The 144,179-nt window shown below is 38.0% G+C and overlaps 5 protein-coding genes across 24 annotated transcripts; 2 read left to right on the top strand and 3 right to left on the bottom strand.

Moving 5' to 3' along the window:
- Positions 1-1,532: 1,532 nt before the first annotated feature.
- Positions 1,533-50,340, bottom strand: LOC128515948 (NACHT, LRR and PYD domains-containing protein 3-like). Of its 3 annotated transcripts, XM_053490217.1 has the most exons (16): positions 50,257-50,340; positions 49,274-49,412; positions 45,891-46,007; positions 41,667-41,720; positions 39,694-41,559; positions 38,438-38,632; positions 37,679-37,852; positions 35,086-35,259; positions 33,662-33,835; positions 32,889-33,062; positions 30,021-30,129; positions 16,695-16,771; positions 7,312-7,485; positions 4,644-4,817; positions 2,614-2,787; positions 1,533-2,063 (listed from the first exon to the last, which is right to left on the bottom strand). In XM_053490217.1, exons 2-15 carry the CDS (start codon positions 49,324-49,326, stop codon positions 2,622-2,624), a joined length of 3,681 nt encoding a protein of 1,226 aa, XP_053346192.1. In that variant the 5' UTR covers positions 49,327-49,412; positions 50,257-50,340; the 3' UTR covers positions 1,533-2,063; positions 2,614-2,621. The 3 variants fall into 3 exon arrangements, with proteins under 3 accessions (XP_053346192.1, XP_053346191.1, XP_053346190.1); XM_053490215.1 differs by lacking the exons at positions 1,533-2,063; positions 2,614-2,787; positions 4,644-4,817; positions 7,312-7,485; positions 16,695-16,771 and adding an exon at positions 28,330-29,429 and having other exon boundaries at positions 29,956-30,129; XM_053490216.1 differs by lacking the exons at positions 30,021-30,129; positions 32,889-33,062; positions 33,662-33,835; ... (6 more) ...; positions 49,274-49,412; positions 50,257-50,340 and adding exons at positions 6,243-6,416; positions 16,078-16,251; positions 17,865-19,637; ... (1 more) ...; positions 23,042-23,160; positions 23,653-23,704 and having other exon boundaries at positions 16,695-16,901.
- A 1,903-nt stretch (positions 50,341-52,243) lies between these two features.
- Positions 52,244-55,712, top strand: LOC128515999 (zinc finger protein 883-like). The gene is made up of 2 exons (XM_053490299.1): positions 52,244-52,415; positions 53,502-55,712. Exon 2 carries the CDS (start codon positions 53,502-53,504, stop codon positions 54,249-54,251), a length of 750 nt encoding a protein of 249 aa, XP_053346274.1. The 5' UTR covers positions 52,244-52,415; the 3' UTR covers positions 54,252-55,712.
- Positions 55,713-59,968: 4,256 nt separating this feature from the next.
- LOC128515950 (NACHT, LRR and PYD domains-containing protein 12-like) lies at positions 59,969-92,880 on the bottom strand. 18 transcript variants are annotated; one of them, XM_053490224.1, is made up of 17 exons: positions 92,775-92,863; positions 88,146-88,330; positions 87,251-87,366; positions 86,901-87,064; positions 85,835-85,951; positions 84,613-84,786; positions 79,818-79,902; positions 77,030-77,124; positions 72,889-72,939; positions 70,890-72,662; positions 68,131-68,325; positions 66,363-66,536; positions 65,933-66,106; positions 65,560-65,733; positions 62,960-63,133; positions 60,880-61,053; positions 59,969-60,609 (listed from the first exon to the last, which is right to left on the bottom strand). In XM_053490224.1, exons 8-17 carry the CDS (start codon positions 77,080-77,082, stop codon positions 60,600-60,602), a joined length of 2,952 nt encoding a protein of 983 aa, XP_053346199.1. In that variant the 5' UTR covers positions 77,083-77,124; positions 79,818-79,902; positions 84,613-84,786; positions 85,835-85,951; positions 86,901-87,064; positions 87,251-87,366; positions 88,146-88,330; positions 92,775-92,863; the 3' UTR covers positions 59,969-60,599. The 18 variants fall into 18 exon arrangements, with proteins under 18 accessions (XP_053346199.1, XP_053346204.1, XP_053346205.1 ...); XM_053490229.1 differs by having other exon boundaries at positions 84,584-84,786; XM_053490230.1 differs by having other exon boundaries at positions 88,265-88,330; positions 92,775-92,818.
- Positions 92,881-99,030: 6,150 nt separating this feature from the next.
- Positions 99,031-107,626, bottom strand: LOC128515982 (zinc finger protein 239-like). Its single transcript, XM_053490279.1, has 2 exons — positions 107,582-107,626; positions 99,031-100,118 (listed from the first exon to the last, which is right to left on the bottom strand). The coding sequence occupies exon 2, from the start codon at positions 100,116-100,118 to the stop codon at positions 99,093-99,095; it is 1,026 nt and encodes a 341-aa protein (XP_053346254.1). The 5' UTR covers positions 107,582-107,626; the 3' UTR covers positions 99,031-99,092.
- A 7,788-nt stretch (positions 107,627-115,414) lies between these two features.
- Positions 115,415-130,066, top strand: LOC128515584 (zinc finger protein 501-like). Its single transcript, XM_053489672.1, has 4 exons — positions 115,415-115,478; positions 115,613-115,680; positions 116,649-117,026; positions 129,067-130,066. Exons 1-4 carry the CDS (start codon positions 115,415-115,417, stop codon positions 129,892-129,894), a joined length of 1,338 nt encoding a protein of 445 aa, XP_053345647.1. The 3' UTR covers positions 129,895-130,066.
- Positions 130,067-144,179: the final 14,113 nt, after the last annotated feature.

Consider the following 144,179-nt stretch of genomic DNA (forward strand, 5'->3'; position numbering starts at 1 on the left):
AATGTTGTTGTTTTTTTTTATTGAAATTTGAAAATTTATGTTTAAAAAATTCCTTTCTTTGGTCAGTTTGTTATTTTTATTTTATATTTTATATTCTTTTTATTTTCCCATACCCATATATTGGATACGAGATTAAGATGCATAATACTTGCCGTGTTTTACAATCCAAAGTTTCAAACTCAATGCACATAAGTGTAGAAAGGGCACTTGTTATTTACGTTATGCAAAGAATATAAATTTTAAGTAAAGTCTTGTGCATTGTTCCTGAACCGTCCTAGTTGAAAAAACTATTTCTTTAACAACAACAAGATGATTATTAAAAATACTTGGGTTGCTGATTCTCAATTTAACAATTTCTTGGACAGCAGAGGTGAACTCAGTCTTTAGATCTTTCTCAGAGTCAGAATGGACATGGTGTGCTTTAAAGCCACCTATCAACACTATGTAGCTCCATATCCAGACTCGCCAACTACTACAGTGTGTGACATTTTGAAGCCACCTGTTATACTTCTCCATCAGCTCTATGTAGGTCCATATCCAACTACTGCAGAGTGTGACATCATTAATTCAGTTAGCTGAACTGGTGTGAAATGATTAATAGGAGTAATGAGTAATGAGGCCTGTGTGTAAAGAGTACTTTCATATTCGATTAAAGTGTACTTAGTTCTTATATATAGTTACAATAGAGTTCGTAAGGTACAAAGAATAATTTAATGCAAAATGTTTTTAAAATCTATTAATTGGTGTTTGTAACACGTTACGTTGGCCCGCCCCCTTGTTAAGCACTCAGTGCTTGTGGAGTGGCGTATGACCTGTGCGTACTGTCTGAGCATGAGAAGCAGCTGCACGGAGTGGGAGACTGCCGTCACAGTGTCTAGACGTTTTAAGATATAATTGTACATAGTAAGAAATAAACTTCATGCTCATCCAGGCATTAAAGAACTTATAAGAAACTCTTCCTTTATTCTCATACTATCTTTTATTTTCCTTATGAGGATGTGTTCCCTGTTGAGTCTGTTTGTCAAACTCCTGATAACTCTAGACTGATAAATGTAATTTATAGATTTCGTTTCTTTAAAAAAAAATCCATAATTGTTTTTAATGCTGAAAAGCTGCTTTGAGAGAATGAGCCCTCTTAAAAGTGCTACTGTATGTAAATAAATGAAAGTGAATTATAGGCCACACTCCTTTATGATTCTATATGTATGAGATCAGTAATTGGAGCAATTAATAGGAGCAGATATAGAATGCGCTTAATTGATAACCCTTATGCACACGTCAAACCATGAGCAATGGATATGCACTCATGAATGAGTAAATGTAAATATAACTGAACTCGATAATTGTTTGGATAATAACAATAATTTGACCTTTCTGCAACACAACTGCAACTTTTTTTTAAATAATAATTTGAGGCTGAAACATATTAATTCCAAATCATAAGCTAAGCACTGATCTTGGTCTATAGTATATGCAATCTAACAGCCTTCATACAATCAGATGTGCTTTTACAAAGTAAACCAGACATTGGGTTAATATAAAGATGACATATTTATTGAAATAAATATAATACTTAATATATCAAAGTAACAATCAACAGAACAATTGAAATTTTGTTGAATAGATTTCTCACTTAGACAACTCCTCCATTCAACAGAACCATTAACAAATTTCTGCCATTTGCACTTTCATCAAGGTAAAATATAGCATTGTAATATACTGAAATATTATAATTAAAAAATACACTAAATATTTCTGTTTTTAAAGCATTTTGAAGTAGAAAATCCAGTATAAAAATATCATTTCACAAAATAAAAAAATTCACATTCTCAAACATTTGTAAACATTAAAAGCATTAAAACAGAGTTGAATAACATACACACACTGAAATAAAGCCAAACATGTTCATGTTCCCTTTGTCGAGGTTTGACCAGGAACAAATGTGAAGGATTAATCATGATAACTGCAGGTGGAATCAGAACTCCACTCATCTTATATGTCCATCTTAAAACAATGCAGGAACATGCTGAGTCTCCTTCACCCCCACAAATGTTCACTACAGACTAAATAAAAAAAAAATAAACGTGTGAATTATTTACCACAAACTGATCAGTGGTACGTCATGATCGAGGGGAAACATTATTACTTCATGTTTAGAAATTGTAATTCAACATTTCTTCACTCATTAACATCTGTGCACAAGTTTCTAACAGGAACATCAGCAGACGTTCCACATCACGGCTCTGATCCAATCACACGCTGTGTTGTAATGTTTTAAATATTAGTATTAACACTATTGTGTGGTTTCATTCGTATTCTATCTGTACATTTATTCACAGAGTGTAAGAATAAGCTGCAGTGAATTGTACAGGGATGAGGGACGACATGGTTTGGAGGTGTGGCTCTGCCAGAAGTGTTATGGTGAGTAAAGTGGTTGTGTTTTATTGCAAAAAGATTTATTAAAAAGCATCATCATAAAAAATAATGATTAAATAGTAATATAAACTAAAGAAAAATAAAGAACTGAATGTTTTTTTGAGGTTGAGTTTTTTTTTTTTTTTTTTTTTTAATAATTGTTTCTTCTAGACTTTATCATAAAATGTCATGACGCACCTCAGTTCTTATTGCTTATAACCTTCATCATCCTGTAGAGCAGAGAGCAGATTCCTCCCTGGGACGTCTATTTTATTCTGTTCCAGCTGCAGTTCTCTCAGGTGTGAGGGGTTTGATCTCAGAGCTGAAGCCAGAGCAGTACAGCCTTCATCTGTGACACCAGACTGACACAACCTGCAGAGAGAAACACAGTAGTTAGTCCGAGGTTATGCACATCGCACTTCTTTAAGAGTCTTCTTAAAGAGTTGAATTTTTTTTAAATGGATTTTTGAACAGTTTGATAACAAATTGAGATAATTCCATTATTGCAGTTTATATATATATCATATATAATCCTCTCCCCTGCTGGGTCTTAGTGCTCGTCTCTTACTGGTATAATCAACGCGTGTACTGTTTACTATAACACTGTGACCGCCTGTGTGTGTGTACAACATATTTTATTTTGTGTCTGTATGCGTGTGTGTACAGCATGCGTGTAAAGTGTACGTGTAATTTGACACCATGCCCCTTCACACACACACACACACCCCTCCTATTGCTTTACACACACACACCTTCCTCCTCTCGCCTTCACACACCACCGCCCATCCCCCCCCCCCCCCCCAACACTAAAAGTAAAGTGCAGGGTAATTAGTTTTTTCCTATGCAAGTCTTTCTGTTAATGTGAGTGTGTGTGTGTGTGTGTGTGTGTGTGTGTGGGTGTGTGTGTGTGTGTGTGTGAAACTTAAATAAGAGAGTGTTACTGTGTAAAATGAAAAAAGGGAAGGGCTGATTCCTTCTATCCTCTTACTTGCACACCATGTGCAACTCTTGCCTCTTGAACACAAATCGCTCATGCATACTTATTTCTTGACCACAGTCCTTACACGACATTATCATACATTTTTTGAAGTATATAACATGATTTTTTAACAACATTCAAATCCTGTCCTGTTTCGCAGAATGTATTGTGGCTGTTAAGCAACACATGCTTGTCATTTAGTACAGCTGGAGTGTCTGCAATGGGAGTAGCAGACTGGAAACCTCCTTTTCTTGGCTTCAACATTTTCCATTCATTTGTTTGTTAAAAAAACAACAACTTTTGAACACATTTAAAACATTCACAGCAGCACAGAAAGTATCTTCACTCCCTGTTTACATGACGGGAGAAAACAAGAAGACTGGATGTTTGCTTTTGCTCAAACAAATTGTGGCTGTGTATCACGCTTTGCTTAATTATGTATTGGAATTCAAATTAAACATTTTGTGTCAGGGAATAATAATTTGCCAAAATTGGTTAAAGTCTGGAAATTTAATTTATTACATTTTACTGTCAAATTGTTCAAATAATAATAAAAAATATTTTATGATTTGTAAACTAAGACAAGTACCACTGACTTTCTCTATGGTGTTTTACCACCAAAAACTTTTTTTTTGATTAGATTAACAGAGACTTTCATGAGGTCTTTTGCTCTTCCCCCCCAATCTTCAAAGTCAGAGGTCGAACAACACTGAATTTCATCTGTAAGGAAAGTTTCTTCCTGTAAATTGATTCCTACATAGTTCTTTAGACTTTTTTTCTTCCTATTATTTATTTAGTATGCTTTTTGTCTGCTTTATGGATTTATGGAAGTGTTTATTTGAGCATTTTGGGGAATTTTTTCACATAAAGATCAGTAGACTTTGTGTTTCTATGTGTAAGATAAAACTGTTGAAAGATAAAACCAGAACTCAATATCCATCGTACTAGTAGAAAATATGTCTTATGAAGGAGCAGGCCATATGACTTTCATAGGAATGATCTTACCTCAGTGGTGGGAGGTGAGGTGGTCATATGACCTGCTAAATGTAGCCAAAAATGCTGAATCTCAAAGAGAAAACTCTGTATCTCAAAGAGATACAGCACAACAATGCAGTTGAACTCTTCAGGATGTATGCATCATGGACTACACAGCTATTAAGCTCAGAGCTGTAGAGTACTGTGGTAGCAAAAATAACACACTATGACACACACCGAATCAAAAAAGGGCAGGTCATGTGACACTTCTTACCTCAGTGCCTCCAGTTTACAGTGAGGATTCTCCAGTAGGGCAGAGAGATGCTTCACTCCTGAGTCTCCTAGATTATTCTCAGACAGATGCAGTTCTTTCAGATGTGAGGGGTTTGATATCAGAGCTGAGGCCAGAGCAGCACAGCCTTCACCTGAGAGATCACACTGAAACAACCTGCAGAGACACGATTACACATTTACATCTTGGTTTTATACTTGTGTTCAGTGTAATATACTGTACTGACTCACTGAACACTTTATTAGGAACACTAGTGGAACTACTAATTTACACAATTACCTATTTAGCCAATTGAGCAGCGGCCATGCAGTGCACAAACGTTACAAGCGTTTATTAATGTTCATATCAAACACTGGAGTAGGGAAAATATGATCTCAATGGTTTTGACTGTGCTATGTTTGTTGCTGCAAGGCTAGTTGGTTTGGATTGTTCCGTCTGTAAGGGCCATATTTCATTCTTGTGATTTGTTGTTATGTTTATCTTATTTCAGTTTACTAGTGAAGCATTAAGCATTAAGTATCATACATATAATTTGTATTGTGACATCATTTCATGAGTTGTTCTGTGACATCATCCCACAGTTATGCAGTTGCATGTCTATCACGCACGTTAGTTGTTGTAGAGACACGGAAGGATACAGAAAGGTGTGGAGCACACAAGCTTTTGACCGTGAGACAGTAAGCTAAAAGGAATACAGTAAAATAAGTTGTTGTAACTGTAATCTATCGAAGCTACAGAACACAGCAAGCGACTTGTCGTGACTACAGTGGATTTATGCAAGAAACTGTAACAACCGTTGTTTTTGATGTTGAAAATAAACAAGAGACAAAGAAATCAACGAAACGTCTGGAGTCGTCAGTGACACTGTGTAACAAAGACACGCGTCAGAACTTGTGAATAACATGCACGTACACCGTCATTAATAATCATAAGGAGTTATCACATAGAACAGTCTCTAGATGCTACACAGTATGTGGAATAAAGAAAGCAATTCTGCAGACAGAAATGGCTTGTTGATACAAGAGGAATACAGTGACTGGCCAAACTTGTACAAGCTGCCAGAAGGCCTGTAGTAACAGATAACCTCTCTCTAATTCTGTTAAGAGAAGGAATAATCTGGATCAGAAAAAAAAGCCCTGGATCGGAGGGGCTACAATAGGAGAAAGAGCACATCATGTTCCTACTTTTGTTAGAAAACTAAAGCTGAAGTGGGTACAGCTCACCAATTTTATACAAACTGAAAATAACCCAGCTTGATTTGAGTATTGTTGCTGACCATAGACATAATATAAATAGACAATTTACGGTCTTTTTATGGCAACTTCCAGTGTGTAATACACAAAGAAAAATATTTCTAACTGGTTTCATGAACATGACAGTGAGGTCAGTGTTTTTCAGTGTCCTTCGCAGTCATCAGACATGAATTCAGTACATCACCTTTGTGATGGTGGAGAATGGGAGGTTCATAGCATAAACGTTCACGAAAAGTAGTATTACTTAGTAATAAGTAATAAATGACAGTATATATGAACTGTTTCAGAGTTACTGTTTAGAACGTGTCTCACAGAGAGATGATCTTACCTCAGTATCTCCACTATACAGTGAGGATTCTCCAGTACAGCAGAGAGATGCTTCACTCCTAAGTCTTTTATAGGATTCTTAGACAAATTTAGTTCTCTCAGGTATGAAGGGTTTGATCCCAGAGCTAAAGCCAGAGCAGCACAGCCTTCAACTGAGATGGCACATTCACACATCCTGAAAAGAGACAATGTAACACTAGTTATAGTGATAATATATAGTGTTATATTTAGTTTAATTGGTTTTAATAATATTAAACTTCTGAAAACTCCAGACTGACCATGAACTTTATATACTGTACATTTGTTCACACACCAGTCAAAGGTGTGGAGAGCTGCATCAGCAAACGTTCTAATCACTGACCAAGGTATGCAACTAATGATGGATCAAAAAATTATTGATGGATCTATGACAGTTGTTACAGGTCAAAAACATCTGGCCCATGCACAGACCAATGGCATGCTGACATGGTTCAACTCAGTCATGAAGGAGATGATGCAACTGGTATTTAATGAAAAAATATGGAATTGAAATTTCCCACTTTCCTATATCCAGTTTGTTATGCGAAAGATGCCTCAGACCTCCACTGGCATCAGTTCCTTTGAGCTTTTTTTTTTTTTTTGGGGGGGGGGGGGGGGGGTTGTCCATATCGACTGCTACTGTAGAAGAAGCCAAGACAGGTTGAGAGGAACAGCCATACTCTCTGATGAGCTTGGAGGGACACTCTCAGGGCAATTTGGAAACAGCAATTATCCTAATCTCCATGTATTTGGACTGTGAAAGGAAAACGGGGTCCCCAGAAAAAAAAAAACACCAAGCACAGAGATATCATATAACATGCAAACCCCTGATGTTAGATTCTAACCAGGACTATAAAGGAGTAACGAAATAGTGCTAACCACTAAGCCACCATTCCACCCTTATTCTATAATCATGGCTAATTATTGTAAAATAAACAAGACCTAAGGTAACCTACAGACCTCTAAAAGCACAGTAATTTCTCTGTAAGTGTCTTTTTTAGTCTCACTATTAGATAATGTGTCTTACTTGTGACCAAATCATGCAGTCCTACCTCAATTTCTCCAGTTTACATTGAGGATCCTTCAGGATATCAGAGAAATGTTTCACTCCTGCGTCTCCTAGTTTATTTCCAGACAAATCCAGTTGTCTCAGGTGTGAGGGGTTTAATCTGAGAGCTGAGGTCAGAGCAGCACAGCCTTCATCTGAGATATCACAGTAACACAACCTGTAGAGACAGGCTCTTTATCAGTAAATATACATCACCTGTTAACAAATATGTTAAAATCAACTAAAGCCAGTCTAAACCAGTACATCTCCACTCCTGAGCAGCTGTTTTTGTATAAATAATAAACATTGACAATCAATTTATATTTGTGATGTTAGGAGATGAGCATAGGCACTATACCAACCCCCCCCCCCCCCCTGGTCTTATGAGAGACAAAATAGGAAAAAAATATCCGGAACATTTTGATCATTATAATTTTCATCAAAGATATACCACAACTATGAGAGACAAAATAAGATAAAAATCAAGAAAATTATATTGTAGGATTTTTAATGAATTAATGGGAAATTCCTAGGTAAAATAAGTATTTGGTCACCTACTGTACAATGACTCATACAGACCTGTAACTTCTTCTTTAAGAGGCTCCTTTGTCCTCCATTGGTTACCTGTATTAATGGCATCTGTTATCAGTATAAAAGACACCTGTCCACAACCTTAAACAGTCACACTCCAAACTCTACTATGGCCAAGACCAAAGAGCTGTCAAAGGACACGAGAAACAAAATTGTAGACCTGCACCAGGCTGGGAAGAGTGAATCTGCAATAGGTAAGCAGCTTGGAGTGAAGAAGAAATCAACTGTGGGAGCAATTATTAGAAAATGGAAGACATACAAGGCTTCCTCGATCTGGGGCTCCACGCAAGATCTCACCCCGTGGGATGAAAAATCCCAAAATCACATTGGGGGACCTAGTAAATAACCTGCAGAGAGCTGTGACCAAAGTAACAAAGGTGTTCAGGTGTACACTGTGCCACCAGGGAACTCAAATCCTGCAGTGCCAGACGTGTCCCCCTGCTTGAACCAGTACATATCCAGGTCCATCTGAAGTTTGCTAGAGAACATTTGGATGATCCAGATTGGGAGAATATCATATGGTCAGATGAAACCAATGTAGACCTTCGCGTTTGGAGGAGAAAGAATGCTGAGTTGCATCCAAGAACACCATACCTACTGTGAAGCATGGGGTAGAAACATCATGCTTTGGGGCTGTTTTTCTGCAAAGGGACCAGGACGAATGAATGGCTCCTGTATAGTGAGATTTTGAGTGAAAACCTCCTTCCATCAGCAAGGGCATTGAAGATGAAATGTGGCTGGGTATTTCAGCATGACAATGATCCCAAACACACCACCCGGCCAATAAAGGATTGGCTTTGTAAGAAGCATGTCAAGGTCCTGTAGTGGCCTAGCCAGTCTCCAGATCTCAACCCCATAGAAAATCTTTGGAGGGAGTTGAAAGACTGTGTTGCCCAGCGACAGCGCTAAAACATCACTGCTCTAGGGAAGATCTGCATAGAGGAACGGGCCAAAATACCAGCAACAGTGTGTGAAAACCTTGTGAAGACTTACAGAAAACGTTTGACCTTCGTCATTGCCAACGAAGGGGATATAACAAAGTAATGAGATAATTTTTTTTTGACCAAATACATATTTTTTACCATAATTTGCAAATAATTTCTTTAAAAATCCTACAATGTGATTTCCGGCTTTAAAAAAATTATATTGAGGTATACTGTATCTATGATGAAAATTACAGTCCTCCCTTATCTTTTTAAGTGAAAGAACTTGCACAATTGGTGGTTAACTAAATACTACCCCCCCCCCCCGCCACTGTAATTCACTAATCAAAGAGTGCAGTAAAAAGCTTAACACACTGGCCAGACTTATGTAGTGATGTTGGAGTTAAATCATAATTAAACATACCTTATATTAGATTACATAAAATTACTTCAGTTCATTAAAAAAAAAAAAAAAAACTTTCTGTGTGTGTTTAACTGTGCACACCAATTAAAGCACACACACATGATATAGTGCAGGAGAGCAGTCCTAAAGAGTTGTAATCCTGCAGAGTTCAGCTCCAACCCTAATCAAACACACCTAAACATGCTAATCAAGGTCATCAGGATTACTAAGGCTACAGACAGGTGAGGTTTTTTTTTTTCAGGGCTGGAGCTGAAATGTGCAGGACTATGACTCTCTGGGTTTGAACTGGCCTTCCCCTGATATAGTGTGAACCTATTCAGTACAAATGGCAGTGTAATACATGTGACCTGTGGTGTCTGCCTTATGTTAATACGTTTATTTAAAACCTGTGTACAAAACAATTATAACCAAGTGATGGAGGGGTGCATGCTGGGAAATGATAACTAAAGTTTGATGGATGTTTCAATATAAATATCATCGGTTTATGAGGGATTTATTTCAAACTTGCATTTCAGGACTTTATGTTGAAATTTGCACCTAACTCCAGTTGCAATTTTCCCAGCATGCACCCTTCCATCACATGGTTATAACTGTATTCACCTGCATCTTAGCATCATCACCATTAGCATAGCACTATCCCAGGTTTCTGTATTCATGTTCATGTTTGTATATTGAGTTTGTTTTATTTAATTATATTTACACTTAATATCCTGTCCAGGGTGTACCCCGCCTTGTGCCCTAAGCCCCCTGGGATAGGCTCCAGGTTCCTGCAACCCTGAATACAGGATAAAGCGGTATAGATGATGAGAGAGAGTGAGATTCACACTTAATATTAATATATGCACTTGCATCCTGCCTCCCTTCATAAGTGAGATAAATTAACTCTGAATCTTATGCAGTTCCTTTACTGTATATAACAATATCAATTATAATAAAGAAGGTAAAAGTCTGAATCCTGTAATGAAAAAGACTAGCATAAAATACAATGCATGAATACTGAATGTATATATAGTATGTAAAGAAGCGGAAATGTGGTAAGGGGATTGATATCTATGCTACGGCCCTATTCTAATAATATTCTTTAATGTTCACAAAATTGGCAGTAAACTAGAATTCCTTGGACTACAATTATTTACAATATCTGAACTCAGGGAATGCTATGCCATTTAGTAAGCTGGGCTAACCCCACATTGTGCAAAAAGAATAGCAGCGGTGTTTGGGAGAACTTCTGATTGTGTTGCATGTGTTTACACAAACAAGAAATGGTCAAAAAAACTATAATGGTCCTAATCAATTTGTGGCGGTAATGAATTCAAAGTGCAAATCTTGGAGAATTCATTCCCACACTCAGAGCTGCAATGTATATTGGTCAGGGTGTGCACCCTGGGAGTAGAAGAGGTGACTGTTGTGGTAGCAAATATCAGTAAAAGTGAGGTGAGAAGGGCATTGAAGACGATGAAGAGTGGAAAGACTGTTAGTCCTGATGACATACCTGTGGAAGTAGTTTGTTTAACATGGTCTTGGAGAGTGAGAGGATTCCAGAAAAATGGAGGGGAAGTGTATTGGTGCTGATTTTTAAGAACAAGGGGGATGTGCAGAGCTGTGGCAATTACAGAGGCATAAAGCTAATGAGCCATACAATGAAGCAGTGGGAAAGAGTAGTGGAAGCTAGGTTAAGGGCAGAGGTGAGCATTTGTGAGCAGCAATATGGTTTCATGCCTAGAAAGAGTACATCAGGTGCAGTATTTGCTTTGAGGATGCTGGCGGAGAAGTACAGAGAAGGTAATAAAGAGCTGCATTGTGTCTTTGTAGATTTAGATAAGGCGTACAACATGGTGCCGAGAGAGGAGCTGTGGTGTTGTATGAAGAAGTCTGGAGTGGCAGAGAAGTATGTTAAAGTGGTGCAGGACATGTATGAGAGCTGTAAGACAGTGGTAAGATGTGCTGTAGGTGTGACAGAAGAGTTCGAGGTGGAGGTGGGTCTGCATCAAGGATCAGATCTAAGCCCATTTTTGTTTGCTCTGGTGATGGACAGGATGACAGATGAGGTTAGACAGGAGTCTCCATGGACTATAATGTTTGCAGATGACATTTGCTTTGTAGCGAGAGCAGGAAACAGGTGGAAGAAACTTTGGAGAGGTCCAGGTATGCTCTGGAAAGCAGAGGAATGAAGGTTAGCCGCAGTAAGATGGAATGCATGTGTGTAAATGGGAGGAACCCAAGAGGAATGGTGAGGATACAGGGAGCAGAGGTAAAGAAGGTGCAGGACTTTAGGTACTTAGGGTCAACAGTCCAGAGCAATGGAGAGTGTGGAAAGGAGGTGAAGAGGCGGGTACAGGCAGGTTGGAATGGGTGGAGAAAGGTTTCAGGTGTGTTGTGCGAGAAAAGAGTATCAGCGAGAATGAATGGAAAGGTGTACAGGACAGTTGTGAGACCAGCGATGCTCTACGGCTTAGAGACAGTGGCACTGAAGAAAAGACAGGAGGCAGAGTTGGAGGTAGCAGAGCTGAAGATTGAGGTGAGGTTCTCTTTGGGAGTGACAAGGATGGATAGAATCAAGAATGAGTTCATCAGAGGGACAATCCATGTTAGATGTTTTAGAGATAAAGTCAGAGAGGCCAGATTGAAGAGGTTTGGACATGTTCAGAGGGGAGATGGTGAATATATCAGTAGAAGGATGGTGAGGAAACTTGCACTGACCTTGTATGTAATGAGGAATGTGGATCTTACTGTGCCTATAATCTTAGGAATGGATTTCCTTATGGCAGATGGAATTTGTTTGGATTTTCATAAATCTCTGTATATTCTGTCTGCCACAAAAGAATACCAAGAAGAAGCATTTCCATTCCTCCCTGCCTGTTCTACTAGTTTACCTGTCTGTTATACCAATGCTTTGTTGTCTTTTTACTTGACCTTACCAATACTAGAAGAGTCACCTGAAACCCACTCACTTATCCATCAATTAATCATCAAGGCAGATACATCTTTGGAACAAAAGTCACAACTGGAACAACTCATGAAAGATTGGCCCACAGTATGCACCCCTGAGATCGGTCATACCAATGTAGTCAAACATTGCATCATAACCACTAATGAAGTACCTGTTCGCCGGAAAGCCTATCGAGTATCTTCTGAGAATCAGCTCTTTATCGATCAAGAGATAAATATGATGATTGATAGACAAATTATTCAGCCTTCAACATCTCCATGGGCTGCTCCAATTGTCCTTGTACCTAAAAAAGGGGGCGGACAAAGACTCTACTAGACGCATATCCTATGCCACAGATACAGGATATCCTCGAGTCTCTTCATGGAGCTGCAATTTTCAGTACCCTAGATCTTAAAAGTGGGTATTGGCAGGTTGAGATGGAACCTGAAAGCATTCCCAAGACTGCTTTTTTGACCTCATCTGGTTTATTTGAATTTCTTTGTTTACCTTTTGGGCTAAAAAATGCTTCTGCTTCTTTTCAGCAATTGATGGAGTTGGTACTAAAGGATGTAAAGGGAAAAAGTTGTTTTGTCTATATCGATGACATTGTGGTCTATTCTTAGACAGAAGAAGAACATTTAACCCACTTGCAGGGGGTATTTCACTGTCCTTTCAAAGCAGGGCTCACGCTGAATTTACAGAAGTGCAATCTCATGCAGAAGTCTTTAATGTTTTTGGGGCATGTGGTATCCAGGAATGGAATTTAAACTGACCCGGCTAAGGTAGAAGCTGTTACTCAGTTTCCTGTCCCTCAATGTCTGAAGGATGCACAACGATTTTTGTGACTTGCAGGATGGTATCAAAGGTTTATTCCAATTTTTTCTGAGAAACTGCCCCATTGCATGCTTTAAAAAGGAAAGGGGCAACATGGACCTGGACTGAAGAATGTCAAATGTCATTTGAGTTGATCAAACAAGAACTGATCAGGGCACCTATTTTAATTGCTTCTGATTTGACGAGGCCTGTTATAGTTCAAACCGCTGCTAGCAATGTTGGCTTGGGAGCTATGCTGACACAAGAGATAGAAGGGATTGAACACGTCATTGCATATGCTTCACGCCTTTTGCAAGGGCCTGAAAGGTCATATTCTGTTTTAGAAAAGGATTGCTGTGCAGTTACTGTATATGGGCTGTAGAGAAGTAAAGACCTTATTTAGAAGGCAGGACATTTGAAATAATAACTGATCACGTGGCTCTCACATGGGTGTTAATTCACCCAAAGCCCTCTTCTAGATTGAGTCGACGGGCTATTCGACTACAGAAATTTGATTTCAGTGTCAAGTATCGCAAAGGGCAGTGCAACATTGTACCAGACACTCTTTCACGTAGTTTCAGATACTGCTTTGCTCCCCTTCATAGCCCATATCCAACCACAAGACTCTTTTTCGAAAAACGAAAAAAGAGTCTTTTTCTAGCTTTCCAATTAATTGGTCTGAGATTGCTAGAGCACAACAGGATGATCCAGAAGTTCAGGAACTCACCACTAAAGCCAAGTCACTCAAGCATCCAGATCCAACCCGAATACATTACCTGTTAAAAAATGGCTTTCTTTTTCGAAGCATGCCTGATGGGCAGAAAGGACCCAAATTACAGCTAGTCATTCCGGCTTGCCTACGAAGACTTCATCACATATGCACATGATAACCCCTTATGTGGGCACCTTGGCAGGTTAAAGATTCTACTGAGGTTGGTAGACATCTGTTATTGGCCCACACTACATTCGGACATCTGGAAATATTGCAAAGAGTGTCAGGTTTGTCAACAGCACAAACCCTTAATTTCTAAACTGGCCGGGCGTATGCAGTCAACCCCAGTGGTAGAACCTGGACACATGCTAGGGATCGATCTCATGGGGCCATTTCCGAAGAGTTCAAAGTTAAATGAACATTTCCTTGTTGTTGTAGACTACTGTTCGAAATTGGTGGACTTGTTCCCTCTGCGGGTGGCTAAAGCACCTCAGATTGCGCGCATTTTAATAGAGGAAATCTTTACCAGGTGGGGAACTCCAATGTATTTGGTGTCTGATTGAGGAACTCAATTTACTTCCCATCTCCTCAGTCTAGTATGTAAGCAATGGAATGTCATCCAGAAGTTGGCTACTATGGCACATCCCCAGGCTAACCTCACGGAAAGGGTCAACCGTACACTTAAAACTATGATCTCGTCCTATGTCTGAGACCATCGGCACTGGGACAGATAGTTGGCAGAGTTTCGTTTTGCAATAAACACTGCTTGGCAGGAAAGTACTGGCTTCACTCCAGCTGAAGTTGCGCTAGGCAGGAAACTAAAAGGACTTCTAGAGAGAGCTATTCATAGACCTTCTGACCCAGACAGTCCAGCATACCCCGTGTTGGAGAGACAGAGGGAGCTGATAAATACTGTGCAAAAGAATTTGGAACGGGCTCAGGCAAAGCAAAGATGATACTATGATCTCCAGAGAAAGACTGCTCATTACCAAGTTGGAGATTTGGTTTGGGTTCGCACTCATCCTTTGTCACGTGCTAGTGAGAGATTTATGGCTAAACTTGCTGTTAAGTGGAAAGGTCCTGCTAGGATTGTAAAATGTCTTGGCCCCGTTAATTATTCTATTTCTTTTATTGATGATCCTGATCAGGTTGATACCCATCATGTACAAAATCTAAAGCCTTTCTATGGTACTCTGAGTAACGGTTCCAAATGAAGGGGGAGATGTGTAACGGTCACGTCTTGTTACCTTGTTTAATGTGTATGTGGTATGTTCATCCTGACCACTAGGGGCACCATTAGCAACTCGCTAGTTTAAATAAAAGAGGAAGCAGTAGAACCAGAGGCAGATTCAGTTGTTATCTCATGGTAGATGCTACTTTTCTAAAGGATCCTGGTTAGGGAAACATTTGTTCGCTGCTCAACCGTGAGTTTGATAGGTGTCTTTCTATATTTTTTGGTTTTGGGGTAGCAATTAAGAGGGTTAATGTTTAGGAATTTATTAATTCAATTTATTAAGTTTTCTTTTGTAGATGATTTTTGCTTTTGGAGTTAGGGAGCAAGATTGCAACTGCCTATGAACTTAATGGACTACCTAATGGACTTTTGGCCTATCCCAAGGAAGACAACCATTCAAATCTGTGTTTGTTATCAATTCATCAATCTACCCTACAAAAGATAAGACTTTACTCTTTGTCAATGGGTTTTCTCACCTAAGATCTGAGATGGACATTTATATGACCATATATTCATGTTGGACATTGATCATAATGTTTGAGAATGTTTTATATAGTTGGAATTTGTATATTCTTATGTTTATGTAAAGATTCAATATATGCTGGCAAATGACTTTCGTTTATTCTGGTGCATTATATATATTTTGGTAATACTTGTAACACTGCCTTCTAGGTTATTGCAAAGTTGGACACTTTTATTTATTTTTTTATTTTATATATAACAAAACTGGCTTTAAAGAGCTGGAACGGTTATATTATCAGTTTGTAGATTTAAATAGTGATCATTCTGGATGTTCTCAAGTGGAGTTTCATCATTAAAAGTGCTATACAAATAAAATTAAATTGAAAAACAGTTGCACAAACACTCCCCGGGTTATCTGCTCCAAACGTTCCCCAAAACCTCGTCTAGGCCCTGCACCTCCATTCACCTTAAAGTAATCTTGGCAGCTCCATTAACATCCCCTACACTGACGTTCATAACAGCGAAAAAAGAGAAAAAATTCTTTGATAATAGATAATATATGCAAAGAGAAAAAAATCTTTGATAATAGATAATATAACTTAAACCTCCACGACAGCTTCACTATTAGAGAAGGTGACATCTAGACGATCAGGTCATGTGACTCTCAGTGAGATTATCTTACCCAAATATCTCCAGGTTACAGTGTGAATTCTCCAGGAAAGTACAAAGATGTTTTACTCCTGAATCTCCTAGTATATTATTAGACAGGTGTAGTTCTCTTAGGTGTGAGGGGTTAAATTTTAGAGCTGAAGCCAGAGCAGCATAGCCTTCACCTGAGACACCACAATTAAACAACCTGCAGGGACACAATGAGACACTTTTCATCAACCCATATTTCTCTTAATAGAATATGTTAAAAAAAATAATCTCTGCATGTAAAAGTATTGATAAGAATGTGGTAAGACTGACCATTCTGTTAACACATAAGAAACACACAGACAATATCAATATCATAACTGTTACACAAACACACAAAGTAATTCTCATGTTGGTGTGTCTTTCCTTTTTCCTTACAAGTTATACTTTACACTAACCAAAACATTACCACTCTCGTTGAGAGTTATTGACCTGAACAGTACTAATGGATTATTTAAACAGTAATTAATTATATTTGATTAACTTTTAATGTTCGCCAATCTCATTGTCAGCACATTTGAGTAGATTTTTTCCTAACGACTAATGTATGTTCAAGTTGTACTGTGTAGAAAGTTTCAGCAGCTCTCAGAGTGATGATCTTACCTCAGTGCTTCTACTTTACAGTGAGGATCCTCCAGTACAGCAGAGAGATGCTTTACTCCTGAGTCACCTAGATTATTCTGAGACAGATCAATTGTACCCACTCTCAGATGCAGTTCTCTCAGATTGGAGGTTCTGCTGTCAGAGTTTGAGCTGAGCACTGAGTCAAGAGCTGTCCAGCTTCTCCATTTCATTGTATGACAATTGATACTGGAGGAAATAAAAGTATATATAATGAACAAGGGCAAATTAAGGAACAAGACATAACATTTTTAACTGTTGTTGGTCTTTCGGCTGCTCCCATCGAGGTGTTGCCACAGTGGACCAACTGATCTGTCCCTCAATTTGGCACAGGTTTTAAGGCCAGGTGCCCTTTCTGACGCAACCCTCCCATTTTATCCAGGCTTGGGACTGCTACTGCATCCAGTGATTGGGTTTTGGGCATTGAACCCGGGCCTTCTGCATGGTAGGCCAGAAACCTACCTCTACCTGTCAATGCCCTCCATTAAATCATAATCAAATCAAATCATAATAAACTTAGACATTTAAGTCTGTCTGACATTTGAATGTAAGCCTACCTTAAAAGTGAATGCACATTGCTTGTAGTTAAAAGCAAGTTTAATAAAGTAATTTGCTTATCAACAACCTGTGACCTAAAATAGAAATCAGATCCAGACATTAATATAAACACTTTATGTCTAGCCATCAGTTACTGTAGGTGTATTTACTCTCCCACTCTAACTCATTGTCTATACTACTTTATCCTGTATACAGCCTATCCCAGGTGACTTAGGGCACGATGTGGGGTACACTCTGGACCAGGATCCAGTCAATCGCAGAGCACATACATTACACACACCACGGGCAATTTGGGAACGCCAATTAACCTAATCAACACGGCTTTGGACTATGGAAGGAAACCAGAGTCCCCTGAGGAAAAACCACAAGGAAGGAATCAAATCTGGATCTTTGGCGTACAAAGCAACAGTGCTAACCACTAAGCCACTGTGCCGCCTTGTGTATTTATTCATTCTTGCAAAACTATTTTTCATCTTGGTAAATTTCCCTGTTTGTGCTACATTCATTTATTCTCATTAACATCACTCTGTATGACCTACTTAAAAAACATTATACAGTATAAGCTTACTTTATATTATATTAGTCTCTACTTACACTGCTTTTCTTGATTCTGCAATCACAGGCATCACCTTCAAAAGAACCCAATCTGATATGTTGTCTTGAGTGGTATATTTACTCAGGTCAAATTCCTCCAGTTCATGTGCTGATGTCAGCAACACAAACACCAGAGCAGACCACTGAGAAGAAGTGAGTTCACTTTGTTTTCCAGATTTCAGGTATTGTTGGATTTCCTCCACTAGAGAATCGTTACCCAGTTCATTCAGACAGTGGAACAGATTGATGGATTTCTCTGTAGGAGGATCTCTACTGATCTGTTTTTTAATGTACTGAACTGTTTCCTCTTTGCTCTCTGAGTTACATTTCATCTGTGTTACAAAGCAATGTAAGAGATCCTGATTGGGCTCAAGTGAGAGACCCAGAAGAAAGCGAAGAAAAATGTCCAGATGTCCAGTCTCACTCTGTAATGCCTGATTGACAGCAGTCTTATGGACATCTGAGATTGTAATTTCTTTCAATTCTGAAGACTGAGTCTGTACAAGAACATTTCTCTTTCCCTTCATGAACATCAGCTGCACATACAGAGCTGCAAGATGCTCCTGAATACTCAGATGAACAAAACAGTACACTTTACTCTGGTGAAGCTCAATCTCCTCTCTAAAGATCTGTGTACACACACCTGAGTACACTGCTGCTTCTCTCACATCAATGCCACACTCTCTCAGGTCTTCCTCATAAAAGATCAGGTTGTGTTTCTCCAGCTGTTGAAAAGCCAGTCGTCCCAGTTTGAGAAGCATTTCTTCACCACTCTCCTGCTTCTCTGAGTACTTTTCTCTTATGATGTTTATCTGAATGATGAGGAAGTGTGTGTACATTTGAGTCAGAGTCTTGGGGATCTCTCCACTCTCTGCTTCACCCAACATTCTCTCTAGAACAGTGGCTGAAATCCAGCAGAAGACTGGAATGTGACACATGATGTAAAGGCTTCTTAATGACTTCAGGTGTGTGATGATGGTATTGGCCAGGCTCTGATCACTGATCCTCTTCTTGAAGTACTCCTCCTTCTGTGGGTCATTGAACCCTCGTACCTGTGTCACTCGATCAATACATTCAGAAGGGATTTGATCAGCTGCTGCTGGTCGGGAGGTGATCCAGATGAGAGCAGAGGGAAGCAGATTCCCTTTGATCAGGTTTATCAGCAGCACAGGCACTGATGCTGATTCAGTTACATCACACACTCTTATTGTGTTCTGGAAATCCAAAGAGAAACGACACTCGTCCAATCCATCAAAAATGAACAGAACCTTTTCGAAACTGGATATTTCTGTTTCTTTTGTTTCCTTAAAACAGACACGAAGGAGCTCCATCAGACTCACTTTCTGGTCCTTCATTAAATTCAGCTGTCTGAAAGGAAGTGGAAATATAAGGTGGATGACCTGATTTGCTTTCGCTTCAGCCCAGTCTAGAATGAACTTCTGCACAGAGACTGTTTTTCCGATGCCAGCAACTCCCTTTGTCAGAACGGTTCTAATGGTTTTGTCTTTTTCAAAGGGTTTAAAGATGTCATTGCATTTGATTGGTGTTTCCTCTGTTGTTGCTTTCCTGGATGCTGCCTCGATCTGTCTCACCTCATGTTCTTTATTAACATCTCCACTGTCTCCCTCTGTTATATAGAGCTCTGTGTAAATCTCATTCAGCAGTTTTCGGTTTTCCTGGTTTACTATCACATCATTCAAACACTGATATTTTTTCAGCAAATTTAATGTTAACTTTTTCTGGAATCCATTTACAGCAGATTCAGCATCAGGCCTGAAACATAGTAAAGGTATGATACACTGGTCTAATTATTGGAGGACTCTTTTAATGCCATCATGTCAGTGTTACATTCATGGTGTTAGGATCTTACCCTGCATCTGTATTCATGATCTTTACATTTTTGTCTCCTAATTCCTGCTGAACACTGAGGACAAAAAATTTAACTGTTATAAACAATTTAAAAAGTTCAGAAAAACATTCTCCCGTTTTACCTCTTGATATTTTTATATTTGCATGTTTTTATTTGTTATTACATATTTAACATATGATACATTACAGTATGCTCTCAATGCTATTGCACAAAGTGAGCAATATTGTTTTGTGTTCTTTTGAAGTGGTAAAGCGTCAGTCATGTGATTATCAGGAAACTGATGCAAGTTTCAAAACAGGGCCTCAGCGGCCTCTGCTTCCGCAAGCACAAGCTCTAGAATGTCAATACTGAAATATTGCCAGTAAACTTACAGTGACAAAAAAACATATGTGAACACTTTGAAATTTCATAGTTTTCTCCATTAATTTGTCATAAAATGTGATCTGATCTTCATCTAAGTCAAGAATATTGACAAATATAATGTCCCTAAAATAATAACACAAGAAAAATCTGAACATAAACTACATAAACATAAAAGAAACATAAAAACATCATAGTGCTAGTGGAAAACTTATGTGAATCCTTAAGTTAATGACTTTAAAAAAGATAATTGGAATCAGGTGTCTGTATACCTAGAGTGTGGACTCAAGCTACTTTGACTGATTAAAAACAATGAAACTATTTGAGTTTGCTCCACGCAGGAATACACTTATTTGAGCTATGTCTTGCCAAAAAGAGCTTTCAGTCACCAAGTTAATGAAAGCACTTTGGGACTGTGGCTACTCTACCAAAGTGGACACCCAGTAAAAATGAGCTGAAGACCACAACAAAGACACACTCAGTGTAGCTATTCAACTAAAATGTAGATCAGACTTGTTAGTCTAAAAAGCAGTATGCAATTGTTTATTTGTTGTAGTATGATTTTGTCATAGTAATATATAGTAGTATAGGTTTGTGGCAGGAAGGGCATTCAACGTAAAACATTTGTTGATAGGACTTCCATACCAGATCTGTCATGGCAGTGTTATAATGACTGCCACTGGTGATGTTGACCTACAGGGTGCTGGTGGATATTGGGCTACTGATGGTTGAAGAAGGAAAGAGGAAGGCCTGTTCATAGGCAGAGAGAGAAGAGGAAAGGCAAGAGTGACAGTACTTTGAACGTTGGGACTTTGACATTTTGTTGGCGAGTTGGTTGACATAATGCAGAGAAGGAAAGTTGATATATTGTGTGAAGGAGACAAGGTGGAACGGTAGCAAGGCTAAAAGCTTAGGAGCAGGGTTCAAGTTCTTTTACCATGAGTCTGAAGCTGGAAATTGATGGTGTGATGTATAATGTTGTTAGTGGTTACCCACAGCTGGGATGTGAGTTAGAAGAGAAGGAGAAATTCTTTCTAGATGAAGAGCATCCCCAGATGTGAGTGTTTTAATTAACTTGTTAATTTTAATGGACATGTTGGGGAAGGGAACATAGGTGATGAGAATGTAATGGGCAGGCTTGGTTATCAGGACAGGAACCAAGAAGACAAATGGTGGTGGAATTTGCAAAGAGGATGGAAATGGCAGTAGTGAATACTTTATTCCAGAAGAGGCAGGAACATAGGGTGACATTATAAGAGCGGAGGCAGAAGCACTTAGTTTGACATCTTGTGTCAATGTTGTAATTTGAAAGAGATCAGTGACTGCAAAGTAGGTAGCCTGGTAGAGAAGAGTGTTACCAGACAGCACAGGATGGTGGTGTGTAAAATTACCCTGGTATGGAGGAAGGTGAGGAGGACAAAGGCAGAGCAGAGGACCAAGTGGTGGAAGTTGATAAAGGAAGAACGTTGTGTAGTTTTAGGGAGGAGTTGAGACAGACTTTGGGTGGTCAGGAGGTGCTGCCAGTTGACTGGATAACTACAGCTAAGGTGATCCTGGAGACAGGTAGGAGGGTACTTGGTGCATCATCAGGAAAGGGAAAAGTGGACAAAGTGACAGGTGGTGAAATGAGGAAGTCCAGGAGTGTATACAGAGAAAAAGGCTAACTAAGAAGAAGTGGGACACTGAGAGGACTAAAGAGAATAGACAGGAGTACAGGGAAAGGCAGTGTAAAGTGAAGGTAGAGCAATTTCCCTCTGGCATTAATAAAGTTCTTTGAATCTTGAATCGAATTTTGAATCTTTAATTACTTAGGGTCAACAGTCCAGAGCAACGGAGAGTGTGGGAAAAGAGATGATGAGCCGTGTACAGGCAGGTTGGAACTGGTGGAAAAAAAGTGTCGGGTGTATTATGTGATGAGAGTATCAGCGAAAATGAAAGGAAAAGTGTACAAGACAGTTCTGAGACCAGCGATGCTCTATGGGTTAGAGACAGTGGCACTGAAGAAAAGACAGGAGTCAGGGCTAGAGGTAGCAGAGATGATGTTGAGGTTCACTTTGGGAGTGACAAGGATGGATAGGATAAAGAATGACTTCATCAGAGGGACATCCCATGTGAGATGGTTTGGAGATAAAGTCAGAGCGGCCAGGTTGAGGTGGTTTGGACATGTTCATGGGAGAGATTGTAATTATATTGGTAGAAGGATGCTGAGGTTGGAACTGCGAGGCAGGAGGTCTAGAGAAAGACCAAAGGGGAGATTTATGGATGGAGTGAGAGGACATGAAGTTAGTTAGAAGATGATGTGGAGGATAGGGTAGGATGGACACAGATTGCTGTGGCGGCCCCTGAAAGGGAATATCCGAAAGCCAAAGTAGAAGAAATGAATGCGTAAAGGGGACAGTGGTGGCTCAAACAGTTAGGGCTAGGTTACTGATTGTAGGGTCAGAGGTTTGACCCCCAACTGCCAACATTGAGCCCTTGAGCACAGTTGTTAACCCTATCCAATCCAGAGGGCTCTGTATCCTGGCTGAACCTGTGCTCTGACCCCAGTACATGTAACGAATGATTAAATTAAATCTATGAGAAAAACAAAAATACTATATAATCACATATTTATATCAGATCAAAACCAGGATTAGATTATGTGATCTAATGTTACTTCCTAACCCTTTTTTAAAATTATTTTAAATAACTCTTTCCTAACCCAATAGCCAAAATCCAATTACATTACTTTTGTACTGGGGTCAAGATTTAAAGACAATCGGTGTAGAAGAATGTACCAAAACCCGATCTGAATATTGGGAGAAATTAGTAAACCCATTATCTCCTTCTCCCCTTTTTCTGCTCCCAACAGCATATCCATCATATCCACATCAATTTGTTCATAACTTTTTAATGTATAGAATAGATGAACAATTAATGACTAAAATAAACAGTCATATTTGGTTACCATGTTTTTGAAGGTGGGGTTCCTTTATCTGTTTCAAGATCAGAGGTTTCCATCCTTGGATATTAGGACAGTGGGCAGGAGACACAACACTGAGTCCTGAAGAGTCGGATTTGTTTCTGCTGGAATAAACAAATGTTAGTGAAAACAAAGAACAAATTGGTAAAGTTCATGATCATTTTTATAATGAAAAACTTTTAAAAAAAAAATAGGGAGAATGTTGCTTCTTTGATAAAAGAGAATCCTGTATTTGCAGTATTGAATGTACTGTAGAGTACAGCCTGCACTTGGACTGAACTCTCACATAGTTGCAGTTTGAACATTTTCCAGATATACAACAAAAATAAATATACAGCTTTTGTTTTATGATAAAAATGTATGCACCACAATTCTGAAGCTGTTAATGAACAGCTATTCTTGATTAACTGTTAACACATTATTAAAATGTAGTTGATTTTAGGAGCAAAAACTCATCTAGTCATGAAATAAGTGTTCTTCTCAACAGAACTTTAAACAACATGAAGACCCTTTTCTTTAAACACTTATTAATCTCATACAAAGTAATTTAAATTAAACAAAAATTTGGTAAAAATAACTTGTTGTATGACACTTACATCAATGTTGTTTGTTTCCTTTTCCAACTGCTTCTCAAAATGGTTGAGTCTGAGTGATTAACACTTTCAGTTTCTTAAGGAGGATTCATTCTAAGTGAGAGTCAACTCGTTGGTCTGATTCTTCTATGCAAATGTTAAAGTGGTGGTGATATATAATTACAGTGAAAAGACATCAATATTACAGATTTATGATCCAAGAAAGCATTCACTCCCCTATTATAGAAAAATAGATAATGGCTTTACTTATCTCTCCCAATATTCTGGTTGGATTTTGGCACATTCTTTTATACCGATTGTCTTTAAATCTTGGCCCAGTTCAAAAGTAATGTATTTGGGTTTTGCCTATTGGATTGAAAATGAGTTGTTTAAAATAATAAATAAAAAATGGTAAATAAATCTATAATATCTGATTAAATAGGTGATTAAATAGTGCATTAAATTACTAGATTTTCTCTGTAAAGCACTTGTACAGGAACTACCTATTAACTGAGCAGCTTCAAATTCAAATCAAATTAAAATTTTATTTGTCACATACACAGTCATACACAGTACGAAATGTAGTGAAATGCTTACACGACCGCCAGTGACCTTAAAAAAGAGAATTAAAGCTTATAATAAGTAATAAATATGAATAAAAGAAATACGATAGAAAAATTAAATAAAAAAATTAAAATAAAATTTAACTAGGGAAAATAGAACTAAAAATAGAAACTGAAAATAGAAATATGTTGTACGAAAATAGAAATATACTTAACAAATAGAAATATAATGGTGTGCAAATATGCATAGAAAAAGTGTCTTTGTGCAATGGTTATTAAAGTGTCTTTGTGCAATGGTCCAGAATGTAAACGTAAACATGTAGTGTAGATGTGAAGGTAGATGGAATTGTCCATGGTGTCCATGGATGTATAAAGATTGATTGATTGATTGATTGATTGTGAAAAGATTGTTAGTTCTGCATAGTAGTGTGGTTGAGAGACCTTATCGCCTGCGGGAAGAAGCTCCTCCTCAGTCTCTCTGTGTTGGCCCTCAGGGAGCGGAATCGCTTCCCAGACCGCAACTGATTGAACAGTCCATTGTCGGGGTGGTCCAGCACCGCTTGGTGCAGATTGAGTGCAGATTAGGGAGCTCGGTGCGGATGATGCGCTCAGCTGAGCTGATCGCACCACCCTCTGTAGAGCTCGTCTGTCCTGCATGGTGCTGTTCCCGAACCAGGTCATGATGTTTCCCGTCAGCATGCTCTCTATGGTGCAGGAGTAGAAATTCCTGAGCACCTTGGAGGGCAGTCTGAAGTCTCTCAAGCATCTGAGGTGGTACAGACGCTGCCGGGCCTTTTTTACCACGGTGTTGATGTGACAGGACCATGCCAGGTCCTGCGTGATGTGAACACCGAGGTACCTGAAGCTGTCCACTCTCTCCACTGGGCTCCTGTTGATGATGGGGGTCTGGTAGTTCCTCACCTGCTTTGTACTGAAGTCCACTATAAGCTCCTTTGTCTTGCTGACGTTCAGGAGGAGATTGTTTCTCTGGCAGCAGTTCTCCAGATTTCCAACCTCCTCCAGGTAGGCCGTCTCATCGTTGTTGGTGATCAGGCCCACCACGACAGTGTCGTCAGCAAACTTGATGACGGTGGTGAAGTTGGTAGTGGCCACGCAGTCATAGGTGTACAGAGAGTACAGCAGGGGGCTCAGAACACAACCCTGGGGGGCTCCAGTACTGAGAGTGATGGAGGCTGAGACATGTCCGCCCATCCTTACTGCCTGTGGTCTGCCAGTCAGAAAATTGGAGATCCACTGACGCATGGATGAGTTGAGTCCTAGGTGCTCCAGCTTGGTGGTAAGTGTGGAGGGAATTATGATATTAAATGCAGAGCTGTAGTCGATGAAGAGCATTTTCACATAATTCGCCCTCTGAGTGTCCAGATGAGTGAGAGATGTATGGAGGAGATGTGAGATTGCATCGTCCGTGGAACGGTTTGGACGGTATGCAAACTGTAGTGGGTCCAGTGTGTCTGGTAGTGAAGAGATGATGAAGTCTCTGACCAGGCGTTCAAAGCGTTCAAAGCTTTTAGAGCAGAGTTTAAAGCAACTGATAGCAAATGATTTTAGATTTACATGAAACTTACCAATTGTATACAAATTATCGATGTGTACTATATTATAATTATAATTCTTACAAATTATAAAAACGAATATTTCTTCTACAAAATGCTAAACAATTAATCAAATATAATTATCAAAATTCATTATCTCACATAGAACATAAAATCTGCAAAAGATAAAATACACAACACATTAAATGTTCAAGTTACATTTGGCACAGAGTTCATTTTAAGCCAAAGGTTAAAAAAAAATCAGTTTATCAGTTAAAGACAATTAATAATAATGAAATCAAAATGCACATAAAAAAAGACATTATTTATCAGATCATCTCAATCTGATCATTTTCATTCATAAATATTTTTTCACACATGTGGTTTCCTTCCACAGTCCAAAGACATATATAGACATGCTAATTGAATTGTAATTAGTTGTAAAAATGAAAATATACACATTGGTGTATATACACACATTGGCCTCCATCGTCCCCAGTTGTACAACAAAGGTTCCTTGAAGGATGGATGGATAGACTGTATAAATCACATCTATTTATAGATTTTATTCTTATACAGTAGTTATATTAAAAAAAAAAAAGATTTTATCTTTTATTTCAGGGGAAGGGGTAACTTTGTGGAAAAGGTGTTGGTCTGCTGACCAGAAAGGGGACCTCAGACACCTATGTGCTCTGACACCACTGGCTCACCACTGTTGGAACCTTGATTAAGCTTCTTTCCCCCAAAGTTCTGAGATACAATCAGAACCTGGCAACCTGAACCTGTAAATAACTGCCACAAAAATGGGAGATGTATATTAGTCACCCGATGTGCCAGGCAGCAAGGAGATGGAACCATTTGTTTATCTAAGAAGAAAAAGGAGTTAAATAGCCATTGGTCAACTCACTATGAAGGGTATGAAGGTAAATTAATATATTTAGTAAGAACCTTTGCATCAATGTGTCTGATCTTTCTTTTTTTCACATATCACAGTTAGAAGGCTACAGAATAAGTTATTAAATCCTTTGGTACCATCCTTTCTTTATTTTCCTCTTTGTTGAATGAAATTGCATGAAAGGGAACAATGCTGCTTATCTACCTAGAAAAGGTGATATGGTGGTCAAGCTGTATTACAGTACTTTAGATGTTTCGTATGACACATTTTTACATAAAGCCCACTAAAAATCTAAATTTTTTAAGCATCTCAAATTCTTTTTTTATGTTTTCTAGATGTTCCACTGCTCAGATTGTGCCCAAAAATGTTAGTTTTACAGTATATGTCAGAGCAATCTTCAGCGGCATGAGTGCATCCACACCAGAGGGAGGCAGTATTACTGCTCTCAGTGCGGGGAGAGTTTTACTCAGCAAAATATCTCAAACAACATCACAGCATGCACACAGGACAGAGACCGTACTAGTGTGGACAGTGTGGGAAGATTTCATTTGTCAGACTGACCTTCAACGACATCAGCGTGTTCACACGGTAGAGAAGCCGTACCACTGTGGACAATGTGAAATAGTTAATGTAATGTAGAAGATTTAATCAAGAAGGTAATCTTCAGACACACCAGTGTGTCCACACTAGAGAGAAGCCGTATCACTGTATATTCACTGTGGGAAAAGTTTTACTCATCAAAATAATCTCCAACAGCGACAGTGCAAAGGTAAAAGTGACCTGAGTTCCTTCCACAGCCACCAGCAGTCATACAGGACAGAGATCATACCTCTGTTGAGAATGTGGATAAAGCTTTTCTCATTTAAGATTGCTTAGGAAACACAAGTTCTGTAATATCAAGTCGTGAAATGTCCATTTATTCACAGCTAAGTAAACTGTCTGATCATAAGTGTGCACCACATCATGAGTATCCTTCAGCCTATATGCCTTCTGCATATTGTTCCTCAGGATAACACAGTCACACATTAAAACTAGTGTCGATTGTTGGATATTTTTATACAGTATATCCACTCCCAGTCAAAAGTTTGGGCACACCATGGTCTTTCCCGATTTATTTTTTTTTTTCTACACGGTAAAACAATGCTGAAGGCATCCATAGATATCCAATAATCTCCTTTGAACAGTTAATATTAAGATTCATCTGCTACTTCTGCTCTGTAAAGCTGCATAACGGCTCTAATCTGAGGTGCTGGTTGTTAATTGGTGATTTCTGAGGCTGGTGACTTTAAATGAACTTCTCCTCTGCAGCAGAGCTCAGTTTGGTATTGCTTTCCCTTATGCCAAGAAAATCTATTAACTGTCAATATATTAAATGATTAAGTGTTTTGATATAAAAATATATATTCAGAATATACAGAATAATATATTGTATTAATATATTACAATATATTGAAAAATACATAAGGAATTACCACTCCATACATTGAGATATATTTTAATATATATCCTAATGTATGTAATTTTATATTTAACAATATACTTACTAAAATAATAAATTTAATCAAATACAGTATATCTATTCTTGCAATATGCTTATGCTTATGGACAATTTGTTAATGCAAATGAGCCATATACTGTACAAGACCATAATGAGATTAAAGCCACAAATGAGAAATATTATAGTTTTATTGAACATATCACAAATTCTCAATTCACAGCATACAGTGATGAGCCACAACAAACACCACCTAAGACCAGAAAGTGACCATACTGACCATTCTGTCCACCACAACATTAAAACCAGCATGTCAACAACATTAAAAACAAAATTAAAACTACTGTATCACAGTTTACTATCACCACTAATTTGTAAATTTAGTCCATGCATAAATGGAATACATTTAAATGTGCAAAATAAAATATACAGGTTTTTTGTTGTGTAATACATTTACAATTCACACAATATACAGTAACAGACACCAGCAAAATCTGGCAAATCAAAACACTAAATAATACAAAATGTCACCCAACGTGACAAAGATATTAAGTGTAACACTGCTCAACTCAAAGTATGATTTATACAGGACTTATACAAAGTCCACAACATTGTGACAATCTTACGGTGAAAAGAATCAGTCAAAAAAGAGATGAAATGTTTTAAAGAGATATGTTTGCTGTATATAAGGGCTACAGGAACAGGGATGGAAATGTTTTTGAATGAATATATCTTTCATTTAATTAGATGTACTTTTGCACAGTAAACCAGATATTAGATTTATATAAAGATGACATAGTTTATTAAAATAAATATTAATACTTTGCATTGTGATGTAACAGTAAACAAACAATTGAAATGTATTTGAATAAATTTTACTTACACTTCTCCATTAACACATTTCGGCTGTGTACACTTTTACAAAATTAAAATATATCAGTTTAATATGTTGAAACATTTGAAGGTAGAAAATTAAGCAGTAAAAAAATAATTTTCTGAGTTACAAACACAGAATAAAGAATAAAACATTGTCAAAAATTTAAATGTAAGGTTTAAAAACATACACTCAATCTCAGATGTCCTCATTCATATTGTGGTGTAACATAAAACCAAACATTTTCATGTTCATTTTGTCTCCATGTTGGTTTTCAGAGTCGAGGTTTGACCAGGAACAACCTTGCAGGATTGATCATGATAACTGCAGGTGGAATCAGGACTCCTCTCATCACTTATGTCCCTCTTATGTCGAAAACACACTGAATCTCCTTCACACAAACACAGATGTTCTCTACAGCCTACATATAAAAAAGAAAAGCCCCTGAATTATTCACCACAAACTGATCAGTGGAACTTCATGATCGAGGGGAAACATTATTACTTCATGTTTATGTATAATGTTGTAATTCAACATTCCTTCACTCTTATTAACATCTATAAGTTTAACATCTATATTACATCACATTTTTTCACATCACAGCTCTGATCCAATCACAGGCATTACTGTCATGTTTTAAATGTTATTATTAATAACTAACACTATTGTGTGGTTTAGCTCTAATTCTAACTTTATATTTAATCACAGAGTGTAAGAATAAACTGCAGTGACTTGTACAGGAATGAGGGACAACATGGGGTAGAGGTGTTAAATAAATTAGTGTTAGTGAATGAAGTGGTTGCTTTAATATTTATAGCAGAGTACCTTTACAAACAATGATTTTTTAAAATAAGTTATATAGATAATATATATATATATATATATATATATATCTTATAGTAATATATATATAATTTTAGAGTTCATCAGAAAATGTCATGACTCACCTCAGGTCTTGTAGTTTGTAACCTTCATCTTTCTGTAGAGCAGTGAGCAGATTCCTCCCTGGGACGTCTATTTTATTCTGTTCCAGTTGCAGTTCTCTCAGGTGTGAGGGGTTTGATCTCAGAGCTGAAGCCAGAGCAGTACAGCCTTCATCTGTGACACCAGACTTACACAACCTGCAGAGAGAATCACAGTGACACACAGTTCACTCCCTGAGTTTATACACACTGAGAAATAATGTGAAAGATACATATGTGGTTTTCATGAATATTTGAAGAGTTTTATAGCCAAATGAGATAACTTCTTTAGAGTTTTGATATTTCTTTCAAAATAAACGAGGAGTATTAGATATTGATAGAGAATAAATTTCAATATATTTCATAATATGTCACATTATTAACACATTAAAAAGCCCAAATTTCTAATTATTTTGGATTCTTGGGTTTTACAAGTATGAATTTTGTGTGATTCCACAAAATGTTATAATTCCAATCAGCCTGCAGTTGTGCATATTAACATGCAATAATATTTAGATATTTAATATGTAACGTGGTGGCAGCAAACTAGATCAAGTAAAAAAGTGTTAAGTTTTGGTCCACTCAAAACCTTTTTAACTGCAATGATTATTCAAATCAAGCATTATAAACAATGAAAAAGGGGGGGGGGGGGAGGTTACAGCATCATCAGCCTTGAACTCTACACATTCAGTAGTACAGGTAAGCACACTGTAATGACAGTTCATGCATTAACTGACTGTGTATTCATCAGTCAAATTCTAAGTAATTACAGTGATAGTGAACATACAGTATGCAGACCAAGCGAATGCAACAGGTTTTACACACACAACATGAGCTTCTCGTCTCTTACAGAATACACAAATAACTTATGCATATTTAAAGTTTGGCACTGTTATTTCCTTACCACATTTCTTACGCTACAGTATCCCTTATCATATTATTAAGTATACCTGTATACACTCAGAAAAAGAAAGTTGGCTATCTGTTACATGTACTAAAATGTAATATATGTTTTGTACATAATTTCATGTTTTCAAGATGAACATGAATAAATTATGTTGTATTTGCATGAAATTCAACAACTTAACATGTATTAGATTCAATCATGTTAAGATAAACCAAAGAGATCTTGTCACTGTGAGAATCGGAAATATCAAAGCAAACATCGCGAGAAGACATTACAAGAAGAGAACAGTTTGTTGAGAAGACAAACGTTTGGCGGGCGTGTGGAAAAGGTAAGCAGGAATTAATTCCCATCTTTCTAAATAGAAACGAAATACTGAACATAAATGTCACCTGCTGTTTAGTGATGTTTAGTCACGTTATTTTGGTTTAAGCTATTTCTTGTATTTTTAATCACACTTAAAATACCGACGGTTATATGCGCGTGCTTAATCTGCGGTTCGGTTCTGGTTTCGGTCTGTTCTCATGAGTTGTGAAGCGAGAGGAACAAAGTATAAATATTGTTCATTTGATAAATTAAGTATCATGAATTTTAATTTAATTTATCTCTGTATATTTTCACAGGAGTTTGTTTGTAAGTGAAAGTGTCCTGTCTGCATCTGACTTCAGGAGTTTCCTGACCAACCGTCTCTAACGGTCATATTTAAAAGCCATAACGGACAGTTATAAAGTACAAAACGTTTCTGTTGGTGTTTAATTGTTTTTCTATGATTAATACTTATTTGTGGTGTTTAATGTTTTGTACATCTTTTCAAATTGAGACCTCATTTGCTGCTGGTGTAAAACAGGGTTTTTATTAAATATTAAATAAAAATCTCAGTTTTGTCCCGTTTGTCTTATGCTTCCTTTCTTTACAGAATGCTGTTGACCAGGGCTTGAAATTTAAATTTACTTGAGTTGGATCAACTTAATTTACAACTAAAAAATGTATTGTACTATGGTGCTTGTACCAACCCTATTCATTTATTTTAACAGTATTAAATTATTTTGGACGCAGCTGTAAATAAGTTACATAAACCTAATAAAATTAATTAGACTGAACCTAAGAACATTAAGTTGGGTCATCAAAATCGCTTAATGCTAAAAGAAAGCTATTAAATCACGTAGAAATTCCTTCCATGATTTAATTAAGTTCATTCAATGAGTTATTTTTTCGAGAGTACAGTATTTGAACAACATCCAAATCCTCTCCTGTTTCACAGAACATACTGCAGATGTTAAACAACCCACACTCTCTATTTAATACAGCTGGAGTAACATAGTGTAAGCCTCCTTTCATTGACTTCAACATTCAACTGTATTGTCAAACTGTTAATATAATTTTTTATAATTAATTGTTTTCCATTGATAATTTGTAAACTGAGACAAACAGCACTGATTTGGGGAGTAAAACAGTTTTTGTTTATGGTGTATTCCATTAACATTTTTTTTTTTTTAAGTTTTGATTAGTTTTCCTTAAAGTGAAAAGATTAACAGAGACTTCTAAGGACTTGTGCTGTTCTGTCAATCTCAGGAGATGGAGATGGGACACCACCAGATTTTCTCAGTTTGTAGACAGTTATTTATTGCCAACTGATTACACAGTTATTTTAATATTTGTTTTCTTTTTTTCTTTATTAAGCATTTTAGTAAGCACCTTTGTAAGAGGTTCACAGACTTTTTACATACTTTTACAAACCCAGACTGTGAATGTTCAAAGTGTTTTTAAAAGACTTTTATTATTATTAAATGCAAAAATTCTCTTAATTCAGAACTTTTCTACAGGCATAAATAGTAAAATTGTTTTAAATTCACCAATTATTTACTAAAAAAACACTTGGTGTGAATTAAAAAAAAGTTTAAGTAAAAATAAACTTCATTCTCAGGACATTAGTTATAAAGATAATGGTGAATCTAGAACGCTGCAAAGAATGTCTCTTACCTAGCACAGGTCATGTGACTCTCTGAGATCTTACCTCAGTGCCTCCAGTTTACAGTGAGGATTCTCCAGTAGGGCAGAGAGATGCTTCACTCCTGAGTCTCCTAGATTATTCTCAGACAGATGCAGTTCTTTCAGATGTGAGGGGTTTAATATCAGAGCTGAGGCCAGAGCAGCACAGCCTTCACCTGAGAGATCACACTGAAACAACCTGCAGAGACACGATCACACACTTACATCTTGGTTCAATTTTGTTATTGTATATTGTATAATATACTGACTCACTGAACACTTTATTAGAAACACCAGTAGATCTACACATTTATGCAGTTATCTATATAGTCATTTGAATAGCAGTGCAGTGCATAAAATCCTGCCAGTACAAGCTTTACTGATGTTCAAATCAAACACTAGAATGTGTAAACAGTACACCAAACCCTGAGGTAGGTTGTGTGATATATAGGAAAAAGGCAAAGTATTATGTAGTATAATAAATCTAGTAATAAGTAATTACTTAGTAATAAGTGAATAAGAAGTAGTGCTCACATGACAATACTGGCAATTACTAATGATGACAAGCATGGTCTCAGGTACAGTTTGTGTGATTACTTATTTAATACATAACTTAATTAATTACCAAGGTAATTTCAGACTTATTTGATACTCACATTGATAATAATGCAGTAAAAAGAAAATTAATTCTCAATCAGGACATTAATGATGAACCTAAAAGCTCAACATCAGTCTCACTATTCTAGAATGTGTCTGACTAAGGATCAGGTCATGTGACTCACAGAAAGATGATCTTACCTCAGTATCTCCACTATACATTGAGGATTCTCCAGTACAGCAGAGAGATGCTTCAGTCCTAAGTCTCCTATAGGATTCTTAGACAAATGCAGTTCTCTCAGATATGAAGGGTTTGTTCTCAGAGCTGAAGCCAGAGCAGCACAGCCTTTAACTGAGATGCCACATTTATGCAACCTGCAGAGGTACAATAACACATTAGTAACAATGATAACATATAGTGTTATATTTAGGTTTTTTTTTCTATTGGTTTTGTAAATAAACTATTAGCTTCTGAAAACTCGAAACTGACCATAAACTTTACATGTACTGTATTTGCTCACACACCAGTCAAAAGTCATACAGCTGCATCTGCATTCTTAAAGATCTGCTCACCGACCAAAGTATGCAATTTTAAAAATTATTGACAGATCTAAAACATTACTGATGCAGATCTGGACCCCACTCTATCATCCACAGACCAATGTCATGCTGGCACAGTTCTACCGGCCCCTGAAGCAGATGCTGCAATGCGTAATTAATGAAGAGGCATGGAATTGGAATTCCCTACTTCCCTATGTCCAGTTTGCTGTGAGGGAGATGCCTTAGACCCCCACTGGCATCACTTCCTTTGAGCTTTGTTTTGGGAGGTGGCCATATTGACTGCTAGATGTAGCAAAGAAGGGTTGTAAGGAACAGCTATCCCCATTTGTTCATTCATAGAATACATCAAGTACTGTACATATAGTAGAATTTTTTTTTTTAATCACTCTAACTGTATGCTAACATAGGCAAGCCCAAGTTCAGGAACAACACACATACAATAGCCAGGAAATCTTCTCAACTATATTGAAAAAATGCATTTAACCAGTTCCAGCTGTTTCATCATTTGTCACTGTTCTTGATCCATGTCTGATCCACGGAGACTCATACATGAAGATGTACTGCAGTGGAGTACATGTCTCAATGGGTCATCGCTGTTTTAGTGGCAAAAGGGGACCTACAGTACTTAGCGTTAGGCAGGTGGTCATTATCAAATCCATCTATCCATCTAGGATCCTCTGTAGGCCAACTAGGAATTGTGGAGGCAAATGGTGATCAGTGGAGGTCAGTGGTGACCATTATGTTTATTCCCATTTTAATGAAAATAATTGGAGTAAAATAAACAAGAACTATGGCAGGTAACCTACAGACTTCTGTAAGCACATGTATTGTTTATGTCCATGCTATGAACATCAGAACAAGAATGAACAAATATGGCTTAATGGAAGGGGAAAAGACACACCCCGGCTTTTCAACAAGAACATGATGATATTATTATCATTGTTGTTGTCGTTGTTGTTGTTAGTAGTAGTAATAGTAGTAGTCATAGTGGTAGTAGTAGTAGTAGTAGTTCTGTTGTTTCTTTTTTAGTCACACTATGAGAAAATGTGCCTTATTGATCTCACCTCATTTTCTCCAGTTTACAGTGAGGATTCTTAAGGATATCAGAGAGATGCTTCCCTCCTGTGTCTCCTAATTCATTTCCAGACAGATCCAGTTGTCTCAGGTGTGTGGGGTTTAATATCAGAGCTGAAGTCAGAGCAGCACAGCCTTCATCTGAGATACCACAGTAACACAACCTGTAGAGACAGGCTCTTCATCAGTAAATATACATCATCTGTTAGGTAAAATTAATGTTATAATTGTAAATGATAATACTTATTAGATTGGTGTCTAGGGCTCAAACTGGTGTTTTGGACAGTGGTGGGAATTATGTCAATTAATTCACTCAGCTGTCTAGCTGTTTGTGGTGCATATAGCAATACCCCACTGTTCACACCATTAGATATTGTGCTGAATAGTTGCTTTGTGATGCAACTTATTAACCTATGAATAATCTGACTAATTGACTAGATTTTTTTTTTTAAAGAAAAAAAAATCCATGTCCACACATATTTTAATCTATTGCAAACCTGAATCCACATCAAACTCATTCTGATTCTATTACCTGAAGGAAATTATTTAATAAACATGTATTTTAATATTTTTCATGTTAGTAAATAAGCAAACGCATTATCCCACGGAAGATTTGTGTGCTTTTTTTTATTTTATGCTTTAAAACCAGGTTTCCCTTGACCACAAGGTTGGAAAAAACTCAACTACTTTATTTAGGTCATAAATAACTCTTCGCCCTGTCCTGGTAATAACCTCATGGGATGATGTGTGTAAAAAGCTTAACACACTGGGCAGACTTACATAGTGATGATATTGGAATTAAAGTTGAGAATAACTTTAGACTGAATTACATAAAAGGATTTCAATTAATTTTTAAATGTATTGTGCATATAAATTAAGGTTTTTTACAAACTGTGCAGTCTAGAATAAGTAAAGTATAAATTGTTTAGAGTCTGCAATGATAAGTAGCTCAAAAGAATGATAGGAATCTCCACATGTAGACATGAGCAGTGTTCCTGCACACACAACGTATAGTGTGTAGCTATACAGTACATAGGAGGAAGTACGAATTTCAATGTAACACGTAGTGGGTTTTGTCTGCTTCATTTTAATAAATATCATGGTTGAGGAAGGATTTATTTAAAACTAAGACTTTTATTATTAAAACTTGCAACAAGTTTGCACCCATTTCCCAACTGCATGGTTATAATTGTGTTCACCTGCACATTAGCACCATCAACATGATGATTAGCCATAGTTTCGAGCCATCGTTCCTGTATTCATATTAATGGTTGTACTTTGGGTTTATTCTATTTAAACTCAACTTTAACAAACCCTTGTCTGTACATCAAAATAGTTTGAAAAGTATAAGTTTGTAAAAATGCTTTAAGTCTACCTCATACATCATATATTCTGCTGAGGATAAATCAGTTGTATTTGTAGCCTTCTTTTTAAGCAACTTAGTATCAGTTACCATGTTGTCGAGTTTTAATAAAAAAATATTAAAGCAAACTTATGTTTTGATTGTGCTTTTGTGGTGAATCGATGGCAGCAACTTGGAACGAGGAAAAAAGGTGTCTTTTTTTTTTTTTTTTTAGCACCAAATCCTTTCTAAATGCAAAGACTGGTAAAAATGAGAAAATTGGTAAACAAAATGAAACCATGAGGGTGTAAACTAAAGGTTTCATATTTTAGTTTCAGTTTATTTAGCTTTTGACAGGTTCGCTGTGCATAAGGTCCGATCAGCCATCAACCAATTGAATATACATGGTCCCATAATGTCATAATAGAGTTCAGAACTCCTGACTTGAGAACTGGATGTAGCAGACATAAACAGGTGCACCAAATGCATCAGCTTCATGTGCACAGCATTGCTGGTACACAAAGTGATCACGTGTCCCTTGAGAGCTGTAGCATTATCTTTCTACAAAACTGTCTAATGTAAATATTACTTTAGTAAACACTGAAGTGCATCATGATTCCCAAATGCAGTAAAGCTTCTAAAGCTTTTAACAAAGAATATGTAGTGAATTTCAGCAAAAAACATTTTCTCATAGACAACCATGTGTGCCTGCACACAATAATTTGCCAAAATAATTTTGGAAAAAATTTTGGATTTTTTCATCCAGTATGAAAAAAGATTTCCACAGATTGTATTCCATTTCATCCACTTTCCTAGCCAATTATCTCCAGCACTTCCCTGTCTGCTGACTCATCATTGTTACTAAAGTTCAATTAACAAACTTATAATGTATGGGTATAAATGAGCCAGAAACAGCATGTGAAGAAGCAGAAATGTGGCAAAGGGATCCAGCGCACTGTTCTCCTTTTCTTTTCCAATGTTCACTCAATTGACATTAAACTAGACTTTTATAGACTACGGTCATAGAAAGTGTAAACTTGGGACAACTATGTTTTAGCCTTTGTTGAAATGTGGCTCAACAACAATATTGAGTACACAGCCATTTGGCTAGTCAGTCTAGCCTCACATTGTGCAGACAGGAAAGCTGCACTCTGTGTTTTTACACAAACACTAAATAGTGCAGAAACGCTCTGCTATGGCTTGAAAATTAGAGAATGTGACACCTTGAAGAGGAATCTTACCCTAATGTCTCCAGGCCACACTGAGAATTCTCCATTATAACACTGAGATACTTTACTCCTGAATCCCCTAGTTTATTATTAGACAGCTGCAGTTCTCTCAGGTGTGAGGGGTTTGAATTCAGAGCTGATGCCAGATCAGCACAGCCTTCAGCTGAGATTCCACAATTAATCAACCTGCAGAGACACAATGACCCACTCTTCATCAACAGATGATCAACAGAATATTGTGATTTAATTTGTTAAAATCTAATCTGTGCATGTAAAACAACAATTTATCAAAAGTGATATTATAATTTAATATTATCATTTTATTCTTGTTAACAATGTAATTATAATTGATAGGATTGTGTTGAGACTGATCATTATCATTACTCTGTGAAAAGGGAAAACATACTGAAAATATCATTAACATGCAGACTGCATGACTGCCTCTTACACACACCAATGATCCTCTCTGATGTTGGATTCTCTCACTTTTTCTTCACCAATTACAAGGTATAAATAACACTGACCAAAACATCACCACTGTTATTGAGAGTAATTGACATAACCAGGACTAAAGGTGCAAAAGCATTTTTTGGCTTTTATGTTTTACAGAAGGTATATCTGATTAACTTTTAATGCACATGAATCACATTGTCAGCAAATGTATTTACTAATTTATTATACTGAGAAATGGTTTTAGCTTAATGACTAATGTATGTACTGCAAGCTGTATTGTTTAGAAAGTATTAGCGTCTCTCAGAGTGATGATCTTACCTCAGTGTTTCTACTTTACAGTGAGGATCCTTCAGTACATCGGAGAGACGCTGCACTCCTGAGTCTCCTAGTTCATTTTTAGACAGATCAATTGTACCCACACTCAGATGCAGCTCTCTCAGATTGGAGGTTGTTGATCTGAGCACTGAGTCAAGAGCTTTCCAACTTATACCTTTCATTGTACCACAATTGATACTGAAGGGAAAAAAATCATATATAATGAACCAGGGCAAATTAACAAACAGGTCCTCAAAGCTTACACTGAATCTCTCATTTTTATAAATACCAAAAGTATAATCACAAATCAAATAAAGCACTTTAATACTTAAATACTAGCAGTGAATCTTCTGGACAGGTATTATTTAATAGATCATTATCAGTTTTAAGATCTAAATAGTGACTTGTCTATACATGATAAAGTGAAGTCTGGTGTTTAAAATGGAGTTTACTCTCTCCATGTACATTCATTATTATTATTATTATTATTATTATTATTATTATTATTCATAAATATGCTTGTGGCAGGGGGCCTTAACCCTGGAACAGGGAACATCGCATGCTCTCAGATGACTGTCTCTTTCTGAATTGACATTAAATTGATTTACTCACTATGTGCTAAGTGCTATTAGGGCTTGACCTCACAGGATTTTTTTTATTGCATTTTATTAATTGCAAAAATGCTGGTCGGCAAAGTAGTGGAAATAGTTCATGTAGCTAACTATTGTAAGCCACTGTGACGTAAATGTTTTCTCCTCAAATAACAGCAGATGGCCTCTATACTTCCCCATACTCCCATACCTCCATTCAGTAGGTAGTCAACCAGAATGCCTATTACCGACGCAAAATGACAGCAGCTAAAATAAATCAGTCGCATTTCAAAGTTATTCGTGAAATGAACTCAATTACACACATTCAGATCACAAAGAGTGGCAACTATCGTAAAACAGACCAAACGCAAACCAAACTGCTACTACGTCCAGCTCTTAACGAGTCACAGCTCAATAATCCTTGAGAGAATGCATATAGCACCACCAATGCTGTTGCCGTGAGAGCCTCTGTATTTACTCATTCTTGCAAAAATAATTTTCCATTTTGGTAAATTGCACTGTTTGTCATCTGTTCTTATTAACATCACCCTGTATGTAGGTCAAAACATAAGTACATTTGACAAAGTAATTCTAGGTCTAAATTTAGAATAGTGCAAAATTATATCGTATATCATTAATTAATATTATATTAATCTCTATTGTACTTACATTGCTTTCCTTGATTCTGCAATCACAGGCATTACCTTCACAAGAACCCAATCTGATATGTTGTCTGGAGTGGTATATTTACTCAGGTCAAATTCCTCCAGCTTCTGTGCTGATGTTAGTAACACAAACACCAGAGTAGACCACTGAGAAGAAGTGAGTTCACTTTGTTTTCCAGATTTCAGGTATTGTTGGATTTCCTCCACTAGAGAATCATCACCCAGTTCATTTAGACAGTGGAACAGATTGATGGATTTCTCTGTAGGAGGATCTCTACTGATCTGATTTTTTATGTACTGAACTGTTTCCTCTTTGCTCTCTGAGTTACATTTCATCTGTGTTACAAAGCAGTGTAAGAGATCCTGATTGGGCTCAAGTGAGAGACCCAGAAGAAAGCGAAGGAAAATGTCCAGATGTCCAGTCGCACTCTGTAATGCTTGATCTACAGCACTCTTATGGACATCTGAGATTGTAATTTCTTTCAGATCTGAAGATTGACTCTGTTGAACAACATTTATCTTTTCCCTCATGAACATCAGGTGCACATACACAGCTGCAAGATGTTCTTGAACGCTCAGATGAACAAAGCAGTATACTTCACTTTGGTGAAGCCCAGTCTCCTCTCTGAAAATCTGTGTACACACCCCTGAGTATACTGCTGCTTCTCTCACATTAATGCCACACTCTCTCAGGTCTTCTTCATAGAAGATCAAGTTGCCTTTCTTTAACTGCTGAAAAGCCAGTCTTCCCAGGTTAAGAAGCATTTCTTTATCACTCTCCTGCTTCTCTGAGTACTTTTCTCTTATGATGTTTATCTGAATGATGAGGAAGTGTGTGTACATTTGAGTCAGAGTCTTGGGGATCTCTCCACGCTCTGCTTTACCCAACATTCTCTCTAGAACAGTGGCTGAAATCCAGCAGAAAACTGGAATGTGACACATGATGTAAAGGCTTCTTAATGACTTCAGGTGTGTGATGATGTTATTGGCCAGGCTCTGATCACTGATCCTCTTCCTGAAGTACTCCTCCTTCTGTGGGTCATTAAACCCTCGTACCTCTGTGACTCGATCAACACACTCAGAGGGGATTTGATCAGCTGCTGCTGGTCGGGAGGTGATCCAGATGAGAGCAGAGGGGAGCAGATTCCCTTTGATCAGGTTTATCAGCAGCACAGGCACTAATGCTGATTCAGTCACATCAAACACTCTCACTGTGTTCTGGAAATCCAGAGGAAAACGACACTCATCCATTCCATCAAAAATGAACAGGAGCTTTTTCGAATTGTACATTTTCATTTTTTTTATGTCCTTAAAATAAACATGAAGGAGCTCCATCAGACTCAATTTCTGGTCCTTCATTAAATTCAGCTCTCGGAAAGGAAGTGGAAATATAAGGTGGATGTCCTGATTTTCTTTTTCTTCAGCCCAGTCCAGAATGAACTTCTGCACAGAGACTGTTTTTCCGATGCCAGCAACTCCCTTTGTCAGAACAGTTCTGATGGGTTTGGGTTTTTTAGATAAGGGCTTTTTCAGCACAGTTCTGATAGGTTTGGGTTTTTTAGATAAGGGCTTTGTCAGCACAGTTCTGATGGGTTTGTCTTGATCAGATAAGGACTTAAAGATGTCATTGCATTTGATTGGTGTTTCCTCTGTTGTTGTTCTCCTGGACGCTGCCTCCAACTGTCTCACCTCATGTTCTTTATTAACATCTCCACTGTCTCCTTCTGTTATGTAGAGCTCTGTGTAGATTTCATTCAGCGGTGTTCGGTGTTCCTGTTTTACTATCACGTCATTCAAACACTGATATTTTTCCAGCAAATTTAATTTGAACTTTTTCTGGAATTCATTTACAGCAGATTCTCCATCAGGCCTGTAACATAGTGAAGTATAAGGTGTGGTACACTAGTCTCATTATTAGAGGATTATTTAAATGTCCTCATGTCAGTGTCACAGTCATGGTGTTGTGTTTCATCTTACCCTCTTTCTGTGTTGATGATCTTTTCAATTTTGTCTCCTGAATTCTGCTGAACACTGTGGATAAAAGATGTACAGTGCAGGTCACTATTATTGTCACCTCTGGTTAAGATGTGTTCTTAGGCTTTTAATAAATTCATTTTTAATTGCAGAAGCATAATCTCACACTGAAAATTGTAGAAAAATCTAACCTTCAATTGAAATGAATAAAAAAAAATCAATGACTAAAAAAATAATTGTTTTTTATGAAATCACATTTGCCACAATTATTGGCACCTCTAACAATTCAGATAAAATAAATGTAATTAGAGCATTTTTGTTATTTTTACTGTAGTTTATAAGGTTGATCAGAGTATCTAGAAACTTTTAATTAATAATTCATGACTTCCTGTTTCCCTGTGGTATATATATGATGTGTCACTGATGTGACTTCCTTAATGAGTTACTGTCAGTCTGATTTGCTAATGTGTTATAATGTGGAATATCAATATTTTTGATAATGCCTATTTATGTAATATTAGGAAACACATAATGTCTAGTACTGCAACACCATGAGTCATTGTCCATATGTGTGATAACTGTAATTAATAAAAAATGGGTAAAAAATAAAAATAAAAAAAATCAGGAACACGGTTTTGTGTCCTTTTGAAGTGCTGAAGTGTTGGTCACATGATTTTAGGAAACTGATGTAAGTTACAATAAGGGGCTTCAAAGGCAGCTGCTTCCTCTACATACTGTAATACAAGCTCCTGAATGTCAGTAGAATAAACATTGCTAGAAAACATATAGTTCCAAGAAAAATATTTAAACCTTTGAAATTTCATAGATTTCTGCCTAAATTTGTCATAAAATGTCTTAACAAATATAATGTGCCCAAAATAATAACAAAAATAAAATCTGATCTTTTATGTCTTTATGTAGGATAAACATAAAACCTCATAGTGCTAGTGAAAAAAAAGTATATGAGGCGCCATATAGGGCTTAAATCAAACTTCACTCATGCACACACATATGAAACACTTGCATACACATATATGAAACACTTACACATACATATATACTACTAACTGCTCAAACAACTACATATGAAATGCGCGCGCACATACATACATACTTTCCGCGCACACACATACATACTTTCCGTGCACGCGCACAAAGCGAACTGTAGCGGTGTAGGGAACGAGTGAACAATGGATCTTCAGTTTAGCGGAAAAGGGAATGGATAATTTCCAATAAGTCATTACATATCGCTGGAGTGTAAAAAAAATTTAGCTCGAAAAATAATTTATATTTTTATTATAATTATTATCGAGGACATCATATAAATAGGACACAATAATTTACATTTTAATTTAATTAAGAGTAGGGTGTAGGGAGTAGTAATTCCAATGTATATGAACTTCATTCTCCCTGATTAGTAGTAGCGTTTCTTAAATAGACCGTTAATAGACAGTTTAGAAGACAACGAGTGATTTATTTATCACCACAAAAGTGGGTGATATGGGGGGTCGGAACAATGTTTGAGTCCCGTGGGATTCCGATGAGTTGTTGTTCATATTAGTGAAGGCGAGGAAACACATTTCACAAAACAGTATTTCTTTCTGTTGTAGGATCCGACATATTAGCCACAGATTCCGTGCTTCAATTTTCTTTTTGCAAATCATCACCTGCGTTTTTTGCCGCTGCAATATTCAGACATTATGTGGACAGTTCTGAATACGCCATGTGATTGAGCAGTGATGATACAAACCAGTACTACCATTCAGGGAGAATGAAGCGACAAGTCCTTTTACACTGAAATGCCTTCCGGTTACACTGAGAATCTCATAGGTGAATGTGCGAGAAGAGTTTGTATGTATGTGCGCGGAAAAGTATGTATGTATGTGCGCGGAAAGTATGTATGTATGTGCACGCGCATTTCATATGTAGTTGTTTGAGCAGTTATTAGTATATATGTATGTGTGAGTGTTTCATATATGTGTATGCACGTGTTTCATATGTGTGTGCATGAGTGAAGTTTGATTTAAGCCCTATACGGCGCCTCATAAAAGTATGTGAATCCATGAGTTAATAACATCAGAAAAGCTAATTTGAGTTAGTTGTTAGTACTGTATACATGTAGCCTCATTAAGAATAATGATTTTTGAGGGGTGGACTAGAGCTACTTAGACTGATTAAAAAACACTGAAACTTTTTGAGTTTGCTGCATACAAGAAAAATATGCTTACTGTATGTGAGCCATGCATCACTAAAAAGAGCTTTCAGGGGATATATAAAGAATTGTTGATTTCCATGAAGTTGAAAAGGGTTAAGTGATTTCAAAGACTTCAGAAATAGGCAAATAGAGACACTTTGGAACTGTAGCGCCCAGCCAAAATAACCCAAAGAGCACAACGAAGACTCATCAATGAGATAAAAAAAACTACCCAGAGTGACAGCCAAAGATTTGAAGGCGTCGTTGGAACTGGCTAACATCTGAGTCTACAGCAAAAAAAAAAAAAAAGTTCTGTCTTTTAAATTATAAGAGTGTGTGTGGATACTAATGCATGCACAACTTTTTTTGTTTACATTTGTAAATATGTTTTTTGTAAAGACATTTAAGAACCTCAGTTGAGGTGGTTCGGGGCATCTAGTAAAGATGTCACCAGGACGCCTCCCTAAAAAAGGTGTTCTTGGCATGTCCAGCTGGTAGGAGACCACTGGTGGTAGACCAAGGACTAGATGGAGAGATTATATGTCCACACTGGCCTGGGAACGCCTCGGGATTCCCCAGTCAGCGTTAGCTGAGGTGGCTGGGGAAAGGGAAGTTTGGGGTTCTCTGCTGAAACTGCTACCCCCGTGACCCAACTTTGGATAAGCGGTTGAAGATGGATGGATGGATGGATGGATGGATGGACATTAAGAGGAAATGTCTATTTTCTGGTCAGCTGAACAGATTTTTTTTGTTGTTGTTCCAGTCACACTGGACTAAGCATAATGCGGGCATTACCAAATATTACTTTATTATTATACTGTATTATCATTACAAATATTATTTTTAGTAGCAGTAGTAAATTTTAGTAATTTACACTCATTCCTTAAAATATGTAGTAAAGATATCGCATTAAATGCTGTAAAATGTGGCCATTGACTCTAAACTTTATAAAACAATGTATATTGTACAATAGTTGTTTACTTAGCATTGAATTTAACAGGGAGGACACATTATCTGCGTACACAGGAGGGATTTCCATCTTTAAATTTTATAAAATGATGAATGGATGCATCACTCTTCATGGACACACAGCTGGGTGTTGATGAATCCGATTTCTCTATCTGAATATTACTGCACAAAGAAATCATATTGTTTTCACAAATGTAATTTACTAAGTCTTTATTTTTGGCATAAATCATTATTATTAGCCCTTAAATTAAAATAAATTAAATGTCACAGAATTGAAGTGAAATTTATTAAAGAGTTTTTCATGATCTATAAGATGGGATTCACTGAAAAATGCAATAAATTCAAAAAAAAAAAAAAAATTATTTTACTACTTTCTAACTAAAGATTTATTTATTGCCAAATGTCAATTATAGTTCTTTTGGACAATGTAACAAACTCAACCATTTGCAATTCTTTTGCTATCCAATTCGGACCTCCGACTTCAACACATCACTCTGACCTAGATGGAAGGTCTGCCCTAACACAATTTCAAAATCAACAACAGACAGACAAAATTTTTCACATCCTTACCACAAGTAAACTCCTTCCCTAGTTTGTTTTGGACTGGACCGAGACCACCTCCTGTATTGCTGATAAGTTAAAATCATCTGTTTCACTGTTGTTATTATTTGCCCTCACTGCTTAACTAGTAAGGCATTTTGAAGCTCACAAGTTAACTAGTAAGGCCAAAATTTATTCAACTAGTAGCACTAGTAAGCATTTTTGCCTTCACCAGCTTAATAGTTGAGTATTTTGGTTAACTAGTGTGTCCTAGTGGTTGACTAGTTGACGAAAAGTGTGTGATATTGCTAATATCAAATAAATGCTAAAAGGGCTTGGCATATAGTGGCATAAATAATAGTTGTAGCAGCTGTAGTAGTAGTATGATTTACACTCGTTCCTTAAATTATCAAATAAAAATTGAATAAGATTAATAATACTCTAAAATGTGACTAATAACTTTAAAGTCAATATACATTGTAGCTTTTTGCTTAGCAGTCTATTTAAAAGTGAGGTCATGTTACCTGTATACAGAGGAAGAATCTCCAGCTTTAAAATCTTCAAAATGATGAATAGATGCATCACTCTTCATGGAGACACAGCTGGGTGCTGGTGATTCTGATCGCTCAGTCTGAATTGTACTGTGCGAGGTAAACATATTTTTTTGTAAATGTGATTCATTCAATCTTTATTATAGGCATAAATAAACAACATCCTGAGATTTAATTTATTAACTTAAAGACATTTTTGGTCAGCATGCAAATAAGCAATGTAAAACTAGCTATGGGAACTTCATAGCTCAAACGTGAAGACTATTCCTGCTGGTCCAGATTAAGATTGGATCACTCTAAGATTGGATCAAACTCTTTCAGAATTTGTTTGGGAATTGGACCTAGACCACCTCCAGAAAGGGCTTTGGTCCAAACCCGAGCATGACTGCTGTGTTCAGACCTGTCTAAAGAAACTGCTACAAGGTGAAATGAACCAGAGTTCGATTTAACCTTAACAAAACCAGGCAGATGTGGCAGCACTCTTAGTACTCTTAAAAATATTTTCTCATCATATTCAAGTAAACAAATAATTTGTCACTATGCTGTCAAGCAGAAAACATCAAATGATGGGAAACGGTAAAATGGCCCCTAAGACCTCCATAACATGGTTGTTCAAAAGAGCAGCACTAGCACCTTAAAGGGTCGCCACAGCAAATCATCTGCCTCCATCTAACCCTATATATAACCTGCATCCTCTTCTCTCACTCCATTCCCAATCTCTCCTCTGGACAAGTCTCCAAATCATGGGTTGTTCCTTTGATGAACTCATTCTTGATCCTATCCATTCTTTTCACTGCCAAAGAGAACCTCAACATCTTCATCTCTGCTACGTGCAACTCTGCCTCCTGTCTTTTCTTCAGTACCACTGTCTCTAATCCATAGAGCATCGCTGGTCTCACCACTGTTTTGTACACCTTTTCTTTCATTCTCGCTGATACTCTTTTGTCACATAACACACCTGACACTTTTCTCCACTAGTTCCAATCTGCCTGTGCATGTCTCTTCAATTCAATTTATTTATTTATATAGCGCTTTTAACAATTGGCTTTGTCCCAAAGCAGCTTTAGACAATCAAAAGAATTATTTAAGTTTGTATGGAATTTGAATGTGTATGAATCAAAATGGTCAGATAGTCCCTGGTGAGCAAGCCGATGCCGACAGTGGCATGGAAAAACTCCCTGAAATAGTAGTAGGAAGAAACCCTGAGTCTCTTCACCTCCTTTAAACACTCTCCGTTGCTCTGGACCGTTGTCCCTAAGTACTTAAAGTTCTGCACCTTCTTTACCTCGGCTCCCTGCAGCCTCACCGTTCCACTTAAGTCCCTCTCATACACACACATGTATTCTGTCTTGCCGCAGCTATCCTTCATTCCTCTGCTTTCCAGAGCATACCTCGAACTCTCTAGATTTTCATCCACCTGCCCCGTGCTCTTGCTACAAAGCACAATGTCATCTGCAAACATCATTGTTCATGTAGACTCATCTGTCTAACCTCATCTGTCATCCTGTCCATCACCAGAGCAAACAAGAAGGGGCTCAGAGCCGATCCTTGATACAGACCCACCTCCACCCTAAACTCTTGTCACACCTACAGCACATCTTACCACTGTCTTACTGCTCTCATACATGTCCTGCACCACTCTAACATACTTCTCTGCTTCCCCAGACTTCCTCATACAACACCACAGCTCCTCTCTTGGCACCCTGTTATATGCTTTCTGTAAATGCAACTCACTATTACCTTTTCTGTACTTCTCTATCAGCAACCTCAAAGCAAATACTGCATCTGTTGTACTCTTTCTAGGCATGAAACTGTATCGGTGCTCTCAAATGCTCACCTTTGCCCTTAACCTAGCTTCCATTACTCTTTCCCAAAGCTCCATTGTATGGCTCATCAGCTTTATTCCTCTGTAGTTGCCACAGCTCTGCACATCTCCCTTGTCCTTAAAAATTTGCACTAATACACTTCTCCTCCATTCCTCTGATTACCCTTTTTTGTAGCCAACATACCTGAGCAGGCATGCTTCGACACCGCTCATTCAAAACAAGTTGTGCAATTCAGCACTTAAATGGAGGTGGGGTGTATGCCTTGGCTACTTGTGAGTGGAACAACAACATAACACAAAAATAGCATGCAACATAATACTAGCCTGTACTGTCTTTTACAGCATCTCGATTAGTGACGATATTTATGATAAAACTTATCCTGTATAAGTCCCAGACAAACCAGAAAAGACTGGAAATGCAATAAGAGACACAATTGTTTGTTTGTTTGTTGTAGTATGATTTTGTCATAATAATGAATTTGTTAATTAACAGTTTGTTAGCTCCACTTCCCTCAGGTAGAAGGCTGCAGAGTCTTTATAGTTAAGACAACAAGACTGAGGTGCAGCATTTTCCCTGAGGTTGTGAGGATGGTTAAGATCAAGAACTAACTAACTTAAGTAAATCTATTTTAATTCAATTTAATTATAGCGCTTTTAACAAGTGTCATTGTCACGAAGCAGCTTTACACAATCAATCTGCATTCAATGACTAAATGTAATCACGGTCATATTTTCTAAATATGCTGTGTGGTATTTACTTTTTTATTCATTATTATATGCTTAGGTTTTACTGGCCTATATACAAATAGCTTATTAAGAATGTTATAATTATTATTATTATTAGTAGTAGTAGTAGTAGTTCTGAGATTCTTCTTTAATGTTAGATGCTGAAAGAGCATAGTTAAGTGAGCTTAAAGGGAACAATAGAGGCTCAGACAGTTAGGGCTAGGTTACTGATTGTAGGGTCAAAGGTTTAACCCCCTGGAATTTCAAATTGCCAACATTGAGCCCTTGAGTACAGCCTTTAACCCTATCTACTCCAGAGGGCTCTGTATCCTGGCTCACCCTTTGCTCTGACCCCAGCTTCATAACTGGTATATGCAGAAAAAATATATTTCACTGTGCTGTAATGTTCATGTAACAAATGACTGAATTAAGTCTTAAAGAAAAAAATAAAATAGTATATATCATATATTTTTATTAGATCTAAACCAGAATTGGATTATGTGATCCAATGCTATTTCCTAACTCTCTATTATTATTTTCATTTTGAACAACTCAACCCAATAGCCAAAATCCAATTACATTACTTTTGAACTGGGGCCAAGATTAAAAGACAATTGGTGTAGAAGAATGTACCAAAATGCGACCTGAATATTGTGGGAGATTAGTAAAATCATTATCTCCTTCTCCTCTCTTCCTGCTCCCAGCCAAATATCCATCATATCCACCTAACATTTTGACTGAATTACTTTTTAATGTATAGATTAGATGAACAATTAATAAATAAAATAAAGTCATATTTGGTTACCATTTTTTTGAAGGTGGGGTCCCTTTATCTGTTTCCAGATCAGAGATCTCCATCTTTGGATATTAGGAAAGTGGGCAAGAGACAGATTTGAAGTCCTGAAGAGTCGGATTTTTTTTTTCTGCTGGAGTAAATTACACTCCTAGAAAACACAAGAACAAATGAACAGTTAAAGTTCATCATCATTTTTACATCCTTTACTATGGAGAATGTTGCTTCTTTGATAAAAGAGAATCCTGTATTTGCAGTATTGAATGTTCAGCCTGCACTTGGACAGAATTCTCACATCAGTCATTCCTTTCACAGCAAAAAGTAGAAGAATGCAGTCAAACCACAACAGTGAGGGCGATAAGGGGTTGCAGTTTGAACATTTTCCCGTTATACAACAATAATAAATAGACAACTTTTGTTTTATGATAAAATGTATGCATCACAATTCTCAAGCTGTTAATGAATAGCTATTCTTGATTAACTGTTAACACATTATTAAAATGCAGTTGATTTTAGGAGCAAAAACTCATCTAGGCATCGAATGAGAGTGTTGATCTTCTCAACAGACCTTTAACCAACAAGAAGACCCTTTTCTTTATAAGTAATTTAGTCAGTTGAGAGAAGGGGCAGTTCAAGCGTTTCAAGCTATTTGTCTCTGGAACAGGCAAATCCAGCATCTTTGAAAATGAGACACATCACTAGAATTTAAACTTCTTAACATGCTTAAAATTGTTCTGAAAAGAAGGAAACAAGTAGTAGTTATAAAATGATTGTAAATTCTGGTAATTACATTTAATCGTGTGTGTGTGTGTGTGTGTGTGTGTGTGTGTGTGTGTGTGTGTGTGTGTTGATTTTTATTCTACAAGGAAGTAACATGAACTTTTTACTAATCCGCACACATAAATAATGTTACATATTTGTGCATATTTATAACATGATAATATCTTATACACTTATTAATCTTATACAAAGTAGTTTAAATAAAAATCACTCACATTTGGTGAACACAACTTGTTGTACGGCATTAACATCAACGTTATTTGTTTCCTGTTCCTTTTCAACTGCTTTCTTAAAATGGTTGAGTCTGAGTGATTAACACTTTCAGTTTCTTAAGGAGGATTCATTCTGAGTGAGAGTCAACTCTTTGGTCTGATTCTTCTATGCGAATGTTGAAGTGGTGGTGATATATAATTACAGTGAAAACACATCAATATTATAGATTTATGATCCAACAAAGCATTTAATCACCTCAAGTGCATTAAATTACTAGAATTTTATTTTCTCTGTAAAGCACTTGTACAGGAACTACATATTAACTGAGCAGCTTTTAAAGCAGAGTTTAAAGCAACTGAAAGCAAATGAGTTTAGATTTATATGAAACTTAGCAATTGTATACAAATTATAGATGTGTACTATAGTATAATTATAATTCTTACAAATTATAAAAACTAATATTTCTTCTACAAAATGCTGAACAATTGATCAAATATGATTATCAAAATTCATTATCTCACATAGAACATAAAATCGGCAAAAGATAAAATACACAACACATTAAATGTTTAAGGTACATTTGGCACAGAGTTCATTTTGAGCAAAAAGTAAAAAAATAAAAAAAAACTACACATGTAAAAAGTAAGTTAAAGGCAATTAATAATAATGAAATCAAAATGCATGTTTTTTTTATTATTTATCAGATCATCTCAATCTGATCATTTTCATTCATAAATATTTTCCCGCACATTTCATACACATTTCCCTAGTTTTTTTTTTTATTTATTCTGTGAAGTTGCTTAGTGACAATGACCACTGATACAAGTGTTGTACAAATAAAATTGAAATGACATGTCTTTATTAATGGCACAGTGCTGTAGTGGATAGGAGTGTGAGCTTGTGCTTTTCGATTTACACCTCAGGGTTTGTGAACATCTTCTTTCCATGCTTGGTTGGTTTCTCCCACAGTCCAAAGACATATATAGACATGCTAATTGTAATTGTAATCACCATTGGCCTCCGTCGTCCCCTAGAAGGATGGATGGATAGATTGTATAAATCACATCTATTTATAGATTTTATTATTATTATTATTATTATTATTATTATTATTATTATTATTAGTATTATATTTAAAATATTTAAGTTTTTTTTTCAGTTTTAGTTAGTTTTTGGCAGAAGAAAGGGGGCAGGGGTAACTCTGTGAATAAGGTGTTGGTCTGCTCACCAGAAGGTCCCCAGTATGAGCTCTGACACCACCGGCTCACCACTGTTGGAACCTTGAGCAAGCTTCTTCCCCCAAAAGTGCTCAGATACAATCGGATATTAAACTGGCAACCTGACCCTTTAAATAATTGCCACAAAAATGGGAGGTGTATATAAGTCACCCAATGTGCCAGGCAGCACGGAGATTAAACCATCCATTCATCCAAGAAGAAGAAGAAGATCACCTTAAATCTCCATTGGTTAACTGCTTTTGGAATAAAAGCTGTACTAAATAAGAGCTGATCTAGAGGCCCCCTGCTGTTTGATGGTGGAACTGCGTGATCATCAGGAGAACAACAAACAAACAAAAAAAGCATTACAATTGCGTTAAAAAAAAAAAACCTGATAAAAAATAAAGTGTTGATTTTAAATGCCTTTAAACATATTTCTTCTCAGTCAATTTCTTAGCAAGATGAGAAGGATAAAGTTTAGAACTTTTAGATTTGTTTTTATAGACATCCTGAAGGAATCTATTAAATCATTTTATTTTCAAATGTAGTGCTTTTTAAAAAATTAAAAAAGGTAAATAAATGAAGGTAAATGAATATATTAATGAATAACCTTTCCATCGATGTGTCTGATCTGTCTTTTTCTTCCCTTTTCGTTATGCGCCGTTAGATGGCGCTGAGGGAACTCGGAGCGGGTTTGCCGCCCAAAATGAACCCAAAAGAAGAAAAAGCAGGAACGTCGTCGTTGATGACGTCATTTCAAGAAAGCGCCGATTCCGCCGTGTGTGTTAAAGAGAGAGAGAGAGAGAGAGAGACCTGTGCTCTGATCACTAACGCCGAGTTAAAGTGTAATTTCCCCCCTGAGCTACAGACCCTGGACTCATCTAGACCAGACTTCCCCTTCCAGTCTCCTGGTTCTGTACAGTCCTGCTGGAACTGGATCAAAGGTAAAGCCGTGACGTAGCTCCCTGTTTCTGTATCGTTGCCGCGAAAGTCTCGCGTTTGTATTTATTTAATTATTTTATATTTTTTTCCTCTTTGTTGAATGAAATTAAATGAAAGGGAACAATGCTGCTTATCTACCGAGAAATAGACTGAAGTAATCAGTCACCATCTGGATTTAACTCAGCAAATAGTTAAGAGCCTGCTATTGGGTGATTACTGCAGGGATTTATATGGTTCAGATGTAAAAGGTTATCTAACTCTAAAAGGGTACTGTACATCAGGGTAAGAATGGAGGCGCATGAAGGGATGAAACCCATCGTGGATATGATCTGGGGTTTCTTCAGGTGCTCAGGTCTAGACTCCGCAATGCTATGTGGCAATAAAATGAAGTCAGCTGACAACCTGAATGACCTGAACTAAATCAAATTTTCTTGACACCATAGCTATATTCCAAGATGGCAAAGCCAGGATTCAACAATAGATGGAAATAAATTCTGTGGCATCACATAAGCTTATAGAAATGATACCATGGCGGTGATTAAAGCAAAAGGCGAGGAGTGTGTGACACTTTTTATTTGGCCAAAGCATTTTTTACCATATTATATGGTTGTTTTTTTTAGGGCACTGGTTGCTCAGTGGTTCGCCTGCCATGCGGAAGGCCCGGGTTCGATTCCCAGCCAGTGCCCAAACCCCAGCCACTGGATGCAGTGCCGGTCCCAAGCTGAGATAAAAATGGGAGGGTTGCTTCAGGAAGGGCATCCAGCAAAAAACCTGTACAAGTTGTAGTGCGGACTGGGTATTCCACAGTGGTGACCCCTTGTCGGGAGCAGCCGAAAGACCAACAAGAAGTTGTTGTTTTTCTCTCTTCATTTATTATTATTATTATTATTATTATTATTATTATTAATTAATTAATTTACCAGCAGTATCTGCATTTGCATTCCTAAAATTCAGCTTCATTAAAGATTGGTAATATGGTGGTCAAGCTTTATTACAGTACTCTAGATGTACTGTAGAGTATACTGTAATACTCTACCCCTCAATTTAAACTAAATTGTTTAAGCATTTCAAATCCTTATGTTTTCCAGATGTACCACTGCTCAGATTGTGGGAAGACTTTTACCCAAAATGGTAATCTCAAAAAACACCAGCGTATCCACACAGGAGAGAAGCTGTATCACTGCTCACAGTGCGGGAAGAATTTCGCTTGTCAGACTAATCTCCGGCGGCACCAGCGCATCCACACAGGAGAGAAGCTGTATAGCTGCTCACAGTGCGGGAAAGGTTTTGCTCAACTGCTTACTCTCCATGTACACCAGCGAATCCACACAGGAGAGAGACCGCATCAGTGCGTAAAATGTGGGAAGAGTTTTACTTGTCAGCGTCACCTCCAACAGCACGAGCGCATCCACACCGAAGAGAGGCCGTATTGTTGCTCGCAGTGTGGGAAGAGTTTTACCTCTCAAGGTAATCTCCTGCAGCATGAGCGCACCCACACAGGAGACAAGCCGTACCAGTGTGCGCAGTGTGGAAAGAGTTTTGCTCATCTGTTTACTCTCCAAATACACCAGCGTATACACACGGGGGAGAAGCCCTATCGCTGTGGACAGTGTGAAAAGAGTTTTGTATGTCAGAGTAATCTCCAACGGCATAAGCGCATCCACACCGGAGAGAGGCCGTATTACTGCTCCCAGTGCGGAAAGAGTTTTACTTGTCAGAGTAATCTCCAGCGGCATCAGCGCATCCACACAGGAGAGAAGCTGTATAACTGCTCACAGTGCGGGAAAGGTTTCGCTGAACTGTTTACTCTCCATGTACACCAGCGTATCCACACATGAGAGAGACCGCATCACTGTGGGAAGAGTTTTATATGTCGGAGTAATCTTTAGCGGCATGAGTGCGTCCACACCTGAAAGAGGCCGTATTACTGCTCCCAGTGCGGGAAGCTCCCAGTGCGTACTCGGCAAAGTCATCTCAAACAACACCACAGCATGCACACAGGACAGAGGCCGTACCAGTGTGGACAGTGTGGGAGGAGTTACATTTATCAGACTGACCTTCAACGGCACCAGCGCGGGAGAGAAGCTGTACCATTGTGGACAATGTGGGAGGAGTTTTAGTCAAGAAGGTAATCGTCAGACACACCAGCGTGTCCACACTGGAGAGAAGCCGTATCACTTTGTAACTTGTGGGAAAAGTTTTACTCGTCAAAATAATCTCCAACAGCCACAGTGCAAACGTTTTAGTGACTGGAGTTCCTTCCACAGCCAGCAGCAGAGTCATACAGGACAGAAATCATACCTCTGCGGAGAATGTGGATGGGGCTTTTCTTATTTAAGATTGCTTAGGAAACACAAGTGTTGTAATATCAGGTTGTGTCATGTGAATTTGTCAAATGGGTGTTTTACTGTAAATACAGCCGGACTTCTTAACTGGACACCTTTACAAGCCAACAGACGATGGTTGTGTTTACAGACAGTGTAAAGAGATGATTGTTGTCCAAGTTTTGTCTTTCCGAAATCCATTTAATCATAGCTTAGTAAACTGTCTGACCAGAAGTGTGCACCACACCATGAGTATCCTCTGATGGAACAGCATCCAATCCATGGTGCCTTCAGCATAGCATTCCTCATATAGTTTCTGCAACATTGACCAGGATAACGCAGTCACACAATAAAACTTTGTTGGATATTTGTATATATCCACTCCCAGTCAAAAGTTTGGGCACACCAGGGTCGTTCCTGATTTTTTATTTTTCTCTACACTGTACACAGTAAAACCGATATGTTGTTTATCCCTTGTGACTTATCCCCATGTCAAGACCTTGTGATATCCCTCCAAATAACCAAATCACTCCTTTAACCACTGCCCATAATCTTGGGGTAACCGTGGCCAATCATCTGTCATTTTCCCCACACCTTTCTATTCTTACTCGCTCTTGTAGATTTCTTCTTTACAATATCAGAAGAATTCGCCCATTTCCTTCTTTACAGGCTACTCAGGTGCTTGTTCAGTCCCTAGTTATTTCAAGACTCGACTACTGCAACTCACTCCTGGCAGGCCTGCCTCTAGATGTCCGTACAGCAGAGACTTTGACTATCTTTAAACGACGACTCAAGACGCATCTGTTTCTCCAGTACTTGGACAAATGCCTAAATGTATGATAAGTCTTGTATTTTTTCCTGCAAAACTGTTATAAAAATGATTGTTATAAATGTTTTGAGTTGTGTTAAAAGTAGATTACCAGGAGTCTATATTTGGTGACTTCATAACTTGCATAATGTATAATAATGCATGAATCAGAGACAGCTTTATATATAAACCTGTCATAAAGAATATAAAATATAATACAGACTATCATTCTCCTGACAGATGGAGTGTAAGTTACAAAAAGCAAAAAAAGGATATAGAGCCAAAGAAGAATGTTGTTTTATTTACTCATCAGGAAATCTAACAACCACCTTAAAAATATTTCATGTGCCTTGTACAACTTACTTTTATCTCCATACATATATATCTTAAGAGGCCTTGTTCTCAACAGTAGCAGCCTAATGGTGCTTGGGTTTGAACCTGTGACCTTCCCCTGTCTCTTCTAATCCTCACCAAGAATAAGTACCACAAACTGATGCATATTTATTTCATTTGATGTTATTTTATGCTTCTTGACACAACCCTGACAGTTTTATCAGGGCTTGGTGCCTTGAAACCCTAATATCTTAACTTCCAAAACAGGAATCCAGCCACCAATGCCCAGATGTTTGGGCCTGTGGTAATAAATGGTTGGACTGTAGTTGGATTTATGCTGCTATGATGAGTGACAAAGAGCCTAATCTAGTCATCAGGGATAAACCTATAAATAGTGCTGTGTATGTATTTGTTTAAAGCTCACAGTGGCACGGTCTATTGTTAAAAGTGTAACACAAATCCAATAGACTTCAGCTAAAGAGTAGAAAAATAGCCAACGTATTTGGTTGACAACCAACAGTCTTTAAAATTGGCAGTGTACTGAGATGACCTCACAGTCCAGTAAGGTCTGAGATGCGGTGTGTGGAATTCCAGTTAGTTGGGTACTTTACCCAGAATGCTTGCTGTCCAAATGGATCTACGATGGGTATAACACTGGATATTTTCCCACTATTGATTAGATATTGCTTAGCATATGAGGGTTGCTCACTCCTAAGAACAACTGTTCCTACACTAAACCAATCAAACATAGCATTAAAACACCTCCTAAATATTGTGTAGAGCTCTGACTCATTGATCACTGAATGTCTGACCTCTGAAGGTGTACTGTGGTGTCTGGCAGCAAGGTGTTAGCAGCAGATCCTGTAAATTGTAAACTCTAAAAATGGAAGGCATTCTAGAACATGCTATAGAAGCTTGATTGTACTGGATTGTGGAATTTGTAGGTAATTTGTAAGTCATCACTAACATTGCTAAACCCCTTAAAAGGTGCCATTATAACAAGATAATCAATGTTATTTCAAGTTCAAGTAGGCTTTATTGTCATTACAACCATATACAGTTAGTAAACAGTGAAACGAAACAACGTTCTTCCAGGACCAAGGTGCTACATGCAACATAAATTTACAACATAAATTAACAGAGACACTAAACTAGCTAACTAAGAAGCCTAGTTAGCTGGCTAGCAGAGACAGGACAGATAGTCCTAACATAAATTACAACATAAATTAACAAAAACTAACTAACTAAGGAAGACTATCTACAGGTTTTACAGACAACAGACAACATAAAGTGCACGTGCAAATGTGCAAACGAGCAACAACAAAGTGACAGTGCGACAACGACATATCAGAACATAACATATGGTGTTGAGATAGTAAACATAGCAGCAAGAATTGAGGAATTAGTGCAAAAAGTAATCAATATTGTGCAAAAGAGATAAACAGTGAAGCATTTACAGGTTGGTGTGTACGATAGTTTGGTGGTGTAGGTCAGTGTGTCTGCGCTTGTGTTGATTAGTCAGTCCAGTCTCAATGTTTTGATGTATTGATGTTTTGATGTAGTTGAGTTAAGCTGAGTGATAATGTTTGTGTGTGTGTGTTTATCAGTTCAGTCCCTTTTTGTTGAGGAGATGGATGGCTTGTGGAAAAAAGCTGTTGCACAGTCTGGATGTGAGGCCCGAATGCTTCGGTACCTTTTTCCAGATGGCAGGAGTGTGAAGTGTGTGTGAGAGGGGTGTGTCGGATCAGCCACAATGCTGGTGGCTTTGCGGATGCAGCGTGTGGTGTAGATGTCTTCAATAGAGGGGAGAGAGACCCCGATGATCTTCTCCGCTGTCCTCACTATCCGCTGTAGGGTTTTTTTCTGAGGAAGGCCCAGTCAGTCAGTCTTCATTTCACCTGACAGTGGAGACAAGTGTGTGAAAAGATCAGACAAAATTGACAGCATCATATGGTTTCTGGTTTGAGACTGGTGAGTGAACATTCTGACTTTGGTCTGGTTGTAGACAACAAACTGGCTTACCACATATGATGTATTGTAAATCTTTTAGACATACAGTAATGAAATTATCACATATTCCATGCTATGACATTAGCACTAAAGAAGAAGACAAAGATTAGGTAATAATTGCTATTGAAGATAGGTCCTCGGTAATCTCAACAGCACATTAAACATTATAGGGAAGCATCCATCAGGACAGTGTCAATACTGTCAGGGAAAGGAAACTGTAAAAGATGTTATTGAGTCATATAATAAATATACGAACATGCAGAAAGAAAAGAGATGATCAAACAGCTACAACAAGCAGGGATGAGAGGGACTGAAATAAAAAGAGATTCTATAAATTAGAAGCAGAGGTTTAAAGTAGAAATTAAATTAGTACTGTACTATTACTACTATTAGTAGTATCTTAGAGAGGCAGGCCTAGTGAACTGCATATAAAGCAAAAGTAACAGTGAGGAGATTTTTTAGAGTGATGATAATGCAACAGCTGGATCCTAATCAACATTAAACAAGAAAAAGAATATAGGCATAAAAAGAAGTGAAGCAGAATGAGTAGATTATGTTATGAAGCTTTACAGAGGAGAAGTCGAAGATACATCTCAATATCAACGGTTCAAAGGAGATTAATGTGTATAATATTTTATAAATACAGGATAAAGCGGTATAGATGGTGAGTGAGTGAGTGAGTGAGTGATATTAGGTATGCATGGAATAACTACACTACTGTCCAAGGAATGTGGGCTTGCATTTTCATAAGATATGCTGATATTTTCAATTTGCTTTGCTTTATCCTGTCTTACATATCAACCAATATTATTCATTCTTGTCAGTGTCAAAGAAAAAGTATATATTTTTTCCTACACAAATAATTTTTAGTCACAAACAAATATACTGTACACTGCAGATTACTGCTAATCTATGCACAGTTGATTATTTACTTTCTCCAAATTACACTCATATATATATATACACCTTTAATAGAAAAGAAAATAATGATAAAACTATTACAAAATTTGTTTTCCAGTACATGTTTTTTTTTTTAATCGAGAAGATAGCCATAATTATTTAAATTACACTCCAAGCACCCAATCATTTGTGTAAATGTAAATAATTTTTAAATAAAATAAATAAAAAAGTGTCTCACCTAGGTCAAAATAAGAATTTTCAGATCGGATCATATAACACCATTTTTCATAATACTTAACGCTTCTCATCTCCCGATCTATGCTAAAGTTTTGTAAATATGCACACATTTATATTTTTATCAAATAAAAAGAAACACATTTGCTAAATACAATTTCATTCCAGCGCTTAGCATAGTAAAACTAGCTTGTTCATTAATATATATTAGTTTAATAGTGTATTTGGACACATATACGTGATGTAAACAGTTAGCTCCATTGTTTGTGTAAAATGCCTGTCCAAATATGACTCTATAAGCAAGTTAATATCATTATGCTAAGCACTAGCTTACTAAAAGAGCTAAGATAGCAGACTATTAACTGTTGCCTAGTGCTAATTATCCCTGGGCTAATTCTTAGCTGCTCCTGTTATGGGGTAATGCTACAGATAGTTAATGAATGGTTGTATGCAATTTATTGGAGCACATCAGTGTTATTGTAGTGCCATATAATGTATCCTGCTGTATAATGTAGTGGTTTTATCATAGCTAAAGATCTTCTGAATAGTTAGTTATGTGCTTACACAATGTATGTAACAGTCAAGAAAAGGGGCTTTTGTTCAGGTTCTATCTATTCTATTATAAAGTCATTAAATATATGTTTATACTCCTTATAATATGTATGATTGTGTGTTTTTCTTCTCACAGTGAACTGTGTGTAAATCATCAACTGCCTGTGTATCAGCTGATTTCTACACCAGCTTTACATCCTGAGAAGAAGGTGAGTGCTTAGAAGTATTTACCCCTCTTTTCAAGAACACCACTGAGCACATCTTAATCAGGGGACAGGGACACATTTCTCTTCATGGACATAATGTGTGTGTGTGTGTGTGTTAAAAATAGGGTAGATATGGCCAAATTGTGCAGCAATGGCAAAACCCAATAATTGTACACAGCATTACTTAATTTGTAAATAAAGTGTTTAATGTCATTTATAGTTACTGTAAGTATTTATTTCCAGTTTGCTTATTCTTCAGCAAAACAGATAAAGGTGTCCTGTTTAACAGCTTAATGCAATGGGTTACATAGAAATCCCAAATATTCAAAAACATGTAGCCACAAAACACTTATGTACTGTGAATGAATTGTTAAGAATAAGAGTATTTCATAAATGGGCAAAGAATTAAAGTACACATGTGAACAATGCGTGTAAGATTTGAAATAAAGTGTATCTTTAAAAAATAGGATATCATGCATTTTTATCCATAGTTTTAAAATTTAAATACATACAAAAAAACATACCATTACACTTGAAACACATACAAATTAAAGGGAAAAAACATACAAATACATGGGGAAAATCCATTATATTGAAAATAAAAAGCATACAAATACATGGGGAAAATTATACCATTACACTGGAAAAACATATAAATAGACGGGGAAAAGGTGATATTCATCCTTAATGGTATTCATAGTGAACATAGGATGTTGACCATTTTTGGAAAAAAATCACATCAACTGGCCTATGAGCCTATGTGTATAATTCCCAACATGGAAATGCAGGAACATGAGTCTTCTTCACACACGCACAAGTTCACTGCAGCCTAAATATAAAAAAACGAACTTCATGATCCAGGGGAAACATTATTAATTCATGTTTCTAAACTATAATTGACATTTTTTTCACTCATTAACATCAGTGCACAAGTTACTAACAAGACCATCAGCAGATTTACACAAGAAACAGCATTGCAATCAATTGTCAGAAACAATAACTTATAAATAGTAATAGAAACTAAAAGAGAAACAAACAAATGAATGCTCTAAGCTTGATCTTTTTTATTATTTCTTTATCAGAAAAAGTCACGACTCACCTCAGGTCTTTTAGTTTGTAACCTTCATCGTCCCGTAGAGCAGTGAGAAGATTCCTCCCTGGGACGTCTATTTTATTCTTTACCAGCTCCAGTTCTCTCAGGTGTGAGGGGTTTGATCTCAGAGCTGAAGCCAGAGCAGCACAGCCTTCATCTGAGACATCACACTGACACAACCTGCAGAGAGAAACACAGTGCCACACAGTAAACTTCCTGAGTTTATCACATTCTGTTTTAAAGATTTTGGTCACTGATAGATACTAGTGAGTTTTTAGGAATATTTGAACAGTTTGATAGCAAAATTAGATAACTTCAGTTTTGTTTTGTTTTTAAATTCAGAACAAAGTACTGAAAACTTATAGGAATGTTTTTTCATTGAGTCATAAGGGTGTTAAAAGCACAAGTTGCTCAATCTTTTGAAAAAATAGTTTGGGTTATATCAGTGTACATTTGGTGTCATTTCACAAAAAGCTATAACTCCACTTTCTACAGATTTGTCACAAAGGATAAATCAGCAGATGTGTTTGTGGTTGGGCGGCACGGTGGTGTAGTGGTTAGAAATGTCGCCTTGCACCGCTAGGGCCTGGGTTCAATTCCTGGCAAGTATAATCCCGTCTCTGTTTGCATGTTCTCCCCATGCTTGGTGGGTTTCCTACAGGTAAGTCTGGTTTCCTCCCACAGTCTAAAGACCTGCAGATTAGGCTAACTGGCATTCCCAAATTGCCTATAGTATGTGAGTGTCTGCGTGTGCACTGCGATGGATTGGCACCCTGTCCAGGGTGTACCCCACCTTGTGCCCCAAGTCTTCTGGGAAGGGCTCCAGGCCCCCTGCAACCCTGAATAAAAGATGAAGTGGTAGTGTTTGTGGTTATTTAAATCTGCAATTTATTATCAATGATATGTTGGTTCGGTTTTAATAATAAATATAGTATTTTTTTATATTATATAAACTCCTGTTTTAATTGTAATTTTTTGTAAAAAGTCAAATAGAAAGTAGAGGCAGCAAATTAGATTGTGTTGAGTTTTGGTGCACCCTTTTTAATAAAAATGATTATCCTTGCTCAGGAGAAACATTATACACAATAACAAAGCAAATGCAAACAAAACAAAACTTCGGTTTAGAGAATCATCAGCCTCATCCTCTACAGTTTGGTAAGCGCAGTATAATGATGTTTTATGAATTAACTGAACACATGTCCATCAGAAACTCCTAGTAATTACAGTAATAGTGGACATATGCAGAGAAAACAGCAGCAGCTTTCCACACCCACCATGTGCATCCCATGTCTCTTCTAAACAATTTGCTTATTGATATTTTAAGTTTTGTAATGTCATTTCTTCACTACCACGCTTATATCACAGTATCACACATTGTTTTAATAAGTATTTAACACACTGTTTGAAGAACATATTGTAGATATTAAGCAACACAGACTCGTCATTGAGTACAGCTGGAGTGACTGCAATGGAAGCAACAGAGTGTAAACCTCCTTTCCTTGACTTCAACATTCTCCAAAAACGCGTTAAATACAACAGGAGTGAAATGTATTTGCAGCGACTCCAGACTGTGCAGATTTTTTTTTAAAAAAAGGAGGGGTCACAATAACAATAAGCATCAGAATAAATATGCGCAATGTATTGTGCAAACACAATAGTTTGTGTGACAGGTATAGTGACAAGTAACGAGTAACGCTCCTTTTACGAGTAAAGTGACTGTAGACTGTGCAAAATTGCATCATTTATTGTTATGATTGTATATTTAGTGCCCATATAGCTTGGCTAAAAAAAGATATTTTTCAATCACTGCACATCTGGCGGCTGCATATCACACTTTTTAACACACAAATATACAGTATAGTGGATTTCAAATTAAGCATTTTGATATAGACAATACTGTGTGTATTAGAATAATAATTTGCCAAAATGAGGACAAATCCTGAATTTAGGATTCCTATTCAGGGCATTTTTACTGTAAAACTGTGCATCTTCATCGCCAATGTCCTGAGAAAGAAGTCTCCCATCAGTCTCCCTATTAGAGAATATGTCTTATGGAAGAAAAGGAGGTCATGTGATATTATCTTACCTCAATGCCTCTAGCTTACAGTGAGTATTCTCCAGTAGAGCAGAGAGATGCTTCACTCCTGAGTCTCCTAGATTATTCTCAGACAGATGCAGTTCTTTCATATGTGAGGGGTTTAATATCAGAGCTGAGGCCAGAGCAGCACAGCCTTCACCTGTGAGATCACACTGAAACAACCTGCAGAGACACGACGACACTTTAATCTTGGTTCAATATTTACTTTCAGTGTGAAATACTGAACACTTTATTAGTAACACCAGTAGACCTACTCATTTATGCAACTTTCTAATTAGCCAATTGACTGGCAGCAGTGCGGTGCATAAAATCCTGCAGATACAAGCTTTTAGAAATGTTAATATCAAACACTAGACTGGGAAAATAAGATGTTGATACCAGACAGGCTGGTTTGAGTTTTTCCGTCACTGCTAATTTCCTGGCATTTTCATTTTCAACAATTCTGCACACAGAAATGGCTTGTTGATTAGGGAGGCATACAAAGACACACACTGGTTCAAGCTGCCAGAAGGGCTGCAGTAACTCAGATAACCACTCTGTACTACAGTTATGAGCAGGAAATATTCTAAGAGAGAATAATACATCTAACCCTGAGGCAGGTGGGTTACAACAGCAGAAAGGGAATACCTTTTGTTAGCAGGCTCACATCTATACAGATTGGAAAAAAATAGCTCGGTCTGATGTAAATCAATTGAGGCACACAGATGGGAGCTTCAGACATTCACACCAAAAGCAGGAATTCATTTGACCAGAAACGAACATTATCACACATACAATTAAGATAATGCGAAGTACACTGTGCAGCCAAAAAGTTGCCTGCTCTAAGATTCAAGGATATTTTTCATATTGAATGGATGGATTCTTTCCAGACAGACCTTGTATAAGGTTTTGTCATTTTCTTGTTTCTATATATTATGTACATGTATTGAAGAAGAAACAAGAAACATTGTACATACGGTGGCTTGCAAAAGTATTTGGCCCTCTTGAACTTTTCCACATTTTGTCACTTTACAGCCAACAACATGAATCAATTTTATTGGAATTCCACGTGAAAGACCAATACAAAGTTGTGTACACATAAGAAGAGGAACGAAAATAACTGAAAAGTGGGGTGTGCGTAATGATTTAAATATGGTGGTGGCAGCATCATGCTCTGGGGGTGCTTCTCTTTAGCAGGGACAGGGAAGCTGGTCAGAATTAATGGGAAGATGGATGGAGCCAAATACAGGGCAATCTTAGAAGAAAACCTCTTGGGGTCTGCAAAAGACTTCAGACTGGGGTGAGGGTTCACCTTCCAGCAGGACAACGACCCTAAACATAAAGCCAGGGCAACAATGGCATGGTTTAAAACAAAACATATCCATGTGTTAGAATGGCTCAGTCCAGATCTAAATCCAGTCGAGAATCTGTGGCAAGATCTGAAAACTGCTGTTCACAAACGCTGTCCATCTAATCTGACTGAGCTGGAGCTCTTTTGCAAAGAAGAATGGGCAAGGATTTCAGTCTCTAGATGTGCAAAGCTAATAGAGACATACCCTAAAAGCCTGGCAGCTGTAATTGCAGCAAAAGGTGGTTCTACAAAGTATTGACTCAGGGGGCTGAATAATTACGCACACCCCACTTTTCAGTTATTTTCGTTCCTCTTCTCACGTGTACACCACTTTGTATTGGTCTTTCATGTGGAATTCCAATAAAATTGATTCATGTTTGTGGCTGTAATGTGACAAAATGTGGAAAAGTTCAAGGAGGCTGACTACTTTTGCAAGCCACTGTAGTGTTAATGTCCTCAGTCCCCTTTAATGTATGCACCGTGGATGACCTTACACACTTTTCTCAGCGTCTCTTTCAATGTTCAAAACACTCTGTAAAATTCTTTGCTGTAATCACCATCAGCTGATTTATCGTATTGTCGACGGTTTGAAATCTCTTCCCCTTCAAAGGTGGTTTTAGTTGCAGGGAGGCAAATCTACCCTGTAAGGGGGGGGCTGATTTATCTGTGTAAACATTACATCATGCCTGAAAGCCTTCTGAATTATACAGATAGCTTTCACGGAGGAATGTTTAACCTTAACACCTTTGCGCACTTGCGCATTCCAGTCTACCCTCTTTGGTTGCCAGGTTATATCAATGGCCGATTCACCATTCTTCTAATATTAACTATGACTCGATACTTTCTGAGCAGACCCTATATAATAACACTACTACTGTATTATTGTTAAAATAAATGCATGAAATTCCCCAGCTGAAGACCATGTTGCCTATTTACTAGCTGTGAAAAGTGGTATTGCTGAGTACAAAGGGATGAGAAGTAGAGTTGCCATCTCACTGATGTCAATACTGATGGTAGTCATGGTTCCAGGTACAATTTTGCATGATTAGTTATTTAATATATTAATATACATATTAAGTCATGTTTTGCACTGTAGGTTCTCGCATATGTATATCTGCAACTAATCATTAAAGTGCAGTAAAAAGAAATGGTCTGAGTCAGGAGACTGATGAGGAAACTAAAAGCTCTGCTTCAGTCTTACTATTAGAAAATGTATGTTACCGAGGAGGTCATGTGACTCTCAGAGAGGTGATCTTACCTCAGTGTCTCCAGTTTACAATGAGGATTCTCCAGTACAGCAGAAAAGAACTTTATTCCTGAGTCTCTGAGACAATTCTTTGAGAAATTCAGTTGTCTCAGGTATAAAGGGTTTGATTTCAAACCCGAAGCCAGTGCAGCAGAGCCTTCATCTGAGACACCACAGCACATTAACCTGCAGAGACACATTTATGCCTTCTTTATCAACTGGGTTTTCTCTTCATCATCTATACCACTTTATCTTGTATTCAGGGTCGGGAAAAGCATACCCTTTATTTTTAAAAAGAATATGTTGATGTTGTTTCTTGTTCAGCCTCACTATTAGAGAATGTGCCTTATTGAGGAGCACTTGACTCTCAAATAAGTGATCTTACCTCAGTGTCTCCAGATTACAGTGAGGATTTTTCAGGACAGCAGAGAGGCAATTCATTCCTGTGTCTCCTATTTTATTCCATGACAGATCCAGTTCTCTGAGGTTTGAGGGGTTTGAGCTCAAAGCCAAAGTCAGAGCAGCACAGCCTTCATCTGAGATATCACAGTCATGCAACCTGCAAAGACACAGTCTTCATCAATAGATATACATCACCTGTTAAAGTCTGAATTAAAGCTGCAATTATAAATGATATTACTTAGATTATTGTCTAGAGGCGTAGTGTATAGCAGCACTATCTGGTAGGACTCTGGACTGTGGTTTGTTTTTACATAAACACCAAAAGGTGCAGAAAAGCTCTACTACAGCTTAAATTTTAGAAAATGTAATATCTTGATGAGCATGTCATGTGAGTCTCAGTGAGGTAATTTTACCCCAGTTTTTCCAGTTTACAGTGAGAGTTTTCCAGTAAAGCACAGAGATGTTTCACTCCTGAATCCCCTAGGTTATTATTAGACAGTTGCAGTTCTCTCAGGTGTGAGGGGTTTGATTTCAGAGCTGAAGCCAGAGCAGCACAGCCTTCAGCTGAGATTCCACAATTAAACAACCTGCAGAGACACAATGCCACACTCTTCATCAGATTTAATCTTGATTTTATATTTTTATAAGAGTGTGTTCACACCTTTACCATTAACCTGTGAAAAGGGAAAATACACTGAAAACATCATTAATAGGTTGCATGATTGACACACCTCCTACCCACAGACCAGCGATTCTCATGTTGGCTTGTTTCACTTTTATCATGACCAATAAGAGAGAGAGTTATAGACATGAACAGCACTAAGGCTGCAAAAGTATTTTAAAAAGTATTTAAGCTTAATTAAACACAAATTATGTTTACATACACTATACAGTGAGGTCAATAAGTATTTGATCACCTTGTGATTTTGCAAGTTCGCTAACTTAGAAATCATAGAGGGGTCTACAATTTTCAGCATACGTGCATTTCCACTGTGAGAGACAAAATCTAAAAAGAAAAATCCGGAAATCATATTGTATGATTTTTTTTTAACAATTTATTTGTGAATTACTGTGTCAAATAAGTATTTGATCACTTTCTGACCCTCAAAGACCTGTTATTTCGCTTTTAAATAGTCCTGCTACACTCTGTTCACGATTCTAAATTTCTTCTTTTCTGTTCTGGCATCTAGGTGGTGGAACGAACTTCCACTAGATGTCCGTACAGCAGAGACTTTGACTATCTTTAAACCACGACTCAAGACGCAAAGTCTAAGTACTGTAGAGACATGGGGTATCAATGATGCTAAGAATGGTGAAGAATCAGCCCAGCACTACACGGGAGGAGCTGGTCAATGCCGTGAAGAGAGCTGGGACCATCGTTTCCAAGGCTACTATCAGTAATACACTAAGACGTCATGGTTTAAAATCTTGCATCGCACAGAATTTTCCCCTGCTTAAGTCAGCCCATGTTCAGGCCCGTCTGAAGTTTGCCAGGGACCATCTGGATAATCCAGAGGAGTCATGGGAGAAAGTCCTGTGGTCAGATAAGACTTTTTGGTCTTAACTCCATTCGCCGTGTTTGAAGAAAGAAGAATGATGAGTATCATTTCAATAATACCATACCTACAGTGAAGCATGGGGCTGGAAGCATCATGCTCTGGGGGTGTTTTTCTGCACAGGGGACAGGACGACTGTATTGTATTAAGGAGAGGATGAACGGGGCCATGTATTGTGACATATTGGGCAAAAACCTCCTTCCCTCAGTCAGAGCAGAGACCAGAGCACAGTCGTGGCTGGGTCTTCGAACATAACAATGACACAAAGCATACAGACAGGAAAACCAAGGAGTGGCTCCGTAAGAAGCATATGGACTATTTAAAACTTGCTGATAAGCAAGTGATCAAATACTTATTTGACACAGTAATTCACAAATAAATTGTTAAAAAAATCATACATGTGATTTCCAGATTTTCTCTCACAGCGGAAATGCACCTATGCTGAAAATTAAGTAAAAGAACTTGCAAAATCACAGGGGGATCAAATGCACATTATTCTTATTGTCAGCAAACTTCATTACTTCTTTAGTGCATTTGAGAGGTAAATTTTACTTAATGACTAATGTATGTCCTGCTAGTTGTACTGTGTAGAAAGTTTCAGTAGCATTCAGCGAGATGATCTTACCTCAGTGTTTCTACTTTACAGTGAGGATCCTCCAGTACAGCAGAGAGACGCTTCACTCCTGAGTCTCCTAGTTCATTCTGAGACAGATCAATTGCACTCACACTCAAATGCAGCTCTCTCAGACTGATGGTTTTTGAGATGAGCACTGAGTTAAGAGCTGTCCAACTTCTCCTATTAATTGTACCACAAGTGATACTGAAGGAAATACAATCATATATAATGAACCAGGGCAAATTAATTGAATCCTTCTCTGTATATAAATATATAAATTATAATCACCAAACACTTAAGTGCTTAAACAGTGAGTCTTATTTGACAGATCATTATCCGTTTGTAGATCTGAGTGGTGACGCATCTATACATTATGAAGTGAAGCTTGGTGTTCTAAAAGGTCCTGATTTAGTCCCACTGCCCTTTATCATATATTTACTCTCTGAGTGTATAATTATTTGTAAATATGCTTGTGGCAGGTGGCTTCAACCCTGGCAAAGCTAAGGTGGCATGCTTCAGATAACCCACATTATCTTCACACAGGAACGTCTTCCGGTATGTTTTCATAAGCACTCTCACACACTACTATTTCACTGACACCCTCTGAAGCCCTGCACAAGGGCTCTTACTTTCATTATTACATCTTGTGTTATCAAACCCGTGCTACATATATGGGACTAAGTTTTATTATGATTTTACTTATTTTAAAGTGCCCCTGTAATCCTTTTTAAATATGATCTTTCATGCAGTGTGTCATGTAGCTGTATGTGAACATAAACTATCTGCACTATCTGTGATGCTGACAGTGCACGATAAATAAAGTTTTTGTCTATAAAAAAAAAGAGTCAGCTTACATTCGCCTAAACGAGTCGTTAGCAATTCGAATCTTTCTCTGTTACGGCTCCACGTCACTCCGTAACATATTTGCATAATGTCCGCCCACGTTCTACGCCACGAACAACTTGCCTGCCCACATTCTACGTCACGAACAACTTGCCCGCCATCTTACAGTTAACGTTACCACACTCTTGTTAATGTGACCGAGCATCCTTGCCGTGTTTGCTTAACCACTATATAAAATATAGAAAAACAATAAAAAAAACAGAGCACACAAAATCCTTTTTAACTGTTTATTTTTCACCATTCACCAAAACTGAACTTAACATTCACGAAGTGTGCATGCCTATCTACGGCAAGCCCCAAGGGAAAAAATGCCGGAAGGAAAAAAAGAAAGCATGTGCACTTCGCATACGCACTTTGCACATTACACACACATGCACACACAAAATGCATGAGTAGTAATGGTGGACCAGCGCTGGTGTTATTTGTTTGGACGAGAAGGAGAGATTGCTATGGATCATTTTCTTTCGAAGATTTTTTAACTGGATTATATTTGACTGGACATACGGACTTTCACAGACTTCTCATCCTCCGTCATTGGCCTCTCTGACTTCATTAACCGGAGTGAGACCGAACCATACTCCTCTAATACACATACAATCAAAACGGACTTTGGACATTTTCCACTTACTCGCACACATACCGGTTATTATATGTAGTTTATAAATATTGTTTATATCTTTGTTTGGTTGTTGTGCACCTTTTTCCGGCCTTTTAACGCAACACCACACAAAGATAAAAGATCTCTCGATTTTTGTAGCCACAGTTAATATTAAATTAGCTGGTTGTTACACGGTAAAACCGATGCCATCTTTTCCATGTATTGACGGGTCTCCAGAGCTGTCGTTCAGTTATGGTTATGGACGTTTCGTTTTTCTGGAAAAAAGGGGTTTAAACAGACTGAATTTTCGAACTGCTTCACACAAGTCGTTTACGAATCATTTAGAAATAGGGGTATAATTAAATCTATTTTTGGAGAAAACTAAAGTGTTTTTTGACCTTGCATACATGTAAACCTGTTTTAAGAGACTCAATAAGCGATATTAGCAACCTTTAAAATGGCATAATATGACCTCTTTAAGAAATAAAAGGTACCCCATCAGGATATAATCGACATTTGCTGTAGTAGATCTGAGATGTGCTTGCCTAGGAATTTGAGCTATACATAGAATGGGGAATCTTACATGCAAAAGCTTAACATTTAAGGCCTGGAATGTGCTTGCCCAGGAATTTAAGATATACATAGAATGGGAGAATTTAAGGAAACCCAGCTGTTGCGTATGACATTACTGCATACTGAATAAGTTCCATTGTAGAGTATTTAAAGGGAAAGCAGTATAGAGATTGGGGTGGCTCTGCAGACCCTCCCGGCTTTGTTGAACAGCTAATAAAGTTGTTATCTTCTGAAACTATAGCCTAAGTCTTCAATTAATTCCCATGACACATACAAATTATATTAATAGAATCTGGTCTACTCACAGACAGTCTTTTAGGACACGATCATTATAAATTGCAAAAATATTAGACAGAAACATAGTGGAATTAATTCAGCTAGCTAGCTATTGTTAGCCACTGAGACATATGTTTTCTTCGCAAATAACAGCAGATGACCTTCATACATTTTTTTCTGTGTGTCATTCACATGTTTCCTTATTCTTTCAAAAATAATTTTCCATTTTGATAAATCACACTGTTTGTCATCTGCTTGTCATCTATTATTTTTAACATCACTCTGTATGACCTGAAAGGTCAAAACACCACAAACAGTACATTTGTAAGAGTGATTTCATTTTCTGTAGCTCTAAATTTGAAACAGTACAACATTATACAACATATCCTTACTTAATATTACATTAATTTTTACTTACATTGCTTTTCTAGATGCTGCGACCACAGGCATCACCTTCACAAGAACCCAATCTGATATGTTGTCTGGAGTCGTATATTTACTCAGGTCAAATTCCTCCAGTTCATGTGCTGATGTCAGTAACACAAACACCAGAGTAGACCACTGAGAAGAAGTGAGTTCACTTTGTTTTCCAGATTTCAGGTATTGTTGGATTTCCTCTACTAGAGAATCATCACCCAGTTCATTTAGACAGTGGAACAGATTGATGGATTTCTCTGTAGGAGGATCTCTACTGATCTGATTTTTAATGTATTGAACTGTTTCCTCTTTGCTCTCTAAATTACATTTAATCTGTGTTACAAAGAAATGTAAGAGATCCTGATTGGGCTCAAGTGAAAGACCCAGAAGAAAGCGAAGGAAAATGTCCAGATGTCCAGTCTCACTCTGCAATGCCTGATCTACAGCACTCTTATGGACATCTGAGATTGTAATTTCTTTTAGTTCTAAAGACTGATGCTGTTGAAGAACATTTCTCTTTTCCCTCATGAACATCAGGTGCACATACAGAGCTGCAAGATACTCCTGAACACTCAGATGAACAAAGTAGTACACTTTACTCTGGTGAAGGCCAAACTCCTCTCTGAAAATTTGCGTACACACATCTGAGTACACTGCTGCTTCTCTCACATTAATGCCACACTCTCTCAGGTCTTCTTCATAGAAGATCAAGTTGCCTTTCTTCAACTGCTGAAAAGCCAGTCGTCCCAGGTTAAGAAGCATTTCTTTATCACTCTCCTGCTTCTCTGAGTAGTTTTCTCTTATGATGTTTATTTGAATGATGAGGAAGTGTGTGTACATTTGAGTCAGAGTCTTGGGGATCTCTCCACTCTTTGCTTTACCCAACATTGTCTCTAGAACAGTGGCTGAAATCCAGCAGAAGACTGGGATGGAGCACATGATGTACAGGCTTCTTAATGACTTCAGGTGTGTGATGATGGTATGGGCCAGGCTCTGATCACTGATCATCTTCCTGAAGTACTCCTCCTTCTGTGCATCATTGAACCCTCGGACCTGTGTGACTCGATCAACACACTCAGAGGGGATTTGATCAGCTGCTGCTGGTCGGGCGGTGATCCAGATGAGAGCAGAGGGAAGCAGATTCCCTTTGATCAGGTTTATCAGCAGCACAGGCACTGATACTGATTCAGTTACATCACACACTCTTATTGTGTTCTGGAAATCGAGAGGAAAACAGCACTCATCCAATCCATCAAAAATAAACAGAACCTTTTTCAATATGGACATTTCTATTACTTTTGTTTCCTTAAAACAGACATGAAGGAGCTCCATCAGACTCAGTTTCTGCTCCTTCATCAGATTCAGCTCTCTGAAAGGAAGTGGAAATATGAGGTGGATGTCCTGATTTTCTTTCCCTTCAGCCCAATCCAAAATGAACTTCTGCACAGAGACTGTTTTTCCAATTCCAGGGACCCCCTTCGTCAAAACAGTTCTAATGGGTTTATCTTCTTCAGAGAACGGGTTAAGGATGTCATTGCATTTGATTGGTGTTTCCTCTGGTGTTGTTGTCCTGGACGCTGCCTCAGTCTGTCTCACCTCATGTTCTTGATTGATGTCACTGTCTCCCTCTGTGATGTAGACCTCCATGTGGATGTCATTGATTGGTATTCGGTTTTCCTGGTTTATCATCACATCATTTAAACACTCCAAAATTTTCAGCAAATTTACTTTGAACTGTTCCTGGAATTCCTTCACAGCAGGTTCTGGGTCAGGCCTGTAATATGGTGAAGTAGATGGTGTGATACACAGATGTCATTAACATGACTTTAACATCATAGTTCTTGTGGCTGTTTACTACTCACAGTTAAATCGCCATAGTTACATTTGCTGTGTCTTATACTACTTTATGCTGTTCTGTAATTCTATGCAGTAATGTAGGAAAGGATTATTTTAATTTAGTCATCTCAGTGTCACCGTTGTGGTGTTGACTTTGATCTTACCCTGTATCTGTGGTGATCTTTTTATTTTTGTCTCCTGCTTTCTGCTGTACACTGTGGACAAAAAAAGTAGTTCTACAAAACTATAATGATGAGTCTCAACCCAATAATACCATACCTACAGTGAAGCATGGGGCTGGAAGCATCATGCTCTGGGGGTGTTTTTCTGCACAGTGGACAGGACGACTGCACTGTATTAAGGAGAGGATGAACAGGCCATGTATTGTGACATATTGGGCAAAAACTTCCTTCCCTTAGTCAGAGCATTAAAGATGAGTCGTGACTGGGTCTTTCAACATGACAATGACCCAAAGCACACAACCAGGAAAAACCAAAGAGTGGCTTCGTAAGAAGCATATGGACTATTTAAAAGCAAAACTGGGCTTTAAGGGTCAGAAATCTGGCTGATAAGCAAGTGATCAAATACTTATTTGACACAGTTATTCACAAATAAATAGTTAAAAAATCATACAATGTGATTTCCGGATTTTTCTTTTTGGATTCTGTCTCTCACAGTGGAAATGCACCTGAAAATTGTAGACCCCTCCATGATTTCTAATTAAAAGAACTTGCAAAATCACTGGGTGATCAAATACTTATTGACCTCATTGTATATACTGTATATATATATATATATATATATATATATATATATATATATATATACACCTGGGACCATGGCCATCACCATCAGTATTGTATCAGCAATAATTTAATTAATCCATTTACAAATGGTTTACAAATGGTTTAGCTCCAACGTAGATAGTCAGTCTTCTGACATGTTACAATCCACCACGCACCACGCACCACAGTGGTTGGCATGAACCACAAGAAAAATTTATGTACTGTGTGGATGTATGCATTGCATGTGCTGCATCAACGCAAAGTCCAGTTCAATGTTATTGTAATAGTGATGTGTGATATGTAAAAATAGATAGGGGGAAGGTCCGAGAGGGGGGTGACTAATCATTTAGCAGCCTCAGTAGCTCAGATGAGGGCAGCATCAGTGGAGGGAGGGCGGGGCAATGGTGGATCTCTGTCGCCCCAATCAAAGCTGGCATAAAAGTTATTCAAATTCTCCACTAGGGTGTCACAGCTGTTAAAAGAGAGAGGTGTCATTCTCTTATAGTCCGTTATCACCCTAATTCCCTCCCACACCTGCCAGGAGTTGGTGGAGTTGTAAAAATTGCCATCAATTTGCCGTTCATATTAAATGCCCCTCCTAAGTGCCGTCCTGGCAGTAAAATATGCTGTCCTGTCACCAGATTTAAATGCTGCATCCCTGGCTCTAATCAGCAGTTGGAAGTTGTGTGTCATCCAGGGTTTTTTATTAAGAGACACACACACCTGCTTCCAGAATGTCACATTATCCACACTAACTGATGTGATCTAAGACTGATAAGTATGTATATGTATATGTGTATGTATACATTCAAAGACGTGTGATGGATCCATGGTCCTTGAATATATCCCAGTCTGTGGAGGCGAAGCAGTCCTGGAGCCTAGGGATGGCATCATCAGGCCATGGTCTTTACATTTAGTCCAGCAGTTTTATTTCATGTAGTATACTTTAGATGTAGCAAAAGTGACAGATGGTCAAACAGGCCAAGATGGGAATAAACCTGTAACCTACACTGTATGCATCTGATATATTAGGGTATACGTGATCCAACGTCTTATCTTTCCTGGTTGCGCATTTCACGTTGCGATGAAATTTGTGAAGGACACTCTTCAAGTTAGCATGATTAAAATCGCCCGCCAACATAAAGATACTGACCGGATGTGCAGCCAGGTTGTTGTTTATACCATCTTGTAACTGTGTTAATGCTAGCTTAGCATTAGCGGCAGGTGGTAAACAGACGCAAATTCGCGTGGAAGATAAAATGGTCTACATTTTAACAGCATGAATTCCACATCAGGACAACAGAATCTGTCCATTACCATGGTCTGTGTGCACCAGGAGTTGTTAATATAGATACAAAGTCCCCCGTCGGCCTTCTTACCCGAATCTGCTGTCCTGTTAGCTCGGTGCACGGTGAAGCTGGTCAGCCCAATAGCCGCATCTGGGATGGTGCAATCCAGCCAGGTCTTAGTAAAAAATTATGCTGCAACAATTTACCAGGAACCTCCGCGTCGTCAACCCAAATCGTATTTCATCCATCTTGTAGAGGATTGACCGGACATTGGAGAGAAATATGGATGGAAGCAGTGGTTTGAAGGGCTTAGCCTTTAGCCTAGCCTTTACGCCTGCCTCTCTTCTGCTCCTGCTCACAGCGTCTCCTCCTCCGGTTTGCTGCCGCGAGAGTTCCCGGTGGTGATCTAGCAATCACACTGCGAAGGGATGAAAACATCATGGCCGAGTTGGTATGGTATACAGCACCGCTAACGCTGAGGAGTTCATCTTGCTCTGCCTAAGTGCCTTGATATGGTAACAATATGCAGAAACACTCAGTAGCAATAATAATAATAAAAAATAAAAATAAACCTATGCCAGCAAAGAGAGGACCGGGCTGCTGTTTGTGCTCTCCACCGCTATCAAAAATATCAAATTATCACAAAACTCTGGACTTCTGGTAGTTTCCATAAATCTACAAAGGGGGAAGGGAATTTTCATATTTAGCTTCTATGCTTTGGAATAGCCTTCGGGGCTTAGACACAGTCTATCAGTTTAAAAGTAGACTCAAGACACGCCTCTTTAACTTGGCATACATGTAATTCATCCCATAACCTCATACTCCAGTACATCTAAATGCGCACTCTCATCTAGTGCTGCTAATATCAATGGCAACTATGCTAATTCTTTCCAACTGTTCTTTATTTTTCTACCAATCCCAAGGCATCTGGAGATTGTGCCAGCTTCAGTAGACAGAGGTCCACCCAGGGAGGATTCTGAGACATCCAGTGTCACACCTGTTTTCTCTTGTTTTCTGTTACATGAACTGTAAGTGGCTAATAAAACCATAAATACTTAACCCTGCATCTCCGTTCGCCTCCTTATCTCGCTAGACATGACATCCAGGGAAGGACCAGCTCCAGCTGGATTTGACTTCATGATAATTTGGAGCTACACATGCTGCTCCTGTACTCCCAGTGGTCCAGACCCCCTCAGACCCCCTCTGTCCTCCTCTGTCCTCTGCACCTGCTGACTCATTCTGATTTTGTGAAGCTGCTTTGATTGCCAAAAGCACTGTTAAAAGCACTATATAAATAAAATTGAATTGAGTTGAATTTCTTTCCCAATCCTAACCTCTGACTTATACACATTTTTTTTCCACTATATTCTAACGTTCTCAAACACGTCCTTAGTAGAATCAAAACTTTTCTCTATCTCTTGGTAAAATCATTTACTTTCAAGTCATAATTAGAGCAAGTGCAATTTTTTTTTTCTTTACAGGGAACATGCTCAATAGTATTGGGGAAATTAATTACATTCATAAGCACCTCATGAGAGGGAGTTGGAGTCCATCAAACTAAAGCTGGAGAGAGGCAAATGGGTGGCATTGGCTTCAACCATACAAACTGCATGGTGAAGTGGCCTGCGTCTGTCTACAATGTGCATTTCCTTCTCAATGTTAGGAGAATATTAGTTGTGTATCCACTGGCTGATGTATCCACTGTGTGCATTAGCTGATGACCCTTTTTCTTGTTTCAAACACACCTGAGAAGGCATGCTTCAACAGGACCCACAGCAAAACAGGGTGTGCAATTTAATACTTCTGAAGAGTGGTGTGAATGTCTTGACTACAGGCAAGTGGAAACACATAAGAAATGCAACACAGTACTATCCTGTATTGCCTTGCACAACATCTTTATTAGACAAAATGTCTCTCTCTGGGATGTTGTTTACGGTATATACTTATCCTGTAGAAGACCCAGACAAACCTCCAGCACTTACTCAGAATGAAAGACAGACCAAATGTGCAATAGGGGATGATTGTTTTCTTTGTTTGTTTTGTTGTACTGTGATTTGGTGTGAAATATTGCTATAAAATAAATAAATAAATAAATAAATAAAATCCATCATAAGCACCTCAATCAAGATGCAGTTTTTATTTTTATTGTATTTTTTCTTCGAATGTCCTTTTAACCAATAGTGAACAAAAAAAATGAGTAAAATAAACAGGAAACAGGTATATTTGGTTACCATATTGTTGAAGTCTGGGTTCCTTTATCTGTGTCCAGATCAGAGGTCTCCATCTTTGATTGTTATATAGGCATGCACAAACACGTCTGAAATTTCTAGAAAACACAAAACAAAATGAACAGTTAAAGGTCATGATCATTTTTTGTCCTTTAACCTAAGAAAAGATTTTGCTTCTTAAAATCCTGTATTTACAGTATTGAATGTTCAGCCTGCAAACTGTGACTGTGGCCATACTGTACATACAAATGGACAACCACAATTTTAGGATAAAATGTATGTACCACAATTTGCAAGATATCAATAAATAGCTATTTGTGATTAGCTGTCGATGCACTATTAACAACTCGCCTGGGCATGAGAGTGTCGTTCTTTTTAACACAACTTTAAACAATATTAAGAGCATATTCTGTATACTGAAATATCATTCTGCCCCTGATGGAAAGGAGGATTTCAAAATTCCTTCCAATCTGTCTCTGGGGCAGTCCCCCTTCAGACTGACCAACAATTCTTTTCTTTTTACTATAACGTTTAGCTTGTCAAGTGCTTTGAATTGTAAAAGATGTGTCTTATTTTCAAAGGCCAGAATGTTGCTCAGTTTTAGGGGGGCCTGTCCCCCTGTATGATAGTGTGTGTGTGTGTGTGTGTGTGTGTGTGTGTGTGTGTGTGTGTGTGTGTGTGTGTGTGTGTGTGTGTGTGTGTGAGTGAGTGTGTGTGTGTGAGTGTGTTTAGTTTTATCTTACATGAAAGTCATAAGAACTATTTACCAATCTGCACATGGGGGACAATATTTCAAATTCCTGTATATTTATCAAATAGTTTACATTATCAATATCACTAGTGAAATTGTAGTAGGTCTACTTGGTCCTTTTAGTACTTAGTATTAATACAGTAATTAATATAGTATTTAATACAGTATAGTTTGTTCTCTGTTATTTTGCTCTAAATTTGCCATTGCTTCCTACCATAAGAAAGCAAAGAATAAAAACTCATGTAGATGTAGTTTACTTACAGAGAGGTTTATATAAAATACTATACACTAATTAATCTTAAAAAAACTTATGCAAAATAGTTTTTTATTAAAATCACTCACGTTTAGTGAACAGTCCACTGTTTTTTTCTTTTACTTCTGCTTTTTAAATGGCGTCGTGTCTGAGTGTCTTTCACTTTCTCTCAGAAAGATTCATAATGAGTGATGTGTCATTCAGGCAAGAGTCAACTCTTTGATCTGATTCTTTTAGGTGAATGCTAATATGATAGCTATAATTATACTGAAAATTCTTCTGTATTATATATTGATCACCTTTAATGTCAAACCCTGACATTAGAAAAACATTTATTCTTCATATTGTATGTCATCACAGATAAAACCTAAAATACATTAAAAGTGTGCTATATAAATAAAATTTTAATTTAATAGAATTAATTATGTAAGTTATATTAAATATGTTATGTGGCACAGGTTGGGCAGCCGCACCACTAGATGTAATAATGAAAATAAGAGCCCTTATGCGGGGGTCAGTGAAATAGGAGTGTTCGAGAGGGCTTGTGACACCGTACGGGAAGACCTTCACATTTTAAGATAACGTGGGTTTATTAACTTTAAAACGTGAAAAGAAAGATCCTCCATCTCCGTGAGACAGAACTGGGCATGAGAAACTGAAACTAAACGCTTTCATCCGCTCTGGATGAGTTATCCCTTCAGTGGGCTCTTTTCTTTTATTTTTTAACTTGATTTTCACTTTTCAGTTCTCTTTCTTTTGTTTATCTTCTACAGTACTTCCGTACAAGGAGCATGCTTATCAGGTGCTTATTATTCCTACTCTCTCTCTCTTTCTTTCTGACAACTTGACTTGGTCTTGATCTTTGCCTTTGTCTTTTCCCTGGCCTTTTCCGTTGGCCCTATTTCCAGAGCGATTTGCTCTCTTACTCTTACTTTCATGGTTACAATGTGATTTCAAAGACTTTAGAAATTCACAAGTCTACAGTTACTGTAGGCAAATTAAGACAATTTGGGATTGTGGATACTGTCCAAAAGATTGCGCCCAGTCAAAATTACCTGAGGAGCACAATGAAGACTCATCAATAATCATCAAAGATTTGAGGGCATCATTGGAACTGGCTGTGTTTATGAATCTATAGTACGGAAAACAAGCAGGGTGTCCATGGCCACTAATTAAGCCGTTGCTTACTTACAGTAAAAGAACAGTGCTGCACACCTAAAGAGCACATTTACACTCCACAGCTCTTGGCATGTTTTGTGCACTGATGGAACTAAGATTGAACAAATCCACAACAGAATGGTTTCAGAAAAACAAACTCTACCTTTTTGAGTGGCCGAGTCAGAGATGCTATGGAATGACTTTAAGGGAGTCATACACATAAGACATCCAAAGAATATGATGGAGCTAAAGCATTTCTGTCAGAAAGAATGGGTTAAAATTCCTCCTGAACAATGTCCAGGTCTGATTCACAGCTACAGGAAGCACCTGGTTGAATTTTTGCTGCCTAGAGGTGTGGGTCAACCAGTTATTAATTCAAAAGTTTTACTTTTTGTTTAATACATGTGTTCAATAAAGAAATGAAAGATCTTTTTTTTTTGTATTATATAAATAGGTTCACACTCCTCTTTCTTAAAGAGAAAATTATTGAGGATGTTCTGTTACATTAACTTCAATTAAATGTGAGATGTTTTGTATATATCATGTTTGTTTCTTTTTATATATACCATGCAACACACAAAAAAAGGAAAACAAATAAAAAACCTTATATTTAGTTCAATCACGTTTACCTTTAAATATGGATCTCAATTTGGTGTCTAGTTCATGTGAAAATGCTCTCTCATGCTTCCAGAACCACTCCTTCAAATCTGAGTCCTGGAAAGTACATTCAGGTCATCAGCTGACTTCATGTTATTACCACATAACATTGCTAGACATTGTCCTGAGCAACTGAAGCAACCCCAGATCACAACACAACCTCCAAAGGCTTGTATAGTGGACACTATGCATACTTATGTCCATGTGCTTCATTTCTTACCCTGACACGTGCTCCACTATGGAATAGGCTCAATCTAGATTTATCAAAACACATGACTTTTTTTCATCGCTCCAAAATCCATTTCACTGTCATTATTTTTTTCTAAATAATATTTTTTACAAATTAGAATTTTATTACTATTCTTCCAGGGTTTAATAAAGTATTGGACAGTCCTTAACCCAATTCCAGTCCCTCGATTAATAACATTATTTGTGTAGCAGACCAAAGAAGAAACTTTTTTTAAAAATCAGACATCAGGATATAAACATGACATAGTTTTTTAAAATTAATACAATACTTAACATGGTGAAGTAACAGTCAACAAAACAATTAAAATTTCATTGAATAGATTTCTTACTTACAACTCCTCCATTAACACATTTCTGCCTTCTGCACTTTCATTAAAGCACAATATAGCAGTTCAATTCAATTAAATTTTATTTATATAGAGCTTTTAACAATAGTCATTGTCTCAAAGCAGCTTCACAAAAATTAAAGAATTATATATATATATATATATATATATATATATATATATATATATATATATATATATTTTTTTTTTTTTTTTTTTTTTTTATTGAAAAGAAAAGAAAATATTTGTACTGGTTTTTGGGCCGATGAGTAATATCTCTGTCTTATCTGAATTTAGTAAAAGAAAGTTATTGGTCATCCAATCTTTTATGTCCTGGACACACTCGGTTAATCTAGACAACTTGGGTATTTCATCTGGTTTTGTTGAGATATATAATTGGGTATCATCAGCATAACAATGGAAACTAATTCCATTCCTTCTAATGATGTTTCCCAAGGGAAGCATGTATATTGAGAACAGCAGAGGTCCTAAAACTGACCCTTGTGGAACCCCATATTTCAATAGCATTACACCAGACAGTTCTCCATTTAGATCTACAAAATGGTATCGATCAGACAGGTATGATCTAAACCATTTTAATGCCTGCCCCTGAATACCTATATGATTTTGTAGGCGATCTATGAGAATATTATGATCTATGGTGTCGAATGCAGCACTAAGATCAAGTAAGACTATTGAGATGCAGCCTTGGTCTGAAGCTAAAAACAAGTCGTTCGCAATCTTAACTAGTGCAGTTTCTGTACTATGATGGGGCCCGAAACCTGACTGCAATTCTTCTAGGATGTTGTTTTCCTGCAAGAGTGTGCATATTTGATATTGATACTACTTTTTCTAAGATTTTTGATATGAACGGAAGGTTTGAAATCAGTCTGTAATTTGTTATTTTATTCGCGTCCAAATTAGATTTTTTAAGGTGCGGCTTAATAACTGCCAACTTGAAAGGTTTAGGGACAGACCTAGACATAATGAAAAATTAATAATGTTTAAAAGTGGCTCTCCAACCGTATGCATCACTTCTTTTAAAAATCTGGTTGGTATTGGGTCTAACAGGCACGTTGTTGATTTAGCTGAGGTGATAAGTTTATACACCTCTTCCTGTCCCATACCTGTAAAGCACTGAAAATCTAAATGTGAAGCTATAGGCTGAACTTGATCGTGAGATTTTATTAGAGGTTGAACCTCCGTTATTTTCTTCCTGATACTATTGATTTTTTCATTAAAGAAGTTCATAAAATCTTCACTACTAAAATGTTGTGGAGTACTCTCTGCGGGCATCTTAGGTTTTGTTAGGCGAGCCACTGTACTAAATAAGAACCTGGGATTGTTTTGGGTTCTTGCTATCAGTTGGCTAAGATGCTCGGTCCTAGCAGTTTTTAGGGCCTGTCTATAGCTGCACATACTGTCTTTATACGCAATTCGAAAAACTTCTAATTTAGTTTTCCTCCATTTTCGCTCGAGGTTACGGGTTGCTATCTTTAGGTCGCGAGTATGACTGTTGTACCACGGTGCAAGTGTTTTATCTCTGACTTTTTTTAATTTGACGGGAGCAACAGTGTCTAATGTACTGGTAAAAATAGTGCCCATGCTGCTAGTTACCTCATCTGGATCGTCTGCATTTAGGGGACTAATAAGAATTTGGGACAGATCCGGCAGATTACTTGTGAATATGTCTTTAGTAGTCGGATTCATATTTTTAACAAATTGATAACGTGGGGAGACACAGCTAATCTGTTCTACGGGTAGAGTATATATCAGGAGGTGATGATCTGTGATATCATCACTTTGAGGTAAGATCTCTATATTAGAGACATCTATACAATGGAATATAATTAAATCTAGCGTATGATTAAAGCGGTAAGTTGCTCCATTTATATTTTGTTTAACCCCAAAGGAAATTTAGTAAATCCATAAATGCGAGTGCTAAAGCGTCGTCAGCATCATCTACATGAATGTTAAAGTCTCCTACTATTAACACTTTGTCAGAGTTAACCAGTAGGTCTGATAGCAGATGTCCAAATTCTTTAAGAAAATCAACATATGACCGAGGTCTGTACACAGTGGCCAGAGTAAAATATAGCGCGGGCTTATTATGTATTTTACTGAAATATTATAATAAAAATTACATGGAACATTTCTGTTTTTGAAGCATTTTGAAGGAGAAAATCCTGTCTAAAAATATAATAATCGTAGCTAATAAGTAGCGTACACAGAATAAGGAATGAAAAATTCACATTTGTAAAAATTTGTAAACATTGAGCATAAAAATAAAGGTTTAGCATTAAACAATGTCATACATACACTCTCAGATGTTATCTCATTCTTGTTATAGTATAACATAAAATCAAACATGTTTATGTTTCTTTTGTATCCATGTTTTTCTGAGTCAGGGTTTGACCAGGGACGTAAGTTGTTTAAGTGACGTAAACTGTTTCTATTTGTTAAAAATTTATTGTAACTGTTTTCACACAATCACTAAGTTACATGTGCATATAGACTATACTATACATTGCATACTTAATTATACGTTCTTTCATGTGCTACCTGGTGGGAATTCTGTGAAGTACAACACTTGGATGAAAATTGCATGGCGCGCACTCCCAGAATGGTGCGGCAGTCAGCGGGAAAATTTGCGTCATGTCGCAGAAAAAAAACGCACATTTTTTAAATGCCCCATCTGTAGTAGCAGCTTAATGAGGGAGCCCCCTAATAACGGGGAGAAATTGGATACAACTAAATTAGGGAGAAAATTTTGGGAATTTTTTTTATGAATATTACTACTAAAACTAAAACTAATAGGAATTCAGGACTTATATTCAAACCCCGAAAAATCGGAGATGTAAACCTGACAATTTCAAAAACTAAACAATTTAAGCTATTAATGAAGTTCATAGCTTCAAAATTAAAAAGGAACTTTCAAATTAAAGATTGATATTTGACAAGTACAAGAAATCTTGCTTTCTTGTTTCTCCTGAACAGTAGGTAGCAGTAGTGGAGCTTATGTTTTCTCCCGTGTGCTTCTAGACACATTTTATTCATAACTTTAGAGAGCACCACACTGTAGACAATCAGATGACATAAATCAAAAACATCAACTTTAGGGTCCCCAGATTTGTAAAGATTACACTTACAGCATCATGCAAAGACAGACCAATCCACCATCTTGATCAAAACAATTCAATGTGTGCAGTTTACATGTGCATTGATGATGTCAGACACAAAATCGCTAGGCTGAAAGATTTGAAGTTGGTGGAACTTTATGGAGACAAACTCATAAATACCAAAACGTTCTAAATAAGGTCTCATCAAGGTCTATTAATTTAAACTAATTGTAATTATTTAAGTTAACAGTACTCAATAAGTTTAATTACTTTGAGCATTATGGTTTACAGTGTATGGTGTTTTTTCAAATATATGTATATTATATTTATACTATTTTTTTCTTTGTCTTTGTCTTGGCCCTGATATCTTACCAGTGCTACCTAAATGATCGCACAAAGTGCGGAGCTATCAGGACCCTTAAATAGACACACCTGGCAAACACGTGTCTAATTAACCACACCTCTGCCTGTTCAGAACTCCATGGAAACTCCTGTGCCGTTCTGAACAGTGCTGAGTATTTTTGCGCAGATTTAAAGATTTAATGGCATCTATTAATTTTAACCATCAATGTGATTAGAAATGTTATTACTGTTAGCTATATTCAGTTTAAGTTCATCAAAATTAGATAGATAGATAGAGAACACTTTTTTTGCACAGGATTATTGCACAAATATACAGAACAATAAATTTACCATACGTCTTAAGGTAAATACATGTTATTCACCAACAGAATTCCTTGTTCCTATTTGACAAGCTGTGAAAAGTAGTATTGCCATGGCAATACTGATGATGGCAGCCATGGCCCTGTGTATGGTTTGCATAATTAGTTATTTTAGTAAATTAATAACTTAATTAATAAAATTATTTCGGACTTATTTGATGCGGATATTAACTCATGCATTGTGCTATAGCTTCTTGCATATGTACATCTGAGACTAATGATCAGAGTGAAGTAAAAAGAAACAACATCGATGATGAAGCAAAAACATTGACAATAAGAAAAAACTAGAACTCTGCATCAGTTTCGCTATTATAGAATGTACCTTACTGAGCAGGAGAGAGGTGATCTTACCTCAGTATTTGCACTTTACATTCAGGATTCTCCAGTAAAGCAGAGAGGCATTTTCTTCCTGAGTCTCCCAGACAATTCTTTGAAAAAATCAGATGTCTCAGGTATGAAGGGTTTAATGTCAGAGATGACGCCAGAGCAGAACAGCCTTCAACTGAAATGCCACAGTGGACTAACCTGTAGAAACATAATGATACACTCTTCATCACTCTTCATCAACCGGGTTTTCTTTCAAACTTCACTTGCTTTTGAGATGATGTGTGTCTGTAAGGTAATTCTATTATTCCCAGTGACATGAAAAGTGATCCCTCTAACTCTTCCTGAGTAATATACTTTTGTAAGGAATTAGAGTGACAGTTTTCCCAGAATTCCTTTTTTTTTTCAGTGTACTGTAACTGACCAATAATAATAATAATAATAATAATAATAAATAATTTTGCCATTTAATGCAGGTTATGCAGTATTGAGGGATTGACCAACTTTACCCCTTCCTACTGAGAATAGCTTGTTATTACTTTTCTAAGGAACTGAATGGTTTTCCCACCAATGCTCCTGTTTTTCTGGGAAATATATATATATATATATATATATATATATATATATATATATATATATATATATATATATATATATATATATATATATATATATATATATGAGGGGTTCCCTGGTACCAGGCGGAACAAGCAGAATACAGTGAGGACTGAGTAGACAAAAGGAGGTCTACCAAAATTCAAGCAATCCTTACAGTGAGCACTATGGTTTTCTGTTTATTAGAAGTGCTAAAGTGTCGGTCAAGTGATTCTCAGGAAAGGAATCTCAGGATGTAAATTTCGATATGGGGCTTCAGAGGCAGCTTCTTCCTGTCCATAATACAAGCTCTAGAATGTCAGTATTGAAAAAAAAGTCATCAATAGTGATCTTCATCTAAGTCAAGACTATTGACAAATATAATGTGCTAAAGAAAAGTTCTGTCTTTTAAATAAGACGTTATAGGAGTTTGTGTGGATACTAATACAATCACAATTTTATTGTGTACATCTGTAAATATCTTTTTTCTGTAAATACATTTAAGAGTAAGTTTTTTGTTGGTCAGCTAAACTGCTTTGTTTTGTTCCAGTCACACACTGGATCTAGCATACCAGGGCATTACCAAAAAAAAATATTTGACCTCCCTGTTCTACAACATTTAATAAAATATTATTTGCATCACTTAAACCTTTACCTGGGTACAGAGGAAAAATCTGTGTCAATCAGTTCTGGAGGATGCTTCATAGACACATCACTTTTCATGGAGACACAGCTGGGTATGGGTGAATCAGATCTCTTTACCTCGAGTTTACTGCACAGCACAGGAACAAAGCCGTACTTTATTTTACCATTACTACTTTGCCTTCATTATTTTCTTGGCTTGTATTATTTAATTAAGGTTCTCAAAACTGTGGTTTAAACTTTCATTATTATTATTATTATTATTATTATTGTAGCATTTTACCGCCGAGAAGAATGTTGGAGAGACAAATGAGCTTACTTGCTGCCCAATGCAATGGTTGGGAGTACTTTATTTTATACACGCAGTCAAACAAAAGCATGAGCAGCACATTCACACGAAGCCTACCTCCAATTCAGCCTAGGCATGAACCGGAGCACATTCCACACATCACACCCACACCACACACAAACAGGGCCGAAGCCACTAACCCAAACACCCTTCCCCAACATGGTGAACACACCGACATCCCCGCAAGGCATGATCCCCGCAAGGTAAGGCGCAAGACGGTCCCGGTGGAGCACAACTCGTGCCCGCCCCGCCAACCGCACCCGGTAGATGACATCGGAGAGCCGAGCAATTACTGTACAGGGGCCCACCCAGTGGGACATAAGCTTGGCCGAGAGCCCCCTCTTCCTTCCGGAGGAACACACCCATACCTGCTCTCCAGCAGCAAAATTTCGCCCCTGGCTGTGAGTGTCCACGCCCATATAGGTGCCCTTTTGCTTGGCGATGAGCGGATCAAGGTTCAGCTGTGACACCGGCAAAGCGACTGCGGGTGACGCTCTGGGTGATGCAGTAACTCGGCTGCACGCTGGCTCGGACGGCTGATCACCGCCGGAGAGCCTGGAGGACTGCACGGGGACAATGTTCGGCATTGAGGGCTCTACGTCTACACGGCACTCCACTCGCTTGCAGCACCGACCACGCGCTTTGCTGCCCGGCCAGCGAGGCGTTGGCGCGTAGGTTTCCCCCTCGGTCTGCTACCAGAAATTCCGCCCCCCGGGTGTGTGCTACTAACCTGTTCGGCTGTGGTATGGGTCCTAGCAACCTGGCTTTCCCGAAGTTACCACGCCAAATTCAGCACCGCACCCCATCTCTCCAAAATGTCCAACCCCAAAATGCAGTCCTCCTCGACACTCCCCACTAAGAACGGTGCGGACGTTGAAGGCAGGATCATGCAGTCTGCGGATACAGTAGTAGTAGTAGTAGTAGTAGTAGTAGTATAATTATTTACACTTGTTCCTAAAAATATATAGTAAAACATTGTAGTAAATGCTATAAAATGTGGCTAATGACTCTAAATTGTGTAAAACAATGTTTATTGTAGCTTTTCACTTAGCAGTAAATTTAACGGTGAGGAAATGCTACCTGTATACAGCGAAGGAATCTTCATCTTTATAATCTCAAAATGGTGAATGGACGCATCACTCTACATGGAGACACAGCTGCGCATTGGTGAATCTGATCTCTCAGTCTGGATTTTACTGTACAAGGCAAAGTTTTTATCATAAGCATAAATCATTTTATTAGTCTTTGTGTTTAACTAAATGTCTCAAAAGTGTAAACATTATCAGAGAGTTTTTCATGATCTATAAGATGGGTTTCACTGCAAAATGCAATAAACATTATTTTACTATTTTCACTCTAATTAAAACTTTTATTGGTAAATATAATTTATTGTATTTTTGGAAAAAGTGACAAACTTATCCATTAGCAAATTTGCTATCTAATTCAGACCTCTGACTTCTACACATCACTCTGACACTAGACTAAAGGTCAGGGCCTGTGTATTTACTAAGCATCTCAGAGTAAAAAAATCGCTCATAACTGGCCATAAATTCTCAGAATTATGCCATTTTGTTCCTACTTTTAGATGTAGGAGTAACAGCTATTTATCAAGATTATTAAAAAAAAAACACTCCTTTGTAGGTGAGCTCCGGAGGTGTGGTTAGGAGTAAAGATGAAATGACGTTCAAGGCAGAGACATGACCAAACGGAAATGTTTTAGTAACATTTAGTAACACAGAGGTTAAATAGTACACACTTGGACGAAAATGGAATACTTTTTTTTATATACATTAATTGCAGTAATAAATGCAGGAAATACTAAATTAAACTCTGCTCTCACAGCAACGCAGATCGTGTGCATATTCATACAGTACATTTCCCAACATGCCCCCTCTGGGAAAATCAGACCACAACCTGGTTCATCTTCAGCCAATATACAGTACAAACCCTGGTACAAATCTCTGAGTACAAATACCTAGGTGTGCATCTGGATAATAAACTGGACTGGTCAGTTAACGCAATGGCCCTCTACAAGAAAGGACAGAGCAGGTTGTACTTTCTGAGGAGGCTCAGATCTTTCAACTTCTGTAATACCATTCTTCGGATGTTTTATGAATCTGTGGTGGCGAGTGTCGTCTTCTTTGCTGTGGTCTGCTGAGGCTGTAACATAAAGGCGGCAGACAGAAACAGACTGTATGAGGTCATTAGAAGGGCCGGGGTTCGGATCTGGACTATGTTGTTGTCGTGGCAAGGAGGAGGATCCTGTCCAAAATATGCACAATCTTGAACAATCCTTCTCACCCGCTATATAGAGTTCTCACCGACCAGAGGAGCAACTTCAGCCAGAGACTAATTATGTCCAGGTGTTCTACGGAGCGCCACAGGAGATCGTTTCTCCCTATGGCCATAAAATTATATAACTCTTGTCTGTGGCATTTTTAAAGTTCTTTGAAATAAATAAATTTTTTTGAATCTTGAATCTTGAATGCAGTGTGAAATGAATAAAAAAAAGCTGCATTCATGAAGTCGTAGCATCATCCATGGCACACACATTAAAATAATCATATTTATATATGCGTTATACAGGTGCATCTCAATAAAATAGAATATCATCAATATGTTGATTTTGTCGCAACGTGCCAGATCTCCTCCCCAAGTAATCAGAATCCCTCCTGTTCCATCTCCGCGCCGCCACTTCTTTTTTCCCGCCTCAGTCATGACTCGAGCTCATGTGTTGCCGATTTGGGTTAATCAGCTCTGCTTATTTAAGACGCTGCAAGACACCCACCTTTTACCAGATTATTGTGCCGAATTAGCCTTGCAAATTATCCTTTCATTCAACTTTGCATTAATGTGCTAGATACAGCACTCTGTGAAGTGTACTCTAGCATTTTGTTTTTGTCCCAGTTTTTCCGGTTACGACCTCGCTTTGTCTCTCGTTTTCCTCTCTGCCTTCGCGGTCTGTTTATTGAAAATGTAACATTTTATTTTATTTTTGGTCAAAGGAACGAAATGACCTGAATGACTCAAATGAAAAGATTTGTTTATTATGATGAACAAGATTCAAAGAACTGCGTCACTGAAATGATTTAAACTTCCGATTACTGGATTCTACGGAGCCCTGGAAGTCACCTAGAGGAGAAAAAAATAACAATCTGTGGCAACAGTTTTGTAGTTTTGTAATTACACTTAATAATCCAAAATAAAACAATATGTAATAAGATTTATTTACACGTAGCGAGGAGCTTCCTGTTCTTCTAAAAGAAGTCTGTGTACAAACCTGTGGGAACAGATTGCAAAAGCGTGGGCACAGAATTTGTGGGTACGGATTACAAAATCTGAGTGCACGGATAAGTAAACTGAGGGAACAGTTTAAGAAGGATTATTAAACTGAGGGCACAAATTACAAAACTGTTGCCACAGATTTTTATTTATTTATTTTTTCTCCTCAAGGTGACTACCGGGGCTCCGTAGGATTCTACACGGTCGTAAGTTTCCGCCTCCTTACTTCCCTGCGCCGGGACGCCCTCTGCTGGCCGTTAGTACACATAGAAAGCTATATTTGAAGTGATTTTCTTTTAATTTCAATGATTATGGCTTACAGCTAATTATGGAGGACTAAACATGACATAATTATAAATAAATAAATGTGTGAATAAATAAGTAAATATATAAATAAATAAATAAATACAATAAGCCCTGGAAAATTGCTAAATATATTCCTACTTTTGTTTATTAACATATTTCAAGATTTATTTATTTCTGAATTTCCACATTTTTATTTATTTATTTTTGCCTTTGTATTTGCATTTATGTATTTATTTATTTATTTCTGTATTTACTTATTTAGTCACACCTTTTTTTATTTATAATTATGTCATGTTCAGTCCTCCATAGCTAATGAAACCCCAAAATTCAGTATCTCAGAAAATTTGAATATTTTAAAAAATATTAATATTGGAGACTTTCGGTGTAATACTCTAATCAGCCAATTAACTCAAAACACCTGCAAAGGTTTCAAGAGCCTTTAAATATACTCTCATAATATAGCCTTTAGTCTGTTCATCCAAGCACATTAATGGAAAGTTGAATGGAAGTAATAAATGTGGTAGAAAAAGGTGCACAAGCAATAGGGATAATCACTGCCTTGAGAGGATTGTGAAACGAAGGTCATTCAAGAATTTTGGGGAAATTCACAAGGAGTCAGTGCTTTAAGAGCCACCATACACAGACGTATCCAGGACATAGGCTACAACTGTTGCATTCCTTGTGTCAAGCCACTCTTAAACCAGAGACAACGTCAGAAGCGTCTTACCTGGGCTCAAGACAAAAAGGACCAGACTGTACTCGGTGGACAGTAAATCTGCATTTTATTTGGAAATTAAAGTCCCAGAGTCTGGAGGAAAAGAAAAAAGGCACAGAATCCAAGTTGCTTGAGTGAGGTCCAGTGTAAAATTTGCACAGTCAATGGTGGTTTAGGGAGCCATGTTATCTGCTGGTGTTTGTTTACTTGGGTCAGGTCCAAGGGCAGCACAGCCATCTATGAGAACGTTTTAGAGGACTTCATGCTTTTCTTTACTGACCAGCTATATGGAGATGCCGATTTTATTTTCCGTCAGGACGTGGCATCTGCCCAAACTGCTGAAAGTTTTAATACCTGCTTCAGGGACCATTGTATCCCCGTGCTTGATTGGCCAGTGAACTTGCCCGACCTAAACTCCATAGAGAATCTAAGTGATATTGTGAAGAGGAAGATGTGAGACACCAGACCCAGTGACACAGAAGAGCTAAAGGCCTCTATCAGAGCAACCTGCCTGTCTTCCAGGTTCCAGTAATTCATGCAAAGGTTAGCCCGACCAAGCCTCGAACGCTGTACATGTGCATTTTTTATTTATTTATTTAATTGGTTGTAAGTAGGATTTCTGAGATACTGAATTTTGGGGTTTCATTAGCTGCAAGTCATAATCATCAAAAAAAAAAAAAAAACACTGAATCTGTAATGAACCTATATAATGTGAGTTTCACTTTTTTGAATTGAATTACTAAAATAAATTAACTTTTTAATGATATTCTAATTAGAAATGCACCTGTATATACTTATATGAAATTATTTGAATGTACACAACTGTTTTTTGAGATTTCTTGTTATAAGCAGCACTTCAGTAGTTCATTAACACGGCTTATTCTCATGATTCACCCTCCTCAGGGGTATGTGTGTCAAACTGACAGTTGCCATTGATGTTTTCACAAATTGCCTCTGTTCACTTATCTGTAGAGATAAGAGTAGGTCAGCATTTGGCTTAAATTGTTTCTTTACATTTTACTACCCCCTCTGCAAGCAAAACCCTGTCATCCTCTCTCCAGTCTCACTGCTCGATTATAGGAGCTTTAAACAGTTGTGATTGAAGGAGTCTGATCAGGATATCATGCAGCCAAGTGACACATCTACAGTTTTGTCTGTGTATATAAGCTTTCAAACAACTGCTGCTGATTTCACCATTTCGCTTTACCACAATTTAAAACTACAACACCCACTATAACGTGAAGCCGTATAACTTTTTACGGCTCTGTGTTGTAAAAAGTGACGTTACACACTTTCATCAGCGCAGTTCTACTCCTCACTAAAAAAAAAAGAAGTTAGGAAGCTTCATGAACGACTTTTATGTCCTACTCTGAGCTAGGAATATTTTCAGTCCTAAATGAACTGAGTGCAATTTCTATGAGTGATTCTGGGACGCCTAGTGAATACCGGCCCAGACTTGTTTAGTAACTCAATAAGATTGGACAGGTAAAGAAATTATAAAATTCACATCCATAAAAAAGCAATAAAGTGACATGATACAACAGTCAATGTGTTAAACACATTAAGAAATAAAAACATTTAACCAGCTAATTAGAAAAAGCTTGCTTAGTGCATGGAGGTCATTTTCAAACCTGTAGTTTGTTTCACTAGTCTGAATAAGTAAACCAGTTTTATTCATTTATTTTTGTCTTTTTGTCCTTTGGATAGGTTAAAATTTACATTGAGAAGTATTTAAGTGAATAAATATGAATCACTAGAAGTCATGTAGGAATATCCCTGCTGTGCATTAATTGAATGTGTCGGGGGTAGAAATAAATATGTCAACAATCTCCTTCTCCTCTCTTCCTACTGAATTAATTAATTACTTTTTATCATATGAACAATAAACAACAGGCCCAGAGGTCTCCATCTTTGAATATTAGGCATGAGACACTGAGTCCTGAAGAGTTTTATATGTTTCTGCTAATGCAAATTCCTCTCCTAGAAAACACAACAGAACAGATGATCAGTTGAAGTTCCGGATCTTCTTTGATGATAGAAAATCATATATTTACAGTATTGAAAGTTTAGTTTGCACTGGGACTGAACTTTCACATTCAGAGCACCTAATAATTTTTTTCTTTCACAGCAAAAGGTATGCATTCAAAACCACTCAAACCGTCCCCATACAGCAGCCACAAGTGCAACAGCTATTTACCAAGCCTCATAGATAACATTACATATTTGTGCATATTCATTAGCTGATCATACCTTATACACTCATTTATCTTATACAAAATAGTTTTAATTAAAATCACTTACATTTATTGAACAGCCCTTGTATGGCATTAAAATTACCGTTATTTGTTTCCTTTTTTTTTTTTTTTTCAACTGCTTCTCAAAACGGTGTCAAGTCAGAGTGATAAACACTTTCACTTTCTTAGGAAGGATTCATTATGAGTGAGAGTCGACTCTTTGATCTGATTCTTTTATGCGAATGTTAAAGTGGTAGTGATATACAGTATACTGTTAAAACCAGATATTTACGAACACTTCATAAAAAAACACAAACTTTTTTATTTACTGTTAAACATTAAATCAAAGTAAACTTTTGATGTTTTTAGATTAATAAATATAATTTTTTTTTGCATTTGGACCTAGGTATTATGCCAGCTTTAAGATTATATTTACCCTGGTGGTCCTTGACCATAGTGTGCACAACTGGAACCTCACGCTGATTGCCATGGATGCAGGTGCTGGCATGGGTTTGCATAAAGATGTGTTGGGCAGCACCACAGACGGGAAAGCGAATCCAGTATCCAGTAGTGCGGGGAGCAGCACCTTGGAGCAGGCACTGGCTCTCCTGTGCAGTTATGGCTGACGAGGAACCCTCTGACTGAGCCAATGCTGTCTGAGCCTCTCCCACTTTTGGCTCAGACGGCATTGGCTCATCTCGTGGAGACTCAGACAGTGGCGGCAGCGCTGGTTCTTTTTGAAATGAGGAGTAGTGTTTGCAGATATTTTTCTTGAGGCTTTTTCTTTTCTTGACCCAGAGAAAGTGTGTTTAACGCGCATTCCAGGGCACTTACTATCTCCCGCATGTTTGCTGGCTCATCCCTACGGATTTTTGCTCCTCTTTTGGGAGGGACCGGAGCACACAATCCATCACCACTTGTACTGCCACCTTGAATGGCGTAAGAGACTCTGGCTAGAGCCACCTGATTGCAATTTAACTGATCCGGTCAAGCTGGACCCTTGATGTGACATGTGATTTGTATGCCCACTTGTGCAACCCAAGCACAGCGTGTGTAATGAAAAGCCCACAGTGGGCCATGATCTCCGTTTTGGGCAGGTTATAATTATCTACATCATCTTTTGATAATGAGAAATGCAACAGTAAAATTTTTTTGACTGCAGAATAAATTTGACATGGAATGAGAAGCTCCTCACTGCATCTTAGTACTGAAAAAAAAATATGGCTGAAACATATTAATCACAAATAATAAAGCTTAGCACTGAGCTTAGCATACAGCATATAAAATCTAAAATATTTCAATCAAATGTAATTTTGCACAACAAACCAGCCATGAGGTTAATATAAAGATGACATATATTTATTTCAATAAAATTAATATGGAACATAGTGAAGTAACAGGTCAAAAAATTATTGAAATTTTATTCAATATATTTCTCACTTATAGCAGTGTAATATACTGAAATATTATGATAAAACAATTACGCTAAACATTTATGTTTTGAAGCATTTTGAAGTGGAAAGTTATGTGTAAAAATATAATTTCTGAGTAGCATACGCAGAATAAAAGATTCACATTCTTAAAGATGTCCAAACATTAGGCATAAAAACAGAGCTCAGTAACACTTTCAGATGTTACCTCATTCTTTTTATGCTATAAAATAAAACCTTATATTTTCATGTTCCTTTTGTCTCCATGTTTTTCTGAGTCAAGGACAATTTTGCGGGATTGATCATTACAACTGCAGGGGGACTTAGGACTCCTCTCCCTATCTCTTATGTCTCTTATGTAAACACAGGGAGTCTCCTTTACACACACTGTTATTGTACTATAACTTTAAAATAAGTCCACATCTTGTTCTTTAACATGGTGCTAAACCTTTCGCACACCGATGTGTTTTGCTCTGTACCCTCAGTAAAGTTGACATCTTATGTTTTTTTTTATTTTCATTACATTTTGAAACCTTTTGTCAAATCTTTTTCCCTTGGTTAGGTTGGTGACTCTGCCTTCCATCATGATAAAATAAAAAGCTTTCATTACATCACTTGCAGTCTTGTTTTGTAACACCCAAGCATATTTTGATAAAGTATTAAAAAATTTGCTTTGCCATTATTCTCTGACATGTTGCTCATATCCATTAAATCAGCTTGCCATGGTTCATTCATGTTTATTTATTTTTTTTAACTATTGGATCCTGGTTTATGTAGAGTGTATATTCTCAAAGATCTTTTGAAGCAATTTTAAAACACACATATTGGATACATGGGATAAGATGTATACTATAATACACGGTGTATTTCACAATAAAACGATTTAGCAAACATTGCAGATACAACTTGATGCACATGAGTGTGGAAAGAACACTTATTTACATTACAAAAAAATATAGAAATTTTAATAAAGACTTCATGAACCGGCCTTCATGAACAGGATTGATCATGATAACTGCAGGTTGTCAAGAACTAACCTTAGGAGAACCAGAAGACGTAGCTTTAGCGGTTAGCCCTTTGTTGCGTAAATGGTAAACCCAAACGTGGAAGAACATGAATAGGCAGGATAATCAGGTGATTTAGTCTAAGGATTCTCACAATTGGGGAGCAAGGGAAAGAAACAATCTAACCGCAAAACACCTCAGGTAGCGCTCCAGCTGTTGGGTGGTCCATTCCGTCTGACCATTAGTCTGGGAATGATAACCGTGATAACATTGTGGTACATCCGACCACGCCGCCATCTTCCTCATGCCAAAATACAAACAAAGGCTGAAACAGGAAGTTCCGGTTCAGAGGGAGGTCGCGCACTGGACGGACCAATCGGTGGCCGCGTTACAGGACGCACTCGATGACGCAGACTGGGACATGTTCAAAAACAGCTCCAATGATGACGTCAGCGTGTATACGGAAGCAGTTGTGGGATTCATTGGGAAACTAGCGGATGATACCGTGGAAAAAAAGACTATTAGAACGTTTCCCAACCAGAAGCCGTGGGTGGATAAAATCATCCGCGACGCTCTGAAATCTCACACCGCTGCCTACAACACGGGACTCGCGTCGGGGGACATGGAACCATACAAGGCTGCGTCATACAGCGTCCGGAAGGCGGTGAAAGAGGCGAAGCAGCGCTACGGGAGGAAACTAGAGTCACAGCTCCAACAGAGTGACTCTAGGAGCCTGTGGCAGGGACTAAGGACAATAACGGATTATAAAGCACCAACATCCGGTATGATGAACGCAGACGTGTCTCTGGCAGACGAGCTGAACACTTTCTATGCTCGCTTCTAGGCTGCAGCTAAAGATGCTAGCGATGCTAATGCTAGCGGCACTAACGGCTGCAGACAGGAAGTCACTGCCAGCACCGGAAGCGCGTTCATCATCACCGAGCATGACGTGAGGAGAGCCTTCAAGAGAGTGAACACCAGGAAAGCAGCAACACCAGACGGCATCTCAGGCTGTATCCTCAGAGCGCAGACCAGCTAGCACCTGTGTTCACTGAGACATTCAACATCTCTTTATCTCAGTCGGTGATCCCCACATGCGTCAAAGAGTCCATCATTGTTCCTGTCCCAAAGAAACCTCATCCTGCTTCCCTCAATGATTATCGCCCTGTAGCCCTCACCTCAGTAGTGATGAAGTGCTTTGAACGCCTGGTCTGAGACTTCATCATTTCTTCACTACCAGACACACTGGACCCACTACAGTTTGCATACCGCCAGAACCGTTCCACAGACGATGCAATCTCTCATCTCCTCCACACAACACTTACTCACCTGGACACTAGGAAAGGGAATTATGTGAAAATGCTCTTCATCGACTACAGCTCTGCATTTAATATCATAATTCCCTCCACACTCACCACCAAGCTGGAGCACCTGGGACTCAGCTCATCCATGTGTCAGTGGATCTCCAATTTTCTGACTGGCAGACCACAGGCAGTAAGGATGGGCGGACATGTCTCAGCCTCACTCACTCTCAGCACTGGAGCCCCCCAGGGTTGTGTTCTGAGCCCCCTGCTGTACTCTTTGTACACCCACGACTGCGTGGCCACTACCAACTCTACCACCATCATTAAGTTTGCTGACGACACTGTCGTGGTGGGCCTGATCACCAACAATGATGAGTCGGCCTACCCAGAGGAGATTGTAAATCTGGAGAACTGGTGCCAGAGGAACAATCTCCTCCTGAACGTCAGCAAGACAAAGGAGCTGATAGTGGACTTTAGTACAAAGCAGGAAAGGAACTACCAGACCACCATCATCAATAAGAACCCAGTGGAGAGAGTGGACAGCTTCAGATACCTCGTGTTCACATCACGCAGGACCTGTCATGGTCCTGTCACATCAACACCGTGGTAAAAAAGGCCCGGCAGCGTCTCTACCACCTCAGACGCTTGAAAGACTTTAGACTGCCCTCTAAGGTGCTCAGGAATTTCTACTCCTGTACCATAGAGAGCATCCTGACGGGAAACATTACGACCTGGTTTGGAAACAGCACCATGCAGGACAGACGAGCTCTACAGAGGGTGGTGCGATTAGCTGAGTGCATCATCCGCACCGAGCTCCCTGACCTGCACTTGATCTACAGCAAGCGGTGCTGGACCAAGGCCAGGAAGATTGTGAAGGACCTCAGCCATCCCAACAACGGACTGTTTTCTCTGTTGGGGTCTGGGAAGCGATTCCGCTCCCTGAAGGTCAACACAGAGAGACTGAGGAGGAGCTTCTTCCCGCAGGCGATAAGGTCTCTCAATCACATCACACCACACAGGAGTAATGTCTTTTAAACATTGACACTGACTGGACAATCATGGACACATTCATGCAATACATATTTACATATCTGAAGCCATTGCACATGTCACTTTATACAATAAATGTTTACCTGCCATTGCACATGACACTTTGCCACTCTGACACTTTAAGACATTTCAATGCCACTTTAAAACATTTTTAAAAATTTAATATATATATTTCCCCCCATATTCCTATATTCTATTTTGTGATATTTTTAAATGCCCTTATTTGTACAGTTGTTAATTTTACTAGTTACATTTATTTTCCTTTGTATTTTATTTCTTTTATTAATATTTATTCCTTATATATAGTTTTTTATTTTCTTTTTAAGGTCACCGGCGGTCGTATAAGCATTTCACTGCATATCGTACTGTGTATGACTGTGTATGTGACAAATAAAATTTGAATTTAAATAAAATTTGAATTTGAAAACTTAAATTTGCTAAGCCTGTAGTAAGAACAGTAAAGAGATGGACCAATAAAGCAGAGCAGGAATTACAGGCCTGTTTTGACTGCACTGATTGGAGTGTTTTTGAAGCTGCTGCCACCAATCTGGACGAGCTCACAGATTCTGTAACATCCTACATCAGTTTCTGTGAGGACATGCGCATCCCTACGAGGACTTTTTTAACATGTAACAATGACAAACCATGGTTTCCAGCAAAACTCAGACAGCTTCGTCAGGCCAAAGAGGATGCCTACAGGAGTGGGGACAGGATCTTGTACAACCAGGCCAGGAACACACTAACAAGGGCGATCAGAGCGGCTAAGAGAAGCTACTCTGAAAAATTGGAGAATCAGTTTTCTGTAAACGACCCTGCTTCAGTATGGAAAGGCCTGAAAACCATCACTAACTACAAGATGCCATCCCCCAACTCTGTAGGCAATCAACAACTGGTTGATGACCTGAATGAGTTCTATTGTAGATTTGAAAACCAGTCTCACACCACACCCCTGTCCTGACCCTCTTTCTACACCACCATTATTACCTCTGACAACCACCCTCTCTTCCCCCCCTGCACTCCAGGTCTGTGAAAAGGATGTTCGCCAGATCTTTCTAAAACAAAAGAAAAGGAAAGCTCTAGGCCCAGACGGCGTGACACCAGCCTGTCTGAAATCCTGTGCTGACCAGCTGGCTCCCATCTTCACACAGATTTTCAACATATCACTGGAACAATGTGAAGTGCCTTTGTGCTTGAAAAGTTCCACAATCATCCTCATTCCAAAAAAACCTAAAATCACAAGACTTAATGACTACAGACCAGTCGCCCTCATCTGTGGTCATGAAGTCATTTAAAAGACTGGTGTTGGCCTATCTGAGGGACATCACAGGACCCTTATTGGACCCTCTGCAGTTTGCTTATAGAGCAAACAGGTCTGTTGATAATGCAGTCAACATGGGACTGCACTTCATCCTTCAACATCTGGACAAACAAGGGGCTTATGCAAGGGTCTTGTTTATAGACTTTTCTATAAACAAGACCCTTGCATAACAATAAAAAAATAACAATAATAAATTCTGCTAAAATGTGGACAAAAAGCAACAGTTTCAAAATTCCTGACTCATTACTGCCATAAGAAATTTCACGATTTTTAACTTGACTAATTGACATCAAGATCTGATGAATTCATCTTAGAGCACTTGTGCTTTCTAAATGAACTCAAATAAGTATAACTCCGTCCACAATGTCCACAGTGATATGGCTGCTTTCCTGTGTGTCCCTGCTGGTGATACTTGAAGTTCCTGCAGTCACTGAAACTCTTCCCACACTGTTCACAGTGATATGGCCTCTCTCCTGTGTGAATGCGCTGGTGTCTTTGAAGATGATTGTCACGGGTAAAACTCTTCCCACACTGCTTACAGTGATAGGGCCTCTCTCCTGTGTGAAGGCGCTGGTGCCGCTTAAGAGTAGTCTGAGAAGTAAAACTCTTTCCACACTGTGCACAGTGATACGGCCTCTCTCCTAAATGAATGCGCTGGTGCTCCTTGAGAGTAGTCTGAGAAGTAAAACTCTTTCCACACTGTGCACAGTGATACGGCCTCTCTCCTAAATGAATGCGCTGGTGCTCCTTGAGAGTAGTCTGAGAAGTAAAACTCTTTCCACACTGTTCACAGTGATACGGCTTTTCTCCTGTGTGAATGCGCTGGTGAGTTTTGAGAGAACCATGTTGGGTAAAACCCTTTCCACAATCTGCACAGTGATACGGCCTCTCTCCTGTGTGAATGCGCTGGTGCTGCTTGAGAGTAGTCTGAGAAGCAAAACATTTCCCACACTGTTCACAGTGATACGGCCTCTCTCCTGTGTGAATGCGCTGGTGTCTTTGGAGATGACTGTTACGGTAAAAACTCTTCCCACACTGTTCACAATGATACGGCCTCTCTCCTGTGTGAATGCGCTGGTGTCTTTGGAGATGACTGTTACGGTAAAAACTCTTCCCACACTGTTCACAATGATACGGCCTCTCTCCTGTGTGAATGCGCTGGTGTCTTTGGAAATGACAGTCACTGGTAAAACTCTTTCCACACTGTTCACAGTGATATAGGCTCTCTCCTGTGTGAATGCGCTGGTGAGTTTTGAGAGAACTATTTTGGGTAAAACCCTTTCCACAATCTGCACAGTGGTACATCTGAAAAACATTTAAAAAAAGATGATTTTACATGACTAAATAATGTACATGTTTTACCCAAATAAATTTTCTTTTCAGCACATATTGTTAATCAAAACATCTTCTCTAATAGATACTATAATCTTGTAATTTCACTGGACCATAAAATTTCTCACCTGTAAGTATATACAAATATACACTACCTGGTCCCACAAAAAAAGTCGAGGTTTAGCTTTAAATAAGCAAAATCTTTAGCAACTACAGTGATTGATAATCTTACTGCTGCAACAATTCTTTCACCCCTCACTGACGCAGTGAGGGTGGCAGTGGTGTAGTGGTTAGCATTTACATTTAGCAGATGCTCTTATTTAGATTTTACAGTTTGCATTTACACGTCATTGGATAGATCCTTACACTGGTTACTAGTTTACTACCTTTGTTTGCAAAGCACATTCAAATACAACACCATCATCAAAAGTGCTGTACGATGCTTAACAATGACTCTAAATATACGTAGGAACGTCCCAGGTAGCACGTATTTGGCCTCAGTAAAAAGCGTGGTCCTGTACTGTGGTCATCACCCTGGATTCTTTAACAGTGAAACTCAAGGAAGTAAATAGAGGACTGCAGTTATGTTTTCATGTTTCTTAGTCTGTTCAGTGTTTTGTATCGTCTGCAGTCACACAAGAGCAGCCTGGCTAATACCTACTGTACACGGAGGGCATTGCAATAGTCAATTCAACACGAAATGAAAGTAAGGATGACTTTTAATGTCTTTTTTTTACTGAGGAATGGTTTTATCTTGGACAACAGGCTTGGAAAAAGCCAACCCTGACTACAGGTTAGCACTGTGATCACACATCTCCAGGGTCGATGTTCATTTTCGTGCTGATCTGCTGGTGGTGGGGCTCAAACCCCCAACCCTCCATTCAGCAACCCAGAGCCACAACACACAGTGCCATCACTTACTTTATTAACAATCTCAAGGGCTCATAAAGTATGGGCCCTGACTTTTAAAACTTTAAAATCCTTCTAATTCTAATTTTATTAGTAAAATAATTATTAAAGAAGAAAATAGCACTTCTTCCACTTCCATCTAACAAGTGAATAAGTCTTTCCATCTAATGAACTTTAGTTAGTTAGCTAACTAAACCCCTAGCTAACAGATAGCACAATTGTCTTTTGCTTTGCTTATTTGATAATAGTTTCAGATGAGATCAGGAACATGCAGTGCTTTATTTTTTATTTTTTTACATGGGCTTTTGTCCCTTTTATTCTAGGGACATGCAGTGGTTGGTTTCGATGGTGTGTAGGGTTACCCAAGGACCCAATAAATAACTTAATGTTAATTTGGTGGTGCGGCTCAAACCCCTAACTCAGAACCTCAACTGCCTGAGCCACCACATCCAGTCATACACTTACTTTATTAACAATCGTAAGGGCCCTGTACTTGCATGTTAGTCACAGTCACAGTGTCACTCACGACTTCAGACGTTTCATTGATTTTTTTTGTCTCGTTTATTTTCAACATCAAAGTACAACGGTTGTTACAGTTTCTTGCATAAATCCACTGTTGGCCCGACAAGTCGCTTGCTCTGTTTTGTAGCTTCGATAGATTACAGTTACAACAACTCATTTTACTGTATCGTTTTAGCTTACTGTCTCACGGTCAAGAGCTTGTGTTCTCCACACCTTTCTGTATCCTTCCGTGTCTTAACAACAACTGTTAATGTTAAATATCAATGGTACTCCTTATCCTTTCATGGTAGATACTGGAGCTACATGCTCTTTTTTTTTTGTGGTTCTCAGTACCGCAGCCCTGTTTGAGCATCCACCATCAGCTCTGTAGGAATTGATGGGGTCCCAATTTCATGCCCTAAACCTTTTCAACTTCCTGTAAATAGCCCAGATGATCCAAATTTGCATTTCCGTCATTGATTTGTTGTGATACCTTCATCTCCGTTCAATTTACTAGGCCGAGATGTACTGTCTAAATTAGGCTGTTGTACATCTTTTGCAGTGGGCAAAACCGTTTTAAAGACCCCTAATAATCTGACTATGTTCTCTGATATGATCCCACAGGTTGATTCTACTGATGAATCTATTGTCATCCCATTGTACTTGTCTTCTGTTCCTCCGAGGTTGTGGTCTACTCAAGCTAATGAAGTGGGCACAGTTTGCACTACACCATACACAGCAAAACTTAAAACACTGACACCTGTGTATTGTAAACAATAGCCTCTTTCACCAGATAAAAAGGCAGATATTGAGAAAATGATTTTGTCATTAATATAACAAAGTTTCCTAGTTCCTTTACAATCTCCATATAATACACCTGTTAATCCTATACAAAAGGCAGGTGGAAAAGGATGGAGATTTACCCAAGATTTACACAAAATTAATATTGTAATTCTAGCCAGTCCTATTGTTCTAGATGTCCCATCCATTTTGACGTCAATACCTCCAAATCATTCATATTTTACAGTAGTTGATTTGTGTTCTGCCTTTTTTGTGGGTAATCATCTCCCCGGCTGGGTCTTTGTGTGCGTAATTTACTAGTAAAATCAACATTTGTGCACGTGTGTACTGATTACTACAACACTGTGACCACACGTGTGCGCATATATACAGTGGTGTGAAAAACTATTTGCCCCCTTCCTGATTTTTTATTCTTTTGCATGTTTGTCACACAAAATGTTTCTGATCATCAAACACATTTAACTATTAGTCAAAGATAACACAAGTTAACACAAAATGCAGTTTTTAAATTATGGTTTATTATTTAGGGAGAAAAGAAATCCAAACCTACATGGCCCTGTGTGAAAAAGTAATTGCCCCCTGAACCTAATAACTGGTTGGGCCATCCTTAGCAGCAATAACTGCAATCAAGCGTTTGCGATAACTTGCAACGAGTCTTTTACAGCGCTCTGGAGGAATTTTGGCCCACTCATCTTTGCAGAATTGTTGTAATTCAGCTTTATTTGAGGGTTTTCTAGCATGAACCGCCTTTTTAAGGTCATGCCACAACATCTCAATAGGATTCAGGTCACGACTTTGACTAGGCCACTCCAAAGTCTTCATTTTGTTTTTCTTTAGCCATTCAGAGGTGGATTTGCTGGTGTGTTTTGGGTCATTGTCCTGCTGCAGCACCCAAGATCGCTTCAGCTTGAGTTGACGAACAGATGGCCGGACATTCTCCCTCAGGATTTTTTGGTAGACAGTAGAATTCATGGTTCCATCTATCACAGCAAGGTCCTGAAGCAGCAAAACAACTCCAGACCATCACACTACCACCACCATATTTTACTGTTGGTATGATGTTCTTTTTCTGAAATGCTGTGTTACTTTTACGCCAGATGTAACGGGACACGCACCTTCCAAAAAGTTCAACTTTTGTCTCGTCGGTCCACAAGGTATTTACCTAAAAGTCTTGGCAATCATTGAGATGTTTTTTTAGCAAAATTGAGATGAGCCTTAATGTTCTTTTTGCTTAAAAGTGATTTGCGCCTTGGAAATCTACCATGCAGGCCGTTTTTGCCCCGTCTCTTTCTTATGGTGGAGTCGTGAACACTGACCTTAATTGAGGCAAGTGAGGCCTGCAGTTCTTTAGATGTTGTCCTGGGGTCTTTTGTGGCCTCTTGGATGAGTTGTCTCTGCGCTTTTGGGGTAATTTTAATCGGCCGGCCACTCCTGGAAAGGTTCACCACTGTTCCATGTTTTTGCCATTTGTGGATAATGGCTCTCACTGTGGTTCGCTGGTAGCTCCAGGTAGCTCCTATTTAAGTGATTTCTTGATTGAAACAGGTGTGGCAGTAATCAGGCCTGGGGGTGACTACAGAAATTGAACTCAGGTGTGATAAACCACAGTTACGTTATTTTTTAACAAGGGGGGCAATCACTTTTTCACACAGGGCCATGTAGATTTAAAAAAAAAAAATTCTCCCTTAATAACGTAAACCTTCATTTAAAAACTGCATTTTGTGTTCAATTATGTTATCTTTGACTAATAGTTCACGGTTTTTGATGAGCGGAAACATTTAAGTGTGACAAACATGCAAAAGAATAAGAAATCAGGAAGGGAGCAAATAGTTTTTCACACCACTGTATTTTATTTTAAATAAGCAAATGCATAAGAACCTTTGATTGGATAGTAGACGCAGTGATTAATAATCTCATTGCTGCAACAGTTCTTTGGGGGTACATCTTCTGTCTCTGTGTGCAGTTTACATTTTCTCCCTGTAATGGGTTCCCACAGTCCAAAGACATGCAAAGTAGACTAATTGGCATTCCCAAATTTGCCTCATTTGATAAATTGGCACCCCATCCAGGATTTGGGGTCAGTATAACCCTGTAAAGGATAAGTACTTTAGAGAATTTCTCAATTACTGTATGTCATAAGACACTGCAAAAGAAATTTACAGATCCTTGATCCAGGGCAGTAGTTTAGGACACCAGACCGAGTACACTCCAACTGCTATTGCGTTCTTAACACTTCTTGCTCCTGTAAAATAATATGTATGAACAGCATGTATGAACTGTCTGAACTATTTGTGTGTCCAATGTGTGTATAGTGAAATGTGACTTAGATATGGTAAAGTCAGAGACAGACCTAGACAGTGCGGCACCACTGTGTGTATGCTTAATGGGGTCCCCAAATATCACAAATGTTGGGGGAACATGTAGGAATGTATAATTGAAATAATTTGAGATTGAAGAATATAAAACAGGGAAGACAGATTAGAGAGGCAGTTGCTTTGCAGACTAACACCAGCTGTTATTGCTAAAATGCTAGGATTTTTTGCAGTGTACTGAAAGGTCTATAAAACAAACCACGTCACAAGTGATTTGTTTGACTAAATTCTATTTGTTCATGTGGTATTGTTGTACTTTAATAAGTAAAATCAGTAAGTGTGGCGAAAAAATGAAGTAAACATTTAAATTGTCCAGTCCAATAACATTATGTTGAATTGTAGTAAAATGGGGGCAGAGAATACTTGCCAAACTCCATAATGTTAAATGACAATATACAGTTGCAAGAAAAAATGTGTGAACCCTTTGGGATTACATGGAGTTTTGCATGAATTGGTCATAAAATGTGCTCTGATCTTCATCTAAGTCACAACAATAGAAAAACACAGTCTGCTTAAAATAATACTACACAAACATTATTATTTTTTCATGTTTCTATTGAACATTACATGTAAACATTCACAGTGCACCGTGGAAAAAGTATGTGAACCTTTGGACTTATTAACTTATGTATTACTTATGTAGAGATCATTCTGAGTCTCTGGTTTTGTTTCCAGAAGATTACAGCCTTTCTTATGAAGCAATAACAGCCTGTGTTGGTCTGCAAAGCAACTGCCTCTGTCTTCGCCATTATATATGCTTCGACCACCAAGAATTTCCACTATACACATTAATAAATTATTCTGTGGGCTTGTAAATTTCACAATAATGAAAAGATTATGGTATCTTAATATTATATATATATATATATATATATATATATATATATATATATATATATATATATATATATTTTAAATCACACGATTGTTTGAGTTAGAAGTATCAAAATAACTGCTTAAAAAACAACTATTAATTGTGTCTTAAATTTATGCTATAATTTAAGTTTAATTCAAAAATAGAAATTAGCATTCATTACTACATTAATTCACTACATTTATCACTCATTCGAAATCAATATTCTTATTGGCTAAAAACAATAACTTAAAAAATTCCCCCTTGCATAGAGCTCATGGTAAATCTGATGTAACATTAGAGAAAATAATTGAGGACACACTGGTGTGAAAATGGACAAGAAGCACCTGGAACACTCCTTATAAATCCTGGTAAGTAAGCAGCTACACACCTCGCACAATAAACCGCGTGTCTCCTTGTTTTACTCTCACACTTTAAAAAGGAAACACAGATCAAAGTAGGTTTGAACAGCGTGAGCTAGAGTGTCATCCCTGCTGTGGCTCTCTCCTTCCGACGCTCACTGCAGTCAGTCCCGAGGCTCCGCACACTCACTTTATTTATGTGCGTATTTTTAACATAGTTAAACACTAATGTTCCTAAAGCAAATCTTATTAATTTGGCTGTGTACAGTGCATTTTGAAAAATGTGAATATCATGGTAAAAGTAAATTTTCTTTCTGGATTTATTTTAAATTGTCTATTAAATTAAAAAAAGAAAATGAACCTTTCCATAATATTTCATTTTTCCCCTAGATTTTTTTATTAACTAAAGTTGAAAAAGTATATAGTTATTATTAATGCGAAATCAATTTTTATAGAAGAGATAGTCAAGTCAAAGTGGGACTTCTGATTGTGCAGAATAATAGAACATACCAAAAGCTCCCTTTATTTCTCTCTCCATTGAATTTCTCTATATATGATGTTGTGCATTGTAAGAGCAAAATGGCTTTGGTAATCAAATTAGTAAACTTTTCCTAAAAGCTTTTCACTGGTGTGACTTTTGAGCTTCATCAACCAGCATCATTATTTATGGGCAGTCTTCTGTAAAAAGTTTGCACCATTCAGATGATTAATTAAAATGGTAATGTGTGTATTGTTTCTTTGTTTATAATTTGGTGTCATTAGATACATTAACCTCAATTAAAATACCCCTTGAGTAAAGGGTAAATATAAGTGTAACATATTAATTCTGTGATAGAGCAGTACAAATTAAATTCAGTTAAAATATTTAGTAAATGTAGCATTTGTTTGTTAAATAATAGTCTAGTTTTCAGTTTCTTCTACCTTGCATTTCAAGCATATCTACTCAATGTACTAGATGTAGTTATTCAGGTCTACTTATTTTTTTTTTACTTATTTTATTGAATTCATGAAGTATATTTCACATGATTTTACAACTTTTATTTTTTTACTATTATAATATTATTATTATTATTATTTTAATTGTAAAAAGTTTCATCAAAAAATAGAGTACAAAAGCTGTGTCCTATTAGGAGCCCCCCTCCCCCCTTGAGCACACCCCCGGTGGGGGCACAATGTCTAGGTTCAGCTTACTTAACCATGTTTACTTACATTCCAATACACACACGTTGGACACGACAGTTTGTACATGTACACCATATGTGGCACATTCCTGTGTATACACACCACACACACTAGCTAATACAGTTTATATATCCATGCTGGGTATACTTGATTCTTCATAGCCAGATTAACTAAATTCTTCTACAGCAGTGGCTTGTTTTTATGGGGTGTAGTGTTAACTTGGTAGTGTTAACCAAGGACCCAACATTACTCAATGTTAATCTGGTGGTGGGAATCAAACCCCCAATCCTTCAATCAGCAACCCAGAGCCTCAACAACCTGAGCCACCACACACAGTTATACACTTACTTTATTAAATCTTAAGGGCTCATAAAGAGTGTTGTACTCAGTAAACAATAAATGAATTCTCTGTGTGTAAAACAATAAAGAGAAATAAGACAGATGAGTAAACTTTACCTTTGATCCAGTATCAGCAGGAGTGTGTGGAGATTTTCCTAAAGAGCTCCTTCTGGGTTTCATTCTAAGAGCTGTAAAGAATCAGGAGACTGGAGGAAAAACACAGATTGATGAGTCCAGAACTGCAGTAACTGTTAACTGAGAAGATCAGGTGGGAATTTTCCCATTTACTCACTATTAGTGATGTTCTGGAGAGTATCAGAGCTTCAAAACTGTGTGGACAAAGAAGCGCTCTTTCACTTCAAACTCCATGTCCCAGCAGGTTTTTTTTCTCTTTCTTTTGAGTCTATTGTTGGTTGACAGTCAGTTTAAAGGTGCATTACCACCATCTACTGGGCTGGAGTGTGGAGCAGAACATTGCTAAGTCAGTAAGCAAATAAGTTAACATTTGCAAAATTATTTAAACAATCTTGAAATGCTTCAAAAATTTAAATATTATTAAGTCACCAAATAAATATTATTAGAACCAATCTTGAAAAAGCTTCTCATAAACAACTTGGTTCATATTCTCATTTTTTAATTTTATTTAATTCCTAAAATTACATCATCAGAACCATCATCTTTTTTCATAGCATACTATCCACAGCTATAATACATTTAATAAACTTCATCTAGTTTTATTACTTTACAAGACCTAGAGGAACTGGCTTGGATGACAACTGTTATAATAATAACTTTACTTCAGACTACTGTTTAATTTATTAGTACTATTTGTTCAATTATTATTATTTTTTATTTTTTTGCTTAAATTGCATACTTCCTGAGCTTCCTGTTTTTGTATAGTTTCCGCAAAAGTTTCGCGTTTGTATCAGCGTTTAAATTATATATCTTTTCCGTTTATACAATAATAATATTAATAATACGTTTTTCATACTATTGGACTTCGGCTTTTTTTTCGGCGCTTTTTGGAGAACGCGCAAGTTTCTTCTTCTAAGAACAACAAACGGAATTCAGCTCCAAACAACTAAACACTGACTCAGGTACGATATTATGTCTAATATTCAGCTCGTTCAGTGTGTAGAGTGCAGGATGTTTAGACATTCTTCCTCCGTCATTAGTGGTAATCGGTCTCCGTCCTTTACTCATGTTAGTGATATCTGATGGAGAAGATATCAGCGTTAGAGGAGCGCATCCAGACTTTAGAGAGGGTTAGAGAGTGTGAGAGCAGTGTTATTCCTGTAGCGGACAGTCTGGGTGCCGCAGGCGGAGATAACCAGCCCCCGACTCCGGCATTAGAGCCCTCACAGCGGGGCGAGTGGGTGACGACTCGGCGGCATACTCGTTCAGCCAAAGCTAACGCTAAGGCTAGCCCACCGGAGCTTGTGATGGGTCGTTCTTTTTGAACGAATCTTTACCATGACTCAGATGATCATCTCGGAGAGTGATTAGTTAATTTTACAATGCGCACGCGCAAATCATCACAAAACCTTTCTTGTTATATACAAGAAACAGAAATGAGTCGTTTTTTTTTTATTGAACAAAAACATAGAACAAAATATACATTTATAATAGCATCATAAAGTGTGTAAACGTCAAAAACAATTACACAAAAAATAAGTATCAAAACAAGGAAATTATAATAAATAATATATAACAATAATAATAATAATAATAATAATAATAATAATAAATGAAAAAGTAAATGAAAAAGGGTCTCTTTATTCTTCTTCTGATAAACCAAATTCTCTTATTATTCCAACAAATTTCTTGGCCTTTTTACGTTTCATATGTTCCAATGATGGAACATAATTGCAAATAAAATCCTTTTTAAAGACTGAAAAATAAGGTTTAGTTATACGCTTGCATTTGTGAATATAAAAATTGCCTAAAATCAGAATTATATTGATAAGAAAGTTATTATTCTTATCATCCAGTAGTTTTCCAAATATAATAGCCTATGTTTTCTTTCAAAAGCGGGCAGTGATTGTATCTTTAGCTCCAACCATATTTTTCCAAAATATACCAGAGTACTCACAGGAAAAGAAAAGGTGATCAGTAGTCTCAATGTCAACTTTACAGAACACACAAGCATTTTGTTTAAAATTAAACTGGTGTCTTAAAAACTCAGATGATGGATAAATACCTTTAAATATTTTGAAATGGGTTTCCTTTGCTTTAGGAGCCACTGGAAAGGCAATATATTGTGTTCGTAGTATTTTAACGGTTGATTTATCATAAGTTTGTAAAAATATTGTTATAATATAACAATGTTGGATATATTAGAAAATTTAAACAAGAGCGGATGATTTTGTTGGGAAGCGATGCTTTAAGGTTATTACCATTAAAAAGAAGTCATGGGAGATCACATGAACCATCTGAGATGTCGGTAAAGCTGTTTTGTACAAGGTTTATAAAACTTTTTGGAATAGCTTTTAATACACGTTCAAAATGTTTACCTTCATCGTGCAAGTTGTATTTTGAGCAGAAACCACTGAATGATAACCAGCTCTTGTCCTCATTCATCAAGTGATGAACTGACCAAACACCTTTTTCAAGCCAATCAAGAATGCACAAAGATTTATATCTAAATAAAATAAATCTATTGTTTCATATTGAGGTTTGGTGTGGAGTGAAGTTTTGATTGTATAATAATTTCCAATAAAGCAAAACCTGTTGGTGAAATGAAGATAATTTTATTGGTAGTCTAGAAACACTGAAATCACATCTTAATAGAAAATCAACTCCACCCAATTTTTTAAATAAACCTCTAGGAACGAAAAACCAACATTTATTTTTGTTACAAAATATTTTAGCCATTTAATTTTTAACATACCATTTATACAGGACTGTAATCCCCCATTTTCATAATCTTGTATAAGTTGTGCTTTCCCGATATAATGCACACGTTTTTTCCATATGAAGTTAAATTAATTTGGTTGATAGTCTTAATGGCTTTATTAGAAATAGAAAGGCAAAGATGCATCTAGACAGACATTTCATTTTAGTTAGATAAACTCTACCAAAAATAGATAAATCTCTCTGCATCCATACCTCAAGTCTATTTTTGCACTCATTCCATCTATCCCAGACATTTTGCTTCTCCATCTTGACCTCATCTTTAGAAATGTGTATGCCTAAATATTTAACATTTGATTTAATTGGGAATGTTATTTGCAGTTGTAAGATGACATTCGTGTATGGTGATAATTTCACATTTCTCAATATTAAGTTTTAAGCCTGAAAATTTGGAAAAGTAATTTTCAGTTGCTTTAGGGATCTGATCAATGTTTTTTTTTTAAATAACGTTGCATCGTGAGCTAACAGACTAATCACAATTTTCTGACCAAATACTTCCAAGTTCTCAATTTTTTAAGTTTTGATAAGGAGAGCCAACATCTCGGTAGCCAAAATAAATAGTGAAGGTGAGATGGGGCAGCCTTGTTTAACTCCTCTTTTGATATCAAATCTGGGTGAAGTACCCGTTGGTAGGGCAACTGAGCTATTAGTGTTTGTTTAGAATAGTTTAATAGTCTCCCCAATAATTTTGGACAAATGTGATTTTAAGCGATTATTATATATATGAGTTAACAATTTATAGTCATTGTTTAATAAAGTTATAGGTCGTAAATTGTCCAACAATCTAACATCCTTTCCTGGTTTGGGAATAAGTGTGATTAGCCCTTGTCTCATCGAGTTAGGCAAAGATGAATTTCTAATAATTTCCTAAAAAAGCTGCAAAAAGAAATTCCCTTAACAAATCCCTAAAAGTTAGATGTAATACCACCTGGGCCAGTTGATTTATCTAATGACAAACACATAACAGCAGAATCAAGCTCTTCAAATGTTATTTCTGCATCACATGTCAGTTTGAATTGTTCATCTATTTGAGGGATATAGTCGCTAAGTTTTCAAAAAGAGGATCAGGATTTAATATTAATGAGGAAGAAGAGTATAAATCTTGATTGAAGCTAGCTATTTTTTTTTTCTATTAATTGTGTATCTGAACACTCTGCTCCATCAATAATTAAGATTTTCATAGAGTTCCTTTCTTGATGTATTTTTTCTAACCTACAAAAAAAGCTGTATTTTCCCCCTTCTTCCATCCATTTAGATCTTGATCCAATATGGCATTTCTCATATAGACTTCATCCAATTGTGATTGCAAGAATAACAACCTTGATTTATCACCTTCTGTTACATTTATTTTGTTTGCATATTTAGTTATTTCTTTAATTATTGAGGCCTGTTCTGTGATATGATTTTTGTTCACCTGTTTACTATAGAAAATAGATTTCTGACGAAGTTTATATTTAAAAAATCCCATTTACTTGTCCATGAGACCAAATTATTGTCATGATCTCGGCGTGTGGATTTGCGTGGCATAACTGCAGAGGCAAGCTGTTGGTTTAAACGTTCTTCTTTTATTGAAAAAAAAAAACGTAAAACAATACAGAAGCTCTTTTCTTAGAGCACTCGTAACCTTACTACTTTACGTTACAAACACAACCAAAATCTCTAACCACAACAAAAGCTAGACGCCTGACTGACTTTCAGTCAGGCTATTTATAATTAACATAATTACATTCCTCAGCTCAGGTGAGTGCTTCCCTCCCCTGACCGAGGTGCAGTATGGGACCTGTAGTTTCCCTTCGATGAACTATAACATAAAAAACACAACAACCTAAATCAGTCTGTGGGTGCTTTGGCGCCCTCCAGAGGGTTAACCCTTACAATTATCATCACTAATAATCCTTGAAATTATACCTTTAACCAAGTTTGCATACTCATCTTTCACAAAAAGGTTAGAATTAAGTTTTCAATAACCTTTATTACGTTACGAACATGTATGTTTTTATGATTTATTGTTAATTCAATTAAACAGTGATCTGTAAAAGGAGCTGCCAATAAACCACTTAAGTGAGTTTCTTGCAAAAGAACACATTGAGCTTTTTTTTCTTTATAAAACAAAAAAGTAGCTTTTCTTTTGGTATTATTTCTTAGACCTCTAACGTTAAATGAAAGAAAATAAATACAACTATTAAATTAAAACATTAAATAGATATAAAACTATAAACAAGCAAAAAAGAAAAAAAAAGAAAATAATAATAATAATAATAATAATAATAAATAACCTATCCCAATGGGGATGAAATATCGTCAGTTATCAAAATCTGACTCAAAAGCCACACAACAAAAGAATAATAATAATAATAACGTACTGATGCTCTGGCAGATAATTTTTTCTTTAGATCTCGCTTTCCAAAATCTTTATTTTAATTTCGCAGGAGTAATCACCCTTTGGTTTTATTTGCTGATGAAATTAGACGACCATCAATGTATCCCAAAGGACCACGATAGTACGCCCTCTTCCCGGCACTTCTGGCCTCTTGGATGAGCAGCCAAAGAGCTGCACGAGCCCTCCGGTCATCAGCTGATAGATCCTCTGTGTAGGAAATATTTAATATTTAATTCTTAGTGTGTTTCATGATATTCTGTGTGCGTGAGAACAGAGTGTCTTTCTTTACCACGACACAAGCTGCACTTTCAATAAACACATTCTATAGTAGTTTATGTTAAAAGGTCGTAAAACTGTTAAACGCTCGTACAGTAAATGCAGAGCTACTCCTAAATTTATGTTCTTCTTCACCTTATCTTTTAGAAGCATTCCAGACCGGATGTAAACATTCCTGCATCCACCTTTTCTTTGGTTCTTTGTGTGTGTGCGTATATATACTCCTGTCTCCAACAATAAACTTTGAACGTCTCACTGAGCACTAACTTGTGTGTATCATTGAGGGGTTCCCTGAGCTCAGGCGGGATAGCAGAATACAGGCGGAGCACTGAGTAGACCAAAGGGGGTCTACCAAAATTCAAGAAATCCTTACACTCCGCAAACTGGATCCCTCGATCAATGCACAACTGCGAAGTTTTTGTGATCTTTCAAAATTCCTCTCTGTATCTTTGCATGGCAAACTGAACAATGATTTGGCAGTGTCTTCCACTTTCCTTTTTCCCAATCCGGTAGACTGAGTCAACGACATCTTCCAGTTTCTGTGCTAAATGTGGGGCTATATTACCCAAAAGTTCAACCACCTCTTTAAGTGTGTTTTCATTTTCAACCTCTTTCAAACCTTTAATGCGCGGGTTCCATCTCTGCTTGTAACGCTCCAGTTCTGATGTTTTTAACTGTAACTCCTCACTGGATCTCACCAGAGATGCTGTTTGTTTTCCCAGAACAGCATATTTGTCCTTACACTCCTTAATATCTGCAGCATTGAACTCAACCGATTTGGAGATGGTTGCAATCATGATGGTATTTTGTTTAATTTTATCTGCAATATCTTCCAACTTTCTATCTTGAGAATCAAATCTGGTTATTAATGAGTTAATTGCCTGCAGCAGGGCTGCTTTGGAGATGTCAGTATCGTCTGGTTTTACCTTTTTTTGAGGGTTCTTGGTTGGGGTGATGAGAGAAGCATCTCGTCATTTTTTTTTTTAAATATAACTGTGATCCGTTACCATAAGTGCACTTTGGCCTCTGTTTGCTGAATGCGCCATGCTCCCGTAAGTTATACTCGTTAAAAATGCAAACAAAAAAAGTGGAGTTTCTTTCCAGTTTTTTTTTACTTTTACAGGAAGTACTGTAGTAGCGGTAGATTTGTGTGTGTATGAATGTGCAGACATTATTGTGGTTTCGAATATGGCGTACTTACAGTGGCCCTGAAGTCAGTTTTTGCACTTCACGGCCATCATAGTTTAAAGTGAAGCAGAACACACAAGAAACAAAAATAAAGAAACAAGTTCCTACTTCCTGTATATCTTGAGTGACAGATGTCTCGTCCAATCAGTGGTAAGCATTTCATTCGCTAACTATACCTACCTTTTCTGGTTTGTAACGGACTGGCCGAGAAGTGCAATACAAAACAGAAAACAAATTAACAAATTCAAAACCAAATTAACAAATCCGAAAACAAAAAAAAAAACTAAAACAAAAACAAAATAACAAAACTCCCCCTCTCCAAGAAAAGTAGTTTGGGTTTTGTTATTTGGTTTTTGATTAGTTTTCCGTTTTGTTAATTTGTATTGCACTTCTCGGCCAGTCAGATATTAGTTATTTTGTTTTCCGTTTAGTTAATTTGGTTTTGAATTTGTTATTTTGTTTTGGGTTATGTTATTTTGTTTTCAGTTTTGTTAATTTGTTTTGCACTTCAGGGCCACCGTACTCTTCATTTACAAAAAACTGCAGCCAGGTCACGATAGGCAGAAGAGATGGCATTGGTGTCGACATTGGGGGCCTCGGACTCCGTGGAACATGTCCCAGCTGGGTCCCGTAGGCAAAGTTCAGTGCAGGTCGGCCCCCACTGGAGGATTCGATTTCTGGTCCATGAAATGAGAGGGTCATGCTGCAGCAGCCAGGTGTATTCCAGGATGATGGGAGGTGAGGAGATGGTTGTGAGGTGGAATTGAATTGGTTCATGGTGTTGGTTTATGATGAGGGTGATAGGTTGAGTCTGGTGGGTGATGGGGCTGGATGACAAGGGGCCGACCGTCGACAGAAGTGATTTGCACTAGCTGGGATAACGCCTCGATTTTTACCCCCATTTCTCTGGCATAAGTTGAGTCAATGAAGTTGCCGGCGGCACCGGAGTCGATGAACGCCGCACTTCTGACTCGTTTGTGGCCAAATTGGAGGATTACCTGAACAGTAAGGTGAGAGGTGGTGGTGTCGGTCGTGCTGGAGATTTGGAGTGGGTCAGAACAGGGCAGATCGCCCGGTGGTGTGCTGCGGACCCACAGTAGGCACACAATTCCTCTCGATACCGGCGCTCACGTTTTGCTACAGTCAGGGAGGCGCGTCCTAATTGCAAGGGTTCCCCGGCTCCGGTGTCAACCATGGCAGAAGGTGGAGATCCGACAGGTCCAGTAGTAGTAGCGGTGAAAGTGGTCGGTGGTGAAGGTGCAGTACGATGATAGGTGGGAGCAGGCGGCAGGGTCCTCGGGGCTGGCTTCGGACAAGAGAGGAGGCGCTGGCCGATGCGGAGGGCCAGCTGGATTAAGCCCTCCAGTGTGGCTCTAAATTCCGCGGTGTAGCGACTCACGGACAATCTACCCTGCCGCAGGTGATAAAGCTTGGTGTCGGTGCCGCAGGGTGTTCAAAGGTGAGTCTGAGTTGGCGTGTGAATTCATTGTACGAATGGGCGGTGTCCGAGTCTGATTTAAGAATTGCCGTGGCCCACTCTGCTGCCTGCCCGGATAGCAACGAGACGAGTAGAGCAATGCGTAGCCGATCGGTGGGGTATTTGGTGGAAGTAAACTCAAACACCAGATCGAGTGCTGTTAAAAACACACTACACTTCCCGTCCGTGCCATTCCATTTCATGGGGGTGGGGGGGTGGGGTGATTTGGCACCGCAACCGCTGTGGCGGGAGCAACAGCCGCCCGGAGATCCGCGTTCTCCTGCCTGAGCTCCACAACCTCGCGGCGCAGAGCCGCGATGTCTTGGACGCCCTGGCGCAGAGTAGCGATCTCCCCGGTTAGCTTATTGATTAGCTCGGCATGCTGGTCAACCACGTCGCAGAGATGCACATAGTCCGCTGGGTTCACCGCTTTTGGCTCAGTCATTCTGTCAGGACGAACTAACCTAGGAGAATAGATGACTTAGCTTTAGCGATTAGCCCAATGTAGCGTGGATGGTGAACCCAAACGCGGAAGAAAGCGAGTAGGTAGGATAACCACGCGATTTAGTTTAAGGACTCTCACAAAAGGGGAGCAAGGGAAAAACACAAATTTAATCCGCGTCCTATAAACACACACTCAATATCAGAAAGCGAAACCTAAGAAAGTGAGTACTCACGAATCGGTGGACGGACATCCAGAATCGACATGGGCCAAACTTAATGACTGAGCGTTGAATCGTGGTTTGTTTATTCCTCTTATACCTCCTGGTTCGCGACCGCTTTACTTCCGGGCCCTAGTGCCAGTCGCCGATTGAGTGTGCATGACAAAATATTCATAGCAGTTCATCAAGTAAATGGTCTCATAGCATAAAACTATGACATATATACATTGAGGATACATTTATAAAGCCTCTGTAATAACGAGCTTATTTAGTCATTTTGTTTTCCAGATTTACCCGTGCTTAGAGTGTGGAAAGACTTTTACTAAAAGCGATCATCTCAAAAACCACCAGCGCATCCACGCAGGAGAGAAGCTGTACAGCTGCTCAGAGTGTTGGAAGAGTTTTATTCAGCTAATTAAGCTCCAACAGCACCAGCGCATCCACATGGGGGAGAAGCCATTTCGCTGCGAACAGTGTGGGAAGAGTTTCGCCTGTCAGCGTAACCTGCAACAACACTGCCGTATCGATATAGGAGAGAAGCCTTATCAGTGTGAACAGTGTGGGAAGAGCTTTCGTCATAAGAAATCTCTTCAGCTACACAAGCGCATTCACAGAGAAGAGAAGCCATATCGCTGCGAACAGTGTGGGAAGAGTTTCAGCGACCGGGTGCCGTCAACAGCCACCAGCAGAGTCATGCAGGACAGAAGCTCTACCTCTGTGGACAATGTGGACGGAGCTACACTTACGGACATTAAGGAAACATAAGTGCAAACGAAAGCCATTGACTTTTGACAGGAGGATTCTTCCGAACTAATTTTTCTCTATTTTTTTAAGAAAGTGAAAATGAAATTTTAAGCATAAAAGTAGAATCTATTATTTGACATGATATGTAGGCTTTCATTGCATGGGACTGTATTGTTTACTGCCTACATTTTAGCAGATTTTATTGGTTTATGTAATTTTCCTTGTTTCACCTGAATGTAACAAAACCAACCCTATGACACAAACATGCATTTAACCAGTGAGAATCCCTGCTGTAATCCACTAATCCTGACTTCTGAGTGAGACACATGGCTCTGACATCTCCCTCTAACATAGGCAAGTAGAAACACTGAAACACAGAAGCACCGATTAATTAATACACATATCATATGACCTCCTGCCTGATATTGAGTAAATCCCCTGCAACCAAAACCGTACTAACCTTTGTGTTCTGACACCTTTCTATTAGAACCAGCATTTACTTTTTTAACACTTTCATCTACACTAGCAATAAACGGGCCAGCTTTCACTCCACATGTGCATCACAGTAACCACCCATGACCCTATCACCAATTCACGAGTTTTCCTTCCTATGAGCACTTTTTCTTATGTCCTGACCACTGCAGACCATGGACATGAGACAAGAGTTGCAGTTTTAGATTTGCTTTAGCCCAGTCATCTAGACATCAAAATTTGGGTAATTTCACAATAGCTACAGTAATGATGGTATGTGGCAGTGGGTTGAATATATTATAATTGTAATGTCTAGATGACTGGATCTCCGAACTTTCATGGAAAAATGGTCCAAGGAAGGTAAACCAGTGAACTGGCGACAGGGTCATGGGCAGCCAAGGCTTCCTAATGAACATGGGGAGTGAAGGCTAGACCATGTAGTCTGATCCAATAGAAGTGCTCCTGTAACTCAAACTGCTAAGAAGGTTAATCCTCATTCTGATGCATAGGATTTCCAAAGTATTATTGTAGCTAAAGTTCAGGTTCATATGTGAATACACTCACCACAAAAAGTCAAACCTAATACCTTATTTGGATCACTTTCAACCCGGATCATGACTGAACTGCAAAAGGAACATTTACAGATATTCACGCACATGATAATGGCATACTAACATAGGACATGATACATAAAGTGGACCAAACCATCACAACACTCTAGAAAATGTGTCAGATGTTTTGGTTATACCTTGTTTATCTATTTAATCATCTTGGGGAGGTAAATGTGTTTTGCACAGGAAATAAGAACTGGGCACCTTTTAAACACTGTAATGTTAACATTAGGGCTCATCTAATCAATGCACGAAGCTCTCTATGTATCCAGTAATTGGACTGTTTGAAATTTTGGAGTTTGTCATAACAACCAGAGCAAAGCTAGGGGGGAAAATCCATTCTTCATGATCAATCGCACTATGAAATGCTCTTTGTAGCCTTTCATAGCGTGAGTGATTTTACTAATTGTATTTTTGTATAAAGTATTTTAAATTGTAAATTGTATTAGATGTGCGCTTTATTTCTGCTCCCTCTGCAGGCGACCTGAGGTCATGTCCACTAGCTCCCTCCCTCCTATCTTGTACAGTACTTCTAAATGAGAGACCTTAAGTCAGTCCCCTGCCTCCCTCACAAAGTAGAATCAGAGCAATAACCAGATTAATTACCCAAATGATAACATGAAAAATGAAAATGAGTGATAGCAACACATTAACGCTTTCTCATGCACTGGTCTTCTGATTTCAAAATGCACCACTTTATGTGCTGTACAATCTAAGGAGAATAGAAAATATTGCATACGTATCACATACACCTCTTACCCAGTGTAGTCATGTGATTATCTGAATGAAACCATAAGGAACATTTATATAACAGTTGTTGCCTGAATTACAGGAAGATGATGTTTTTGTGAATTGATGTTATGTGCCCCTTGTTTGGGGATATCATTTCAACAAGGTTTTGTAAAAAATAAATACATTGGTTAGTTCTCAGAATGTTTTTATTTTAAAATGTCACATTTTCTCATTGATCTTTAACCCATTTTGTGGATTGTTTTATATGCCATAATTGCTCATCATCTTTAAAACGTATATCACATTAAACATGTAAGTTTAGTATCTAATGGCTGGGGGGAAAGTAGTATGGCTTATCCAAAATATATTTTATAAAATACAAGATGTCTTAAAGAAAAAAAGTATATAATTTAAACAAAAATATAAATTAAACTGTGCTAATGAATATTACTAATAAATATTAAACAGTAGTCTGAAATAAAGTTATTATTATAACAGTTGTCATCCAAGCCAGTTCCTCTGTAATAAAACTAAATAAAGTTTACTAAATGTATTATAGCTATGGAGAGTATCCTATGAAAAAAAAAAAAAGATGATGGTTGTGATGATGTAATGTTAAGACTTAAATGAAATAAAAAATGAGAATATGAACCAAGTTGTTTATGAGAAGCTTTTTCAAGATTGGTTCCAAAGGTATTCATTTTTGGTGACTTAGCATTTCAAGATTGTTTAAATAATTTTGCAAATGTTAACTTATTTGTTTACTGACTTAGCAATGTTCTGCTCCACACTCCAGCCCAGTAGATGGTGGTAATGCACCTTTAAACTGACTGTCAACCAACAATAGACTCAAAAGAAAGAGAAAAAAAAACAGCTGGGACTTGGAGTTTGAAGTTAAAGAGCGCTTCTTTGTCCACACAGTTTTGAAGCTCTGATACTCTGCAGAACATCACTAAAAGTGAGTAATTGGGAAAATTCCCACCTGAGCTTCTCAGTTAACAGTTACTGCAGTTCTGGACTCATCAATCTGTGTTTTTCCTCCAGTCTCCTGATTCTGTACAGCTCTTAGAATGAAACCCAGGAGAAGCTCTTTAGGAAATTCTCCACACACTCCTGCTGATACTGGATCAAAGGTAAAGTTTACTCATCTGTCTTATTTCTCTTTATTGTTTTACACACAGAGAATTTATTTATTGTTTACTGAGTACAACACTCTTTATGAGCCCTTAAGATTTAATAAAGTAAGTGTATAACTGTGTGTGGTGGCTTAGGTTGTTGAGGCTCTGGGTTGCTGATTGATGGATTAGGGGTTTGATTCCCACCACCAGATTAACATTGAGTATTGTTGGGTCCTTGGTTAACACTACCAAGTTAACACTACACCCCATACAAACAAGCCACTGCTGTAGAATAATTTAGTTAATCTGGCTATGAAGAATCAAGTATACCCAGCATGGATATATAAACTGTATTAGCTAGTGTGTCTGATGTGTATACACAGAAATGTGCCACATATGGTGTACATGTACAAACTGTCGTGTTAAATGTGTGTGTAGTGGAATGTAACTAAAAATGGTTAAGTAAGCTGAACCTAGACATTTTGGCCCCACCTGTTGTATGCTAAAGAGAGGAGGGGGGCTCGTAGTAGGACACAGCTGTTGGGGAACCATGTTGGAATGTACAATCTAAAAAATAAAACTGTCCTGTACTAAAAAAAAAATTGGTGAAACTTTTTACAATTAAAAATATAATAATTATTGTAATATTAAAAATATAAAAGTTGTAAAATCATGTAAAATATACTTCACGAATTGAGTAAAAGTCAGTAAAAAAATTAAGTAGACCTGAATAACTGCATTTAGTACATTGAGTAGATTTAATTGAAATGCAAGGTAGAAGAAACTGAAAACTAGACTATTATTTAACAAACAAATGCTACATTTACTGAATATTTTAGCTGAATTTAATTCATACTGCTCTATCACAGAATAAATTATTTATTTATTTATTTTACTATATTTACCCTTTACTCAATGGGTATTTTAATTGAGGTTAATGCATCTAGTGACACCAAATTATAAACAAAGAAACAATACACACATTACCATTTTAATGAAACATTTATTTGTCAAATTTGGCCAGACATAAAGTTTAAACTCAACGTGGTTTACTTTGCAAATGACATTTAACAAGATCATAAAAACATCAATTGATCATATTAATAAACAGTCTCTTAAACAATGCATCTGCCACAGACATTATACAGTTAATATGTAGAAAGTCCACTTTTGTATTAGAATCTAATGAGTCACACACTTTAAATCTGAAAGATTGCACACCTTCACACTCTTTAGTTTCCTACAAACTGTGGGATCTACACAAATGTGTGTGCAGACGTCCCCGGGTCTTAAAGGAGCAATGACAGTCTAAATAACGACAGGACATTGAATATCCATGAACAGAGGTACTATTTACTCAATAATGATTGAACTTCTTTTTGATGATCAAACAAATCTGGAGAGCTTACACTCCCATCTCATAGTGTACAAGTAAGTACAAGTGTGACTGTTACTGTAAAGTCTAGCAGACTGGTAAAATAGTACTTCCATTCAAATACATACTTTGTGGACTAATATATGATTATTCTGATCTAAAAGTGTTGTTCAAGTCAAAGTGGGACTGATAATAAAAATCCTCTGGATCAAAGATTTAAAACTGATTTGATTCTGACACTTACAGAAGACTTCAAGCACAGCGCAGTGATGAGACTCTTACCCACAGTAAAACATCTGAATGGTGTAAACTTTTTAAAGAAAACTGTCCATAAATAATGAACTTGGTTGATATAGCTAAGAGGTCCAGTGGAATAAAATTCCAGTGGAAACCTTTTTAGGAAAAGTTCACTGATTTGGTCACCAAAGCCATTTTGCTCTTATAGAACAAGGCACGACATCATATATAGAGAAATTTACATGAAGAGAGAAATAAAGGGAGCTTTTGGTATGTTCTATTATTCTGCACAATCAGAAGTCTCACTTTGACTTGACTGTCCCTTGTGTAAAAATTGTTCCTGCATTAATAATAACTATATACATTTTCAACTTTAGTTAATGAAAAATTGGAATATTATGGAAAAGTAAATTTTCTTTTTGTTTAATTTAATACACATTTTAAAATAAATTCAGAAAGAAAATTAACTTTTACCATGATATTCCAATTTTTCGAGATACACTGTACACAGCCAGATTAATAAGATTTGCATCAGGAGCATTAGGTGTTACTGTATACACTAATACAACATTTAGATTAATGATTAATATCAAGATGTTTCTGATTAGTCATTGTTTCTGTTTTCAACAAATACTCCCTGGCCAATGCACTCAAACAGCCAAAATCAAGGTGCAACTCATTTTGCTTTTTCACTGCTTTCCTGAACTTGTGTTAACTAAACTAATATGTTGGGACTGCGGTGGCCGTGAAGTGCAAAACAAATTAACAAAATTGAAAACAAAATAAATAAAAAAACAAAATAACAAAAACAAAACAACAAAATCCTCTCCCAAAAAAACAAATTCAAAAACAAATTAACAAAACTGAGAACAAAATAACTAATTCAAAAACAAAATATCAAAATCCAAAACAAAATAATAAAACCCAAAACTAATTTTTTATTATGTTTTTTGGTTTTGTTATCTTGTCTTCGGATTTGTTAATTTGGTTTTGAATTTGTTTTGTTTTCCGTTTTGTTAATTTGTATTGCACTTCTCGGCCAGTCAGATACAAACCGGAAAAGGTAGGTATAGTTTGCGAATGAAATTCTTACCGCTGATTGGACGAGACATCTAGCGGTAGATTTGCGTGTGTATGAATGTGCAATAACCAAAAACAAAACAACAAAACCCATAAACAAAAAAACTATTAATAGTTCAACTAAAATAATTAGTTTTGGGTTTTGTTTTTTTGTTTTGGGTTTTGATACTTTTGAATTTCGTATTTAGTTTTCCATTTTGTTAATTTGGTTTAAAATTATTATTATTTTTTTTCAGTTTTGTTAATTTGTTTTGCACTTCAGGGCCACCGTATGGGACATTTGATTCAATGGTTACACATTAAATACTCCTGTAAATCAGTTTAAGTTACTTCTCCGTACACATCACAACATAACATATTTCACTTCAAAATGTTCATTTTATTTTACTTTCTCCAAACTATAATTCTGAGAAAAATGTACTTTTGCTAAATTTATTTTACAACTTTAGTTACTAGTATCTTAGCACATTTATGTTATCACAGCAAATTCAATAACTGGACTCAGAGCTGTGCTTTCTACAGTGTTACTGCTGCTAGACGCACTGCTGATGCATTTACAGTTTTTAAACAGTTTCCTACGGTTGTGTGCTCAGTGTTTAACTATGGTAAAAATCCGCACGTAAATAAAGCGAGTGTGCGGAGCCTCGGGACTGACTGCAGTGAGCGGCGGAAGGAGAGAGCCACAGCAGGGATGACAATAAAGCTCAATTTCTGCTGTTCAAACCTGCTTTGGTCTGCGTTTCCTTTTTAAAGTGTGTAAATTTTATTACACTTTTTAAGTTATTGTTTTTATAAGTTATTAGTTTTTATGAGAATATTGATTTGGAATGAGTGATGAATGTAGTTCTTGAGACTAATGAGCATAATTACTCCATTCTTAAATATCTAGATTAAATGTATCATAAATATTAAGTGCATGTTAAATAATATAAATCAGTCAGTCAAATGCTAATTTCTATTTTTGAATTAAACTTAAATTATAGCATAAATTTAAGACATAATTAATAGTTGTTTTTTATTAGGCAGTTATTTTGATACGTCAAACAATCATGTGATTTCTTTTTAAATTATTATTCTTATTAAGATACCATAAACATTTCATTATTGTGAAATTACAATTTTACAATTTACCAAAGAATTATTTTTTAAAGTGTATAGTGGAAAATCTTGGTGATCGAAGCATATATAATGGCTTTTTATAGGCTGTTATTGCTTTATAATAAAAGCTGTAATCTTTAGAAAACAAAACCAGAGACTTGGAGTGATCTCTACATCAATGCATACCCCTTGGATAAAAACTACAAAAGCCGAAGAAGAAATTAATTACTGCATGGTCCTGATGTTTTGTATGTCAGGGCCCACACTTTGAGCCCTTGAGATTGTTAATAAAGTAACTGCTGGCACTGTGTGTGGTGGCTCAGGCGGTTGAGGCTCTGGTTGGCAGATTGGAAGGTTGATGACCTTTTTGATGACCTGCAATAATTCAGCACTTAAATTTGTGTAGGTTTAAAATCTTTACCAACCTAGTATCTAATACATTGCACTTATTTATACAGAGCACAAACTGGGCTTACATAATGTGGCTGATGTAAATATATGAGATCCATGTGCGACATTTAATCGTATGTCACATATAAAAAAATACAAATTCTAACTCTAGCAGAACAAAACAGAAAATGGAGAATAAGCAAACCTGAAAGATTGTTTTGAACACAGTTCATGAGCTCATGAAAGTGGATGTGTGTCCATAGCAAAATAATTAAATTGTAACACTCAGAAAGACCTTTTATTTGGGGTTAAATGATTGATGTGCCTAACTTTTGTCAGCAGAGTCTCTGTTTCGCTGAATAATTCACAACTTTTCATGAATATGTAAGAACTATTCACATCTGGATCAGGTGACGCCAGGTTTCCCCAGGACTCCTATAGATGTCTCAACTGTTCACACCTACACACCCAGATTCCTCACACAAAAACAGGGTTCACTGAGGCCAGAGATAGAAACAAAAGATAAAGCACTGTTTCTGAAACATTCGTTAAAATGCAATTCTCATGCACACTGTTATAGTATATTAGCGCTATGTTATATTTGTTAGAATTATTTTATATAAAAAGGAGTCTTGCTCTCTTCCTCATAGATCTGATATTAACGTGTTAAATATTCCCTGCTGCTATCTTCCTGTCTCCTCTTGCATCTGTTCTTAAAGGTGTGAACGCTCCCACGCTCACCTCTCCATACTCTCTTTATGTCTCTCTCCCTCTCTCTCTTTATCCCCCTCTGTCTTCTTCCCCCTCTCCCCCTAACTCGAGCCAACATCTTGTGATCTGTCTCTGGACGGACACCTCTCTATCTTCCTCTCCTTTGATTCTTCAGGATCATACCAGGACATTTACAATGGTTCATGTTGTTTGTAGTAACATATGTCAATGGCACAGGCGTTTGGTCAAACATATAAAAACGCCATCTTTTGCTGTTTATAAACAGAGACCTTTTTGACAGAAAACGTGTTTGTGTGTTTGACTGAGTCTCTCCTGGCGCCAGAAAAGCTTACAGAAGCACAGCGGACAGACCGAGCAACTCGCTTCTTCTAATACGCAACTTTAAAAACTTTACAATATTACAAGTAGAATACATCTGCTCGCATTAGGCTTTCATCTGCCTTTTGATCAAATTGCTGCCTTCTACAATGTGATAGCACACGTCAATGTGAGCAGCTTTATTTCTGTCATAATATACTCAGATCACAAAGAATGGCAACTTTTGCAAACCAGACGAAATGTAACATCAATAATAGTACCCCAGAAAAACAAAAAGCACAAATATATACTACTTAATAATTGTTGTCTTTTGCAAAATTGAAAGGCAAAGTGAAAATACAAGCCAATGTGAGCAGCTTTATTTCAGTCATAAATTCACAACCACATTCCAGTCATTTGTGGTCGAATAATTATTCAATGCTGGACACAACCAGCAAAAAAATTATAATTTGTTATTAAGAAAAAAGAGACTGAAACGCTTCATGTGGTTTCATGTGATGAACCATTTTTTCACTTGAAGGTTTTTTTATTTGTTTTTTCATTTAAGCTTATTCTGTTCTGTTGGACATGGGCATGCATCAGTACATCACTCCCCTCGTAAAACCATATACAGTTGCAAAAAAAAGTAAGTGAACCCTTTGGGATTATGTGGAGTTTTGCATAAATTGGTCATAAAATGTGCTCTGAACTTCACAAACAATGACTGAATTGTCTGAAAGTCACAACAATAGGAAAACACAGTCTGCCTAAAATATTACAGCACAAACATATGTTTTCGTGTTTTTTTGAACATAACATGTAAACATTCACAGTGCAGGGTGGAAGAAATATGTGAACCTTTGGACTTAATAACTGGTTGATCCTTCTTTGGCAGCAATAACCTCAACCAAACGTTTCTGTAGTTGCAGATCAGACCTGCACAACGATCTGGAGTAATTTTGAACCACTCCTCTTCACAAAACGGTTTCAGTGTAGCAATATTTTTAGGAGTGTTGTGGCAAGAGAGCGATTTTCACCGGACAGCATTTTAATCGGTCAGGAGAGGTCAGGACTCTGACTGGGCCACTACAGAAGGCGTATTTTGTTCTGCTGAAGCCATTCTTATGCTTTCGGTTCTTGTCCTGTTGCATCACCCATCCTTTGCGGAGCTTCAGTTGGCGGACAGATGGTCTTACGTTTTCCTGCAAAATGTCTTGATAAACTCTGGAGTTCATTTTGCCATCAATGGCAAGAATCTGTCCAGGTCCCGAAGCAGCAAAGCAGCCCCAGCAAATGCTCCCTCTGCCATGTTTTACAGTGGGGATGAAGTTTTGATGTTGGTGTGCTGTGCCTTTTTTTCTCCACTCATAATGTTGTCTTTTTTTCCAAACAACTAAATTTTGGTTTCATCTGTTGGTCATTGGTCATCATCAAGTAAAGAAAGGACAATGGTTTTATAAAATCCAAAAAAAAGTTGAGAAGATGAGTTGCACCAGAAGAAACAGGAGAGATAAGCCTGTAGTAACAAGGTTCAGGTTTGGACATACCAAACTAAACAGCACACTACTCATAATAGGCAAACACAATACAGGTTAATGTAACTATTGCAGTCAAGAAGAGACAATAGAGCACGCCAGAGCTATGAAACAGAGAGAAGGGAACTCAAAAACTAAGGAAACACTCAGGGCATAAGAGCCATCGACATATATTACAGTTTCTTAGAATTACCAATATAATTAAGAGAACATGATTTATTCATTTTATTTTTATTATATTTAAATAATAGATTAAAGGATGCAACAAAACCCTGATACATACTCTTTACCAGTTGGTGGCACTAATGCAAAATTTCATTGTTTTTCAACCACCAACAAAACAACAAAAAAAGAAGCTGTTAAGATGTACGTGGTGTTTGTTTAGAAAGATAAATGTGCCGTTTACTAAGGTGGGTGTAGAATTTACCAAGTTGTAACAGACATATTTCAGCTAGAGTAAGTTGACACACTTTGTATTTCTCTATGGTCTGTCAGTACTAGAAACTAATGCTATCTGATACTAATCACCGCCCGCAATCTTGGGGTAACCGTGGACAATCATCTGTCATTTTCCCCACACATCGCTAACCTTACTCGCTCTTGTAGAATTCTTCTTTACAATATCAGAAGAATTCGCCCATTTCTTTCTTTACAGGCTACTCAGGTGCTTGTTCAGTACCTTGTTATTTCAAGACTGGACTACTGCAGCTCCCATCCTTTCAGGCCTGCCTCTGTCCACGATTCGTCTTCTGCAACTGATCCAGAATGCAGCAGCACATCTCATTTTAAACCTTCCCAAGTTCTCCCACACCAGTCCTCCGCTCCCTGCACTGGCTTCCTATAGCTGCCCGCATCAAATTCAAAACGCTGATGGTTGCGTAAAAAGCTAAAAATGGCCCAGCACCCACTTACCTCTCTGCTCTAATCACACCACGCACTGCACCACGTTCCCCTTCGATCCTCCAGCACTGCTCGCCTCATCCCACCATCTCTCTGGGACTGAGCGCGACATTCATCGAAGCTTTTTTCTGTTCTGGCACCAAGGTGGTGGAATGAACTTCCTCTAGATGTCCGTACAGCAGAGACTTTGACTATTTTTAAACGACAACTCAAAACGCGTCTGTTTCTCCAGTACTTGGACTAATCCCCCCCCTCCCCCCAAAAAAAGAAAAATCTTTCTAGTTGGGTTGTACTAGTGGCACTTAGTTATTAACCTAGTTAACCCAGTGTAAGTATGTATCCAATGATGTAAACTTGGATAAGAGCGTCTGCCAAATGCTTAAATGTAAATGTAATCACGGTTAGCATAATCGCATGCTAATGCTACTAATATTGACTGTAGAGGTGACAACAGTGTATGTTGTTACTCATGGTTAGTGTGGTGATTTGTCTAAAATACTTTTTGTCGATGAAATCAGCTTAAGTGTTAAGTGATTTGAATGAACAAGGACTGACAGCTGTCTTGCATGTTGGTAGAGGAAATAACTGAGTTATTTTTTTCTTGGATTTTGGTGTGGGTTCCCGACGCCCTGCAGGGCCGCTGGTCTTTTCTAATTGCTAGTCTCTAGTTGCTGCTGGTTACTAGCTGTCACTGAGTTCTCTTCTGTCATGTCGCCCTCGGCCTGGCCTTGTCTCCAACTATCTCACTCACAGTGTCTCATCTGAGATTTTATGGACAACTGCAATGAGAACCCTCTTAGCATGTGCATTTTTTTTTTTTTTTTGGTGCTTGTTTGCCAAGTGAATCGGCCACACGTTTTAGGCCTCCACAATCCCAAACCACATTTTAGACCTGCACCATTATTGTTATTTAATTTAGACTTATTTTATTTTATTAATTAAGACTAGTTAATGTTAGTGTGTTACAGACTGAGTGTGTGTAGATAATGAGTTGAGGTAAAGTGTGTGAAATCTAAGTTGCCAGTAATTTTTTTTTTTTTTTTTTTTACTAAAGTATATCTTTATATCTAAAGAAATCTGTTGGTGTTATATATTAACAGTATAGTCCAGTGACTGTTGTTTATCGGGGTTAACCACAGCAGATAATATACCTACTATTGAGTTTGGTACAAATTAGAACAGCATATTTGTATATACTTACAGGTCAGAAATTTTATGGTCCAGTGAAATGACAAGGTTATAGTATCTATTAGAGAAGATGTTTCGATTAATAATATGTGGTAAAAAGAAAATATATTTGGGTAAAACATGTACATTATTTAGTTATGTAAATTCATCTTTTTTTTAAATGTTTTTCAGATGTACCACTGCGCAGATTGTGGAAAGAGTTATACCCAAAATGGTTCTCTCAAGCGGCACCAGCGCATTCACACAGAAGACAGGCCGTATTACTGTGCACAGTGTGGGAAGAGTTTTACCCAAAACATTCATCTCCAAAACCACCAGCGCATTCACACAGGAGAGAGGCCATATCACTGTGAACAGTGTGGGAAGAGTTTTACGCAAGACAGTCATCTTCAAGTACACCAGCGCCTTCACACAGGAGACAGGCCGTATCACTGTAAAAAGTGTGGGAAGAGTTGTACTACTCCGACTAATCTCAAGTGGCACCAGCACAGTCACATGGAAGAAAAGCCATATCACTGTGAACAGTGTGGAAAGAGTTTTACCCAAGACAGTCATCTCCAAAAACACCAGTGCATCCACACAGGAGACAGGCCGTATCACTGTGGAGAGTGTGAGAAGAGTTTTACTTCTCAGACTACGCTCAAGCAGCACCAGCGCATTCACACAGGAGAGAGGCCGTATCACTGTAAACAGTGTGGGAAGAGTTTTACTTCTCATACAGGTCTCAAGCAGCACCAACGCATTCACACAGGAGAAAGGCCATATCACTGTGCAGATTGTGGAAAGGGTTTTAGCCAAAATAGTAATCTCAAAACTCACCAGCGCATTCACACAGGAGAGAGGCGGCATCACTGTGAACAAAAAAAGTTCTGCAGTAACTTCAAGGACCTCCAGCAGGGTCATGCAGGACAGCAGCCATATCACTGTGGACCTTGTGGGCGGAGTTATACTTATTTGAGATCATTTAGAAAGCATAAGTGCTCTAAGATGAATTTATCAGATCGTGATGTGAATAAGTCAAGCTAAAAATCGTGAAATTTCTCATGGCAGTAATGAATCACGGCATGAGAAACTCTTGCTTCCTGTCCGCATTTTAGCAGAATTTATGATTGTGATTTTATTGATTACAAAATGGTTGTTTTTTTAAATGCTTTTTAAAAAAAACGCTTTCCTTGATTTTAAAATGCAAAACAATTAAGCATGCAATTCATGATTTTTTTATTTAATACGTGCAAATCTCTATGGTAACTGACCAGTCAGGACCTCATAACCCTCTATCCTTGTGGTCTAGTGAGCACTATTCTCTCACCACTGCTTCACAGTCACACGGTTGTCATGTTGAACTTTTGCAACTTTGGTGGTGGAGACAGTGATTCATCTCTGCACCTTTGATTGGTCACTTTCAACACCCAAAGGTGTCGTCTTTTATGTCTTTCAGCTGTTCCCTTTTAGGGCTTGTGTGAATCGTCATCTGCCTCCATCTAACCTCTATCCTCTTTTCTCACACCAACTAACTTAATGTAACTTCTAGACCTCCCTGTCATTTCCAACCTTAGCATCTTTCTACCCAAGTTAAGTTAAGCCTTTATTCGTCACACATACATTACTGCACAGTGAAATTCTTTATTCTTCACATATCCCAGCTTCTTGTTAGTAGGCAGGGGTCAGAGCGCAGGGTCAGCCATTTTTACGGCGCCCCTGGAGCAGACAGGGTTAAGGGCCTTGCTCAAGCAACAGCGGCAACCTGGCGGAGCTGGGGCTCGAACCGCCGATCTTCCGATCCGTTACTCAGAGCCTTAACACACTGAGCCACCACTGCCACCACTAGATACAGTGCATCTGGAAAGTATTAACAGCGCTTAACTTTTCCCCCATTTTGCTGTATTACAGGCTTATTTCAAAATGTATTAAATTCATTTTTTCCTTAAAATTATACAAACAATACCCCATAATGACAATGTGAAAAAAGTTTGTTTAAAATCTTTGCAAATTTATTTAAAAAAAAAAAAAAAAAAAAAAAAAAAAAAAAAAAAAAACTAATAATCATATGTTTCATTCTTTGCCATGACACTCAAAATTAAGCTCAGGTGCATCCTCTTTCCACTGAATATTCGGTGGAAAATTCAGTTGACTGGACATAATTTGGAAAGACACACACCTGTCCATATAAGGCCCCACAGTTAACAGTGCAAACTGTGTCAGAGCACAAACCAAGCCTAGGGACATGACGTCTAGGGACTTTTCTGTAGACCACTCAGACAGGATTGTATCGAGGCACAGACCTGAGTAAGGGTACAGAAAACATTGCAACATTGAAGTTCCAGATGAGCACAGTGGCGTCCATCATCCATAAATGTAAGAAGTTTGGAACCACCAGGACTCTTCCTAGAGGGGGCCCATTGGCCAAATTGAGCGACTCAGGGAGAAGAGCCATGGTCAGGGATGTAACCAAGAACCCAATGGTCACTCTGAAAGAGCTCCAGTGTTTCTCTGTGGAGAGAGGAGAAGCTTCCAGAAGAACACCAATGGAGTGCTGCAGAGATGGTTAATGTGGTGATTGGGTTAAATTCTCTGTGTTGATAAAATGAGCCTAGGTGGTAAGTGATTTAAATGTACAAGGACTGACAGCTGTCTCGCATGTTGGTAGAGGTAAGACTTTTTCAGACAGAAGTCTCTCCTCAGGAAAAGGCACATGACAGGAGTGCCTGGAGTTTGCCAAAAGGCACCTGAAGGAATCTTGGACCATGAGAAACATTTTTTTAAACACTTAACTACCCTCATCTATTGTGTATTGCTTTAATTTGCTTAAGTTGTAACTGCTTGCAACATTAAAACTATAAAAGGACTCCCTCCCATTGTAAGGCCAGTATGCCAAGTCCCCAGCTGCAGCAGTAAGTTTTTCAGAGCGGGAAAGATGACCCTGTGGTTTACACTTCCATGGACTGATTCTAAGGTGAGTGCTGAATTACTCTCAGGATGATCTTTACAGAGTTTGACACTGGGAATGGTTCGTCCTTTGCCAGTAAATGTTCCCTGTTGATGGTTGTGGTAGGGAATGGTCCTATTGGTGTGACTCAATACCGGCCCAAGACTGAGATAATCAACCTTAATGAAATCAGGCTATTACCACCTTTATTTAATTATCATGTACATGACGTTTTTAGTGACTGAAACATCAAATTACGTCGCTATGGGTAAAAGCATCTGCAAAATGCCTAAATGTATAAAGAAAAATGCAGTTCCCTAGCACATGATCCAGTTTATCGTCCACATTCATCTCGCTCCACCTCCCCCTTTCTCTCCACTTACACATCTACATTGTCTGTCTTCACACCAGAGGTAACACAAAACCCCGTCTACATCTTTTTCTCACCACCCCCAGCTCCAGTGTTCTCTCTTTTACAGTTGATCAGGTAGAAATGTGGAAAAGCAGGTCAGCAAAGGCTGCTGGTACAGTTTGTGTAAAATTATGAATTAAATTGAATTAAAAAATGAGAATATAAATCAAACTGCTTATGAGAAGCTTTTTGAAGTGTGATGACTTAGGATTTTAAGGAAATACTTTTGCAGGAGAACCTTCCAAGGGTGGAATAGGAATGTAGAAATAAAATTAAATAAGTAGGTGCAACCACATTTTTCACAGGTATTGCAGATTATTGCCACTTTTTTATATCCCGACTTTTTCTTAGTCAGCTGTAGAAAAATACTAATCACTATTACACTAACTGGACACTCATTCACTCATCATAATTCCCGCTTAATCCTGTATTCAGGGTTGCAGGGAGCCTGTAGGCTATCCCTGTAGACTTAGGGCACGAGACAGGGTACACCCTGGACAAGGTGCCTATCCATCGCAGGGCACAAAGACCTACACCTCTCACGCACACACTATGAGCAATTTGAGAACACAAATTAACCTAACCTACATGTCTTTGGACTGTGGGAGGAAACCGGAGTACCCGAAGAAAACCAAGCACGGGGAGAACATGCAAGCTCCATGCACACAGAGACGGGAATCGAATCAAGTCTGGCCAGGAATCAAACCCAGACCCTGGAGGTGCAAGACGACAGTGCTAACCACTACACCACTGTGTCACCACTGACTGACCAGTAACTATTTACTCTCCACTCTTGGAACACTTGATTGTAGTAACATTGTTAAATTGTTTAGTTCAAAGGGAACTGCAAATAGTCTAGGGAAGGAATGAAACTTCACCGGAAAAGGTATGAAAAATGTCATTTGAAAAAGTCATTGCATCTCGCTGGAATGTAAAAAAAAAAAATTGAGCTCCAAAAACGATTTATATATTTATTATCATTATTATTGAGGACGACATCATATTAAGGACACAACAATTTCGAGTTGAATTTCATCAAGAAATCCTTTGTGTTATAATGCGTTGTAATGTGTAAAAAAATAATTACCGTACATATTTAATTAATTATTATTGTTAATCAATAAATTATTTACAAGTTCTACATGTTCCAATAGTATGTTTTATGATGGAATCAGTTTTTGTTTTAGTAAATATTTAATATTTAAAGTCCGTAGTGCGAAATTTCCATGGCAACTGCGACAGGGATCCGAGGGGCTTATGTTACTACGGTAATGCACAGAGAAAGTGATGTCTGCGCTGTTAACTTTGCAGGGTGTTCCGAATGGTGAAGTTTTGTCAAGGAAAGTTCCCTTCACCGACATTCCCTACAAATGGAGCAGGGAGTAGGGAGCACCCTGTAAAGTACACCTTGGAATGGAATACAGCCATGGAGTTTGAAGTGAAGGAGCCCTTCCTTCTCCCCACTTGGATTTGAATCTCCACTAAATGTGAGTTCAAGTGAAAAAGTGAAATTTCCAAACTGAGTAGCTCAAGGATTTAGTCCAGATTCTGAAGTCATCAATCTCTATGTTTTTTTTCCATTCTCCTGATTCCTTACACCTCTTAGAATGAAACCCAGTCAGAGACAGAGCTCTGTAGGAAAATCTTCACACACTCTTGCTACTGGACCAAAGGTAAAATGGGAGGATTGCATCATGAGAGGGCATCTGCAGTCAAACCTGCTATATTTGTATTGTTAAACCAAATATATTGTCATTTATTTGTTGTTTGGCAAGAATCCTCAAACCCCTTTTCACTACAATTCAACATACAATTGTGTTGTTGGTCTGGACAATTTAATTGTTTATTTTCACAATTACTGACTTTACTTATTAAAATACAACACAAACACAAACAGTAAGAGGAAAGTAAAGTTTAAATAATCTTTAAATCGTCGTAACCATCATTGTCCAAGCCAGTCTCTCTGTGGTTTATAAAGTAAAACCAAAATAATAAAGGTTACTAAATGCATGATTGTCATTGGAGAGTATGCTGTCTAAATGTTTACTTTTATGTTTAAGCATGATCATTTTTATAATAAATATATGCTAGCTCCTTTAAGGAACCTCTCTATATTTATTACTGACATAAACTCCAATTATGTATAACAACATCAGTGATGTTCAAAGAGATGAATTTACTTTTCTTTTGTTGCATTACCCCACAGCTCCAGTTACAATATTTTTTTTATACTTATCCTATTGGTGACTCTTGATGAAGTCCCAAAAGTGAGATAATCAGCCTTAAAGAAATCAGATTATTAGAACCTTTCTTTAATTCTCATGTACAGTATATGAAGTTTTCAGTGACTGAAACTTCCAAATGCCTAAATGTATAAAGGAAAATACACACTCCTGCTCAAGTGAGAAATGTTCACTAATTTCACTTAGCCTTAAGTCTATACATAAACTCATATATAACATAATGGTGAAACTACACATAAACAATAGGTACAGACATGACACCCTATGAAAATCTGGGGATTTTGCAACTTTTTTGTTTTAATATAAGGATATTTGATCTCAATGTAAACAATACTGAGAGATTGAAGTAATATATTTAAACAATTCAAACTGAAGGAAAGACCTTTCAAGACCTTCTGTAAATTTAATTCTATAAATGCATATTCTAACTTAGGAAAAAGTTAGGACACCCTCTCATTTATTCCCAATTAAAATGGCTCAAATCACACACAGGTGGATCATTCTAGATACACATGATTAGTAGATCATTACTCAGCATTTTAAATAAGGCTTGCCCTATTTAAACCTCAGACATTTATACTGGTGTGTATTTATATTTTATTGTTGAAGTGAGAGTAAGCATCGTGGTGAGAGCAAAAGAACTCCCCGAGGCCTTCAAATATATATATATATATATATATATATATATATATATATATATATATATATATACACTAACATTCAAAAGTTTGGGGTCACTTGCAAAGGTCTTTGTTTTTGTTTAGTGATTTATTTTCTACATTCTACAACAATACTGGGGATTTCAAACCTATAAAATAACACATATGGAATTAGGTAATTATGCAACAACAACAAAAACAACAGTTAGTTGTTATTTTAAATTCAAATTTTTAAATTCAAATTTTTATTTGTCACATACACAATCATACAGAGTACAATATGCAGTGAAATGATTTTGTGCGACCACAGAGTCGCGACGGCAGCCACCTAACCAGCGCCATCATAGAAAATAAGGAATAAGATACATTAGGATAACACGGGTAAAAAATCCCCTCCCAGACTGTCCTTCGAAAAGGGCAGTGTGCGATCAGGGGTAAAAAATACCTCAGCAACGAGCACATAAAAACATGTAATCACAACACATAAACATTGCAACGATTAGGGTACAGGGGATAGGAAATGTCCAATGTAGGCAAACAGCTCCAGTCCCTGCAGCTAGAGAGGGCTGGTCCCGATTCCGCCTACCCACACTGAAGGGAATAAGCACACGAAGGCGTTGGATATGTGGAAGGTAGAGTGTCTATCTGTAGCTGTTATGTGTGTGCCTGTCAGTTTGTAAGCCTGTAACATCCCGTAACAGTCTGCACCAGGTGTCCTTGAAGGGGGGGGGAGTAGGATTCCAGAGCGTCTCGTTATCTTGGTCTTCGGGGAGTTAGTTATGTCTCCAGCGACGGCCTTGAATGCCGTAGCTGGAAAGAAAAAGGGCAGCCGAAAAAGAAAATCATATTTTCCAGGTTTCGATCAATATCTGCCAATTTCACAGATATTTAATGTCCATCACTGGTCTCCAGGTCTGTCCAAATCACGTTGCATAGCTGCTAGTCTCACCAAGATGTTATCCAATTTGCGGTCCAGAACCAAAGTCTGATTACTGACAGCTCTCGTCACCACTATTTCCCAGCCAGCCAGTCTCTTGGGGTTGAGACTGACTCTTTTTAAGATTTTTCGATATCCAAGTATCCCACCTAATCCAATCAGCAGAATCCCTCTTATCAGAGTTCCGAATAGGTAGATATCTTCAACATCTTCCAGAGACAGTGCGGCCAGGCACACAATGCGCCACTTTTCCCAACCGTCCATCGTGTATCCAGCAGCAAACGTCCCAGCAGGACAAGTAGGTTCCCCAGAACCCACACTTCTCGTCGAGAAGATCGTGTCAATTGCATTCAGAGACCACTTGATCAAATCCATATTCCTTTTTATTTTCAAGAGCAAGGCGAGGAGAGTCTCTGAATAGTATACACAAGACAGACAAGAGAAGCAAGCGGGGAGAGATAAGGGAGGGAGAGCAGTTGCGACCGCCTTCGTCAAGAGCAGTAGAGTTAAAGCACAGAGGGCAGCCTTTCTGTAATAGTTCTTGCAAGAACAGTATTGTCAAGTGCATTTGCAAAATTCTTCAAGCACCATAATGAAACTGGCTCATAAAGGCCATCCCAGGAGGGCGAGACCAAAACCTACCTCTGCCGCAGACAAAAAGTTTCTTAGACAGTTATCAGCCTGAAAAATGACCAATTAACAGCACCTCAGATTAGAGGCGTTATGAAGTCTTTACAGAGCGCAAGTAGCAGACACATCTCAATATCAACTGTTCAAAGGAGATTAATGCATTTTTTGGACATCTTCAGCATTCTTTTACAATGTATATATATATATATATATATATATATATATATAGGGAGAGAGAGACATAGTTAGATAGCCTATGAGTCTGGTAAGGGATTTTAAAATATCTCAAAAGACTCAAAATCAGTCTTTCCTCTGTCCTGAAAATAGTGTACAAGTGGATGGCTTTTAAAACAACTTCCAACATTTTAGCTCACCCCAAGAGCAAGATGCTAAAAGAGGTCACCACAAACCCTAAAATGTCATCACAGGACCTACAGCAGGCTCTATTGATGATGTGAAAGTGTAGCCTCTACAGTAAGGAAGAGACTCTACAAGTTTAACTTCTATGGGACGTGTGCAAGGAGGAAACCTTTGCTCTATAAGAGAAACATCAAGGCCAGACTGAAGTTTGTCAGAGAAAATGTTGACAAAGATCAGGACTTCTGGAATAATGCTCTTTATTATAGAGCTGTCAACATCAGTCGAGGCCAGAACTGTCATCATGATAGAGTGAAACCATCCCCAGACACCAGACGCATCCCAAAGTGACATATGGGGCATCCATGCGACGAGATCTCCAACCAGAAGCGGGGCACCAGGATGGGTCAGACAGGTCAGGAGGGCAGAGGGAGTCTGGATCACTGGCAGCTCAGGAATGACATGTGTAGCTCGACAGAGAGAGGGAAGAGAGAACAGGAGAGGGGAGAGCAGAAGAGGAGACGGGAGAGCAGAAGAGGAGAGATAACAGTTAGGTGTGGTCGCAGTGACATAATGTATAATGTGAATGTATATTTTGTGTAGAGTGTAAGCAGAGACTCCAGCAGGTTGAACTATAGCAGCATAACTAAAAGGGAGAGCCAGAAGAGACATGAGGGCTCATTAAGATTTATAGCAAACAATCACCTCACCGTCAACAAACCTAAGTGATCAATGAGAGTGAGGAAGACAGCATCTAAACATACCAGTTCACCATAATACTCTACGTCCATGAGTCCCCCAGATCGGCCCCTTTATCCAATACAAATCTATTAATAAAATTGCTTGATTAAATAAATAGATTTTTAGCCTGGACTTAAACACTGAGACTGTGTCTAAGTCCTGAACACCATTTGGAAGACTATTCCATAATTTTGGGGCTTTGTAAGAAAAAGCTCTGCCCCAGCTTTATTTTTCATAATATGCGGTACTGACAAGCAGCTTGCATCCTTTAATTGATGTAGGCGTGGCGGATCATAAGACACTAGCAATTCGCTCAGACACTGCGGTGTGAGACCATTTAATGCTTTATATGTCAAGAGTAGTATTTTAAAATCAATGCGAAATTTCACAGGGAGCCAATGAAGTGAAGATAAGGTAGGTGTGATGTGCTCGTATCTTCTGGTTCTAGTGAGGACTCTTGCTGCTGCATTCTGGACTAGCTGAAGCTTGTTTATGCATCTAGTTAAACAACCAGACAGTGAAGCATTACAGTAGTCCAACCTAGAGGTGATAAAAGAATGAACTTGTTTTTCTGCATCGTTTAGCGACAGTATATTTCTTATCTTGGCAATATTTCTGAGATGAAAGAATGCTATCCTCGTAATATTATCTACATGAGCTTTAAATAAAAGGCTGGAATCTATAATCACACCGAGGTCTTTTACTGTTGCACTTGATGGAACAGAAAGGCCATCTAAAGTTACGGTGTGATCTAAAATTTTACTCCTAGCTAAATGCGGTTCTATGACTAGAACTTCTGTCTTATCTGGATTAAGCAGAAGGAAGTTGATTAGCATCCAGTGTCTTATATACTTTACGCATTGCTCAACTTTACTAAGCTGTTTTTTTTTCTCATCTGGTTTTGCTAAACCATATAACTGTGTGTCATCTGCATAACAATGAAAACTAATACCATACTTACGAATTATGTTGCCCAAAGGAAGCATGTAAAGGGAAAAAAGCAGTGGGTCTAAAAGATTTTGGAACATGATTTGGAACATACCCAATGCTGAGTGAAGATAGTAACGGACTATAAAGCACCAACATCCTGTATAACGAAGGTGGACGTGTCACTGGCTGACGAGCTGAACACTTTCTATGCTCGCTAGAAATGTGATGCTAATGCTAGCGGTGCTAACGGATGCAGACAGGAAGACAGTGCCAGCACTGGAAACGCATTCATCATCTCTGAGCATAACGCGAGGAGAGCCTTCAAGAAAGTGAACACAAGGAAAGGAGCAGGACCAGACGGCATCTCAGGTCGTATTCTCAGAGCCTGCGCAGACCAGCTATCACTTGTGTTCACAGAGATATTCAACCTCTCCTTATCCCAGTCGGTGATCCCCATGCTTTAAAGGGGTCATACGGGCCTACATGCACTTTTTTAAGCTGTTTGGACTGAACTGTGTGTTAGGAGAGTGCGTTCACAACCACTCTACGATGATAAAGAGCCGCCCAGTGGTTTCTTTTTATTTATTACAATAACATGCCCGTTCTGAAATCAGGCCAATCGCAAATGCCTGTCGATGTGACGCCACACCACAAGAGGCCGCTCCTACACTAGTTGATTGACACTGGTGTTTTAGCAAAGACCCGCCCAGAGTGAGAAGAAGCTGTCGGCCATTGTTTTTCGCCGCTGGAGCAAAATGCCGCCTAAGCGATTGTGGTGTACAGTTGTTGGGTGTAATAGCGAACACAGAAGTCATCATTCACTACCGACATTTGAGCCGCTGAGGACGCAGTGGCTGAATTTAGTTTTTAAAGCTAACGTCCCCGCCAATCTACCTAAATGCGTTCATGTTTGCGCTAATCATTTTTCACCAGACTGCTTTATAAACGAGGGTCAATATAAAGCAGGTTTTGCTACGAAGCTGCTCCTAAAAAATGGATCTGTACTAACTTCGTGTTCCTGCTTCATCTTCACCAGGCTCAGTGAGTGTAATTCCTTTTTCTATGAATCTTTGCAGATCACCTTTTCTAATAATCACGATGAATGCAGAGTGTAAGTTAACTTATACTCTCATAGAACATGGTTATGGCTTCTTCTCTATGTACATCCGTCTCTATATAATTCCTAATCGCCCGTTTATAATAAACAATGCATTAAGGTGATTGTCTAGTTGCAAACTGTGTACGTAGTCGGAAAACTATATTATGCTTACCTTTGTAACGTTAGATGGTTTATAACGGTGTCTGTCGAAGATTAAAAAGTCATGTAAACACATCAGTAAACACATCGTGTCCGTATCTCTCTCAGTAAGTTTCTCCGCTTTTGTTGTTGGTAAGCATAATATAGTTTTCCGCGTAACAGGCCGTTAATTCATGCCCATGCAGTGATGAGAAAGACAAATCGAGTCGATGCATGTCCATTCTTTTAATTTTTGCGTTGTCAGGCGATATTACAAACTTCCGCGTAGGTTTCGTACTTAAATTAAACCAAAAACGACTGAAGAAAACAGGCTCAGGCTCTATATTCCAGCGTTTTTCAGTTTGGACTGCATTACCCACAAAGTATTGCCCGTGTGGGCAATGCTTTGTGGGTAATGCAGTCCAAAGCATTGCCCGCACTGGACTACACTCCCGTGGCTATACCCCACGTGTGTTGTGAAGACACGCCCCAGAGAACTGGGGGGGGTGGGCTCAGCAGAGATCATAAGCATTTAAAGGAACATGCACTGAAATAGGTTGCTGAGAACAGAGCTAGTTTTTACCAGTTAAAAGTAGTGTTTTTTTTACACAACCATTAAGAATTTTTAATTAAATATATTACAAACTTTTCATTAGGACCCTAAAGATCATTAACATTTAATGAAAAATGTGTCTGGATGACCCCTTTAAAGACATCATCATTGTTCCTGTCCCAAAGAAACCTCATCCTGCTTTTCTTAATGACTATCGCCCTGTAGCCCTCACCTCAGTAGTGATGAAGTGCTTTGAACGCCTGGTCAGAGACTTCTTCACTACCCGACACACTGGACCCACTACAGTTCGCTTACCGTCCAAATCGTTCCACAGACGATGCCATCTCTCATCTCCTCCACACATCACTTACTCACTTGGACACTAGAAGGGGGAATTATGTTAAAATGCTCTTCATCGACTACAGCTCTGCATTTAATACCATAATTCACTCACCACCAAGCTGGAGCACCTGGGACTCAGCTCTTCCATGTGTCAATGGATCTCCAACTTCCTAACTGGCAGACCACAGGCAGTAAGGATGGGCGGACACGTCTCAGGCTCCATCATTCTCAGCACTGGAGCACCCCAGGGTTGTGTTCTGAGCCCCCTGCTGTACTCTTTGTACACATATGACTGTGTGGCCACTACCAGCTCCACCACCATCATTAAGTTTGCTGACGACACTGTCGTGGTGGGCCTGATCTCTGATAACAACGAGACGGCCTACCTGAAGGAGATTAGGAATCTGGAGAACTGGTGCCAGAGGAACAACCTTCTTCTAAACGTCAGTAAGACAAAGGAGTTGGTAGTGGACTTCAGCACCAAGCGGGAGAGGAACTACCAGACCCCCGTCATCAACGAGAGCCCAGCGGAGAGAGTGGACAGCTTCAAATACCCTGTTCACATCACGCAGATCCTGTCATGGTCCTGTCACATCAACACCGTGGTGAAAAAGGCCCGACAGCATCTGTACCTCCTCAGGCACTTGAGAGACTTCCGACTGCCCTCCAAGGTGCTCAGGAACTTTTACTCCTGCACCATAGAGAGCATCCTGACGGGAAACATCTTAACCTGGTTCGGGAACAGCACCATGCAGGACAGACGAGTTCTACAGAGGGTTGTGCAATCAGCTGAGCGCACCATCCGCACAGAGCTCCTGACATAACACGAGCTGCACTTTCCATAAACACATTCTATAGTAGTTTAAGTTAAAGGTCGTAAAACTGTTAAACGCTCGTAAATGCAGAGCTACTCCTAAATTTATGTTCTTCTTTCTTTTATCTTTTATAAGCATTCCAGACCGGATGTAAACACTCCTGCATTCACCTTTTCTTTGGGTTTTGTGTGTGTGCGTATATATACTCCTGTCTCCCACAATAAACCTTGAATGTCTCACTGAGCACTGACTTGTGTGTATCATTCAGGCGGTCTCAGGCGGGACAGACAGAATACAGGCTGAGCACTGAGTAGACAAAAGGAGGTCTACCAAAATTCAAGAAATCCTTACAATAATTCTGTAACCAAATCTGGACAGAAAATGCTTAAAGGTATGTAGAATTTTTATCATTTTATTACGTTTTCCAGATGTACCTGTGCTCAGATTGTGGGAAGAGTTTTACTCAGAGTGGTTATCTCAGAAAACACCAGTCCGGTCACATAGGAGAGAAACCGTATCACTGTTCATGGGAAGACTTTTACCGAAATATTTTCTCTCCAAATACAGCAGCGTATCCACACAGAAGAGAAGCCATTTAACTGCATGTAGTTGGGAAGAGTTTTACCCAGAGAGGTCATCTCAGAAAACACCAGCGTATACACACAGGAGAGAAGCCTTATCGATGTGGACAGTGTGAGAAGAGCTTCACTCGTCAGGGCGCTCTTCAGATCCACCAGCGCATTCACACGGGAGAGAAGCCGTATTAGTGTGAACCATGTGGGAAGAGATTTACGTCAGGATACTCTTCAGCAGCATGAATGATACATACAGGAGAAGTGCTGTATTACTTTGCACTGTGTGGGATTTTACCCAACTAGTTAATCTCCAAACACATCAGCTTGTTCACACAGGAAAGAGACCATATCAGTGTGAGCATTGTAGGAAGAGTTTTACTTGTCAGAGTTATCTCCAACAGCACAAGTGTTTCCACACTCGTTCACTACTCACAGTGTGGGAGGAGTTTGGACCAACTAAATACTCATCAAATGCACCATTGCATCCAATCCAGAGAGAAACCACATCTCTGAAGCACACTTACCCAGTTACATCCTTACTGTCTGTACAACTTGAATAAATTTTTACGTCAGATACATTTTATGAGTCCTGCAGTCAATTACACTAATTGTTTTAGCTTAAATCTTTTAATTTCAGATCTTGATAAAATGTAGCTTTTCTGATTGTTTTAATTAACATAAGTTGGTGGTGAGGATCAAAGATAAAAATTCTTATTTCCCTAACCTCATAGTAGGGGGTTGTTTAGAGGAGCACACACATGGATAAACTTAAACTTTAAATGCTGGACTTTACCAAACTTACAGATGTACTTTTTGCAGCACAGATTTTTCAAGTCCAGGAGCCTCTGTAGTCCAACTAGGGATCGTGAAGGCCAGTGGTGACCGTTAGATTTATTTGTTTTTTTTATGACTGTGGAAGGACCTTCAATCAACATTCACACTCCCATTCTAATGCTAACTCCTATTAGCCTAAAGTGCATGTTTTTAGACTCTGGGAAGAAACCAGAGAACCTAAAAGAACTCAACAAAACACAGGGAGAACATGCAAACTCCATGCACATAGACCCAACGTGGGATTTGAACCAAGGACTTGGAGGTGCCAGGCAACAGTGCTAACCTCTAAGCCACTGTGCCAATTCCCCATTAATGTCTTTGTTCAATCCTCATACAGTAGGTCTATTTCTTAGCGCCCTCTTGAGCCTTAAACATCTATCTTGTGTTCTCCAATCGCTAAATCTTGAGAAAGAAATCAAACAGCTTTAGCCACATGTGTTGCACAAACATATATAATAGTAATTCGTATTTATATTATGTCTGTGACCAATGGATTAGATGGCTACATGTGACCCCACATACTTTAATCTTAATTTTAGTTAAATCTCACTGCTTACATCCACCCAGTTTTCAGCTGCAGTGATCAAATTTTTGAATGATTATTCTCTTAAAACTCACTGTATAATACCTGCTTGGCACAAACCAGCAAAATGATGCATATGGAGACCTAAAACAGAGTGGAAGTCTGAAAAGTATTGGACTAAGTATTGGAGTATTGGACTTTATCACTCTTTATCACTTTAGTTATTGCATATCTGCAGTGCGCATAAACAGGCAACAGTTTGCTAGCAAGTTCACAAATGTAACTAAAATGATTATATATATGCACAAACCCGATTCCAAAAATGTTGGGACACTGTAAAAATTGTGAATAAAACAGAATGGAATGATGTGGAAATTTCAATACTTTGTTCAGAGTACAACACAGATGAAATATCAAATGTTTAAACTGAAACATCTGAAAGAGATGACGTCTGGGTGGAAGCATATGTTGTTCTAGAACTTGGATATACCTTTCAGCATTGATGGTTCCTTTCCAGATGTGTAAGCTGCCTATGCCACACGCACTCATGCAACCCGATACCATCAGAGATGCAGGCTTCTGAACTGAGTCCTGATA

The sequence above is a fragment of the Clarias gariepinus genome, chromosome 28 (assembly GCF_024256425.1).
Source record: "Clarias gariepinus isolate MV-2021 ecotype Netherlands chromosome 28, CGAR_prim_01v2, whole genome shotgun sequence".
Lineage (NCBI taxonomy): Eukaryota > Metazoa > Chordata > Actinopteri > Siluriformes > Clariidae > Clarias > Clarias gariepinus.

Bases quoted from the DNA above. Each gene is read 5' to 3' on its own strand.
- LOC128515948 (XM_053490217.1), bottom strand. From the start codon at position 49,326: ATGGAGATCTCTGATCTGGAAACAGATAAAGGGACCCCACCTTCAAAA. The intron at 16,772-30,020 runs GTCCCAGGGAGG...GATCTGTCTCAG, and splicing joins TGGAACAGAATAAAATAGAC to AATAATCTAGGTGACTCAGG. The intron at 7,486-16,694 runs GTAAGATCATCA...CTGTCTCTACAG, and splicing joins TGTAAAGTAGAAGCACTGAG to GTTGTGTTACTGTGATATCT.
- LOC128515999 (XM_053490299.1), top strand. From the start codon at position 53,502: ATGTACCACTGCTCAGATTGTGGGAAGACTTTTACCCAAAATGGTAAT.
- LOC128515950 (XM_053490226.1), bottom strand. From the start codon at position 77,082: ATGGAGACCTCTGATCTGGACACAGATAAAGGAACCCAGACTTCAACA. The intron at 72,940-77,029 runs GTAACCAAATAT...TTTTGTCCACAG, and splicing joins ACCCAGACTTCAACAATATG to TGTACAGCAGAAAGCAGGAG. The intron at 61,054-62,959 runs GTAAGATAATAT...TTCTCTCTGCAG, and splicing joins TGTAAGCTAGAGGCATTGAG to GTTGTGTCAGTGTGATGTCT.
- LOC128515982 (XM_053490279.1), bottom strand. From the start codon at position 100,118: ATGTACCACTGTGCAGATTGTGGAAAGGGTTTTACCCAAAATAGTTCT.
- LOC128515584 (XM_053489672.1), top strand. From the start codon at position 115,415: ATGGCAGAAGGTGGAGATCCGACAGGTCCAGTAGTAGTAGCGGTGAAA. The intron at 115,479-115,612 runs GTGCAGTACGAT...TCCGCGGTGTAG, and splicing joins GAAAGTGGTCGGTGGTGAAG to CGACTCACGGACAATCTACC. The intron at 115,681-116,648 runs GTGAGTCTGAGT...TTTGTTTTCCAG, and splicing joins GTGCCGCAGGGTGTTCAAAG to ATTTACCCGTGCTTAGAGTG.